Source organism: Dreissena polymorpha, chromosome 14 (genome assembly GCF_020536995.1).
Source record: "Dreissena polymorpha isolate Duluth1 chromosome 14, UMN_Dpol_1.0, whole genome shotgun sequence".
Lineage (NCBI taxonomy): Eukaryota > Metazoa > Mollusca > Bivalvia > Myida > Dreissenidae > Dreissena > Dreissena polymorpha.
In genome coordinates, this window is record NC_068368.1 from 16,775,342 (window position 1) to 16,919,520 (window position 144,179).

Consider the following 144,179-nt stretch of genomic DNA (forward strand, 5'->3'; position numbering starts at 1 on the left):
TTAAAGTCTTAAGCACATCAGGTCAAATAATAAGGGTATCAAAGGCGTCTTTTGTGTGATAGGCTGCTTTCTCAACATCAGGGAGCATTAAAATGTACATCTGTATCACCATATTACTTCACAAATAAATTAACTCGTCGACGTGTTGACCTTGTGTATGTGCTTCCGCGTTTTGTACCTTTTTTGTTATAATAAGATCAAACACAGTTGTTGATAAAGTGGGTTCGCCATTGATTTGTTGTTACATATAATAACTATAACAATAATAAACACAGCCTAAAATTTACCGTATTTAGTCTGTAAATGAAATGTTTCTGTTTCAGTATTGTATGTTATACTTCTTTGTTCACATGTTACATATGAGCAGCATCAAGCAGAAATGGTGTTGTGACTTTATTCCTGATAGAGTAACTCCTGATAAGACTGCGAATGTGCGGCCTGTGACAAGCTTTGTAAAATGTCTTCTCCAATCCCCAAGATAACAAATAAATATCCTCCCAAATAAAGAGGAATCTCGAACACAGACTTCGCGTTTTAAAAACAGTTACAAACATATACATATATATCAATTCCGTAAATACATTTCGAAGTATTATAACTCATAGGGTACCACAGTTTACTTTAAGAAAGTTGTTTACCATTATTATAGATTAAATAATGTATAGAACTTATTGTTAAATATGAAATTATGAATAAGTCTGAAAAAAATGAAGAATAAAACTATTTATTAACATAAATAAGTAATTCATAATTGATTTATAATTGTAACAAAATCAATAACATCAAAACAAATAATAGACTTGAAGAGCGGAGAATATGGGTTTAATAACTGCCCCAGCATGAGTTGCAGCATTGAACTTTCCTTTTATAGAAAAGTGTATTTTTAGTAGGCTACATTAAATAGCCATTTCTCTATATGAATGAAAATAAAATTATGATAATAATATAGTATCACTAATATAATGTATGAATAATGCTTCTTGTATATATCGATATACCGTATATGTGGATCATCCATATTTTCTTATTATGATTTGCTATCTGCTCTCCGAACGTATGCAAGAATAATTGGTATACGTTAAACGATTGTTGAATGTTTTCATTTCCTACATTCTGACAATTTGCGCTTTTCTATTGGCAATCAATTTTCCGGCTTCATAAACTTATCTCAAGAAATCCAGATCAAAACCCCAAGTCAGATACGCCGTAAAAACATATCGACAGAGCAAACGGAGATGCTTTTCTCTGTGAGTGTAAGTGATAAACTGTGCTATTTTAAAAAAACAGGTGTGTAACGTCATTGCAAAATAATAACTTTTTTCATTTTTTTATTATGTCACATTTATGTCAATATTCTGTTAAATACCCTCTTTATTATCGAAACTCCTATTCCATAAAACATGTTGAGGCAGGTTGTTTTTTAAAGAGAATTTTGTTTCGTATTCCGTAGCGCGTTTTACGACATTGGATTTGGGCTGGGATAAAACTCAGGTATAGTCTAAATTGGCAATCTCTTGCACGACGGTTACATGTGGGGCAAGGAGCAACAACTCTGCATGGAGATTGTCTAAATTTGCCGGGTAAGTGTTAGTTTATTTTCTGTTCCCGGAGTACATTTAAGTATACTTAAGAGTGCGCGGGGTACATTTAAGTAGTACCCGAGCCGACAATTACCAATCGAGCCTAATTAATGCTGAGTAGTATTACTTAAAAAAACACACTATAATTTGATTAGATCGATAACAAAAATCTTTAAATATATTTAATAAATGGATCGCTGCCCTGTTTTGTTCTTCAGTACCGTTATGGCGGTATTCAGTATTCAGGGGTGGTAATCCGGGAGATATTAATTTCTGGGATTGTCTTATGAGTTCATATGTTGACAATGGGCTTGGTGTGTCCGAAATGCTTTACGCTGCACATTGTGTGTAACAAAATGTACCCTTGAGGTTTAAATTAACAAAAAAGAAACATCGGAAGGTACGGATTTCTTATTCAATTAATGTTCATCTCATACATTTTTACACTCAATAAATGTTCAAAATATGCAAGTGCTATCGTTTAACAGTAGTTACAAGTAAAGATATTAAAACAAAACACTTGTCGAACAATTATCTTAACTTATTTATAACTGACATAATTATCTTATGATCAGAAAATTGTCTTGGGTCGTGGCATGTTTAATTCCTGTAGAATGTTTAATGAGGTCTGATTTTCATCTCAGTGAATTTTAGAGAGTAATGATAACCCCTAAAACCATACCAGTTGATACCGTCAGCAGTAGAATCATGTTTCCCTTGAAGATACAACCCGTTAATGTTCACTGTATGACACAGGCTGTACCAGAATCCGCCTTTGAACTGCTGAGCACAAGCGCTTGATGGGCCGTTATCGACAGTGGAAAACTGCATGTTGTTGTGCAAAGTAGTTAACGAATCTGTTACGTTCCCGCTGAAGAATGCAAGCGTTGATCTATAGAGATCGGATTCTGTTCCCACAACGAAGCGACTGTACTGAGCAACGCGGTAGTCGTTTTCAAAATCCTGCAACTCAATTCTCAGCTCATTGGGTACTGTTGAAGTAAGTCGGTGTATGAACTCATTACCCAGCCAGAATTCACCTTTGAGGGACCCGAATCCATAGGCATAATCTATCTACGGCCTGGTGAAGTTTTCGAAGCCGTCTTGTCTCCGTTGAATCACAGTCCATCCCCCTCCAGCCGTCGTTTGATCGCAGTAGACTTGAAGTGGTCGCCAGAGAGTCGATGGCTTGATGGTTGTAAACACCATTAGCAGTAAACCCTTGCCGAAGAATGTCTAAGCAATCTGTAAAGGTACATAGTGATCCACATGTTGTTGGTTGCCCTGGGCTGTAGGCATTATTCGCTGAAACGGTCACACCAAGAATAAAAAGAAAACATAAATCAAATATCCTCGCCATGGTCATCATATCAGAAATTACAAGTTACTGCTGAATATCCGTTATATATATATATATATATATATATATATATATATATATATATATATATATATATATATATATATATATATATAATTTGGATTAATATCATTACTATGCGAGCACACCATGTGATAATATATATATATATATCTCCTTTAAGTGTTTATATATGCCAGAAAATAGTTATTGTTGCTAATATATCCGATTAAAGTGCTGCCCGGAATCTGGGCGGCACGTTCCTATGAAATATCTTGTTACCAGTTGCAACTCCCAGCGACCCGGAGGATCAATATCTGGGAGTTGGATTATTGCAACTAGTTTTCGAATGTTTATATTTATGTTTCAATGCAAAGCAACAACAAAAGTCCTTTTTTACGCTCTCAATTATTATACTGGTGTCTAGCCTGACATTGGGTTGATTGTTTCTGTTATAATTACAGTCTTTAATGACATTAAATACCAGTGTTTAAGTTCTATGGATAGTATAATAAGGCACAATATTTATTTCAAAACACTGTTTTTATAAATAATACGACATTATATGTCTAATCTTGTAATCATAAATGGTGATATTTTGGACCGAAGCTTGGTGGCGGTCAAAATTTACATCACACATTGCAAACTGTACATTAGAACACAGAGGGCAGCTATTAGCGCATTTGTTACGTTTATAGAATGTTTAAAATGCACCAGGCACCTTACTGTGTCGATTAATTCAGATTTTTTAATACTAAATTAATCTTATTATCTTATCGGCTTTTTTTAAATATATCGGAATCCCCTCAAAGAAAAACAAGGGTGGTGGTGATTCGAGTGAGCCGCTATGTAAGAGGAAAAGAACGAATTTCTGTATGTCAAGCCTAATATACAATCAAAAAGATTAAGATTTATCTTAATCGAAAACGAAACCATATGACGAAGCTTTATAAAAAATGAAAAATTTGATTTCCATTTAAAATAACAATTTGGAACGCAATAGAGATGTCTCCGTCATTAGTGTATTGACAAAAAAATTATAATTAAATGAACGGTACATTTTTATAAGATTTCAGTGAAACTGTGTGTTATACGTCCTCACACTTCTTGTTAAATAGACGTGTTGGTCTCAAGAAATGCCCTTAATTATTGTGACTCATTATCGAGACTTTCAAGTTGATCACAAGATACATATTTTGGCCATGTTATTTATAACAGAAAAACATAATTATTGTCGAATAACATTCACAAATAAATGTGATATAACGTAGTTAAATATAATTATGGTAATTGATGATAGTGTTCGGGACTATTTTGAGAATGTATAATTTGATTTTGTGGGCAAAATGCATTCTTTATCTGGTATGGTTTTATACGGACATTAGCCTGACCGTAAATTAGGTTAACTGACCCTGTTGTAACATTAAAAAACGCGTTATACGACATGTACATTTAAAACTGAACGAATGATACCAATTATTTGATGATGTAGATGACAAAAGTGATTGGGGAATACATGCACATATGGATTCACAAACTAACGCAACTTAATTGCCGACAAAAAAATGAAAAAAACTCGTTTCAATGTCCCAAGAGAAATGAAACGCGAATCATTTGTTTTTGTCAGGAGAACTTTCTATTATATAGACATTAAACAATTATGTCCAAAACACACATGTTTTGGGTGATTGAAAGATCCGTTTTAGGCTCGGTGCAGTTAACAACGGAAACGCAATAAAATTTATTTACATATTTTAAATGAGATCCATAAAAGTTTTTACTAATCGTTTGTCATGTTAAGTTAATTTGAATCTTTATGTTATGAACATTTCTCTTTCATTTGGTTGTATAGTTATAGTCAATTTGTATTTTTTTAAAGAAAATGTGTACAGCTTTGCTATGGAAATATGACTCTCGATTATCAACATACATGTAATGTGACAAAATGTCTTTTCAGATGTTCATATTTTTAATGTATTAAGAACTTAATAAGTACCGGGTATGCATAATAATGACACTGTACCGTATGATTAGATAATTTAGGAATACTATGTCATAAATGTAATCAACATGTCCAAAAACACAGTGCATCATCCATTTGTATTTATTATTCAAAGGAAAGATTGGTTTAAAGTGCCTTTGCCAACGCTTTAAACATAACAAATGCACAACGTGAAGCAATAATTCGTAAATCATTAAAAGAACACGTTACATGTATTTAACTGTCTGAGAGGGCGGACGGAAAAAAGAAAACACGCCCATACTTACAAGTCAAACACACAAAACAGATTATTATCATAGGGGTAATTATGCTTATCCATAAGAATATGGTAATATTTTGACCATTTTCTATACTAAATACGCAGGCCCGTACCCAGGCCATGGGCCCAGGGGTCCGGGCCCCCCCTCCCCCAGCTGGCTGTCGAACTATGATTTTTTTAACTGCATTTTTTTCTCTCGTGCAAGGGCCCACAGTATACTTTCCCTCAAAACAAAAGAGCAGCTATGTTTTATTGTCCCTGATAAACAAGGGGATTAACGCTCTCCAATCGAGATAAGCCTCTAGGCAATGTTTTCTTATCGCCTTGTACACACATCCCCGATCAGTCCCCCATTGTGATCATGAATGCTTCATCTATCGATGGTTGATGTAACATGTATTTTGATACGTGCAGCGAATGGAAGCAACTGCTTCAGGAGTTCGTAGACTATGGTCTGATAATTGCCGTCGCAAGTTTTTTTCTTCTTTGAGAAGGCCATAGACGTATTTTTCCCTTCTAAAAGTTTTTTTTTAACCTTTTATTGGGAATTTTTAGGTCCCAATATATACTTTTTGCATTGAGAATAGGGCCCTGAATTTGAACCGGAACAAAAACACGGACAAAGGTATTAAAACTGAGTATTTATAATTTTTTAAAGGAAATCACTGAAAAAGACTACGATGAGATAGTTAACATGTTTGTTTAAAAGAAAAACAGATTCATAAATTTGCCGAGCAACAGATAAGAATTTGGCAGAATTCAGTATTTAAAATAATTGAGTACCGAGAATTGAGTAATATCAACCTATTAATGGCTCATTGGTAAAAAAATGAAAATTGAAACAACAAATCGATCTCATTATATAAGTTAACCTGATCCAGTGTAGAAAACTATTGTATAATTAAATTATCTCTTTCCTTGAATTTGTTTGACACAGTAAAATATTTTAAATTGATTATTTAAGACTTTCATTATTTCCCCAAAAAATTAGGCGTTTCGCGCATTTTTTTCCTCAAAAATGACAAGGTCTTTCCCAAAAAATCAGATTAAAAAAACCCTGTGACGTTATTGATTTGTGAAAAAATGGCGGAAGCTATACGAGAGTTGATGTGGATAATCGTTAGTTTAAACCTGCAAGTTTCGGAAATCTAAAGCTTTTAATATTGTTGTGAATTCACACCAATGTTTAAAGTTTAAGTTTTCCGAAATGTGCTGATTTACTTGTTATATTCCATTAATTCATATCACATAATACGTTTTTATAAGCATTAAAATTCACCTTGCAAAGTGCCAAATTAAAAAAAGTATATATATAGGGAGGGGGGATCCCTCCCAAACCCTCTCCGGTTGGCCCCCCCCCCCCCCCCCCCAGTAAAAAAATCCTGGGTACGGCCGTGATACGAGTTGGAATACTAGGCACAAATGAACACAATCAGGGATTTTAATTTAATGAACACCTTCCAACAACTGTGATAATTGAAATTATTGGTTTATTTGAAAATCATAATGTGTTCGCTTAATGTCAAGTACAATTTAACAAAACACTATTTTGTAATGTTAAGTTCACAATTGTAATGATCTTTCAATGAGGACAGAACACTGCACTTGGTGAATTACCAAGTAATTATCGTTTGCAATACTATTTTCCTTAGATATTATCAACATTTACATAAATGTAACAATGCAGAAATAAATTTACTGATTTATTGACAATGGAAACACTAATGAAACAATGCATCCTACTTTCAACCAGACCTTTGTGTAATGGGACACTCCTTTGTACTGATTATAATACTAGTCTTAACTTAAGTTAATTAACTTATCAAATATATGAACGTGCACTTAATTCGCAGTAACTTATACACTACATTCAAAAAATAAATAAATAAAATGTTGGTTTAACACAAACTCATATATTATCACAACTATTTAATTATAATTTCAAAAACAAAACGTTAATCTTAAAATAAAAACAAGAGTGCCAAACTGTCATAAGATACGCCCTTTTGAAGGTTTTGGGCACCGTGCTAAATGCTTGAAATACACTAAGTGACCTAGTGCCATAGTTTTTGACCCGGCATGACCCATATTTGAACTTGACCTAGATATCATTTAGACACAACTTCTGACCAAATTTGTTGAAGATCGGATGAAAACTACTTCGATTAGAGAGCGGACACCATTCTAAATCCTTGAAATGCACTAAATGACACCGTGACCTAGTTTTTGATAGGGGTCATCCGCCAGTCATGATCAATGTACCTATGAAGTTTCATGATCCTAGCCATAAGCGTTCTTGAGTTATCATCCGGAAACCATTTTACTATTTCGGGTCACCGTCACCTAGATCTTTGACCTAGTGACCTGAAAATCAATAGGGGTCATCTGCGAGTCATGATCAATCTACCTATCAAGTTTCATGATCCTAGGAATAAGGGTTCTTCAGTTATCATCCGGAAACCATTTTACTATTTCGGGTCACCGTGAACTTGACCTTTGACCTAGTGACCTCAAAATCGATAGGGGTCATCTGCGAGTCATGATCAATGTACCTATGAAGTTTCAGCTTGTATGACGTGGTTGCTCTTGAAGGAGGACAGTAGCCTGCGCACTGCGGACTAAAACAAGATGAAATAGACTTTCCTGACATATAGTTTAGTTTAAAGTGTTGTTTATTGAATTTCACACTATAATATAACTATATTTTGCCATATATTCCTACATTAATGCATTGCAAGACATGGCTTATGTAGGACTATAGTCAGAAAATTTTGTATTTTAGATATTCAGAGTATAACATAACCGATGTTTTTACCAAATAATTAGTTTGTAAATTTACGCAGTGCTAGGGAAATTTTTTTGTTTACAATTTCAAATAGTCTTTAAAATTGCTAGGGTTTTATATTGAATTAAGTGCGTAAATTTACGCAGAGCTTGGATTATGTAGACGAGTGCTTTGAACAATTTTGTTTGTTTGAAAAGTTGGAAAAATATCAGGTATTTTGATGCAGATTTAAAGTGTGATTTACGCAGATCTTGGCTTATGTAGAAAGATAGTTAGAAAAATGTTGTATTTGTAAAATGCAAAGTATAACTCTACTGTTTTGTTTTACCATGAAGTTGTTCGTAAATTTACGCAGTGCTTGGGACTTTTTTTGTTTACAAATTCAAATAGTCTGTAAAATTGTCAGGGTTTTATATTGATTTAAGTGCGTTAACTTACGCAGAGCTTGGCTTATGAAGAGTTCTTTGGACAATTTTGTTTGCTTGAAAAGTTGGTAAAAATATCAGGTATTTTGATGTAGATTTTAAGTGCGTACATTTACGCAGAGCTTGGCTTATGTAGAAAGATAGTTAGATAAATGTTGTATTTGTAAAATGCAAGTATAACTCTACTGTTTTGTTTAACCATGAAGTTGTTCGTAAATTTACGCAGTGCTTGGACAATTTTTGTTTATTATTAATATTTCAAGAAGTTTGTTAAAATATCTAGTATTTTAATGTTGATTAAAGTTTGTAAATTTACACATGCCTTGGCTTATGTAGAAAGCTAGTCAGATATCTGTTGTATTTCTGAAATTCAAAGTACAATACAACTGACCTCTTTACAATAAATAAGTTCGTAAAATTACGCACTGCTTTTGCAATAAATTAGTTCGTAATTTATGCTCTGCCACTGGAAAAATTGCGCGTAAATTTACGAAGAGCTTGACTTATGCAGGAAGATCATATATTTTAGTTAAAAGTGTTGTATATTTGAATTTCAAACTATAATGTTGCTATCTTTTGCCATAAATTAGTTTATCAATTTATGCAGTGCTTGAGACAATTTTTGTTTACAACTTTAAATAGTCTGTAAATTTGCCAGGGTTTTATATTGATTTAAGTGCGCAAATTTACGCAAAGCTTTGCTTTAATGTAGAAAAGTGCTTTGGACAATTTTGTTTGTTATGCAGAAAGATCATATATTTTAGTTAAAAGTTTTGCATATTTGAATTTCAAACTGTAATATTGCTATATTTTGCCATTAATTAGTCAAATTTACTAACTGCCACTGGGGAAATTGCCAGGGTTTTTATTTTGATCTAAGTGCATAAATTTACGAAGAGCTTGACTTCTGCAGAAAGATCATATATTTTAGTTAAAGGTGTTGTAGATGTGAATTTCAAAGTATAATATTGCTATATTTTGCCATAAATTATTTCGTAAAGTTACGCAGTGCTTGGGGCAATTTTTATTTATTACTTTGAATCGTTTGTAAAATTATCTGGTATTTAGATGCTCATTTAGGTGCGTAAATTTACGAAAGGCTTGGTTAATAATAAAAGATACATCCAAAAAATATTGTATTTGTGAAATTCAAACTACCACATTACTTTTTTTTTTAATTTGTCAGTAAATTTACGCAGAGCTTGGGACAGCTTTTGCATAGTTCTTTGATTTCTATGTTAAATTATAAGGGTTTTATGATGATGTAAATGCGTTAATTTAAGGAGAGCTTGACTTATGCAGAAAGATCATTATATCATAGTTAAAAGTGTTGTAGATTTGAATCTCAAAGTATAATATTGCTATCTTTTGCCATAAATTAGTTTGTAAATTTACGCACTGTTGGGGCAATTTTTGTTTATTACTTTGAATTGTTTGTAAAATTATCTGGTACTTAGATGTTCATTTAGGTGCATAAATTTATGAAACGCTTGGATTATGTTAAAAGATACTTCCCAAATATATTGTATTTGTGAAATTCAAACTACCACATCACTTTTTTTTATAAATAAGTTCGTAAATTTACGCAGTGCTTGGGACAGCTTATACATAGTTTTTCGATTTCTATGTAAAATGATAAGGGTTTTAATGATGATATAAGTGCGTACATTTATGCAGTGCTTGTAAAATTGGACAAATGTATTTTGAAAAGTTTGTCAGAATGAAATTTATGGGCAATAAAATGAGAAATAAATCACTTTTTTTCATTTTGCAACGAAAAAAGGGAATATTGAGGGATATTCCCTTATAAAATGCCAGTGAGTTAATAACGTTGACTTGCATATTTTACGGCCTTATTGCCTGATTTTAATAACATATGGTACATTTTTTACCCCACATAATGCAACAAACTTTGTCTTAAGGCTTTTCAGGCTTTATTGTGACGAATAATATTATAATTAAGCTTTCTATGTTAAATAAGATTAATGTTGGGTAGTATTTAACACTTAAGAAGCCCGACTTTCATATTTTACGGTCTAAAATTCACATTAAAACAAGAAAATAGCTCCCATAAACATTTCTGAATGCTTTATTTTACAAACATACGACGCTATTCATACATACACTTAAGTGTGGCAAAAATCAATAATTCCTAAAACAAATAATTGGAGCTCAATTTGAAAGTCCATCGGTAGTTCCGAAAAGAGTTATGTCCGAAAATCAGTCTTCCCGCATGGCCATGTGTTTTTTGCCCAATCTTGAAGAAACGAACATCGGCCCATTCACACTCTTTATTAGTGATGTTTTTCTCCAATTAAATACCAAAATCATTGCAAAACAATATTAGACTTGCACTTTTTACGGGTCTTGCCCTTTTTACAGAGCCTAGCGTAAATTCACATGACCGGAACCGGAACTTGCAGATTTCACGGGTCTTGCATCTTTTACGCTACACCGGCATGACCCATATTCGAACTTGACCTAGATATTGCCTCGATACAACTTCTGACCAAATTTAGTGAACTACTGACAAATGGGGTTGTTTACCCTCGGGACTTCGGTTAAAAACCATTGCCCGAGCACACTGCTTAACATAAAACTCTGTATAAAAAGGTCGAAAACGGCCATAAAATGGACAGCCCGATTTTACTGGGCTGTACCATTGATATAAATAGAAAACTTTGCAGTGTTGGTGCGGTGCCTTAATAAAAATCTATTGGTTTAAAAATATCTATACTTATTTAAAAAGCGTTATAAAAAAAAAACGCAGTACTTTACACTGGCTGGGTCTAACGCTGTTTAAAAGCGGCGTTTTTATTGGTTGATACACTTTTAAAACGATGGCGCTGATTGGCCAAAATTTCTTATTAAGGATTACAAGTAGGTCAATCCGTTTATAAATAGAATTTTCCCACGGCGGACGTTGCACTTTAACAAAAAGTAAACAATAATAGTTTACATGCAGAAAATATAAATGAAAGAAAAGGATGAATAAATCCAAAAGAACTTTGACTTGTTTTATAGTTATAAATTACTATGTTTATGCTATGTTACTGTACTTCTTATCAATTATTATTATTTATATGATGTTGTTATTGTATGTTATTGTTTGTTTTGTTTTTAAGGAGGAGAGAGAGAAAGAATAGCCCAATTTTTATAAGTAAAGATGGTGAAAACACACATAATGTTGTATGTGGCATCATCATAACTAGACCCACTGTTCAGCATATACTGCAATGGGTTTGTTGGAGTCTTTAGACTTTATGATCTGTGTTTTAAATGTTTTAAATGTTAGAATCCAAATAGGATTATTTTAATATAATGATTATAGAAAAAGGAAAACACAGATGTGTAATATGTTTGAGAAACAAAATAATAATACTTGAGGGTTTTCCAGATCTCAAAGTGGTTGAACATTGCCACTATATATTTACATACATAGTCAAGTACCATTAATATGTGTATATTTAAGGTTTAAACGAAATGCCACACAACAAGATTTAATCACTGGAGAGATATGTTTATCTATGAACATTAATTAGTAGGGATGCCAGAGCCTGATTTAACAGCTCTCAAATGTAAAGTGAATTTACATGTGTACATGCAATTTTATGAAAAAGAAGGAAAAAAGACAATATATGATAACACATAGGGAGTATAACTCTCAAATATATATTAATGTTGCAATTGAGTATTGAGTAATTAAAAATGTAATGTGTATAAGTTTATGTATGTGGCTCAATGTTAAACACTTGCAGACAGGGAATATAGCCGTAATGCTCCAACATAAGACCCTGTCTGTATGGAACTTAAGGAGGATTGGGCTATGGCGAAGAGAAGTCCCCCCAGAGTGGCATTAAAACAATATTTAAAAGTGGGTTTAGTAGAAAACCCTTATATGTTAAGGGTGATAACTTACGTGTCTCAAAACGGTCACCTTTATAGGGCCACATAAAAATTAAAGGTAAGACAATGTGCTTTACAGTTAAAAATGAGACAAAAACAACTAAATTTGTACAAAAGGTACATTATTTACAATATATACAGAACTTTATGCGTTTATATATTTAAAATACATGTTGCCACCCTGGAGGGTTGAAAGAAGAAGAGATTTTTGGAAGTGTAGGCCGATGTGAGTGGGGGAAAAAAGAGCCAGCAGGGGTGATGTCACTCAGTTGAACTAAGGGAGATAATTGTGGGGATGGAGTCTACAATGGTTGTTTCCCCTGGACCAGAGGGAGTGCACGGTAAATGGAAAATGGTTTGTATACAATTGAAGGAGAATTATAAAAAGGTATGATGTAAAATGGTAAAAAGACCAAATATTACCTAGATGCATTAAAACAAACCCAAAAAGCTCTAATCCAACCAATATTATTTATATATTGGTGATAACAATGGAGGAAATAGTACTAAAGTACCGTGTATGGTATGTAAAATGGCAATAAAACAGAAAAACCGAGGCAATTTGCTATATAAAATAGCAATTTAATATAAAATTAAGGAAATTTGCTATATAAAAAAGCAATTTTAACATGAATTAGTGTAATACAGAGTAAAATGTTTGCTATGGTGTAGGAATAGCAGTATTGAGTAAAAAATTAAGGCAATTTGCTATATAAGATAGCAGTTTTACACAAAAATAAAGAAATTTGCTACACAAAATAGCAGTTATAACAAGATTTAATGTACTACAAGGTACAAAATTAGCAGTATCAACAAAGTCGACAATAATACCAAGGGATTGGTGAAGATCGGATGAAAACTACTTCAATTAGAGAGCGGATCGTGCTAAATGCTTGAAATGCACTAATTGACCCCGTGACCTAGTTTTTGACCCGGCACGACCCATATTTGAACTTAACCTCGATGTCATTTAGACACAACTTCTGACAAAATTTGGTGAAGATCAGATGAAAACTACTTCAATTAGAGAGCGGACGCCATGCTAAATGCTTGAAATGCACTAAGTTACCCCGTGACTAAGTTTTTGACCCGGCATGACCCATAATCGAACTTTATCTAGATGTTGTCTAGATCCCGGGGGGGGGGGTTACTTCCTATATACGGGTATATAGGGGAGTGCCGAAAATATGGGTTGTGTTTTTCGACTAATATTATAGATATGGGTATGGTTTTGAGCATTTAAGTATAGATAGGGGTATTGAAATCAGAAATTTGCTTGTATATAAATGCATATAGATTTGAAAGTATCAGTAACAAAATGGGTATGATAAATTTTATTCTTGTATGTAAACGGGTATCAAAAAGTAAATTTCATATTTGAAATTTACAAATAAACATATACTAGTAATAGCAAATTTAATAAGAATACTGTATTGATATGACAGAGATTAAAATTCTAGTATGAAATGTGCCTTTTACAAGAATGTCATTTGACACCTACTTTAGCACAAACCTTAAAAGATGAATGGGACGGAGAAATCTATCTCAGTAGAGAACATACTAATAAACAAGGCATTGCCTTTCTGATAAAAAAATAATATAGGGGTCACAGTCGATAACTTTAAGGAAATAATAATTGGCAGACAAGCAAGTATAGATATCAAAATACACGAATCACAAATAACATTAATCAACATCTACGGCCCTAACATAGACGATTCCACATTTTACGAAACATTACAATCCTTTATAATTAATAACCAAGATAAAAATATTATAATCGGTGGTGATTTCAATACTGTCCTGAACCCATTAATAGATAAAAAGAATGGAAACCTTTATACTCATACTAAAAATAGAAACATTTTAAATAACATAGTTGAAAACTACAATATGATAGATATCTGGCGTACAGTATACCCAAACGAAAGCAAATTCACCTGGCACTCAAACACAAAACCAACAATATTTTGTAGATTAGACTATTTTTTAATATCTGAATCTCTTTGCAACATTATTGACACATGTAACATAAAACCAGGATTTATGACTGACCACTCCCTAGTTGAACTTAAAGTGCACAATATACAACCTGAAAGAGGCCCAGGATACTTTAAAATTAATAACAGCATCTTATTAGATACACAATATCAAACACAAATAAAACAGGAAATATTAAATACAGTTCAAAATAATAAAGATGCAAACCCAAACACCTTATGGGAAGTAATAAAAGGAAATATACGTAACACAACAATTAGATACACATCATTTAAACAAAAAGAAACACGCAAACTTGAAACTGAAAAAATCAAAACCATTGAAACACTTGAAAAACAATTGCATCAAACAAACACAAATGATACCACCGACATTGAAAATGAAATAACATTAAACAAACAAATATTAGATGGAATCTATCATACACATCTCAATGGAATAATACTAAGAGCGCGTGCACAGCATGTTGAACACAATGAAAAAAAACAACAAAATATTTCGCAAACATTGAAAAACGTAGAAGTGAACAAAAAACTGTACACAAATTAGTAGTCAATGGCAAAGATATAACAAACAGAACTCAAATACTAGAAGAACAACGTTTATTTTTCGAAACCCTCTATAAACGAAAAAATGTTGAAAATAACACCCTTTTTAAAAATACACATCACGCTTTAAACCAGGAGGAAAAAGAACTGTGCGACGGATTGCTTAATGAATATGAATGTGGATTAGCTCTAAAAGAAATGCAAAATAACAAAAGCCCAGGATCTGATGGAATCACAATCGAATTCTATAAAACATTCTGGAATGATATAAAAACACATCTAATTAATTCACTTAACTATTCATTTAACAATGAAAACTTAACTACGCTACAAAAACAAGGTATTATATCACTTATTCCAAAACCTGGAAAAAACTTAGAATCCTTATCAAACTGGCGCCCGATTAGTTTACTAAACAATGATTATAAAATTGCAACTAAAAGTATAGCAAACAGAATAAAAAAAATATTACCATCAATCATTTCAAAATCTCAATCTGGTTTCATAAAAGGACGTTACATTGGTGAAAACGTTCGTCTTATCCAAGAATGCATAAACTATTTCAACAATTCAAATAATCCTGGTCTAATATTCTTTGCAGACTTTGAAAAGGCATTCGATTCGCTTGATCATTCATTTATGTTCTCTTGCTTAGAAAATATGAACTTTGGTGAAAGCCTCATTCAATGGGTCAAACTATTCAATACCGATATTAACAGTATAATCATTAACAATGGCTTCTTTTCAAACAGTTTTAACATCGAACGAGGGGTTCGACAAGGATGTCCACTCTCATCATCGCTATTTATTATTTGCATCGAGTATCTATCACATCACATCCAATCAAATAAACACATAAAAGGCATATCACTAGAACCTGACGAAGAAATCAAACAATCCCTATTTGCTGACGATGCAACTTATTTTTTAAATAACAATTACGATTCTTTCCATAACCTAATAGAGTCGCTAACCCTTTACGGAATGACATCGGGTCTTAAACTAAACAAAAGTAAATGTACTGTGTTACGAGTAGGTAAATTAAAACAAAGTAATGTTCAATATAAAAAAGAAATGAAATTTGATTGGACATCCGATGAAGCCACAACGTTAGGAATTACATTCACAAATAATGAAAAGGATACAGTTCTTAAAAACGTACTACCTATATTACAGAATTTTAAAAACTGCTTAAAATCATGGCATCATCGTAAACTTACACTAATCGGAAAAAACACAGTATTGAAAACGTTTGCACTTCCTAAATTAATATATGTATCAACAGTTCTCCCAAATCCACCAAATGATGTTATTAACGATATAAAATCAGCAATATTTAATTTCATATGGGACGGTAAGCCTGATAAAATAAAAAGAACTCAGTTAATTCAACCTGTAGAAAATGGAGGTATCCAATTAACGAACATTGACTCATTCTTGAATGCAGTCAAATGCAGCTGGGTTAAACGATACCTAGATAATACCAATACGAGTAAATTGAAATTATTCTACCAGAAAATCCTAAAAAAATATGGTGACTCCTTACTCTTTGAATGTAACATCAGCAATACTATCTTACATGAAATTGCAAACGAAAACATATTTCTGTCTGATGTTCTATCAGCGTGGAGTGATGTCACTCATAACTTAGAAACCCAAACCAGCATTTAAACAATTTTATGGAACAATAAAGACATAACTTCAAACAATAAGACGTTTTTCTATAAAGACTGGTTTGAACGAAGCATTAAATATGTCGACCAATTATATGACTACAGAATTAAGGATTTCTACTCTTTTGATAATATATGCTACATATACGGAATACCTTCAAATAATTTTCTGAAGTACTACACACTAATCAAAAGCATACCCATACATATTAAATCTGAGATCAATACAAATAATACACCATGTACTCAAACAACATTTGTAGAAAACATACTTGGAAGAAAAAACAAAACAAATAAAATATTCTACACACTACAAATTAAAAACCCTACAGAAAACTCCAAAATCCAAAATAAATGGCAAGTCCTTTTTGGAGAAAATGAGCTTAATTGGAAACACATATTTACCATGCCATATAAAGCAACTATTTAAAGCACACTGAGAAATTTTCAATATAAATACATCCATAGAATTAGAGCTACAAATAAATATCTCTTTAAATGCAAATTATCTAACTCAAATCTGTGTGACTTCTTCAGTGAAAACATTGAAACTATAGAACATCTTTTTTGGAGTGCAAACACATCCAGACTATTTGGAATCAATTAATATCCTTTCTTGAACAACATCAACTAAACGTTAAACTATCTTTCTTAAATGTAAGTTTCGGAATTAACTCATTGAAATCAATAGACTGTAATAATATTGTGAATTTTATGGTTATATTGATGAAACATTTTATCTTAAACATGAAGTACAAAAAACAAGTACCAAATTTTAATTGAATTAATGACTCGGATGTTTGCATCTCGAATACACCCTTTTATAACACTTACTGATTGATGTTATCTATTACAGTAGTTGAGAATATACCATAATTGATTAACACGTCTGTAACTACCAATTAAAGGTTAAGTGCGACAATCGTTATAATTGTAGACAACATCGACTTATTTTTGCACTCGAGTGCGCACAATTTATGACACATATTGTTTGATGTTAACAATAACACTAATTGATGTGTCATTAAACGATGAAATAATAGAACAATTGCCATGTATTGCCACGTCATTTTTATATTAAATATTTTCTCACAATCCTGAATGAACATGAATTACTTATTGATTTAGACATGATCCGTATGGTCCGCAAATGTTCAAATTTAAACAAGTATGTCGTCATAAATGTCATTATGTACAGCCACTTTAAAATTAAAACAAGTATGTTGTCATTAATGGCATTACAGCAACTTTAATACTTTAAGTTATTTATTGATATAATATCGAGAAAGCGGAACACGAAATGAATATTAATTCAGACATGTTCCGTATGGTCCGTAAATCTGTGCCGTATAGTCCGCTTATCTGGGCCGTATAATCCGCTAAACTGGGCGGTATAGTCCGCTAAACTGGGCAGTACATAGTCTTTGCCGTATGATCTACAAATGTTCAAATTTATACAAGTATGTCGTCACAAATGTTATTACAACAACTTTTAATATTTTATTAACTTGATTGATACATTATTGAAGGAAGTGGGACATGAAATGAATATTAATGCAGACATGGTCATTTATGTTATTGCATCAACTTAAATATTTTATTATATGCATTTATTAATACAATATTGATGGAGTGGTAAACGAAAATAATATTAATTATGGCATGTTCCGTATGTCCGCAAATGTTCAAATTAAAAAAAAAGATTGTTGTCATGAATGTCTTTACATCAACTTCAATATTTTATTAAATGTATTTATACAATATTGAAGAAGTGGAACACGAAAATAATATTAATTATGGCATGTTCCGTATGGCCCGCAAATGTTCAAATTTAAACAAGAATGATGTCATAAATTTCATTACATCAACTTTAATATTTTATTAACTGTATTAATACAATATTGAAGGAGTGGAACACGAAATGAATAATATATTAATTCTGACTTGTTTCGTATGATCCGCAAATGTTCAAAATTTATACACGTATGTAGTCATTAATGTCATCAACTTTTATATATTATTAAATGTAATAATACAATACTAGGAAGTGGAACACGAAATAAATATTAATTCAGACATGTAAGGTTTGGTCCGCAAATCTGGGCCGTATAGTCCGCAAATCGGGGCCGTATGTTCCGCTTATCTGGGCCGTATCATCCGCTAATCTGGGTAATATGGTCTGAGCCGTTTGGTCCATGGTCCATATTGTCTCTAATTCAATCTTACACCTGAACACGAACTTTATAAGTAAATAAGTTTTTACCTAGACACCGACATATTTTTCGCGAAAGACGATGAAAATCAATGTTGGAGAAAATGTTTTGCAGGAAGATCCATATTGTCACGTTTTGCGTCAAGAGTATCGAGGATCTCGCTGTGACATGTGTTTTGATTCGTAAGTAAACATTTGCTGGCTTCTCTGTATTACTTAGAATTAAACATTAGACTGTTCAATTTAGGGTTGTCGGATCTTTCTGCCCCAGGCTCTTTCGGCCCCGTTTTTTCTCAGGCTCATTCGGCCCCAATTTCAGGCTTATTCGGCGGGTCGTGCTAAAAGGCGGATGAAAGAGCGGATGATATAGCGTATATAGTAAAGAGCGGATGATATAGACAAAGAAGGATTATCGGAAAGAGCGGATGATATGAACAAAGAAGGAAACAGCGGATGATATAGCGTATATAGTAAAGAGCGGATGATATATACAAAGAAGGGATTTGCGTATATATAAATAATTATTAAATAATAATAAATTAATTAATTAATAATAATAATTAATTAATAATAATTAATTATATAAATAATTATTAAATCTGCGGACATTATGAATCAGCGGATTATATATACAAATAAGGAAAAGAGCGGATTTGCAGATATATAAATAATTATTAAATAATTATTAATTAATTAATTAATAATAATAAATAATTAATACTAATTAATTATATAAATAAATATTTGAAAGTAAATATTAAGTTATTTAAGTTTAAATATAAAGCACAATAGTATTTTTAGGCGACTGAATATATATGTATTTAGTAAATAATAACTTCGTTAGATATTGACTTAATTTTTTTATCAAAAAGCAGAATACTATTCAATTTCTCTCTAAATATACATGAGGTAGTTTGCCAACAAAATGAATATGTTGCCCAGCTCTTGCCACGTGGAGGCCACCTCTTGTAAGAGCCAAATTTTGAAAAAAAATAGGATGAAATCGTCACTTATATAAACAATAAATTTAATTTTGAAGCTGTTTGTAATGAAATAAACCTGCATATGAGCTTGTCTGTCAATGAGTATGTTATTCTCAATTCCAAATTTGATAATTATAATAGAAAGTAATTATATATTTAAAAAAAACAGGCAGGAAAGTGTAATTAAATATATGGTACATAATATAAATACATATAATAAAAAATGAGTCATACATTGCTATTTATCCCGTATTATGTTTTTATATAATAGAAGTTATTACATGTTGCCAAAAATTAGATAATTATAATAGAAAGTAATTATATATTAAAAAAAACAGGACATACACCGGTATTTTGGCCGGAAAGTGTAATTAAATATATGGTACATAATATAAATACATATAATAAAAAAGTGAGTCATACATTGCTATTTATCCCGTATTATGTTTTTATATAATAGAAGTTATTACATGATGCAAAAATTAGATAATTATAATAGAAAGTAATTACATATTTAATAAAATAAAACAGGACATACACCGGTATTTTGGCCGGAAAGTGTAATTATATATATATGGTACATAATATAAATACATATAATAAAAATAATAAAAATACTTTATAATAAAAAAGTGTAATTAAATATATGTTACACAATATAAATACATAACATATAATACAAAAAATATGAGTCATACATTGCTATTTATCCCGTATTATGTTTTTATATAATTGAAATTATTAAATTTTGCAATTTGGGCAAACAAATTGCACATCAACATTAGAAATGTCCTATGGTGCATGAACACATTGCTTGTGAAACCAGTTTGAGCATTTGTCGCATTGAACTTGATCTCCTACACATGATGGTAAATTACAAATACAATATAAATCAATTGTTATTGACTTGGATTTAGTTTTGCGTCGAACACTGATAGTTTTACTGGTTGTTGGAAATTCAATCATAAGTTCGGAATCTAAACAAGACAAAAGATGTTCTCTTAACTTTAAGGAATTAAATATCAAATCAAAACAAGGTTTTTTCCTAAAACACAAAGATGTTGCGTGCGCTATTGCATAAAGCCCACAATCGACGGAATTATCTTGTTTTTGCACTGACGGAACTATGATATTAATTTTGTCTTCGCCTTCACCATAAATTTGCGCCAATTGTATTTTCAGACCATCAGGAATGATCTTATCATCGGGTCTTGTATTGCCTAAACTGTCAAGTAAATAAATTTTATTTTTGTGTTCGAAAGATGTTACCCAATGATCGTTGTGGGTGTGATGGATCTGACACGACAGGTTTTTATTAATTGGTTTTAAGGGAATATGCGTTTCCCATTTTTTTGTTGTCTTGTCAAATTGTGGGACCTTCTCGGGTAATTGAAGGCCGCCAATATCATTACCGAATTGATTTCTTAAAAGCTTATTGACTGCCTCCATATGCTGAGAATGTAGTTTTTCGTTGTTTGTAATGTCATTTTTGTCATTTACGTTTAATTTGAGGTTTTCGTTCCACCATAAAATGATTTTAGGTGGAATGCTTTCGAGACGGTCGCTGATATCAATACATGTGTTAATCGATTCTATCTGTGTAAGAGGTTTTTCTTGAACTGGTAAAAATTGTTTATCATCATTTGCTAGTTTAACATCATTTTCAATGCATTCATTTATTTCGTGTATAATTGACAGGTCCGGTATTTTATTAAATTTACATGGGTCTTCTGTAGGGGATAACTCACGTTTTCTTTTATTTCCACTTCCAAATATTATCTTCAGCAGGTCACCACACCTTCTGGTAATGTCAGTAGGTCAACATTATAAATACTGAGGACCTCTGGATTGGGTCAGGTTGAGTTTTTATTAAATAATATATGAGCCTTGTTCTGAGAAATCTGGGCTTAATGCATGTTCTTAAAGTGCCGTCCCAGATTAGCCTGAGCAGTCTGCACAGGATAATCAGGGACGACACTTTCCACCTAAACTTGATTTTCGGTAAGAAGGGACTTCCTTGAAACAAAAAATACAATAAAAGCGAAAAGTGTCGTCCCTGATGAGCCTGTGCAGACTGCACAGGCTAATCTGGGACGACACTTTACGCACATGCATTATGCCCAGTTTTCTCAGAACGTGGCTCATATAATTGAAGATATGTAAATCATACCCTTTTTTGGGTATCCATTTGAGCAGTTATATGAGTTTTTTCTTTTATCGTTCTGTATAAATATACACACATTCATTAATGAAACTATATCGCATCAATATCCTGTATTTTTCATAAAAAATGTATAGTTAATGTAATACTTCTAAAATCTTGATATTGTCAGTTTTATCATTTAGAAATCATTTTAATGTAACATGTCAATGTTTAGAAGTATGCGTAAAAGCACTATCTGTGCATTGTGTTTGTAAAAGATTTATATGTGATTTTGATATTTTCAATTTTGTCATAACAAAAAATCAATTGAAGGCCAGATCCGGAAAAAGTTTAGTTTTTTTTTTTACAATTACAACTTCCATTTTCGGATAGTACAAGTTCTGATATTCTTCTTTGGAACATGAGACACAAACCTGGTACAGTCGTTTGTTTTCATCAGAGTGATACACTTCAAAACACAGTTCCTTTAGATTCTTTTTGGTGGAAATTTCTGGATTGTTCCGGAATTTGTAGCCTACAAATACCATTGAGAACATCTGAAGGTTGGAATCTTTATTAACTGTAAATCTATACAATGAAATGTCCAAAGTTCAGTACAAACCTATCAAGTCATTGATCACTAATAATTTTCAAAAATGTAAACCATTTGTAATTAAATATAAAACAAGATGTGTTTGTGAAACACAATGTCCCCCTATATGACGTTTGACCTTGTAGGATGACCTTGACCTTGACCCTTCACCACTCAAAATGTGCAGCTCCTTGAGATACACACGCATTTCAAATATAAAATTGCTAGCTTCAATATTGCAGAAGTGACATTACATGCGCAATTTTGACCCATATATTTGACCTCTGACCTTGAAGGATGACCTTGACCTTTCACCACTCAAAATGTGCAGCTCCATGAGATACACATGCATGCAAAATATCAAGTTGATATCTTCAATATTGCAAAAGTATTCATAAAATAAGCGATTTGGACCACATAGATTGACCTCTGACCTTGATGGATGACCTTGACCTTTCACCACTCAAAATGTGTTGCCCAGCAGCCGACGATGTGCACCGGACATGGAGTGGAACTGCCACTGACTGATTATGGTCAACCAATCAAAAGACCCCGCCAGCTCGCGAAGACGGCAGTTGACTTCCGCCGCAACGGCATTCCATTCCTCAAGGAATATGGATTCCGATTCAATTCGCCTAGGTGTCTGTTCGTGAAACAGATCGCGCCCTCGTGGTAGTATCTCAGATACGAGAATACACGACTGTGGGGACAAGGAATGAAATCTGAAGCAGAGATCCTTGACTTCTTCTGCGATGTGAGCTGCAGAGCTTCGTCCTATGTCGTTAGCACCAACAACGAGGGCAATGGTCTTGATCTGTGGACAATACGAATAATGCTGATGATATATACTAAGAAGGGATTTGCGGTTGATATGAACAAAGAAGGAAACCGCGGATGATATGTACAAAGAAGGCATTTGCGGATGATATATACAAAGAAGGAAACTGCGGACAATATGAATAATTAATAAATATGCGGATGATATATACAAAGAAGGGATTTGCGGATAATATATACAAAGAAGGAAACTGCGGACAATATAATTATTAATATACAAATGATATATACAATGATGATATATACAAAAAACGAAACTGTGGATGATATATAGTCTGCTTATTTTAGTATAAGTGTACATAGTAAAACACACCAATGGCGGCTGAGCGCAAAATTTAGCGCTCGGCCGCCAAAATAATCTGTAAAGAGCGGATGATATATACAAAGAAGGATTATCGGAAAGAGCGGATGATATGAACATAGAAGGAAAGAGCGGATGATATGTACAAAGAAGGAAACTGTGGATGTTATGTACAAAGAAGGCATTTGCGGATAATATATACAAAGAAGGAAACTGCGGACAATATGAATAATTAATAAATATGCGGATAATATGTACAAAGAACGAAATTGCCAAAATAATCTGTAAAGAGCGGATAATATAGACAAAGAAGGATTATCGGAAAGAGCGGATGATATGAACATAGAAGGAAAGAGCGGATGATATAGCGTATATAGTAAAGAGCGGATGATATATACAAAGAAGGAAACTGCGGACAATATGAATAATTAATAAATATGCGGATAATATGTACAAAGAACGAAATTGCCAAAATAATCTGTAAAGAGCGGATAATATAGACAAAGAAGGATTATCGGAAAGAGCGGATGATATGAACAATGAAGGAAAGAGCGGATGATATAGCGTATATAGTAAAGAGCGGATGATATATACAAAGAAGGATTATCGGAAAGAGCGGATGATATGAACATAGAAGGAAAGAGCGGATGATATGTACGAAGAAGGAAACTGCGGATGTTATGTACAAAGAAGGCATTTGCGGATATATAAATAATTATTAAATAATAATAAATTAATTAATTAATAATAATAATAATACATACAAAGAAGGAAACTGCGGAAAATATAATTATTAATATACAAATGATATATACAATGATGATATATACAAAAAACGAAACTGTGAATGATATATAGTCTGCTTATCTTAGTATAAGTGTACATAGTAAAACACACCAATGGCGGCTGAGCGCAAAATTTAGCGCTCGGCCGCCAAAATAATCTGTAAAGAGCGGATGATATATACAAAGAAGGATTATCGGAAAGAGCGGATGATATGAACATAGAAGGAAAGAGCGGATGATATGTACAAAGAAGGAAACTGCGGATGTTATGTACAAAGAAGGCATTTGCGGATAATATATACAAAGAAGGAAACTGCGGACAATATGAATAATTAAAAAAATGAAAAATTATTACTATAGAAATGAACTTACCGATTTCTGGCACAATTGCTTGTAAAATTCCAGGTGACCGCGCATGAAATCTTTCACTTTAAATCCAGGGTATGGGAACACTGGGCACAAAGTGCTCGACTTAAGATACTTAGTCTGTGAATGTCCAACTATCATGGCCATAATGACACTATTTCTGCACACACACACACACACAAAAAACACACGCTTTAATAATAAATATTTATTACAAAAAAACACTGTGTAATGCTCAGTATACTATAGATATGCTGTAAAGGTTTGTAAAAAAGCTCGATGATTTTGAAATATATATACGCAGTCGACATTTACTCTATCCTTACAGCTGGTAAAAGGTGTGACACGAGGCTTTGATCATATACGTGTAAATGTAAATTAAAGGTACAATTGACTGACGATAGTTACAGTTTGTTAAAGGTGTGACCTGTGGCTTTGATCATATACTTGTTAATGGAACTTAAACGGTACAACTTACTGACAATCTTTACAGTTTGTTTAAGGTGTGACATGCGGCTTTAATCATAAAATTGTTAATGAAAATTAAAGGTAAAACTGACAATTTTTAATTCATGAAATTAACATATTCATATTTGCTGCACATAATACATACTGCGTTTATGTATTTTTACTTGCATGTGCAATTAGTGAAGATGTCATTAGAAAATATTTCCTTCGAAATTTGTTAAGTTTAATGTTTACGTTATCTCAATCATATATTGGTAAAAACCGTTATGCTACGCTTTAATGATCTGGGTGACTTGTTATCAAGATTATTATCAGCTTATCAACAATTAGTTTAAAATAACATGCCAATTTCTTGTGTACTAGAAGCAATCGATAATCGATAATGCGCTAAATAGCTTCAATAAGGACACTAAGGGTGCGTATTAATGATAACAATAGGGAGTCTTACCAGTTGTTGTTTACTTGTTTTCAGAAAAAAGACAATAACGGTGCAGATATATTTTTTTTTTTTTTTTTCCTTCCTTCATAAATGACTCTTATCACACAATGATTTCATCTATACTTCGGAAAACATAAAATTAACCCAAGGCACATATATATATATATATATTATGTTGCTTTTGTGGATAAAAAAGTAATTCATTTCATAAATCTAACATTACTGATGAGTTTATTATCAATAAAGTAATGAATGCTATTAAAATTGGATGTGCAATAAAACTTGGTTTTACAAACAAATAATAATCTTATCATCCTTTTTCATTGCATCATAGCCAAACATATTTTAAATACTAATTCGTGTTAGCCAGTCACACCATTCAGTGTTCTATGGTATATTGCCGTCTTTGTTTATTATGTCCGCAGTTTCCTTATTTGTTCATATCATTTGTATATATCATCCGCTGTTTCCTTCTTTGTTCATATCATCCGCTCTTTACGATAATCCTTCTTTGTCTATATTATCCGCTCTTTTCAGATTTTTTGGCATTTTCGTTCTTTGTATATATTATCCGCAGATTTATTAATTATTTTAAGTTTAAAGAAATTCTTAATTATTTTTTTTAGATAAAGTGGCGTTTATACATTTTCATATTCTAATAATAATATTGTGTCTATTTAAGTTGTAATTTGTTCGAGTTGTGCCATAAAAATGTTATTCATAAACTCTATTTATTTTAATATAATAATGTTTTTCTTTTCATAAACTCTATTCATTTTAATATAATAATGTTTTTCTTTTCCTTATTTGTATATATTATCCGCTGATTCATAATGTCCACAGATTTAATAATTATTTATATATCAGCCAATCCCTTCTTTGTATATATCATCCGCAGATTCCTTCTTTGTATATATCATCCGCTGTTTCCTTCTTTGTTCATATCATCCGCTCTTTCCGATAATCCTTCTTTGTCTATATTATCCGCTCTTTTCAGATTTTTTGGCAATTTCGTTCTTTGTATATATTATCCGCAGATTTATTAATTATTTTAAGTTTAAAGAAATTCTTAATTATTTTTTTTATATAAAGTGGCGTTTATACATTTTCATATTCTAATAATAATATTGTGTCTATTTAAGTTGTAATTTGTTCAAGTTGTGCCATAAAAATGTTATTCATAAACTCTATTTATTTTAATATAATAATGTTTTTCTTTTCATAAACTCTATTCATTTTAATATAATAATGTTTTTCTTTTCCTTATTTGTATATATTATCCGCTGATTCATAATGTCCGCAGATTTAATAATTATTTATATATCAGCAAATCCCTTCTTTGTATATATCATCCGCAGATTCCTTCTTTGTATATATCATCTGCTGTTTCCTTCTATGTTCATATCATCCGCTCTTTCCGATAATCCTTCTTTGTCTATATCATCCGCTCTTTACTATATACCCTATATCATCCGCTGTTTCCTTCTTTGTTCATATCATCCGCTCTTTCCGATAATCCTTCTTTGTCTATATCATCCGCTCTTTACTATATACGCTATATCATCCGCTCTTTCATCCGCCTTTTAGTACATGCCTTATTCGGCCCAAGTATCAGGCCAGTGGTGTGATTTTTCCTGTTTTCAGCTGATTTCCTCCCTTTCAATGATGAACTTATTTTACAAATAGTTCTAAACTTTGCTTGATCTCTATAGAAACGAAGAGTTTAGTGGCACAGGCAGCAGTATCATAAATTTGCCCCTCCCCCCCGGACCCTACCCCCCCCCCCCCCCCCCCCAGCTTATTCCACAGGTTCCAGATTGTTAAATGTACAGTCTAACCTGTCAATAAAGACCACTTAAGGGATTTGGTTGTTGTGGTCTTTGTTCACAGGTGGTCTTTATTGGCAGGGTTGATTGAAACTTTGCAAAATATGCTAGTAGGATTATAACAGGTACCTTATCTATGTATGTGCTCTATTGCTTAAATGGTTGAATACTAATGCATGTATAATGTCATAAAGGATTGAAAACACAGTTTTTATTTTATATTTATTATTTCAATTTCCTTATGTTTTTATTATTTATTTCATTAATCATATCATGTATAAAAAACTATTGACATACATCAATATGTACTTGAACTGACAAATTCCGTATCGATAATCTTTGCACGTCTTATCACGGAGAAATTTAAGAAATGAATGAATAACCAGGGGTTTTTCAGCACTGTCTGCGCCTCCGGAAAACGGAGGCACTCCCAAAGCAAACTGACCCGATCCCAAACCGAAATTATAAAAAAAAATCCCAATTTAAAAAAAAAAAAAATTTTTTTTTTTTTTTTTTAAGAATGAAGTGTTTTATAACTTGTGTGACTAACCAGTGTTTGTTTTGGTAAAAAATATCTGCTATAAGGTTTTGACTGTACAGTTCTTATCTCAGAGTGTAACTGTAACTGAAAAACAAAACTGCATTACTTGAATAAACGTTGAACATGCCCAATATTGCATCTGTTTATATAAAGAAGACAAAATAACAAATAAAAACAAATTTATTTGTTAAACCACTGAATTATTTAAGCATGATAAATTCACATTTTTTTCCCAAATGAGCCGTTTCATTGAAGCAAAAATTCCCAAAATGGCCAATTTTGTCGATAAAAAATTCCCAATAAGGTCAGACTCCTTTTCCCAAAATAGGCAGAAAAAACCCTTATATAAAAATGTATGTTTGTAATTGGCATTGTAATTGTAATGAAACCGTAAATTTCCTTAATGAGTTGATGAAAGACCTAAAACTTTGTTTGATATTTTCGGCAATTAGTACATTAATTACGAGTCACTAAAATACAGAGGCAACTTGTTACACTTTCGACAAACTGATAAATGCATAAAGGAAGCAGGCGGCTACCAATTAGCAATGTGTGTTAAGTAAAGAAACAACTGCTTTTGAGTGCAGTAAACTTTCACTTGCCAATATCTCCATAGCGACCGACAAGTCTACTGGTTAGATGTTTATCACGTGACTATCACATTTTTTTTATTGAAAGTTGCGAAATCGTTGATTGTTATGATTGAAGTGGTCTTTGTTAGGTATCAAAATGGACATTTGGGAATGTAAAATGGCGGTCCTTGGTCTTTGTTCACAGGTGGGCTTTATTCGCAGGTACAATATATAGTGAAATCTTTTGGGAGGAAATCGTTGTGGTCTTTATGGACAGGTGGTCTCTATTAAAAGGTGGTCGCTGGGACAGGTTGGACTGTACACCTATTGTGTATGGTTTGGCTTTTCTACAACGAATATTGACCGAAGTAGGGTCCGGGGGGGGGGAGGCAAATTTTATGATACTGCTGCAGGCCTTTTTCTGCCTATCTCACTCGTCCGATAGTCGGACCCATTCCCAATGACAAATATGGATGTTTTTTCCCAATTATTAAAAAACAAAACAATTTCTGACTGAAATAATCGAAGCCGAAAAATGCATTTCCCAGTAGGTAACATGTTTTAAATTATCGGGCGCCGTGTTTAAGCGTGCCAATGGGAATTCTGCGTAAAACGTCATCGTATCGAGTGTTCCATAATGCAATTTTGCGATCTTGACACTTCAGACAAAATGGCGGCCGCTTGTGTCTATGCATTTCTTAAGACACATTTACGGCCATTTTCAGTTAGAATTAGCTTTTAAATATTGAAGTGCTGGATTATTCATAATTATCAGGTATGTATACAACAAGTGATAACCATGTGTACGCATTAATTATTGTAAACTGGTTGAGAATCGATATCAATGGTCTGAGGTAAATAAATCATTAAATGTGGACTGGTTTCACTTTCAACGTTACTGTGGTTCGAAAGAATAAATTTGGGTAAAAAATTACAGAAATCGGACCCAGCATCAAACATGTCGCATAATTCGATAAACTATCGAAATATGTACAAAAATTTGACTCGAAAGGCACACAAAAACTGAATGTTTTGTGGGGAAATACTACCGCCAGTCAGTCTACAGTTAACCCAGAATCTGACTCGCCCATTAATATTCCCAGTAGTCCAAGTCAGAATGTCAGTTTGTGTTCCCCAGAAGAGGTTTCTGAGCAAGCAAGTGATGAACATTTTGCCACTGCCATATTAAGAGGCACTAGCCTTTGTAGCTTCTTAACATTTCAATACTGTACATTTATGATCTTCAGCTTTACTTTTGTGTTTCAAAAAATGGTTGCCTTCAGACATTAGGCAACTTGAATTTTGAATAAGAATAAGTTGAATGCAGGTCCTTCGAGTCGACTGTGAATATTCATAAAAAATCATTAATGACATATCAAGCATAACAAAGTATATGGGTTTTTTTTTTCATACAAATACTTACTTTATCAGTGGACAATGACTGTTGCATGTTAAAAAAACAGTTTAATACTTTCTTAGCATTTTTGGGCAATACCTATGTATAAAAACATTAGATTTAATAATAAAAACAGCTTTCCAAATAATGCTTTTGTTGATGAAAAGTCTTCCCAATTTTGAAGATTTCGCGACTCGAAAAAAAAACAAATTTTGCTAGGTACTTTTTCCGAAAATAGACAGAAAAAGGCCTGTGCTGTTGAACCTTGCAATTGGGGTAAGGCATTTTCCTTCTGAAATCACACCCTCGCACATGGACCCATTTTTAATTTGAATAAATCGTTGTAAAAATGTTGGTCGATACTCTCTAAAACTATGGAATAATGGTTATTACAGTATTGTATTATCTTTATTAAAGATTATTCCATTTGAAACAAGAAATATCTTTTTAAAAAGATATACCGCGTTGATTGTGGTTTGAGTTGGTGAAAGGTAAAGAGTTCAATGAATGAGATCAAAGATAGCGAATGTCTTTTTCTGTGCAGTTCTTAGCTGCATCACACGCAGTACGGGATGTAACGCGGAGTTTGCGCGGCTTATTTTACATTATTACATATTGCTGGTCAAAACCTATTGATACAAAACAGAAAACCAAAAAAAATTGAAGGGAAATTAAAACATATGAGTCAACCGGCTACACGCGAAGTATCCGTACATATTTAAAATATTTATACGCGCGTTCTTCGAACAAACCTGTTTTAGTGGTTTGTCGGGCATTGCTATTTGATTCGATTATTAACAGTATGGAGAATCATCGCGCTCATACTTAATACATATGGTGGAATAATTCTTGTTAAATAAATCAAAAATAATATTTAAAATGGTTTTGTTGAAAACACATTAAGAATCTATTTTTGAGATACCATAATTATCGCTGAATATCTTCATTTAACATATATATGGCCTAAAGAAAATTCAAGTTCACCTAGTTCACGCAATAGCGTTTATATTATATGACGATTATATTACTGGCCGCGAACTGACCTTTATACCTTGCGGGTTGGAATGCAATGCATTAAAGTGAGGCCACGCTTACACTGCTGGAACAACGGCTTGTTTAAAACTTTATACTTTAACATGGCCAAAACAAATATCAGAATAGGGAAAAACGATACTTTTATGAACTTAAATATACTAGTACACAGACAGGAATATGGAAGTTATTACTAAATATGAGAACATAGCCTTTAAGGACAAAAGCTCTGGTGCTGGCAATCCTCTGAAAGTGTATTAATTCGTGTATAGCTGCGGGAAACGTTGTTTGAATTTTATTGGACACTTACAAAGGTCAGGTAAGGTCAAAAGTGACGTTAAACAGCTACACCGAAAGAGATTCTCTCGTCTTTTGCTTCAGATATGTCGTCTTCGAAATGAGGCGTTATTATAGACTAGATACAAGAGTCTGAAACGGCTTTGAAAATAAAACAAACTATACATTTATTTCTATTGTATATATTTGGATAACTTTGAAGAGATAACAATAAGAAATACACACGTCTTAACAATACAATACATATGGAATATTAAGCTAGTCAATTGTTCCAAGAGTTTGTATCACTCGAGTGGCTTGTGTGATGAAGTATCACACGAGAGGCGGAGCCTCGAGTGTGATGCGAAATAGCACAAGCCACGAGACTGATACAAACTCTTGGAACAATTGACTAGCGCTATATTCCTTTTATTATATACAACAACTAACGAAAACAGTTAACAAATGTATTTTTTACTTTAAGAAAACTGACAAAACAATGACTAAAACGGTATGCCATAGTTTATTTAAGACGCTTATGAATACAGTTTATGTAAATTAACGTGTACACATTCGAACCGGGAAAACACAGGTTTCCGACACGCTTACCTTAATGCCATCGTTAATCCAATTTTTATAACAATTAAGTTGACAACTTTAATCCGATGTTAATAAAAAAAACGTTTAAACGATATGCATTTCCACTTCTATCTCCCATGTCTTTATCGAAACTTAGTTTAAACCACACTATTTTATTGTATTCCTATCGAAATATACATTTATGAATGATAAACACACACTCCAAAATACGTTTTTAACAGATAGTTTACTGCTAAAAAACACCATGTCCTTACAGAGTTTAGATAAAACTATTGTGTTTTGTCACAGAAACGACATCACACAATGTACTACGTAATATATTTCGTAAATAAAATATTTCTATTTTCGGTGCGTGTAATGTGACGTCATCATTAAATGGGTCGAAGTAGTCTGGCTAGTATGGTAATATGGAATTGGAAACAGCGAGTAGCGTAATACGGGATTTTTTATTTCAACGATTGATACAACCTGTATTTTGTTAAAAGTATTAAACAGGTATATAATAAAGTATTGTATTCACCGCACATAAATTGTTCATTTTATTAATAAGTTCGATTACATCATCATTATAATTATCATTACAACATAATCGTCATCATAATAAGCGTCAGCATCATAATAAGATTCATCATAATAAGAATCATCATCATCATCATTACAGCATAATCATCATCAGCATTACATCATATTCATCATCATCATCATAATAATAATAATCATTATAATTATCATCATCATTACACCGTAATCATCATCATAATAATCTTTTCTTCATAAATTCCGTTACAAAATATGGGAGGCTGTACATAACAATTGATTTAGGAATTGAAATTAATGAATGAAACTGTTATTGTTTCGTAGACAATTATCAATTTATTTTCATAAGCAATCAATGTAACAACTTTATTCTCATTGACAGCATACACTTGTTCCTGTTGTGATACACATCGTTAATGCACTAAACAGATGTTGTTTTCTTTAATTACCCCGACCCCGTCATTCATGATCGAATGAAGCCATTGTCTAATACACCCGCACCTATGCCAGGTTTTATTATCTTTATCAGGTTGTTAAATACATGTGTGATGTGTATTCAGATCAACAGGTAACAAAAAGGTAAATTTAAGATTATAAATGGTCGATAAATGATAAATATAAAAAAATCTTACAGAAGAATTGTGTCCGTAAAAATTGAACTGACTATAAAATGAATTAAAAAATTTGCATTTTTTAGCTCGACTATTATATATGAAATATATATAGTGGAGCTATCCTTCTCACCCCGGCGTCGGCGTTAGCATTAGCGTCCGCGTGCAAATGTTAAAGTTTTCGTACTTCCCCAAATATTTTCTTTGTCCCTTGACATATTGCTTTCATATTTTGCATACTTGTTTACCAACATGACCCCAACCTATAAACAAGAGCAGACAAATTTATCAAGCATTTTGTCATAATTATGGCCCCTTTTCCACTTTGAATACCGGTATGCAGCAAATGTTAAAGTTTTCGTACTACCCCATTTATTTTCATTGTCCCTTGACATATTGCTTTCATATTTTGCATACTTGTTTACCAACATCACCCCAACCTATAAACAAGAGCAGACAACTCTATCAAGCATTTTGTCATAATTATTGCCCCTTTTATACTTAGAATATGCATATTATTGATAAAGCTATGTTAAAGTTTGCGTACTACCCAAATATTTCCTATATCCTTTGACATATTGCTTTTATATGTTGCATACTTGTTTACCAACATGACCCCAACCTATAAACTAGAGCAGACCACTGTATCAAGCATTTTGACATAATTATGGCCCCTTTTACACTTAGATAATTGAACATTTTGCTTAAATTGCCATAACTTCTTTATTTATGATCACATTTTATTATTACTTTGACAAAACAACACTTACCTAAACCACAATGGATTCCACCCAAACAATACCCCACGCCCCTATCCAGAATCCCTTCCCCCCCCCCAACCTCCCCCCCCCCATTTTTTTTTAAAAACATCATCTAATAAATTACCACACCCCACATTATACCCCCCCTCTCACCCCCCCTACCTCCCCCCCCCCATTTTTTTTAAACATCATCTAATAAATTACCACACCCCACATTATACCCCCCTCTCAGCCCCCTACCCCCCCCCCCCCCAATTTTTTATTTTTTTTCCTTTTTTTATTTTTGAAAGATCCTCTTATAAATTATTGAATATGAACAATGTCCCCATGATGGCTTACGTTATACTGTCAAGCACTCGAATAGTCGAGCGCGCTTTCCTCTGACAGCTCTTGTATTATAACCATGTCAACGATTTTACTATGTTAATATATGTTCAAGCTTACATACGAAAATAACCATATATATTTAAAAAATATATCACGACCACGAAGCAAGGTAATCACGCTTTCGCGGTTATGACACATGTATTGTTAATTGTCATCACCCGCCCGCGGTAATGTACGTGTCAATTATGTTGTTAATTCATCTGTCACTTTTATAATGATAATCCCTTTATTCTTGAGTAATTAAACCTGGGAATCTTTAATTGTCGGTATGATCTAAGCCTTTGCTTCTTTTTATTAATATAAAGGAAAATATGACATGAAACAAATGTGCTAATATCCAAAAGTCCTTAATTATCACAAAATTAAAGATACCTCAAGATACCTGAATTAATTGTAATAACTCAAAGTAAATCGATAATTCTAAAAAACTTATTTAATGTTTTTTTACCACTTTTTGTATCATTTCAATACGTCTACTCCAAAACAACGAACGAATTTTAAATTTCCAAAACGGAATTTCGGGACAAAAAATCTGTAAGTACGTTCTTTCAACCCACATGATCCCTATTGTTGTGTAGCCTGCTACAAAGTACAAGGTGTGACATAAAGAGATTATTTCTCTATCGTCTGTCTGTCTGTCATAACTTTTGTCATTCAGAATATGCTTGCAATAGATGTGTATAAGGTCAGGTATCAGGCATAAAAACGCACCAGAATGCGCCATTTGATGCTAAAATTTGAAAAAATTTCTGGGGGAGGCCTCCGCGGACCCCCACCAACGGGATACAACCTCCCATATCCATCCCCTCCACGGCCCCAATGTCAATTTGCTTCCGATGCCCCTGTAACTGCGAAAAACTGCGAAACAACCGACAAAAAAGCAAAAAAAGCTTTAACATATCAAACAAGTACTCATCATTTACATCTTTAATCAAAAGCAACTATTTAACAAACGAACCTACAATCGATTTAATTAAAAAAAGACACAATTACACAAATTGGTAACAGTTTGTAAAACGATGATGGTGTCTAATTAATTTTATTTAATCAATCATAAAATCAAAATCAAAATTACACAAAAGAACCAACAAACTAATTAAGCATATCAACCAAGTACTCATCATTAACACATTTATTCACTCAAGAGAAAATGCCAACAAACAGACTGTCAATCTATAACCGCAATAATCAATTAAGTTTTAACGAAAAAGGTGTAATAAAATATAGGGCCAAATAAGCCTGGTCGATTTGTGGCTGAATAAGCTTGGAGCCGAATCAGCCTGAAATTTCGGACTGGGCCGAAAAAGCTTTGGGCCGAAAGAGCCTGTTACCCAATTTAGCATATATTTTCGGATTACCAGTTTGGATGAAAATTATGTTTCGGATATGAAATTCAGATAAAGAGCAAAATAACAAGTTTTTATATGACCACAATGTGTATCTTATTTTTATGCCCCCCTTCGAAGAAGAGGGGGTATATTTTTTTGCACATGTCGGTCGGTCAGTCCGTGGGTCCATCTGTCGGTCGGTCTGTCCATCCACCAGATGGTTTCCGGATGATAACTCAAGAACGCTTGGGCCTAGGATCATGAAACTTCATAGGTATATTGCTCATGACTGGCAGATGACCCCTATTGATTTTCAGGTCACTAGGTCAAAGTTCAAGGTCACAGTGACTCGAAATAGTAAAATGGTTTCTGTATGATAACTCAAGAATGCTTTAGCCTAGGATCATGAAATTTCATAGGTACATTGATCATGACTGGTAGATGACCCCTATTGATTTTCAGGTCACTAGGTCAAAGGTCAAGGTCACAGTGACTCGAAATAGTAAAATGGTTTCCGGATGATAACTCAAGAATGCTTACGCTTAGGATCATGAAACTTCATAGGTACATTGATCATGACTGGTAGATACCCCTTTTAATTTTCAGGTCACTAGGTCAAAGGTCAAGGTCACAGTGACTTGAAACAGTAAAAAGGTTTCCTGATGATAACTCAAGAATAACAAGCAAATTCGTTGAATTGATATCCCCCGCCAATATTCTTCTGGACACAAATGTGTTATATTTGAAAAAAGCATTTTTTCAAGATACAAAGGGCCATAACTCCTTTATTATCCAATGGTGTACAATGCCATTTGGCGTGCATCATCCTCTTATCCATATATATACTCATACCAAGTTTCAATAAAATCCGCCAAAGCACTTCCAAGATATGGCTCTGGACACAAAAAAGCATTTTTCCAAGATACAAAGGGCCATAACTCTGTTATTACAGATGGTGTACAATGCCATTAGGCGTGCATCATCCTCTTATCCATATATATACTCATACCAAGTTTCATTGCAATCCCCCAAAGCACTTCCAAGATATGGCTCCGGACACAAAAGTGCCGGACGGACGGATGGACGGAAATACGGACAGAAAGACGGACAGACGGACAACGCCAAAACAATATCCCTCCGCCTATGGCGGGGGATAATTAGGCCTAGGATCATGAAACTTCATAGGTACATTGATCATGACTGGCAGATGACCCCTATCGCTTTTCAGGTCACTAGGTCAAAGGTGAAGGTCACAGTGACAAAAAACGTATTCACACAATGGCTCCCATTACAACTGACAGCCCATATGGGGGGCATGCATGTTTTACTAACAGCCCTTGTTTAATTCCGTTACCAAGACAAAAATGCCAAACAAATTAAAAAAAGGATCTGCAGACATCTCAATATCTGCATCAGGATTCAGGGCCATCTGAATACTTGTTCTTGACCTGAAAACAGAAAGTAAATAAAACAATTATCACAGATATATTTGTTACATTTGGGAATAAATTTAGACAGCATAAATAACAAATGAGTACCATAATTTATGTAAGTGTTCTCAACCAAAGTATCAAAACCATTAAAGTAATATTTATCCTCAGTTCTTCCCACTTACATTGTTTACCCCTTTCACAAATAGCAACTGAGCCAGAAGTAAACTGTTATTTACCAGAGTTGGCATAACATTCTTTTTATTTGAATTCAACCATGGTTATCTTAGCCAGCCAGGTGTTTTTTGTCCCGATTTAATAGCCCAAATTCGGCTATATTCCCAATCGCAAAAAGTATACCCTTTTCCCAAAATTTGCTTATCAATTCCCAATCGGGAAAAAAAAACACTTATGACATCAGCTTTTTCGCTTTTTAACAAAGCTGGTCAGGTCTGGTCTCGTTAGGGTTTTACAATATACCTCGATTTGGATTACGTCAGCATTATTTGTGTGCCCGATATTTTCCGTGTTGTTCAGGTACTTATTACATGTATATTTGCGATGAAATTCAAGCGTTTTGTGCTTCGGCTGAATGGAAAACAAAGATGTCGCTCAATTCAAATATTACATGAAAAAGATTCCTAAGCAAAAACCTGGCCAAACAAAAACTGTTGATTGTTTTGAAGCAAGCGTCATTAAATAAACAAACATCGTCATTAAGTACAAGTACTCCCATTTAAACTTCTTCCATTGTAAATTATAGTAATTTAATAACCAGTGGCTCTTTTGCATCGTCATCGTTGATTTCCGAAAGCAAAGTGCTGACTTATATTCAACATGTTGAAAGCAGTAGTTCTTCAGAAGAAGATAAAGCGCCTCCTAATAAAATGGTGCCTGTTGCAAGATTGTTTACCTTGACAAAATATGAGGCCAGGTATTCATTGTTGTACTATAGTGGAAAACTGTTGATCATGATGGTTTTTGTGATAAAAGATGTTGAACTCTTTCATGTAGTTTTTCATCCCAATTTATATTCCCAATTCCTTGAAAATGCCGATAAAATTCCAAATTTCAAAGCCATGGGCTATCTTCCCAAAAAACTGAAAAAAAAGCCAGCATTCTCTCACTGAATGGTGTTTTTGCGATCATTAGCTATCACACTCTGGTATGAGTTCACTTACAAATTAAAATTGGTGGACAGCTGTGTTGTTGTAAATGAAATTAAGGTAAAACATTTGTTAAACACTCCAATTTTTCCTTCTATTTCCAAAATTCTACCTTATGTGACATTTTATAAATCATAATTGATTTTAAGTTTTTATACGCCCGTTTAAAAAAAACGGGACGTATTATAGTTTCACCTTGGCGGCGGGCGGGCGGCGTCCATAGCAGTGTCCGCTCTCTATTTCAGATAGTTTTCATCCGATCTTCACCAAACTTGGTCAGAAGTTTTATCTAGACAATATCTAGGTCAAGTTCGAATATGGGTCATGCCGGGTCAAAAACTAGGTCACAGGGTCACTTAGTGCATTTCAAGCATTTAGCATGGTGTCCGCTCTCTATTTGAAGTAGTTTTCATCCGATCTTCACCAAACTTGATCAGAAGTTGTATCTGTACAATATCTAGGTCAAGTTCGAATATGGGTCATGTCGGGTCAAAAACTAGGTCACGGGGTCACTTAGTGCATTTCAAGCATTAAGCATGGTGTCCGCTCTCTAATAGAAGTAGTTTTCATCTGATAATCACCAAACTTTGTCAGAAGTTGTATCTAGACAATATCTAGGTCAAGTTCATATATGGGTCATGCCGGGTCAAAAATAGGTCACAGGGTCACGTAGTGCATTTCAAGCATTTAGCATGGCGTCCCCTCTCTAATTGAAGTAGTTTTCATCTGATCTTCACCAAATTTGGTCAGAAGTTGTGTCTAGATGATATGTAGGTCAAGTTCACATATGGGTCATGGTAAAGTTATCAAGTTGTCCAAAACCTTCAAACGGGCGTATCTTATGACAGTTTGGCACTCTTGTTGACTCTATGTGGTCTGCCATTTTTAAAATCTTTCATTTTAATATCAAAGTAATTGGCAAAAATTTACTAGCTTATATCATGATATTAGCAGGCTTTTATGATGGCATTCAATTATTTTGTTTAAATTGTATATTGTTCAAGCACAATGTCAATAGTGCGCAGTGCTTTTTGTGTTTAAAATGTGTGGCCAAAATTTGGCCCCATTCACAATCTCAAAAGTTATATATATTTCCAGAATTAGTGCCTAAAATTCCAAATGGAAAGATTTAAAAAAATGTATCAAAATATCATATCATCATTTTGACCCAGCTCTATTAGTTGATACTTAGCAAATATTATATAAAAAAAACACACATTTTTAATTTAAATTGTATAGATATTCAAATAAAATAACTCAATTCCACAATTTTAGTCAAACCAACGTGATTTCCCCCAAATCCAAATGGCCTTGATCTCATTCCCAAAAGGGTGAAAAAAATAACTGCTGTGGTCATCATAAAATTCAAAACAGTCATTCACAACTGGTTTCTTTTTGACTTTGTAATCCCGATGTCTTAAAAAAATGCACAGGATGCAGTGGGGTATATTATTGCAATCGCGTTTGTCAGGTAAGATTGAAAGAAGTACTAAACATTGGTGTTTTCATTGGACTAGAATTGTATATCATTTCGTTGTCTTAAACCAGATAACAGTCTCCGCCAAACATGGTCGGACCGACGGACATGTCCTGTACAATTTTGTAAGGTCCTGCCTGTCGGTCTAATTTACAGGACCGATTGTCCGGTAAAAAAAAAAGAGAAATTGTTGATTATTTATGTTTTTACGGCTCTGAAAATTTTCCGCGTTATATAAATAGCGATCGCGTCTGGGCAGGTATAAAACCCGGAAATGCGGGCAGGTATAAAACCCGGAAATGTCCGGAAAACCCGGAAATCTTTTAGGTAAAACCCGGAACCAATATAAATGGTTATAAATGCATTATTATTAGTCCGATATTAATTATAATGGTACCGTTGTAAAGGAGATCCTCTACAGTTTCTAACCATATCAAAATATTTAATGGCAGGGTCGTAGTCGGCTTGTAAATCACGGACAAAGTCTGCCTGTTTTAACGTTTTTTTTTACACACGCAAATGCCGTAAAGAAAACCCGGAACCGATATAAATGGTTATAAATGCATTGTTATTCGTCCGATAGTAATTATAATGGTACCGTTGTAAAGAAGATCCTCTACAGTTTCTAACCTCTACAGTTTCTAACCATGTCAAAATATTTTATGGCAGGGTCGTAGTCGGCCTGTAAATCGCGGACAAAGTCGGCCTGTTGTAACGTTTTTTTTTACACGCAAATGCCGTAAAGAAAACCCGGAACCGATATAAATGGTTATAAATGCATTATTATTCGTCCGATATTAATTATAATGGTACCTTTGTAAAGAAGATCCTCCACAGTTTCTAATAATATATAAAATAGTTTATGGCAGGGTCAGAGTCGGCCTGTAAATTGGTCTTTAAGCTATCTTATATATGTGACTACGTGCTATTTTTTTGGAGAAATGAAAGATTCAAATGTGTCTTATTTATATTTTATCCATGTATCATGTGTATTCAGTGTCATGCGAAAATAGATCTTATTTCTTAATTTCCACCTTCACACTTTATTAGCGCCGTCTTTAATTAGTTCAGTAAATTAATTATTTTAATATAATGTGCAACGGTGAGGTGGATCAATTCTCGTTGTTAATTTAAAGTACACACCACTTCAGCAATAAATGAAATCAGTTATTTTGGCTGTAAATCCAATTTTTTCAGTACAGTAGCCATGTTCCTGTGTATTGAGCTGATAAGATCACCACAGCAAGTTGCTAATACACAGTGTAGACTTAAATGAAATCGGCTATTTTGACTGTAAATCCAATTTTTCCAGTACAGTAGCCATCATGACCATTTTCCTGTGTATTGAGCTGATAATATCACCACAGCAGGTTGCTAATACACAGTGTAGACTTCCCCTGTTTTTTATTATAGTATTTGTTATTTACCTGCTTGGAATAAATGACGTGTATTCATTCGGGTCTGATGGCGTTATGTAAAAGGTCATTTAATGCGAAAAGCTGGTTTTCTGACATAATTTTTCAATCATTTAAATAAATAAAAAAATGAAACAATGAACATGTGTAATTTAATTCGCAACTCTCGCTTAACTCAACGTTCAATGGGACGCGCATAGTCGTTTTAAAAATTATGTACAAATATAATATGCTATACATTGTTTTGTTTATTTACTCAAGAAGTACCAGAAAGAAACATTGTTATGTATAAAGCGCTTTTCTTTTGCAAAATTCTACATTAAATAAAGAAATATCGTATTTTATTGTTAAGTGAACGTGCTTGATATATATTCATAAAATAGCAGTTTTTTTAAACAATCGGACTTTAACCTTTAATTTGATGCAAATGAAAAGAAAAACTGCCTTTTTTATTTTTAAACTTAAATCAATATTTAACGAAGTCATTATTGACTAAATAAATATGTACATTTTTTCACTCCATTAAAATCGGCCCTTATAGTTTACTTTCATGTGTATATAGAATAATTGAGTGCTTTTCGGTGTTTCTGTGCTGGCGCGATAGTGCTTTTCGGTGGCAAATAAAAATACTATTGTGCTTTATCTTTAAACTTTAATCAATATTTAACGAAGTCATTAATGACTTAATTAATACGTACATGTTTTCAATCCATTATAAACGGCACTTATAGCTTACTTTTATGTAAATATGAAGAAATTGAGTGCTTTTCGGTGATTCTGTGGGGTTATGGAGGTTTCGGTAAATGACAAGTTCGGTAAATTGATTTATATAGTAAATGCCGTGGAGGTTTCGGTAAATTGGTATAAATAGGGATTATCGCACCTTTTGTCGATAAGCGTGCACATTAATTGAGTATTTATTTATAGAAATGTTCATACACAGATGAGTCCATGGGAGAATATACCACTTTAAAATAACATTTTAATTAACTGATATCATCTTTTGCAACGTATAACCAGTATGTTCAAAGGCCAACGCGTTTGTAGTTTTACCGCAACATTGCACAATCATTTAAAGTTTTGAAACAAGTTCACTTTTCAAATAAACAACTTGATGTACCGTATTGCGAAAGGATTTATTTGACATTTGATCAAAACGGGTTTTGCGACTAATTGACTGCATCAACATAAGCGATGGGATGAGGATATATTAGATGTTGTTTTTGTAAAATTGGTTTTGCCTGCGAAAACACTATTTGTGAATTATAAAATATTCTCCGCCCAAAGATTGTTTCGCATATGGCTTGGTTAATTATTTCTTGTTTTGATTGCATTGACATTCCTCTCAAAATATATTCTAGCATCATACGTTAATGTTCTTCTGGCGGCGCCACATACATTATTTCCGTGGATTTTGTTTGAATGGGCAATCGCGGTTGCCAAATATATTTACATATAAATGAATATTTTAACCCCAGAAATATTACCATGACTTAAGTCAAATAACCAATTGCCTTGACATAATATTAAATTATCAAAATATTATATATTAAAAAAACGAATTCTCGGTTAGAAATTTGTGTAATAAACTGGTTTTTATTTCACTTGATTGAAAACGTGGCATTTGTACTCTAATAACACTGGCATGTTTTGCAAACGAGGCAACTCGCTACGTATAGCGACCTTTTCTTTCGTAAATAGAAATGTTATGCTTCATATCCGGTTGCGTGTTTTTCTGTTTACCTGTTTTATCGATTGAGTTTGAAATAATAAAGGCGTTTTGAAATTAAGGTAACGCACTTCTTTTTAAATGAGTCATGTTTATAGGCAAATCATATAGAAATGGCCATTTCTACTGAATTATCAAACGTGCAAACTGTGGGGTTCCATCTGGAAGAAAGTTTGTACACATTTATGTTTCCTTTTTCAGAAATAACGGCTTACTGGTTTTGGTGCAATATATAATTGTGGATAAACATATTAAATATTATAATATTATAATATATTATAACGGATGCGAACACACGCTTTATACAATGCGCATTTCAATGGAAGCTATTTTTGTATCTTAAAGACCCAGATTACTGACACGAACCACTTTCTCAAGGAAACTCGGCCAAACTTTTGCTATAAAATCCCCTAAACAACAATAAAGAACATAACATCAAACATGATTTCTTTATGACAGCATTTTAGGGAAACAAAATTTGATATAATTGTATATGACTTGATATGGATTTTAAAATGATTTGCCTGTTTGAATAAATTGTCACAATCAGTTCCATTGATGTGTTTTGATTTCTTACTATGAATCATCATTGAACATTGAACAACAAGTCCCAATTTATCTTACGTTGCCTTAATATGGTACACGGATGGGAGAAGTTTACCATCATTTGCTTTTTTTGGTCTTATTTTTTACTTGAAATAATCAAGTTTTGATTATGCGTGTTTGACTAGGCGGGTGATTTCCATATTTCTCAATTTAATTTACTGATTGGCTGAAATTATTTTCAATGTGTGCATGAATCAGCGGGTGATTTCCAATATTTTTCAGGGTAATTCACTGATTGGCTGAAAGTAAATCATACATACGAGGCTCAGTGACGGTGTATATTTCAGCGACCAGAATACATTTGTGAAATAATTAGGTGTATGATTAAATCAGTGAAATACTCATTTCAATTAAGTATCAGGGCGTTTGCAATATTGCAATATTCGGGATGACTGAACAACATTCTTGAGTACATCAGGTAAGCCTTTGATGTACAGCGACTTCGATTTCAATGAAATGTTTTTGGACCAACTTAATATGAACTTTTTATCAAAATGCGTTTGGTTATATATATAATGGCGTTACATATAACACTTTATGCATTCAGCTACATTCAAATCAAGTTTTAAATATAGCATTGAATTCGAATTCACGTGTAACGTAATTCGCAATTATATGGTCCGCTCGCTAGAAGATATTATTTTTATTTAAGGCAATTATTCATCTCCCTATAACATACGGGATAACAAATACGACAAACAACACTAACACTCTTTACAACGGTACCATTATAATTAATATCGGACGAATAATAATGCATTTATAACCATTTTCGCTTTGATGCTTCGCCTTATTTCATATTATGCTTTCTCACAATATTTTTTACATATTTCGAAACAGTGGAAGAATACCATAACAACGGTACCAAAAATGTATGGTCGGTTGGAAAAAGGATGCTTTTATAACCCCTTTTAGCTTTTCCGTGTTTTCCTCAAGACATTGTTCTGTGTAAAAAAAAACACGGTATTTTTCGGTCAACTTTTACCGCGATTTACAGGTTGACATTGTCCCTGCCATAAAATATATTAACATCATTAGAAACTGTGGAGGTCCTTCTTTGCAACGGTACCATTATCATTAATATCGGATGAATAATAATGTTTTTATAACCCCTTTTACCTTTTCCGGGTTTTCTTTACGGCATTTGCGTGTGTAAAAAAAAACGTTTAAACAGGCCGACTTTGTCCGCGATTTACAGGCCGATTCTGACCCTGCCATAAACTATTTTATATATTATTAGAAACTGTGGAGGATCTTCTTTACAACGGTACCATTATAATAAATATCGGACGAATAATAATGTTTTTATAACCCCTTTTACCTTTTCCGGGTTTTCTTTACGGCATTTGCGTGTGTAAAAAAACCTTTAAAACAGGCCGACTTTGTCCGCGATTTACAGGCCGACTACGACCCTGCCATAAAATATTTGACATGGTTAGAAACTGTAGAGGATCTTCTTTACAACGGTACCATTATAATTAATATCGGACGAAAAATTATGCATTTATAACCATTTATATCGGTTCCGGGTTTTCTTTACGGCATTTGCGTGTGTAAAATAACGTTAAAACAGGCCGACTTTGTCCGCGATTTACAGGCCGACTACGACCCTGCCATGAAATATTTGACATGGTTAGAAACTGTAGAGGATCTTCTTTACAACGGTACCATTATAATTAATATCGGACGAAAAATTATGCATTTATAACCATTTATATCGGTTCCGGGTTTTCTTTACGGCATTGGCGTGTGTAAAATAACGTTAAAACAGGCCGACTTTGTCCGCGATTTACAGGCCGACTACGACCCTGCCATAAAATATTTTGACATGGTTAGAAACTGTAGAGGATCTTCTTTACAACGGTACCATTATAATTAATATCGGACGAATAATAATGCATTTCTAACCATTTATATCGGTTCCTGTTTTTCTTTACGGCATTTGCGTGTGTAAAAAAAACACGTTAAAACAGGCCGACTTTGTCCGCGATTTACAGGCCGACTACGACCCTGCCATAAAATATTTTGATATGGTTAGAAACTGTAGAGGATCTGCTTTACAACGGTACCATTATAATTAATATCGGACGAATAATAATGCAGTTATATCCATTTATATCGGTTCCGAGTTTTCTTTACGGCATTTGCGTGTGTAAAAAAACGTTAAAACAGGCCGTCTTTGTCCGCGATTTACAGGCCGACTACGACCCTGCCATAAAATATTTTGATATGATTAGAAACCGTAGAGGATCTTCTTTACAACGGTACCATTATAATTAATATCGGACGAATAATAATGCATTTATAACCATTTATATCGGTTCCGGGTTTTACCTAAAAGATTTCCGAGTTTTCCGGATATTTCCGGGTTTTATACCTCCCCATCGCGTCTTTCCGTTCCAACGCTCTACTCTACGGAATTTTGCGATGCACCTGATTGGTCCATTTTTTTGCGTCGTTACCATATGACGAATGCTCGTCAAGACGGTCTTAATCCATGACGGCCTAGTCGCTGATTAAGATAATTATAAATCTGATTATTAAATGATACAAATATCAATTTGTATGGACGTAATCGAGATAGTAATTAATAATTGTGATCATCTTCATTCGCAATGTCATGATCTTGACTGTCAATGTCCTGCGTGAAAAAAGCTGGTGATCAATTATCTAGGCCGTCGTCGGTTTAGGCCGTATTGACCAGATTCCTCTCTGACATGCGCACTGAGACTTAGTAACAAGAATCAACAAACGCTACCGCCGAGTTTGAAAAATGTTTGAAAAAGGTTTCTACGATATTACGAGGGAGCGACTCCCGGTGGAAATCAGAAAGAGAAGTGGAAAAAATATGAAGAAAAAAGGCCCGAACGAAAATTTTGCGAAAGTTGGAAGTTGGGCATAGTATGACTCAGACTGTGTTGTGGATTTTCGAAATGAAAATGAAATGCTCCTTATGGTGGACGAACCAGTTATCGAACACCTAAGAAATTAAGTTAAATTTGCAAACACTTAAAATAACAAAAACAATTTGTTTTAACAAATGACTAACAGTTCAATCATTAAATAACTTATCTGTAAAGTTTTCAAGCAATTATCCGTCAAGAATTCATAACAATGATTCCTTGTTTATTGTCACCTCTAGCAGACAAAACAAAATGGCGGCCGATGTAAACATGACCTATTACCGAACAGTTCATAAATACTACTCCAGTGAATATAAACAAACACGAAACTGAATATTTTTTATTGAAACATGAAAATTAACAAAATTAGAAAAGCATGTAGCTTTGAACACAAAAAAACAAGTCTATTCCTCTGCAATATTGTGGCAAGGACAATAGAACGGGTCATTTCTCCTGACAACATTTGTGGCTGTGCAAAACTGCAAGTGCACCCAGTGGCTACAGTTATCAAAGTCACACTTGGCCCACTTGACAAATATCAATGATACGCAGTTAGCAAGTTCTTTGGGCTGAAAGCGGCTGCATACACAACAAGTTTCATCATCATCTTCATCTTCAGACGATTCAACATCAGTGTTCAGATGGGAGGGTCCAGGCTCTGGGTAAGTGTGTTGTTTTGTTGATTGTTTTTTTTTCAGTTGTTTGTTCCTTGTTTGTGAAACTGTTTCTTTTATGGGCATAAGCTTCGAATGTTTGTTGGATTGTTCAGTTTGTTGCTTGTTTTTCTGTTCATTTGTTGTTTCAGCTCTTTCCCTTAGTTTCTGTTCAATTACCGGATCTGTTATTTCTTTGCCAGATGTAAATTCAAGAATGTTATTCTTTCTCTTTCTATTGTTATATTCTTTCTTTTTGTTATTGACAACTTCTGCTTCATAGAAGAAAACATCAGGATTTCTTTCATGCATGTTTTTGTTGATTTCAGGAACAGATGGTTCAGCAACATATGGTAGCGAAGTGGTAAAATGCTCCTTGCTAACAGCTGACTCGTCAACAGGAAAAACACCTGATTTCTTGAAGGCAGATCGAAGATTTTCCACAGACAATGCTGCTACGTATGCAGCAGATCCAAGAGGAGCAACATTGTACCTTGTGATTTTGTAGAGGGATTTTCTCTGATAAATCTGTGACACATGGAGTTATAGATTTTTTGAAGGGGTCCAAAACAACCCAAATCAAGGGGTTGAAGGACATGGCTTGTGTGGGCCGGTAAGATGAATAGAATAATGTTATTCTTCTTTGCCCAATCCAGCACTGGAACATTTATGTGGCTTTTATGGCCATCAAGCAGAACAAGGATAGGCTGTGACTTGTCCACTCTTTGCACATATCTGAGGAAATGGGTGTCCATGTAGTGTAGAAACACAGCTGAATTTGACCAACCACTGTCAGACATACAACCTGATGACCCTTGTGTAGACCCTTGTAACAGATCTGCATTCAGGCGTTTCCCTTTGAAAACAAAGAATGGTGGAAGCTGTGTGCCTAATGCGTTGCCACATCCAATTATTGTTGTAACGCAGGACCTTGACGAAGTAACTGCTGGTGCCTTCAATGTGCCACTTATTATGAATGGTGGGGTATGCTCTGTTTGGATACCTTTTTCGTCAATGTTATAGACACACTCAGGTTTGTTGTGGAGGTCATGTTTTTCAACAACGCTCATCAAATTGTTGAAATATTCATGAACATTGGCCTCTGATGTGGCTTCAGCTCTGTAGTTGGACAGTGCCCTCGGACGAACAACTCGCAACTCAGGCCATCGCTGCTGGAAACCCTTAAACCATTTCACAGACAAAGGTTTATCATTTGGCCTCTTACCAAGGAACACTGCATAGTTTGTAGCACTTGCTACAACTTCACTGATGGTATAACCATACCCAAGGGCAGCCATTGTCTTGACATGGTCAACTAGTTTGACCTCTTCTTCCTGAGAGAAGAGTGGAGCTGGTCCGGGTTTGAGGCATTCAGGGTCAATAACCCCTTTCACACGGTCCCATAGTGTAGTATGGGGAACACCATACTGTTTTGCAACAGTTCTTACTGGCAAGCCACTGTCTTTTACTTTTAGGTATGCATTGTGAAGAGCTGTTGGTGAGTAAAGACCGCTGTGTTTAATTATCTTCTTAGGTTAAGACTGAAAAGAAAAAGAAAAACAAACTTAACTTTATGATGATCAAATGTCAAGAAAGAAAAGCTGGACTATTTTTTCGGAACTGTGCTGAAGCTCTAAGAGCGATAATAAAACAAAGTCACATGACTATCACATGACTGTCACGTGACCCGGACTCGACGAAAAAATCTACGTCTGCTGCAATCAAAATTGCAAATGGAAATACGCTTTTTGGTGTGTAAATGCACGTTTTGATAAATGCATTCAAAAAGTAATAGCAAAAAACACATAAAACCGTGTAAATAACAATAAATGCATTTCTTTTACCTGTTTTCGGCGCATTTATTGCAAGCTTAGTGGACAAGTAGGTCACGGACTTCATAATTGACCATTTGTTTATGGATGTGACGTCATGCGCACTTTTGCGCATGCGCATATAGAACCAAAACAAACCGTCCGATATCAGGTTCTGTTCGATAATAGGTACTTACACGATAAATCTTTTTGTACATAGTGCAATTGTAATGATAAATGTGTTCAATAGTTTTCAGAACATGTTTCATCAAACTAAACAAGTACCATGGATGGCCGCTTTTCGTGTTATTTTATTAATATATTTATGTAGTTGGTAGGTCCTGTAAAAAAAGAGGAGGTCCTGTATTTTTTCCCAGTTTACAGGACCTACTGTCCTGTAAAAATTTGACTAGTTTGGCGGAGACTGAGATAAGGGTAACTAGTTCAGGGGCTAATTTCCTTGATACTGTTTACAGATTTGTCACTAAAACTTCTTACCATCAGTGTTATGAAAATTTACACAAAATAGAAATTATTTTGTCTCATTGTGTGTACAAGTTATTTTAGTCTCTATGTGACCGTGTTTTCTCTTTTTTGCAAGAAACAAGATTGGACAGTTCACAAGCTGGAGTGCAAATGTCTGAAGGCTATTGCTCCTAAGATTCCGATGGATTCTGTGAGATTTCTGTTGCGATTGGTCATCAGCCTGAACCTCAATCTTCCCATGAACAATCCGTGGTCGAGAACTGTCGAAGATTTGATGTCTCGTAATATATGGTTTTTAGCTCATCTATTTTTTTGAAAAAAAATTATGAGCTATTGTCATCACCTTGGCGTCCGCGTCTGCGATGGCGTCGGCGTCCGGTTAAGTTTTGCGTTTAGGTCCACTTTTCTCATAAGGATCAATGCTATTGCATTCAAACTTGGTACTCTTACTTACCATCATGAGGGGACTGGGCAGGCAAAGTTAGATAACTCTGGCGTGCATTTTGAGAATTATGTGCCCTTTTTATACTTAGAAAATTGAAAATTTTGGTTAAGTTTCGTGTTTAGGTCCACTTTATTCCTTAAGTATCAAAGCTATTGCTTTCATACTTGCAACACTTACTAACTATCATAAGGGGACTGTGCAGGCAAAGTTATGTAACTCTGACTGGCATTTTGACAGAATTATGTGCCCTTTTTATACTTAGAAAATTGAAAATTTGGTTAAGTTTTGTGTTTAGGTCCACTTTATTCATAAAGTATCAAAGCTATTGCTTTCATAATTGCAACACTTACTAACTATCATAAGGGGACTGTGCAGGCAAAGTTATGTTACTCTGACTGGCATTTTGACGGAATAATGGGCCCTTTATACCTAGAAAATTGAAAATTTGGTAAAGTTTTGTGTGTTGGTCCACTTTACCCCTAGAGTATCATAGATATTGCTTTCATACTTGGAACACTCGCAAACTATCATAAGGGGACAGTAAAGGACAAGTTGCATAACTCTGGTTGTCATTTTTTATGGAATTATGGCCCTTTTTCGACTTAGTAACTTTGAATATATGGTTAAATTTTGTGTTTAGATCCACTTTACTTCTAAAGTATCAAGGCTATTGCTTTCAAACTTCAAATACTTAAATGATATCATGAGGGTACTGTACCTGGCAAGTTGAATTTTACCTTGACCTTTGAATGACCTTGACTCTCAAGGTCAAATTATTAAATTTTGCTAAAATTGCCATGACTTCTTTATTTATGATTAGATTTGATTGATACTTTTACAAAACAACTCTTACCTGACATACCATAATAGACTCCACCCAAACCATCCCCCACGCCCCCCGAATCGAATCCCCCCCCCCAAAAAAAAAATATTTTTATGTCCCCCACTATAGTAGTGGGGGACATATTGTTTTTGCCATGTCTGTTGGTCTGTTGGTTGGTTGGTTTGCGCCAACTTTAACATTTGCAATAACTTTTGCAATATTGAAGATAGGAACTTGATATTTGGCATGCATATGTATCTCATGGAGCTGCACATTTTGAGTGGTGAAAGGTCAAGGTCATCCTTCAAGGTCAAAGGTCAAATATATGGGTCAAAATCGCTCATTTAATGTACACTTTTGCAGTATTTCAATATTCAAGATAGCAACTTGATATTTGGCATGCATGTGTATCTCATGGAGCTGCACAATTTGAGTGTTGAAAGGTCAAAGTCAAGGTCATCCTTCAAGGTCAGATGTCAAATATATGTGGCCAAAATCGCTCATTTTATGAGTACTTTTGCAATATTGAAGATAGCAACTTGATATTTGGCATGCATGTGTATCTCATGGAGCTACACATTTTTAGTGGTGAAAGGTCAAAGTCAAGGTCATCCTTCAAGGTCAGAGGTCAAATATATGTGGCCCAAATCGCTAATTTTATGAATACTTTTGCAATATTGAAGATAGCAACTTGTTATTTGGCATGCATGTGTATCTTATGGAGCTGCACATTTTTAGTGGTGAAAGGTCAAGGTCAAGGCCATCCTTCAAGGTCAAATATATGGGTCAAAATTGCTCATGTAATGTCACTTCTGCAATATTGAAGATAGAAATTTTATATTTGAAATGCATGTGTATCTCATGGAGCTGCACGTTTTAAGTGGTGAAGGGTCAAGGTCAAGGTCATCCTACAAGGTCAAACATCATATAGGGGGACATTGTGTTTCACAAACACATCTTGTTTTTTTATTAAGATCATCTAATAAATGACCACCACACCCTCACACTGTACCCCCCCCCCCCAACCCCCCCCCAATTTTTTTTTTTAAACATGGTTAAAAAACACAAATATTTATTTTTTTTTATTTTTTTTTTAAATATCGTCCAACCATCCCACCCAAGATTCCCCACCCCCCCCAAAAAAAATATTTTTTTTTTGCATTTTTTTTGCATTTTTGGAAGATAATGTAATAAATGACCACACACCCACAATATACACCCCTCTCCACTCCACCCTTCCCTCCTTTGTGATTGAAATTGAGATAGGTCCCTTCACATTTAAAAAGAAAAATAGATGAGCGGTCTGCACCCGCAAGGCGGTGCTCTTGTTTAATTATGCACATGTCTAACTGTCTGTATGTCCGTCCGTCCACCAGATAGTTTCCGGATGATAACTCAAGAACGCTTAGGCCTAGGATCATGAAACTTCATAGGTACATTGAGCATGACTCGCAGATAACCCCTATTGATTTTGAGGTCAAAGGTCAAGGTCACGGTGACCCGAATTTGTAAAATAATTTCCGGATGATAACTCAAGAACGCTTATGCCTAGGATCATAAAACTTCATAGGTACATTGAGCATGACTCGCAGATGACCCCTATTGATTCTCAGGTCACTAGGTCAAAGGTCAAGGTCACGGTGACCCGAAACAGTAAAATGGTTTCCGGATGATAACTCAAGAACGCTTATGCCTAGGATCATGAAACTTCATAGGTACATTGATCATGACTCGCAGATGACCCCTATTGATTTTCAGGTCACTAGGTCAAAGGTCAAGGTCACGGTGACCCGAAATAGTAAAATGTTTTCTGGATGATAACTCAAGAACGCTTATGCCTAGGATCATGAAAATTTATAGGCACATTGATCATGACTCGCAGATGACCCCTATTGATTTTCAGGTCACTAGGTCAAAGGTCAAGGTCACGGTGACTCAACTTAGAAAAATTGTTTCCGCATGATAACTCAAGAACGCTTATGCCTAGGATCATGAAACTTCATAGGTACATTGATCATGACTCCCAGATGACCCCTATTGACTTTCAGGTCACTAGGTCAAAGGTCACGGTGACTTGACACAGTAAAATGGTTTCTGGATGATGACTCAAGAAAGCTTACGCCTAGGATCATGAAACTTCATAGGTATATTGATCATGACTCGCAGATGACCCCTATTGATTTTCAGGTCACTAGATCAAAGGTCAAGGTCACAGTTCCAAAAAACGTATTCACACAATGGCTGCCACTACAATTGACAGCCCATATGGGGGACATGCATGTTTTACACAGCCCTTTTTATTGTGTGTTTCTGTTTGATCCCTCAATTGGTATTAGTGGCAGAATTCTATTATTATTTATGTTTTAATATTTATGACTGTACGGGTAGAATTATTTCTCGGTTTGAAATTTAAAAACAAATTTGAACACAATTATGATGTTCATTTTGCTATAATTATGTGAAGAAACTTGTTTGAAATCATTAGATAGTAAGTTGTGTTGTTTTATGTTAGTTAAAACTTCACTGCAAATATTTATGTACCATTAACGTGGAGTATATATATATAAGCCTTGCTCTGTGAAAAAGGGGTTTTTAATCATGTGCGTAAATTATGCTCATAGGTTAGCTTGTGCAGTCCACATAGGCTAATCAGGGATGACATTTTCCGCTTTTATGATATTTTTTGTTTCAGGAAAGTCTCTTCTTAGCAAAAGTGTGCAACTTGTATTATTCTACATAAACAATGGCGTATTTTTTCCTCTTTTTAATTTTTTATATAACATAGTTATTACATATTTCTGCATATATTAATCCGGTGTCAAATGATTTGCCCTCTACTTTGACAATCTTGAGTACATCAATAATTTTTTAATTTTTGCAGTCATATATTCAAAATATGTTTGCTTTTGTTTAAGCCATTTTCCATTGATGATATTGCAATCATATTCTGTCAAGTAACTGTTAAATTTGGGATTGTCAATTGTCGATTTTTCAGACACGGATGAAATCAAAGCTGACCCAGATCGAAGTGCGCAGTTTACAAAGGTCGCTTACACACTGTCCGAGTATGCAGGGAAAACCGTCACATTACCTGACTTGCACGGGCTTCTCAAACTGTATGGAAAGGTACAGGCAGGAAGGTCCTTTTAGAACTTAAAGTACTAAACTACAATTTGGAATTAATTATTTTGAAATTTATCAAAGCAAGTAAGTAAATAACAATCATGACAATTCTTGAGCCTCTTTAAAGGAAGCTTGTGTACATGTGCTTCTGCCGGCACAAAGGTATCAACATTTTTTATTATTAATGTAAAACATTAATTTATTGCAAAAAATCTGGATGTCTACAATCAATAGTCATTTTTGTTGTCCAAATAAAAACATAGATATTTATTTCAGGAATTTCTGAGATAATTTTCATTAAAAAGTTACTTGAACACAAATTATTGTTAAACATTTTAAGGATACAAGTGTATGATAAATATGCCCAATTCCAAAAACTAGGGGAGAATATTTTAGCACCTGTTGGGTAGTAGATCAGTACGTAGGTCCGTAGATTGGTCCGTAGACCTTTAATTTCTGCATGACATTAAGAGAACGCCTCCCCTACAAACATGCAAATTGGTTTGATGGTTATTTGGGATTTGAAGGCAAGTTCATATGAGCTTGTCTCATCAAATTATTTATTACTTGATCTTGATGGAACGTCATTAGAAGGTTTATCATGACAATATGAAGGCCAAGTTTAAATCTGGGTCATATGTGTTCAAATTTCAAATATGGTCACATTTAAGAAAAAACTTTTTGTCACTCTAGAAGCTATAATTATGATTAAATATTCATGAAACATCGTGAGATTGTTCATCCTGACAATACAAAAGCCATGTTTGACTCAGGTTTAGTTGGAGTTAAAAACTTGGTCATTCTCTGCAATTGGTGTACCTTTAACTCAGCTGTGCACTTTTGGGCCATTATGGTCCTGGCGTTACTTTTTAATAGTTGCTTCAACAGTTCACCGTGGTTTAAGTTAGGACTACACATTTCTATTTACTGCATACTCTTCCAAATAAAGGCTTAAATATTTAGAACAATCAATCACTGACTTAATTTTGGAAAAATAGCAAAATTTACCGAATTATTTAATCTATGCATGTTAGAAAATTAAACATGGTTATTATTGACCAAGTGTAAAATTATAGCTTGCGGCCATGAAGTTGTAGTTCTACAGAACAAAGAAATACTTTCTGGTGATTATGGACTGATAAATTCACAGATGATTATCAAATCAGTATGAAAGAAAATAACCCTGGTTGTATGTAATCACTCAATTGCCAATGTTAAGCTTATCTAAGTACAATCTTCAACATTTGCCTCGATAGCACACCAGATTGTGTCAACAATTTTACTGCAGATTCTTCTGCCTGTATTTGAAAAGGGTATAATATGGAGCCACAATTTCTCTCATCTTGGTTTTTGACTTTTTGCAGAATAAACATCTAAAGATTCTTAAGAAACTTTTTTAACTTCTGTACTCAGGTGTGCAATCTAGGACCTTTGGTTTGCTTGTTTTAACAGCTGGGCCCTGGTAATATATGGTCGAATATGACTTTAAAATGTGATACAGAATATGATCATTATCATTGCAGATTGTTATCAACAGCTACACAATATATGATGGTGGACTGAGAGACCTCGGTCATGGGATATATCTCAGGTGCATTAATTATTATAATATATATGCATTAATGTGGTACTTTTGTGGTGTACCTAGCATATTCATTAAGGATTTTATATATAATCAGCTGTGCAAATTAATACGGACCCTCAATCAAATAAGAAAACTCATATATCCTAAGCACCATTAGTGTTGAAAGAACAAGCATGTTTTTAATCAACACTAAAAGGACTACAAATCCCAGGATTACGGGGTAAATTCCAAATTTGGTCACTGAACTAATGTGATGATTGGTCATTGAAATTTTCTTTTCTGCCAAGTTTGCCACTTCTTCGGATTGACTTGAGCATTTGTCAGCTATTGGCAAAGTATATGTACTTAGAACTGTTCACCCTTTCCCCCATAAGAAGCCAAGTGAAAATTGCTTTTGCAACCAGCATAAAACCAGAACAGCCTGTGAGTAACTCGCAGTCTGTTCAGGTTTTATGCTGTTTGCTGCTCATCAGTATCTAAGATTTGGAAATGAAGCATTTAAAACTTGAATTGAGTAATAAAGGTCTAAAATTAAATTTATTTTTCTGAGGGACTAAACATGGGTAAAAATGCTCATCTAAGTGGTAAAGGGTTAAACCTACTTTTCCAAGAAAAGTTTGATTAGGTTTATTTGTCACCTTATATGAATGAAATGCTGTTGAAATAAATAAATACAATTAATAATTCAATTGATATTATTACATCATTCAACCTACAGTGCATATAAGCTGCTATTTCAAACACTCTTTAAGGATCACCACCAATTTGTATATAACAGATTAAGAATCACTTTTAAGATTAATGATCAATTATCTGATCATGCACATTCGCACATATTCATGATGACTTCTCACTTTTGACAGATGACTTGTTATCAAAGATTGAAACAAGCCTTATAACAAATTGAGAAGTCCACACAGGCTAATCAATGAGGATACTTTCTGCCTGGACTGGACTTTGGTAAGAAAAACAATAACAAGCAAATTCGTTGAATTGATATCCCCGCCAATATGCTTCTGGATACAAAAGTGTTATATTTGACACTCAAAAAAGCATTTTTTCAAGATACAAAGGGCCATAACTCCGTTATTAACAGATAGTGTACAATGCCATTTGGCGTGCATCATCCTCTTATTGATATACATACCAATACCAAGTTTCAATGAAATCCGCCAAAGCACTTCCAAGATATGGCTCTGGACACACAAAAAAAGCATCTTTTCAAGATACAAAGGGCCATAACTCCGTTATTAACAGATGGTGTACAATGCCATTTGGCATGCATCATTCTCTTATCCATATATATACTCATACCAAGTTTCAATGAAATCCGCCAAAGCACTTCCAAGATATGACTCCGGACGGACGGAAGGACGGACGGACAACGCCAAAACAATATCCCTCTGCCTATGGCGGGGGATAATGAATAATAGTACCTCAAAGCAGAAAGTGTAGTCGCTTATCTAGGAAAACACATTACGCACACATTTGCATTAAGCTCAGTTTTCATAGAAGGCAGCTCGATTCTTCACATTTACAAACGCTCCAGTTCCAGCAAGCTCAATCACAGCTGTCGACCGAATGCCGTTGCAACATATCACGGTGTGAAGCTGTTAGTCAAAGCAGTGAGGGACATTCCAGATGGGACCCATGACAAAGTATGTGTATATGGTATTTCCAAGTTTATAAGGTCTGTCTGGGCCTGAGGCATTCCAGATGTGACCAGTGCAAGGGTATGTGTGCTTTACCAAGTTTACAAGTTCTTCAGCGTTTGAGGCTGCATAATGTAGGGACTTTGGCCCTGCACTTCTACCAAATTATTTTACAAAAGTTACAAAAGCTATGATGAAGTTTGAAATATATCTTTAGTGGAAAATGCATATCCAACGTCAATTGTCATGTGTCATCAACAGTTTGACTCCAAAGAGATCTCTTTCTGAACCAATGGGCCAAAGTGGCTTGAACTGGGCATAAATCTCTTGTAAAGTTGTTAAAAGATTGCCATTCAATTCACAACTATAAAAAAATGTAACTGAAAGAAGGAACTTTTCCTCCAAATTGGCAAGAGCTAGCTGAGTTTAGTTACGTTTTATGACTCATTGTTTGAAGGTTTGTTCAAATGATAGCCCTGAGGTCAAAATCATCCCCACTCATGTGAGTCATTGATTTTCCAAAAATGTATTGTACTAGTAAAAACTTCAAAAATCTATTAGGGAAACTCAAGGGCTAGAACCATCATATGGTAGACCTCTACCACAATGATCAAAGAATGACCCTCAAGTAAAAATTGGCCCTGTCCGGAGGATTATGGGATTTTTAACCAGGTTTTCCGAAGAAAAAAACTGGTTATTAGATTGGTGAATGTCGGCGGGCGGACGGACTGGCGGGCTGGCGGGCCGAACAAGCTTGTCCGGGCCATAACCTTGTCGTTCATTGTGAGATTTTAAAATCATTTGGCACATTTGTTCACCATCATTAGACGGTGTGTTGCGCGAAAGAATTATGTCGATATCTCGAAGGTCAAGGTCACAATTTGAGTTCAAAGGTCAAAAATGGCTATAAATGAGCTTGTCCGGGCCATAACTTTGTTGTTCATTGTCAGATTTTAAAATCATTTGGCACATTTGTTCACCATCATTAGACAGTGTGTCGCGCGAAAGAATTACGTTGATATCTCCAAGGTCAAGGTCACACATTGAGTTCAAAGGTCAAAAAAGGCCATAAATGAGCTTTTTCGGGCCATAACTATGTCATTCATTGTGAGATTTTAAAATCATTTGGCACATTTGTTCACCATCATGGGACGGTGTGTGGCACGAAAGAATTGTGTCAATAATTCCAAGATCAAGGTCACCACGACTAAAAATATATTAATTTTGATACAAAGGGGTTAATTATAAACAATTGATTAAATCAGTTCAGTTTTAGTTGTCTTCCTTTATCTGACTTTTTTTTTCACATTGAAAACCTGGTTTTGTGACAATTTTGTCCCTTGTTCTTTATGTTTTATAGTAAAAACATATTCTTCCCTGAAAACACATGAATATATATTGCATGCAACATTGTGTAGAAGTCTTCTACCAAGATTATTCAAATTATGGCCCTTGGGGTTATTGTCCCCTACCAGTTTCACCGGAGGGGACTAATGGTTTGCGCTCTGACTGTCTGTCTGTCTGTCTGTCTGTCTGTCTGTCAGTCACACTTTTTTGGATCCTGCGATAACTTTAAAAGTTCTTAATATTTTTTCATGAAACTTGAAACATGGATAGATGGCAATATGGACATTATGCACGTCAATTCATTTTGTTCCTACGTCAAAAATTCTGGTTGCTATGGCAACAAATAGACTAGAAATACTGCTGAAAATGGTGGTTTCTGGATCCTGCGATAACTTTAAAAGTTCTTAATATTTTTTCATGAAACTTGAAACATGGATAGATGGCAATATGGACATTATGCACGTCATTTCATTTTGTTCCTACGTCACGTATTTGTGGGTTCTGGTTATATGATTTATTTGAGAGTTATGGCCCTTTGAAATTGTAAAGTTGCTAAACCATCCATCGTATTATTTTGTCCAAAGTTATGCCCCTCAAGATGTTTCCTTTTATCTGAATATATAGTGCAATATTGTGACAAAAAAAACCTTTGGGGAGCATCACCCGTCTCCGACGGTTTCTTGTTTCTTGACATTTTTTGTTATTGAATTTCTGTATGTACATGAGGATTGAACATCTTCAAAACTGAAACACCATTGGCTTGAACTTAGATATTTGGCATGAACTATTGTCTAGTGGATCTCTACCAAAAATGTTCAAATTTTGACCCTGGGGTCAGATTTACCCCATTTGAAGTGGTTTTGTTCTTTTCTTATTTAATAAGTATTTGGATACAACCTCATGGAAAATGACCACATTGATACTTAAGTACTTAACCATTCTTTTTCAAACTGATCGTTTTTACAGTTTATGTAACGATGACTTGTTTCATTGATATTTTGTGCTAAAAACATCAGTCAAAGTTGCTAGTTAATGTACCATTAGAAACTTATTCTTATTTATTACTCTTAAACATCTTGTGGGACATATAATTTGTATATGATGTATATATTTGTGTAGAGTGAATGTCAATGCCTATTTATAGTTGATTAACTATCGATTTCTATTAAAGTACATATTTTTTAATGCAAAAGCAAATGATACAAACAAAAATTTATGATGATTTCAATTTCAATATGTACACCTTATTTTGAACTAAAAGGAAGATAATTGCAGGTGTTTATAACCTACATTAACCAGATGTCTCCCTTAGAAGACAGACAGGAGGCTTTGGGAAAGCAGTACTACTTCCAGTGTGCATGCGAGAAGTGTAATGATAAAGAAATTGTAAGTAGGGAATTACATTCCTCGAAATAATACTCCTAGCTTTAATATTTGTATGAAGTGGTTTCTGTTGAATTCTATGTTTTATAATGCTTTCAGTGGTTTAAATGGTAGAAGTATCAAATATTTAAAATTTGTAAAACACATCTATTTTTTGAAAAAAAAAGAGCTATTGTCATCACCTGAGGGTGTGTGTTTAGTTTTGTGTTTAGGTTTAGTTTTGTGTTTAGGTCCACTTTTCTCATTAAGTGTCAAAGCTATTGCATTCAAACTTGGTACACTTACTATCATGAGGGGACTGGACAGGCAAAGTAAGATAACTCTGGCTTGCATTTTGACTGAATTATGTGCCCTTTTTATACTTAGAAAATTGAAAGTTTGGTAAAGTTTTGTGTTTAGGTCCATTTTATCATGCTGCCCCAAAATTTATTTTGTGGGGAGCATATAGTAGCCGCTTAGTCTGTCCGTGCGTGTGTGTGTGCGTGTGTGTGTGCGTCTGTCTCTCCGTCCGTACATACTTTTTGTCCGGGCTATTTCTCAGCAACTAATGACCGGAATTCAATATAACCTTATGGGAAGCTTCACTACCAAGAGGAGATGTGCATTTATTTTATGCTTTCCGGTGGTTTATAGAGAAATATCAGTGAATTAAAACTGATAATTCCACTGTTTCAAACAATGAAAATTATCAGTGAAAATTATCGATAATTTTCACTGTTTATGTTAAATGACGTCATTTTTTTGACGAAATGACGTCATGTTCCCAACGAAATTCTTTAGTTAAACTCTTTAACAATGTATATAAACTGTGAAATAAAGCATAAAATAAAAAGAAAATTTGTTGGATTCGATGGATTATCGATTTTAATTCACTCGTGATCATAGAAAATATATATTTTCACTCGTGGCTGCGCCACTCGTGAAAATATTATTTTCTATGATCACTCGTGAATTAAAATCGATAATCCACCGAATCCAACAAATATCCTCTATATTATCAGTGGGTTCTGGTCGGATGATTTTTCACAGAGTTATGGCCCTTTGAAATTTTCCATGAACTGTACATATAGTGCAATTCTTGTCCGGGCTATTTCTCAGCAACTAATGACTGGAATTCAATGAAACTTTGTGGGAAGCTTCACTACCAAAAGGAGATGTGCATTTTATCATCCGGTTTTAGTCGGATGATTTTTCACAGAGTTATGGCCCTTTGAAAGTTTCCATTAACTGTACATGTACTGCAATTCTTGTCCGGGCTATTTCTCAGCAACTAATGACCGGAATTCAATGAAACTTTATGGGAAGCTTAACTACCAAGAGGACATGTGCATATTATCAGCCGGTTCTGGTCGGATGATTTTTCACAGAGTTATGGCCCTTTGAAATTTTCCATTAACTGTACATAAACTGCAATTCTTGTCCTGGCTATTTCTCAGCAACTAATGACCGGAATTCAATGAAACTTTATGGGAAGCTTCTTTACCAAGAGGAGATGTGCATATTATCAGCTGGTTCTCGTCGGATGATTTTTCACAGAGTTATGGCCCTTTGAAATTTTCCATTGTACATATAGTGCAATTCTTGTCCGAGCTATTTCTCAGCAACTTATTACGGGAATTCAATGAAACTTTATGGGAAGCTTCACTACCAACAGGAGATGTGCATATTATCAGCCGGTTATGGTCGGATGATTTTTATGCTCCTCCAACATTTATTTTGGGGGGAGCATAAAGTCGCCGCTTCGTCTGTCCGTGCGTCTGTCCGTCCGTCCGTGCATAATTTTTGTCCGGGCTATTTCTCAGCAACCAATGACCAGAATTTTATGAAACTTTATGGGAAGCTTCACTACCAAGAGGAGATGTGCATATTATCAGCGGGTTCTGGTCGGATGATTTTTTTACAGAGTTATTGACGTTTGAAATTTTCCATTAACTGTACATATAATGCAATTCTTGTCCGGGCTATTTCTCAGCAACTAATGACCAGCATTCAATGAAACTTTAATGGAAGCTCCACTATCAAAAGGAGATGTGCATATTATCAGCCGGTTCTGGTCGGATGATTTTTCACAGAGTTATGGCCCTTTGAAATTGTCCATTAACTGTACATATAGTGCAATTTTTGTCCGGGCTATTTCTCAGCAACTAATGACCGGAATTCAATGATACTTTATGGGAATCTTCACCACCAAATGGAGATGTGCATATTATCAGCCAGTTCTCGTCGGATGATTTTTCACAGAGTTATGGCCCTTTGAAATTTTCCATTGTACATATAGTGCAATTCTTGTCCGGGCTATTTCTCCCCAACTACTGACTGGAATTCAATGAAGCTTTATGGGAAGCTTAACTACATGTACCTTGAGGTTTGATGATTTATTTAGAGAGTTATGGCCCTTTGAAATTTTTAAGTTGCTAAACCATCCATCGTATTATTTTGTCCAAAGTTATGCCCCTCAAGACGTTTCCTTTTATCTGAATATATATTGCAATATTGTGACAAAAAAACAGCTTGGGGAGCATCACCCGTCTCTGACGGTTTCTTGTTCCTAAAGTATCAAAGCTATTGGTTTCATCCTTGCAACACTCACTAACTATCATAAGAGGACTGTACAAGACAAGTTGCATAACTCTGGTTGGCGTTTTGACGGAATTATAACCCTTTTTTTACTTAGTAACTTTGAATATTTGGTTAAATTGTGCGTTTATATCCACTTTACATCTAAAGTATCATGGCTATTGCTTTCAAACTTAAAACACTTTCATTCTATCATGAGGGTACTGTACCTGGCAAGTTGAAATTGACATTGACCTTTGAATGACATTGACTCTCAAGGTCAAATTATTAAATTTTGCTAAAATTGCTTTAACTTCTTTATTTATGATCAGATTTGATTTATACTTTGACAAAACAACCCTTACCTTACATAGCACAATTGACTGCACCCAAACCATCCCCCACGCCCAACCCCAGAATCCCCCCCCCCCTCGAATTTTTTATTATGCCCCCAAAGGAGGGCATATAGTGATCGGACCCGGACCGTCTGTCCGTCTGTCTGTCTTTCCGTCACACTTTGCATTTAGGTTTCGAAAAATGCTCATAACTTCTATGTCGCTTCAGATAGCAACTTGATGTTTGGCATGCATGTGTATCTCATGGAGCTTCACATTTTGAGTGATGAAAGGTCAAGGTCATCTTCAAGGTCAAAGGTCAAATATATGGTTTCAAAGCGGCGCAGAAGGGGGCATTGTGTTTCTGTCAAACACATCTTTTGTTTTTTTATATTTATTTTTGAAAGATCATCTAAAAAATGACCACACCTCCACACTATACCCCCCTCTCAACCCACCACCCCCAACCCCATCCCGACCCCCTTCTCCCTAATTTTTAGCTCCACTGGCCAAAGGCCAGCGGGGCTTATGTCATGGTCCTGTGTCTGTCGTGTGTGTGTGCGTGCATGCGTGCGTTAACTTTTTCTTTAAACATCTTCTTCTCCTAACTACTAGTCCAAATCTGATGAAATTTCTCAGGAATGTTCCTGTGGTGAACCTCTTTCAAATTTGTTCAAATTATGCCCCTGGGGTCAAATTTGACCCTGCCCCGGGGGATCAAAAAGTTGAAAATGTGCTTATATAAGGCCTATTTCGTGCAAACTTTATAAATCTTCTTGTCCATAACCATTAGGCCTAGGGCTACCAAATTTGGTATGTATTGACATCTTATAGTCCTCTACCAAGTTTGTTCAAATTATGCCCCTGGGATCAAATTTGACCCTGCCCGGGGGGTCAAAAAATTGAAAATTTGCTTATATAAGGCCTATTTTGTGCAAACTTTAAAGATCTTCTTGTCCGTAACCATTGGACCTATGGCTACTAAATTTGCTATGTAGTGACATCTTATAGTCCTCTACCAAGTTTGTTCAAATTATGCCGCTGGGGTTAAATTTTACCCTGCCCCGGGGGGTCAAAACATTGAAAATTTGCTTATATAAGGCCTATTTGTGCAAACTTTAAAAATCTTCTTGTCCATAACCGTATGGCATAGGGCTACCAAATTTGGTATGTAGTGACATCTTATTGTCCTCTACCAAGTTTGTTCAAATTATTCCCCTGGGGTCAAATTTGACCCTGCCCCATGAGGTTAAAAAATTGAAAATTTGCTTATATAAGGCCTATTTTGTGCAAACTTTAAAAATCTTCTTGTCCATAACCATTGGGCCTTGGTCTACCAAATTTGCCATGTAGTGACATCTTATAGTCCTCTACCAAGTTTGTTCAAATTATGCCCCTGGGGTCAAATTTGACCCTGCCCCGGGGGGTTAAAAAATTGAAAATTTGCTTATATAAGGCCTATTTTGTGCAAACTTTAAAAATCTTCTTGTCCATAACCATTGGGCCTAGGGCTACCAAATTTGCTATGTAGTGACATCTTATAGTCCTCTACCAAGTTTGTTCAAATTATGCCCCTGGGATCAAATTTGACCCTGCCCCGGGGGGTTAAAAAATTGAAAATTTGCTTATATAAGGCCTATTTTGTGCAAACTTTATACATCTTCTTGTCCATAACCATTGGGCCTAGGGCTACCAAATTTTGTATGTAGTGACATCTTATAGTCCTCTATCAAGTTTGTTCAAATTATGCCCCTGGGGTCAAATTTGACCCTTCCCCGGGGGGTCAAAAAATTGAACATTTGCTTATATAAGGCCTATTTTGTGAAAACTTTAAAAATCTTCTTGTCCATAACCATTGGGCCAAGGGCTACCAAATTTTCTATGTAGTGACATCTTATAGTCCTCTACCAAGTTTGTTCAAATTATGCCCCTGGGGTCACATTTGACCCTGCCCCGGGGGGTCAAAAAATTGAAAATTTGCTTATATAAGGCCTATTTTGTGCAAACTTTAAAAATCTTCTCATCCATAACCATTGGGCCTAGAACTACCAAATTTGGTATGTAGTGACATTCAATAGTCCTCTACCAAGTTTGTTCAAATTATGCCCCTGGGGTCAAATTTGACCCTGCCCGGGGGGGTCAAAAAATCGAAAATTTGCTTATATAAGGCCTATTTTGTGCAAACTTTAAAAATCTTCTTGTCCATAACTGTATGGCATAGGGCTACCAAATTTGGTATGTAATGACATCTTATAGTCCTCTACCAAGTTTGTTCAAATTAACCCCCTGGGACCAAATTTGACCGTTCCCCAGGGGTCACAAAATTGAACATATGCTTATATGGGGCCCATTTTGTGCAAACTATAAAAATCTTCTTGTCCATAACCATTGGGCCTATTTCTACCAAATTCGGTAGGTAGTGACATCTAATATTTCTCTACTTAGTTTGGTCAAATTATGCCCCTAGGAACAAATTTGACCTTGCCCCAGGGGTCACAAAAATGAACATATGCTTAAATAAGGCCTATTTTGTGCAAACTTTAAAAATCTTCTTGTTCTTAATTATAGAGCCTAGGGCTACTAAATTTGGTATGTAGTGATATCTAATAGTCCTCTACCAAATTTGTTCAAATTATTCCCCTGGGCTCAAATTTGACCCGGCCCCGGGGGTCACAAAACTGAACATATGACGTTTACCATTGGAGATTACTGCGGCCGTTTGGCTGTGACCAACAACAACATCAACATCTTGTAAACATGAGATAAAACCCTGTCATTTAGTGCCATTTTAGGTCAGATGGTGACTGCTTACAAAGGCATTGAAGTAAGAACATGTGTTATGAATGTTTTTCTTATAAACTGAAAAAAGTCGGGTTTTATTTAAATATGTCGAAAGTGACCATATATCCGGATGAAAATATTTTGGATGACATGTTAATTTCATGTCTTTTTTGTAGTGTTAAAACCAGTTTAAAAATATATTATTGATTTTAAAAACACAACTTCCATGAACAGAATTATTTCAAGGAAAGTCAATATATGATACTGCACGGTAAACTCAAACTTTGTATCCAAGAGAAGGTGTTGAAATTAATGAAGTGCAATATTCTTAACTATCGTATATGCTGCTTTTTAATAACTAATGATTCATTGTTCCATTTGTGAATCGTGACTGATCATGAATTGTTGAAATGATTGTCAATTGCTCAACAATCCATATATATTTCTGACCATTTTATAATTTTCTTAATATAAGTTATGAATTGATCTTAGAAGTCAATGTATTACTTAATTAAATACATTTATAAATATAAAGAAATAATCTTTAGATTATCATAATATTCTCAGGCCTGTTGGTCTTAGGGATGTGTGGGTTGATGAGCAATATCTCCTTTTATCACAATTATTTCTACCCTACCTGATCATTTCCTTCATATTCCATTTTAATTCAATTGACGTCTGCAACCTCTTTCAAATTGGGAAAGTCCAAAATGTGTTGTTTGGTAAAGGGTTAAGGCATTTTGATTCCTATGGGTCTTGTGAATCTGTTTCAAATCAAATGCGTAGATTTGATCTTCAGCATCTAAAAATATGTGAAATAGAAAGAACGACAATATCTTTTGGAGAGATAAATGTACCTACGTTATAAGCAAAGGACCTGTGCAACAATTCCCGGGCTTTTTTGTCTGTTTAGTTAACACGGTAGTAACTTTTTCCATATATAAAAATGCTCACCCTTCCAACTTTAAGCGCCCAGTTGGATGAGGGATAGAAAGAGAAAGTCACATGCTTGAGTACATTTCAACCCATGCGCATTACACGTTTTTTACGCAAAGAAAAAACAGTGGAGCGATACAGGGCTATCATGGCCCTCTTGTTTTTTTCAAACATGGTTATAAAACACAAATATTTATTTTTATTATTTTATTTTTGAAAGACCGTCCAACCATCCCACCCAAGAATCCCTCCCCCCAAATGTTTATGCCCCCAAAGGAGGGCATATAGTGATGGGACTGTCCATCCGTCTGTCCTTCCGTCACACTTTGCGTTTAGGTTTCTCAAAATGCTCATAACTTCTATGTCCTTTGAGATATAACCTTTATATTTGGTATGCAAGGTATATGGACATGGCCTTTCCATATGCACAAAAATTGTGACCCCTGTGACCTGGACCTTTAACTAAGGGTCCGCGTTTAGGTTTCAAAATCTGCGTTAAGGTTTCTCAAAATGCTCATAACTTCTATGAACCTTGAGATATAACCTTCATATTTGGTATGCATGTGTATATTGACAGGACTTACAAAAGCACAACATTTTTTACCCTTGTGACCTTGACCTTGAACTTAGGGTCAACGTTTAGGTTTCGAAATCTGCGTTTAGGTTTCGAAAAATGCTCATAACTTATATGTCCCTTGAGATATAACCTTAATATTTGGTATGCATGTGTATATGGACAAGGCCTTTCAATACACACTCAAATCTTTACCCCTGTGACCTTGACCTTGAACTTAGGGTCCGCGTTTAGGTTTCGAAATCTGCGTTTAGGTTTCGAAAAATGCTCATAACTTCTATCAAAGCGTTTATAGTGGGCATATGTCATCCTATGGTGACAGCTCTTGTTTTTCATGTTTTTTCTTATTTTTTGAAAGATAATGTAATAAATGACCACACCCCCACACTATACACCCCTCCCTTCCCCCATTTTTATGCCCCCAAAGGAGGGCATATAGTGATCGCACTGTCTGTCCGTCCATCTGTCCGTCACACTTTGCGTTTAGGTTTCGAAAAATGCTCATAACTTCTATGTCGCTTCAGATGTAACCTTTATATTTGGTATGCATGTGTATATGGACAAGGCCTTTCCATACGCACACAAATTTTTACCCCTGTGACCTTGACCTTGAACTAAGGGTCCGCGTTTAGGTTTCGAAATCTGCGTTTAGGTTTCGAAAAATGCTCATAACTTATATCAAAGCATTTATAGGGGCCATATGTCATCCTATGGTGACAGCTCTTGTTGATTGAAGTATTGAGATAGGTCCCTTCACCTTGAAAAATAAAATTAGATAAGCGGTCTGCAGCCGCTAGGTGCTGCTCATGTTACTCCTAGGCATTATTATTCGAACAAAATTTGTAAACCCTTTTAAAATGTAAACATGCAAAAGAAAAGCATAAAAATGAAAACAAAGTGTTTGATATTGATGCTTAATATTATAATTTTTCAGATAAGTCGTATTTTAAAATCAATAATCTATTGAAACCACCAAAATAAAATAACTGACTTCTTATTTGTAACATAGTGTAATAGTGACACACTTATGTTGATATCTTTCTGATATAGATTAAAAACAAAACAAACATGCATTTAGTATGAAATAGATAATGAATACCTAGGTTGCTATTTAATAGTATACCAGTTATTTGATCTTTAGAACTAGACCCATGATTTGTGGGCACAATGCAAATACATGTTATTCTTCTGTTCAGAAACAGATTATCTCCATTGTAAACAGGTTTTGAATGAAAGTATACTTTCTTATTTTCAGATCGAGAACGAGATCAGTTTTTGTTGCCCTAATTCTCAATGTTGTGGAGCTGTAAGCCTCAACAAAAGTAAGTCATAGCTGCTTTGGGATGCAGAAATGAGCCTTGCTTTGGGATAACATGGCTTAATGTTGTGCTTTAAGTGTAATCTCTAGATGAGATTGTTGCTGCACAGACTAAACAGGGATGGTGCTTACCTCGTTTAATGTATTTTTTGTTAAAAGGAAGTCTTTTCTTAGTAAAAATCCAGCAGATTAGGCGGAAACTGTAGTCCCTGATCAGCCTATGCGACCTGCACAGGCTATTCTGGGACAACACTAAAAGGACATGCATTAAGCCCTGTTTACCCAGAGCAGGTCTCAAATGAAATGAGAAAATGCTTGATTGCTTTTCAGCTCACATGAACATAATATAGTTTAATTTTCTTATACCCCCTAAACATGGGAGAGGATGTATACTGGATTAATAGTTTTTTCAACAAAAAATCTTGGGCATTGTGCTGTTGTTTACAATTGAGATTAAAGTTTTGAATATTTGACATAATTTTTAGCTCATCTGAGCACAAAGTGCTGAAAGCGAGCTGTTGTGATCACCCTTAGTCCGTTGCCTGTCTTCGTGCTTTGTACTGTGTGCATCATCATCTTTTAGCTCGCTACCACTTTCAAAGCCACATTTTTCATTTTATATTGATGAAACTTGGTCAGAATATTTGCAAATATTTTTATTCTTGATGATTCTTGTTCAGAATGTTTAACTGGACCATATATAGGCCAAGTTTAAAACGGAGTCACATGCCTACTAAATCTTGGTCACAGGTTAAATTGTAGAGAAAGCTTGTCAACACTAGAGGACACATTAATAGCTGAACTTTCATGAAACTTGGTCAGAACGTTTATCTTGACAATATTCAGGTCAAGTTAGAATCGTGGTCAGACCGGGACCAAATCTAGGTCATCATGTCAAATCTTAGAAATTCCTTTTTACTATTCTAGAGTCAACATGTATGACAAAGTTGCAGATGATTTTTGGTCAGGATGTCTAGGCCATGGTCTAATGTTGGTCATATGCATTCAGTATCTAGGTCACCCCATCAAATCTTAGATATAGGTTCCAGAATCTAAAAATAGAATTGTTAAAAATATATTTCAACAATGTCTCTAAAAAAAACCTTGTTCCCCACTCACACCTTTATGACTCAATCTTGATGAAACTTAATCAGAATTGCTATCTTGACATTTTCTTGACAGAGTTCTAATCTAGTTCATGTGCATCCTAAAACTCACTCACCAGGGTAATATCCTATTAAACCACCTTACCACGCTTAAGGCAAATTAAGACTTATTCTTGATGAATCTTTGTAAGAATTGTTATTTTAACAAAATCTAAGCCAACATGAAATCAGGTCATGTGAGTCTATTAAACTAGGTCACCAGGTAAAATCTATAAAAAAACACAATGTTTTAACACTCTAAGGAAAACATTTATGACTCAAGCTGCTTGACAATTTGTAAGAATGCTTATCTTCACAATGTCTCAACCAAGTTTGAACATGGGTCTGGTGAATTCACCAAGTCAAATGTTTAAAAAAAACATTGATGTATGGGAAATCTGAAGGGTCATCATAGCCCTTTTTTTCTTTTTTGAAATCTTCAGGAAAATTTGAAAAGTGTTTCTGGGTGGGTCCTTAACAAAACATATGCATATGGTTCCCGTCACTGAACAATATGGCCCCCAACATCTTTAAATATCAAGAAGTCAAAACACCCCTTTTTCTTACTATAGTTAGATTTGTAAATTATTGCTCAGAAATGTTCATTTAGCGGTCCTCTTGCAAAAAATATTGAAAAGGTTGTGCTCCACTGCACATAATGGCCGCTTGAGCTAAAATAGAATTAGCCTTAAAGTTTTGTAAATGTGATTGTTTTAAGTATTGCTTATTTTCGTGATTTATTATGCCCCTGGATTGAATGATCGGGGTATATTGTTTTTGGCCTGTCTGTCATTCTGTCCCAAAATGTTAACCTTGGTTAAAGTTTTGCGATAACTTTTACAATATTGAAGATAGCAACTTGATGTTTTACATGCATGTGTATCTCATTGAGCTGCACATTTTGAGTGGTGAAAGGTCAAGGTCATCCTTCAAGGTCAAAGGTAAAAAAAAATCCAAGGGAAGTAACAAGCTTTAAAGGGAGATAATTTGTATTTATCCTTTGACAGGTACAGATCATTTTTACAAGGGAAGTAATATTTTTTAAAGGGATATAATCCAAAACAAAAATATTTAAATCAAAGCGGTGCAGTAGGGGGCATTATGTGTCTGACAAACACATCTCTTGTTTTACAAATGTTCCTTGGAGGGTCCTAAATAACATGAACATTATGGTTCAGTTCCATGGCACAATATTGCCACCATAGGTAAGAATAGAAATAAGTGTGAACACCTTTTTAGCTCACCTTAGCACATTGTGCTCAGGCAGAGCTTTAAGTATAAGATGATGTCAGTCAGTGCGTACGTGTGGCTGTTTACATTTTCTTCTATAGACTTCTCCACCTGAACCGCTTGGAAACTTTTAACCAAATTTCTCTGGAATGATCCCTGGTTGCACCCTCTTTCAAAGTCTGATTTACATATAGACTTGTATGGTAAATTTCTTCTTCTTAACCCTTTCCCACGTATAAGCTAATTGAAAATGGCTATGTGCAAACAGCAGAAAACCTGAACAGACTGCAAGTAATAAGCAGTCTGTTCATGTTTTATGCTGTTTGCTGCTAGTCAGTATTAAAGAGTTGGGAATGAAGCCTTTAAAACCTGGATCTAGTAAGAAAGGCCTTTAATTAAAGAGACGCAGGGACTACAAATGCGTTAAAATACGTATCTAAGTGGTAAAGAGTTAAACCTGATCAGGGGTTTATAAACTTGGTGTGTAACATTGTATACTGATGCCTCTCAAAGTTTCTTTATATCAAACCCACGGATCAAAATTTCCGTTGCCCCAGGGATAACCTGATTTATGAAGACTTGTATAGCAATAACTTTTAACATAATTCTCCCAAAGCAACACATTCAAGACATTTTAACATCAGTCCAGTACATTGTTTGTTTAAATCATGCCCCTGGGGTCAATAGACTTATATAGGGAATGTATATTATCTGTGCATAATTGCGGTCGACCATTACATTTTTCTTCCAACACTGAATTTTACAAACTTCACAGGAATTATCATTGGACGACTATATTTTTGGGGGGAGACGCATCATTCTAAACTGTTGCATATGTAGGTCTCTAGAACTGAAACTATCTTTTATAAATGAAAACTTCAACATTTTCTATGAAACACAAGAGTCAGTGGTGTAATTCAATGTATTTGTGTGAAATAATGTCTAGTTGTCCTGTAAGTTTGTTTATGTCAGGAACCTGAAGTCAAAAAGAGCTCACCCTGACCTTTAGTTATAATACATTAAATATTTCATATAAAAGATAAAAACAAACACTAAAAGGCCCAGAGGTGATATATTTTATATGTAAAATGATATGTTCGTTCTATACCAATTTTGTTCAAATCTTGCCCCTAGGGTCACAATCGCCTTGCCCTTGGGCAAACTTGCTTCATTTATTTGTATATAGTGAGAGCTTTAAATATCTCCTCATCAGAAAGCTCTAGGCCCAGAGGTTAGGTATGTGGCATGTAACATTGTAGAGCAGTCCTCTAACAAAAATCATGTCCCAGTGTTTCAAATTGGCCCTGCTCTGTGGGTTATGTTTTTCCCTTCTTTGTATTTGGTGAAAACTTTGAAAATGTCCTCCTTTGAAAACATATGGCCCAGAGGTTTGGTATTTTGGATGTAACATCTTATGTTATTCCTCTACCAAGTTTGTGAAAATCATATCCCTGAGATCAAAACTTTCTCTGCCCTGGGGGTACCTTGTTTGCCCTATATTTATACATGTGCATAGTGAAAACTTTAAAATCGTCTCTGACATAGTCAAGCATAGAGGTTATTTATTTGTTAGGAAACATAATACGTTGGATCTCCACCATGTTAGTTCCAACCACGCCCTTGTGGTCAAAATAAGCCCATCCTGGGGGGTTCTTGTTTCCCTAAATGTTTAAAGTGAAACGTTGAATAAATCTCTAAAATAGCATGTCCCTAAGGTTTGGTATTTTGCGTGGAACAACATATGGTGCTTTTTTCCCAAAAAGGTTATAGTAAACACTGTCGATGAAAACCAATATTATTACACAAACATCTAAAAATCTGCACATAAAAGTTGTTTTCCTATATGTCACAGTGAACAAGGGCCTTCTTTTTATGCCCCTGGATCGAATGATCAGGGGTTTATTGTTTTTGACCTGTTTGTCTGTCATTGAATGTGTGTGTGTGTCTGTCCCAAAACTTTAACCGTGGTCATAACTTCTGAATATTGAATATAGCAACTTGATATTTGGCATGCCTGTGTATCTCATGGAGCTGCACATTTTGAGTGGTGAAAGGTCAAGGTCATCCTTCAAGGTCAAAGGTCTTTTTTCTAAAATAGCTGCAGTGTGGCTTCAAAGTGCAGAAGGGGGCATTGTGTTTCACGAACACAGCTTTTGTTATTTTACTCTTTGTAAGATTTGTAAAAATGTACGGAAAGGTTGATATAGAGGATATTTGTTAATGTCAGTGTAAGATCATTTGTTATTTCATGAGTGATCATAGAACATACATTTTCACGAGTGGCGCAGCCGCGAGTGAAAATATTTTTCTATGATCATGAGTGAAATAACAAACGATCTTACACTGACATGAACAAATTTTCTGTTTCTTTTATGCCCCTTTTTCAAGAACATTTTTAATAGCTGTTCCGTTTTGCTGAAAAGTTACCCTTTCTACCCGTGGCGTGCCTCAATGCATTTCAAAACACAAAATGACGTCATTAGTGTGACGAAATGACATCATTATTCCAGTGGAATTCTCTAGTTAAACTCTTTTACAATGTAAATAAACGATGAAAAAGCATAAAACAAAAATAAAATATGTTGGATTCGGTGGAATGTCGATTTTAATTCACTCATGATCATAGAAAATATATATAAAATTATTTATGATAATCTAAAAATAGAAATAGTTCTGAAACTTTGTTCTTTTCACCGGTGAAAAGAACAATTTGTTTATTTTCACTGCTGTTATTTCACTGCAAAAATGTCATATTTTATCTATAGGTATGCAAGAAAAGATGATCTCGCAAGCATATATGTTTGGTTCAAATGGAACACAATGTACGCTTGAGTTTAAAAATGCATTAGTACCAAGGTTTGATATATTTGACATATTTTAGTTCTTCGTCAATCTTCATGAACATTTACACAAATCTTCATTGGAGGGTCCTCTACCATATGAGTACATATGGTTCCACTTCACTGCGCAAGATGACTGTCATAGCTAAAAGTATAAATACATGTATGTCCTAAAGCCATTTTTTCATATCATGCACCATTATTTGCAGCATAAAAATACGGCTTTTATGTGATTTCTCCATGTTTAGCTTACCTGAGCACAACATTCTCATGGTGTGCTTTTGTGATCACTTTTTTGTATTGTGCGTCATAAACATTTTCCTTGTGATCATTATAGGGTCTGCATTTATTGTCATATATTGGTCAGAATATTTTTTTTAATAATATTCTTACCCCGATTGAAACTTAGTCACATTAGGTCTAAAACTAGGTTGTTCTGTTAAATTAAAGAAAACTCTTGTGCACTCTTTAGAAGTCACATTTTAGTTAAATCTTCATGAAACTTGGTCAGAACATGTTTTCTTATGGTATATCGGCCAAGTTTAGAAAAAAAAATCGGGTCCATTGTAGGGTCAAAGTCACAGTTACAAAAATGAACAGACGTTTTTGCTTAATAATGTAAGTTTGGGATGAAATACTTTGCACTTAGTTAAAAACTAAATAGAAAATCCTTGATAGTAGATTGGATCATGTCAAGCGAGCAAGTGTTTAACTGGTGGTTTCCGGTACATATAACTCGATGGTTTGCATTGACGTCTTAAATTAAGACAGGTTTGTCTCTGGAGTTTGCAATCTTATATTATATTAAACTGAGCACAAATCATGGTTCTGATAAAAAAGATTTTCAATTCAGTTCTGAGCAGAACAATTGATTAAAACAAGTGACAACTGTCATGTACATGGGAAAATAAATAAAGGTAAATCAGTTGATTATTGGATACCAGCAACAAGGCTTGCTTGTGAAGTGAATACATGTATCAAGATTAAGTATATTTTCAGAAAAAAGTTTATCTCTCTGTTTTATCATAAAAATGTACTTAACTATGTACTTTGTACTTCAGTGTTTGTTAAAAGTGTCTTGATAGTGGATACAACTAGAATTATATTAGCCCATAAAGGTTGGGGGTTATTGAATTGTTTCATAAAAAAACTCTGTGTGTGTCGTCATGCTACACATGTTGGTGTTAATAACACTCATTTCTCTATCTATTCATAAAATGAGTAAAAAAATCAACTACATAGCTTGTTAATCAGAGGACAGTTTATAATTTAAGTATATAAGTATTAAAAATGTCAACTTCTGTCAATTCTGTTAATTAAAGGTAAGATTATGTGAAGGACTTTGTTTGCAGCACATGCAAAAGTCAAAGTATTGAATAAAGTGCAGATATTTTTGTGTGAAACATGTATGAAGTTTTTTGTGTGGAAAACGTGGTTATAATCATGATCAATTGTACAAAAACCATTCCAAATATGGAAGAGAAGCAATAATAAATGGCCTGTCACAAAGAGAATGGAGGATATGCTTCTGAAATGTGATGTGCATAAGGACAAGAAACTGAAAACGTTTTGCCAGGGCCACAGTCAGCTGTGCTGCTCAGATTGCGTTCTGCTTCATCACAGGTATGTGACACACAGGCATGAATTTGATTGAAATATATTAAGGTTAAAGAAAGTTTAAGGGCTACAGTCACATTCATCCATCAGATGTCATAATTCTGATCATTCAATGGTTAATTTGTGTATGGTACTAATATTTAGGAACATTATTGCTTGATGTCTAAATGTCAAATTGGTGCCTACATTGATATATTGCAAAATTTGTAATTAATGTTGTTTTTTTCTCAGGTAGGGAACTACTGTATTGATTGTAATCATTGTCAAAGTCTGTTTTATATACTTTTGTTGAGGTAAATCATCTAAGGATCAATGTAATTATTTTATTATAAGTATAGGGTCACTATGCAATAAGTTTTTCATTCTCCCGGTAGGTTTGCATATAGCACTTGCATTGTCTGTCTGGCATTCTGTGTTCTGTAGTTTTTTTACGCATCCCTTTCAGATATCGAGCTGATTTTTGGTATGTGAGTCTACCTATATGACCTGCGTATAGAGGGTGACATTCTTTCCGGTACATTGATTTTTTACAAAGTTATGGGCCTTTGACTTATAATTATCTGTCTAATAACCTTTTTTATACCCCCATTACTGGTAATGGGGGCTATATAGGAGTCACTTTGTCGGTCTGTCTGTCTTTCTGTCCCGAAAATTTCATCCGATCTTCGCCAAACTTGGTCAGAAGTTGTATCTAGATGATGTCTAGGTCAAGTTTGAATATGGGTCATGTAGGGTCAAAAACTAGGTAACAGGGTTACTTAGTGCGTTTTAAACCAAAAGTTTGTCCGGACCATAACTATGTCATTAATCGTTAGATTTTAAAATGACTTGGTACATTTGTTCACACTCATGGGATGGTGTGTCACGCGAAAGAATTACGTCGATATCTCCAAGGTCAAGGTCACACCTGGAGTTCAAAGGTAAAATGATTGTCCGGGCCATAACTTTGTCCTTCATTGTGAGATTTTGAAATCATTTGGCTCATTTGTTAACCATCGTTGGTCGGTGTGTCGCGCGAAAGAATTACATCGATATCTCAAAAGTCAAGGACACACTTTGAGTTCAAAGGTCAAAAATGGCCATAAATGAGCTTGTCTGTGCCATAACTATGTCGTTCATTGTGAGGTTTTTTAAATCATTTGGCACATTTGTTCACCATCATTGGACGGTGTGTCGCGCGAAAGAATTACGTCGTTATCTCAAAGGTCAAGGTCACACTTTGAATTCAAAGGTCGAAAATGGCCATAAATGAGCTTGTCCGGGCCATAACTATATTGTTCATTGTGAGATTTAAAAATGATTTGGCACATTTGTTCACCATCATTGGACAGTGTATCGTGCGAAAGAATTACGTCGATATCTCCAAGGTCAAGGACACACTTTGAGTTCAAAGGTCAAAAATGGCCATAAATTAGCATGTCCGGGCCATAACTATATTGTTCATTGTGAGATTTAAAAATCATTTGACACATTTGTTCACCAAAATCGGACCGTGTGTTGCACAAAAGAATTACGTCGTCATATCCAAGGTCAAGGTCACACTTTGAGTTCAAAGGTCAAAAATTGCCAAAAATGAGCTTGTCAGGGCCATAACTACGTCGTTCATTGTGAGATTTTAAAATCATTTGGCACATTTGTTCACAGTCATTGAACGGTGTGTCGTGCCAAAGAATTACGTCGATATCTCCAAGGTCAAGGTCACACTTGGAGTTTAAAGGTCCAAAATGGCCATAAATGAGCTTGTCTGGGCCATAACTATGTCGTTCATCGTGAGATTTTAAAATCATTTGGCACATTTGTTCACCATCGTTGGACGGTGTGTCACGCGAAAGAATTACATAGATATCTCCAAGGTCAAGGTCACGCTTTGAGTTCAAAGGTCAAAAATGGCCCTAAATGATTATGCCATAATAATTATTAAAAATTGCCATAAATAAGCTTCTCTTGTTTTGTGAGGACAGCATGCAAAATAGTCTGTGTCAATGCAGCATGTGGGGGTATACGTCACGTCTGTGACATAGCTCTAGTTCTGGATGTTTTGTTACGCAACGCTTTCAGATATTAAGCTGTTTTTATGCCCTCAAATCGAATGATCGGGGTTTATTGTTTTTGGCCTGTCTGTCACTCTGTCATTCTGTCCCAAAACTTTAACCTTGGTCATAACTCTTGCAATATTGAAGATAGCAACTTGGTATTTGGCATGCATGTGTATCTCATGGAGCTGCACATTTTGAGTGGTGAAAGGTCAAGCACACTGAGAAATTTTCAATATAAAAACATCCATAGAATTATAGCTACAAATAAATATCTCTTTAAATGCAAATTATCTAACTCAAATCTGTGTGACTTCTGCAGTGAAAACATTGAAACTATAGAACATCTTTTTTGGGAGTGCAAACACATCCAGCCTATTTGGAATCAATTAACATCTTTTCTTGAACAACAGCAACTAAACGTTAAACTATCTTTCTTAAATGTAAGTTTCGGAATTAACTCATTGAAATCAATAGACGGTAATAATATTGTGAATTTTATGGTTATATTGATGAAATATTTTATCTTAAACATGAAGTACAAAAAACAAGTACCAAATTTTGATTGTTTTGTCCATAGTCTTAAACTTAAAATCCAGATTGAGAAAGAAATAGCCCTCAGTAATGACACATTACAAATCTTTGAACAAAAATGGAATCGGATTAAATTCTCATAATGTTTTGTCCACTTATATACATTTCACTCTAATGTTAGTTTATCTTTCTAAAATAGTTTTTTTTATCTTTCTAAAATAGTTTTGTTTATTTTTTTTTTGAATCTGACAAGATCATTGTGAATATACAACAAAACACACAAATACAGTATGCTTTCTTCCGACTTTATACAACTCATCATTTTTCATAACTATTCCTCTGTTGTTCTTTTCTTTTCTCTCTAAAAAAAATAATTATATATATATATATATATATATATATATATATATATATATATATATATATATATATATATATATATAATATATATATATATATATATATATATATATATATATATATATATATATATTAGCATATCTTGTATAACATGTCTGAACTTTATTGCTTTATACAATCACTGTGTTGTATGATCATAATTATACATGTTTACATTATATGTATGATATTGAATAAAAAAGTCATCCTTCGAGGTCAAAGCTCATCAGTGAATTCTGTAATAACCTTCCATAATTCTTCTCCATCTTCTTCCTTGCTGTGTGTCATATGTAAGATTCATGTCTAGGGTTAAGGTCAAGGTTCATGTCTAGGGTTAAGTCAACGTCACACAATATACTTCATGTAAGATCATACGATTCACATTAATGGTCAAGGTTACACAAATGCTTCATGTTAGGTCGTACTCAATGATGAATAATTAACCTTACATATTTATTTATGTTATTTCCACGTATGTCATGGCGAATGTTGTGTTCACTCTGCAACACTCTGAAATTGAATGTTTTGTGGAAAAGGCAAGACATTTTAATTCACAGAAATAAATGTTGAAAGCTCAAGAACCATCCTCTGTCTTAGTAATAGTTTTGAGTTATTGTCCTTTGTTATTTTTGTATGTTGTTATTTTTCGGGCAATAACTCGGTATGCTAGATTTCTATTTAAGAAAATGCTCATAACAAGGTATTTCTCCTTTTGTCATGATACTATCAATTATAAATGATTCATGAAAATTCATGAAAATATACTATCTATATTTTTTGTCTGCAAACCCATCACAGGTACAAATGAGTTAAAAATAATTGACAAAAGGCACAACCCTTCACTATACCTTTTCTTTTAGTTCTAAACCCATCCATTAACAAAATTTATTTGGCGGGGGATATCAATTAAACGAATTTGCTTATTTACGTGACAATTATCAAACTTATGCCCGTCCTTCCAGAACACTTGTGTCTGGAGCCATATCTTGGATTTTGCTTTTTGATGATTTAATTGATACTTGTATTAGTATTTATATAGATAAAAGGATTATAGACTTCAAATGATGTCAAAATCGATTTGCAAATAATGGAGTTATGGCTCTTTTTGACTTGAAAATAAGCATACTTTTGTGTCTGGGACCACATCTTGTAACTTCTTGGGCAGATTTAATTAAAACTTTGTATGCGTGTATATATGGATATGGGTATGATGTGTGTCAGATTGCGACACCATCCATTTGCAAATAACGGAGTAATGGCCCTTTTTGACTTGAACACACCCTTTTTATGTCAGAATTCGTCCCCGTCTTGAGCTGTACCTCCAATAAGATATGATCTACAGCCATGAAGCTTACCACAGTTTCAAATCATCATTTTCACTGATCCATAAACACAATTTCTCTTTGGCAGGGGATATCTATTCAACGACTTTACTTGTTAGTCCCCTACCGGTGAAACGGGAGAGGGACTTATGGTTTGCGGTCTTTGTGTCTGTCAGTCTGTCACACTTCTCTGGATCCAGCGATAACTTTGAAAGTTTTTCATATTTTTTCATGAAACTTGAAACATGGACAGATGGCAATATGGAGATTATGCAGGTGATTTCATTTTGTTCCTACGTCAAGAATTCTGGCTGCTATGGCAACAAATAGACTAGAAATATTGCTGAAAATGGTGTATCCTGCCATAACTTTTAAAGTTCTTTATATTTGTTCATGAAACTTGAAACATGGATAGATGGCAATATGGAGATTATGCACGTCATTTCATTTTGTTCCTATGTCAAGAATTCTGGTTGCTATGCTTACAAATTAACGACAAATATTGCTGAAAATGGTGGATCCTGTGTAGGTAGGGGACTTTTATTGCTTGGCAATAGTCTTGTTTGTTTATAATGCTCCATGTTTCTTTTTCAGACGGTGCATCGATGTGACTCATATTTCTGAGTCAGTAAAAATGCTATCATTGGATATGAAAAAGTTGTCAATCAATCTTCAAACTATTCTTTACCAACTTAATATGTTTAAGAGTACACAAGAGACCATCATTCAGTTCATGGAGGTATCATATAGTGAAACACTGCACGAAATCCGAGACATGCGTGACAGATTAAATGCTTATTTTGATGAGCTAGAAAATGCAACCATGAAAGAACTGGATGAAATTAGGAACTTATTGCAAACCTCTCTCAAGAAAGATGTTGACAACTGCAGCAGACTGAAGGATGAAATGCAAGTACTTGGTGAAGCTGTACATGGCCTGTGTGATAAGAGCAAGAAAGAAATGGAGTTAGTAGCCAGCAGGAAATGTCTTGAAAAAATACAAGAGTGTGACACATCTGAAAGAGAGCCCATTTAAGATTCAGAGTTCAATGATATTCAAGGCAAAAATTGATATTGAGCAGTACCTGTCTAAAATGTCAGATCTTGGGAGGATTGTATTAATGAATCCAAATCAGTTGATGACAGTCAGGAGAAAGTCTGTGTATAATATGAAAATATCGATTGACACGGATTTGTCTTGCTTCATCACAGGTAGTTGCAGCTTACCTTGTAACTGTGTCAATGTTGTTGATAATAAAAATAAAAGAGTAGCTGTTTTACCAGCAGTTCAATGTAGTCAGCCACTGTGATGTGTCTGGTGAGCTATGGGACATTTGTCTAATTACATCCTGTGAGGTGGCTGTGACTGTTGGCAATGATGTGCAGTTCATCTCTGTAAGAAATGGGTCTCTGATTAATGGGAGAAGGTTTCAGTTACAGCATGCTGCATGTGGAATTGCCCACCATCTCAGAGCGTTGTACGTCACCTCTGGCACTGCCCTGTACCACTACATTCTGACAAGGACACTCGTGAAAAAGCTTTATGAGGTCGCAGAAGGGGACTCGGGAGGTAAATGTTTTTTATATTTCAATATTAAACATATTTTACATAAATGTATGTACCAGTTTTTGAACATAAAAGAAGATCTATCAAAACTTGTATGAACTATTATTCAATTATTTATATATTTTTCCTGATGAACACACATGTTAATGTATTAAAAAATGATTTATCTATATATGAAATGTTTAATGTGTTTCAGTGTGGAAGTGTTCTGTGAGTCCAGCTGAGGACAGGATCTATGTCACCAACAACAGCCAGAACAAACTGATCACACTGGCCATGGATGGGACCCTGATATCCACTCTCACGTACCCTGAACTACTACATACATATGGCGTTCATGTTACACCTGCAGGACAGGTGCTTTTATGTGGAAATATCACCAATTCTTTCATACAGGTGGATCGTGAGGGCAGAAAGAAGCTGGTAACTCTGCTTTTACAGAAAGATGGATTGAGCAGCCCAACGTCTGTCTGCGTCAACAAAAAAGTCGACCAGATCACTGTGGGACTATTCAACAACAACCAAACAAGTGTTCTGGAACAATTGCTCATGAGTCCTCCTGTTGAATATTTATGTATACAATCTTGTAAATGTAATTTACAATTTGTCTTTTAAAATGACAAAAGAACCCATCATAGTTTGTACCACAGGCAGGAAAAAAACTAGCTTTGCAAATTTACATAGTGTTGATTGTTTTGTTAATGACTTTTGAATATTTATATTGCAAATAAGTCATATTTAACCAAGTTCTCACCGAAGTTCAATATCCTGTTTATACGCTTTGAACATGTCCAGCTTCTTGTTCTATATTGTGTTGTGTCTGTAGATAACATGTGATGTTATTGTGTGAGTAAATAAGTTTGTATGCAGACTTTGCTCGCAAAGTTTATTAAATTCAAGAAAATAAATTGTTAAATCGTTGAACATCTGGTTTGTTTACATACCTTGTTTAAGTTCATGAAATGTAAGATTTAAAAAAAGTAACATAAACTACTACATATATTCAACTTCAAATATCTTTGTGGTATGTATATTATATGACTGACAGAAATGAACATTATACTGTAAAATTGGAATAATAGTCAAGCGCACTGACTGGTGTTAGCTTGTTTGTCTAATCTTAAGGAAACTTGTTCAGAACATTTGTTCTAAGGATTTCTCATTGTAATTCACAAATGGGTCCGAGCTTTATTCCATCCTTGGTGAAGGCAGCATATAGCAGTCGCAATGTGATTCTGTGCGTTGATGTGAGTGGCCAGGTGTGCGTCCGATATTTTTAATCTCAGCCATAACCGTGCCATATTTTTAAACATCGTGAGAGATTTTGTTATTAGCAATACCTTTCTCCTAACCTCAAAAGTCGGGGTCACATTTAGAGGTCTAAGGTAAATTGGTCTTGGGTCTGGTCTGTTGAAAAACATGGTTGAAAAGGGGGAGGGTAAGGGCTTGGTTTTTCATCATATGGCTATGGTGAAATTTTGTGAACCCTGTATAAGTCATATTATTTGCCAACTCATCATGAAACATGCTCAGAGCATTTGTTCCAATCATATCTCAAACGAATTCGTAAATGGTTCTTGCCCGTGGACCAGTTTCCCTTGTATGACTATACTACAAGCGTACGAACACTCTTTCGTCACAATGTTGGCCCAATCTTCATGAAACTTGCTCATATATTTTTTTCTAAGCCTGGTTCAAAAATGGTTCCGGTCCATTCAGTAATCGAATAAAGTAGTTTGAGCAATCAAATCTTATTTTTTGTTTTATTACTTTAGACCTGGAAAAAGTTTTCTACTCCAGCTATAGAAAACAAAGAATATGAACAAGCCTAGTCTGTAACTTACCAGAAAGTGCAGGACATGAGGGGTTGTGCTAAGTTCGGTATCGGTCCTTTTAAAAACATGAGTGTAAGCGGGTAGGGCATTTTCATTATATGTCTATAGTGTTTTAAACCTTCTGAATGCCATCATAAGACAGTTGGTGTCCAATCTCAAGCATCTTGATAAGAATGTTTGTTTTTAGAATATCTTAGATAACTTAATTTTTTAGGTATGTTACAAATATGGCTGCCATGGGATTTTTCACTATAGCTTGAAAACTTTGCTGAAGTGGAAAATTTTCACTCAAGTTGATTTTGCTTCTTTGTGAATATGACTGCAACTATTAAAGTGATAACTTTAATTGTGTGATGTACTGAAAACAGTTATGATAATAAGCGTTGTGTAAATGAACATTATGTTTATTAATTGTGTTTGTCGAGATTTATGTATTATTTATTTACTACCGTTGTTTTAACTGATGGATATGATTTTTTTGTATTTAGTTATAATTTGGAATAAATTGTCATGTTTTGCGTGTAAAATTGTAAAATAAATTAATCTGACGACTACTTTCATCTTTTGTTGCTTGATGTTATATTAACATTACCCTTTTAAGTTACAGTACATTGTACGTATTCGAATAACTCTAATACTAGTTGTATGTGACAAATTTTGGTGTAAAATAAATTGTTTAATCAAAACAGCAAGAACACATAACGGCTATCTACGGCTCATTTATGCATTTATGATTTTAAACATTTTCATACGATCCATATTTGATACGATTTTTAATTTGAAATGCACATAACTGTTGTCTGGGAAAGTGTGCATTATATTCCGGCAAATACAATAGTTGTTGTGGGTATGACATCGTGTGATGGCGATATATTGGAAGACAATTCTTGAAAATTCCTTTATTCTATTCACCTTCTCTATCGCAGATCGTGTATTTGGGAGCTGTCGGCTGTGTGGTAAGTCAGACTTTCCTGCCAACCTGAGGGATAGAGCCTTAGCTGTCCTAGACGCGTGTAAAACCAGATTGGGGCAGATAGAGGAGGAAAGGAAAGACAATAGTATGTTGCGGAAATGGTTTCCAGGCCTTTGTCTACTGTTTTCACGTATCCGAGAATCTGAACCTTTCCCAAAGCAAAATATTATTTTTGTTTCGCAAACTTATATTTAATCCTAATAAAAATTGCTAGAACACCTCCAATATACCAATATTGGTAAATGTGTAAATCCATTTGACACCTGATGTAAGTAACTAGCAAGTCATGTTATCTTGATTGAATATCTTTAATAAATTAATGTTCATAAATTGTGGTAAGTAATAAACATACAACTTGGAGATTACTCGGATAGCGTGCCAATTGCGGGTCCATATGTTAAAGATAAAGCTCTTGGGACGATTTTCAAAACTCTCTTGCTTTCACGCTGTCAGTTTATGTAATTGGTTTTGCATAATTGCATATTTTGCCATCAATAAATATGTAACAACCATTTTTCGTTGAGGTCAATAAATTGTTTCCTTTGAAAGCTATTTTTTCAAGAAATTGTCAACCATCTGGCGGGAAAGTCGACAAAAGGCGATTATGAAGAAAGAAATTGTGTGTTGCATTGTTTCGTTTGCCATGGCATTATGGATATGGTGTCCGCCTAGCGACCCGGAGGTCACGGGTTCGATCCCCACTCGGGGAGCGTTCTCTTGATCTTTCCCATAGACACCAAGTTCTGGTTGTAGGCCCAGGAAACGGACTTTACAGCGTTTCTTAAAGCCTGATGCTTCCAAAGCAATAGAGCTAAAATAAACAGGTTTAAATTAATTGTATGTATTTTTTTTTTTGGCAAATAGAAGGCATTGTAAGAAAAATGGTGACATTTTGATAATTTCATTCACGAGAGATATTAATTGTCCCCTACATGGTTCACCGGAGGGGACTTATGGTTTGCGCTCTGTGTGTCCGTCTGTCAGTCAGTCTGTCACGCTTTTCTGGATCCTGCGATAACTTTAAAAGTTCTTTATATTTTTTCATGAAACTTGAAACAATGACAGATGGAAATATGGAGATTATGCACGTCTTTTCATTTTGTTCCTACGTCAAGAGTTCGGGTTGCTATGGCAACAAATAGACTAGAAATACTGCTGAAAATGGTGGATCCTGCACACTTTTCTGGATCTTGCGATAACTTTAAAAGTTCTTCATATTTTTTCATGAAACTTGAAACATGGATAGATGGCAATATGGACAATATGCACGTCATTTCATTTTCTTCTGACGTCAAAAATTATGGTTGCTATGGCAACAAATAAAAAAAAAATCTGACAATGGTGGAGCCGGTAGGGGGACATATATTGCTTGGCACTGTTCTTGTTTAAATATGTCTTGTAACGAACATTAATATCAAATGTGCAAAAGTATATGGTACGAGACTTATTTGCCCAAAATGACACGTGTTGGAAAGTTTATTCCCAAGCATTTATGTATTTGTTTCCAGATAGGTAAACAAATTGCCGGGTGTATTAAAATATTTGAAGTTAATTGTTGTTGATTAGATAAGTTAATTTAATATCTAAATTTAGCTTAATTGCACCCAATCACTTATCTTATTCTCTGGACACTCTTGATTGAAGATCATGAGAATGCTTCTCCTAAGAGCTGTTTTGTGAAAACTTGGCCTACAAATGCAAAAAACAAAACGTTTGTGAGCTGTTATATCCATTTTGACGGTTTTGTTTATATTACTAAAGTGAATATTTTAAATGTCTTTTTCGTGACATATGTGCATTGTCAAAGCATAAACAATTAAGCTTTGGTAGTTGATAGCTTTCTTTTGCTTTAATGGCTGTGGATAGCTTACTTTTGCTTCAATGGCATTGGATAGCTTACTTTTGCTTCAAAGGCAGTGGATAGCTTAATTTTGCTTCAATGGCTGTGGATGGCTTTCTTTTGCTTCGATGGCAGCGGAAAGCTTACGTCACCATTGTAACAATTTCTGTAATTATCTTTACAGAATGGAAAGAGATGTTGGACGGTTGCGAGGACCTTCTGCGAAAATCTGCCGGCATCCTGCACGCCAACAACATCTATCTGGTCGGGGTCCTAGATGGAGCATTCTGTGCTGCAATCTATGTTAAAGAGTATGAACTCGCTGCGAAATACGGAGCTCGAACACTGGACCCGTACAGGTATGACAACTGGTTTGAATACTGTTTTGTTTTATTGCTGATTTTGGTGACTTAGTTAACACAAAAACGCTAAGCTAAAATATTGAGTTTGATTGTTTAATTGAATGCAGCCAGTGCGATCATAATTTAGAGTGTTGCAAAAGTGGTAGAAAACAATGTTTTCAAAATTCGGTTTATTACGTTGGGAGGAAGTGGGTGGGTGTGTGAGCCCTTAAGGAGCTTGAGTGGTATGAAATTGTGATCAACCTTCAACTTACAGGTAAGTTTCGCTTAATCATTCAATTTCATCCCACTTATTGCTCCCGAATGGGCTCCACAGAGACTTTAGAGTGAATTTTAGAAAATATTAGTTTTCTTCGTTTGAATAAATGTATGCTATGGTATATGTATAGCCCTAGGTGGCCTATCAATCCTCATTAAAGCGAAGAAAACAGTTGTCTTTAAATGTGTATTTATTTACACAGCTATATTGTCTACGTCGTATCCTTATATGTAGAGATAAAGTAGTATGATATATAAATTAAAATATAAATACAGACATATAAACCAACAAACCGGACATGTAATATAAGTGTTCATTATGGTTTCAATCTATACAATTTTGAAGGAAAATAATCAATTTAAATGTTCGCTATAAGTATTAAGTATGAGTGACACTTAATATTGTCTGCAACGAGCTACTCGTATTCTCATCAGTGTCTACACTTTTATCATAATATTTAGCGAACGTTCGAGCATTGCTCCACCCCGCTGAGTTAACTATTGTGTCTATCGGTATCCCGCATGCCTTAGCCATCGACTAGGCCGCCGCACGTGTACTGTGTGGCTTAAACTGATTAGATATGCCTGCTTTTAGCAGATATTTCGTATCCAGCGGCTGATGGTTTGCTTGGAGGATGCTCCGTGCGGTTTTATTGTAGAAATTAGAAGTTTGTTTGATGTTCGCATACCTTTAGTTCTTTCTATGTATTCTCTAATTGTGGTAACGATGCATAACCGAATGTCAGGGGTGTATCTTTTCAATATAAACGGTGATTGATTATGTCCTGGTCTGGAATGTTTTAATATATGTGGTGTATTTATTATCACCATATTGTCATGTAATATGATGTCTTCAATGTAAATGGAGTGAAGAGTTTGACATCGTTGTGCAGTAAGTAAAAGAAATAGCATACTTAATTTACCAGACAATACAAACAACGTAGGTGTGTTCAGTTGTGTAAGGAAGTTCAGTACTTTCCGAACATCCCATATTGTGTTGTATTTAGGTAATGCGGGCCTCGAGTTAAAAACGCCTTTCATAAACTTACTTACAAGAACGTTTTGACTAATATCGTAACCGGACATGATTTTAACAAAGGAACTGATTGCTGATCGCGCTGTTCCTATCGCACTTTATCCTACGCCCCTAGTAAACATTTCCGTTATAAAATTTTAACACCGTTCTTATATTTGGTTAAAGGGGATCATCCTTCCCATGGCAAAAATGAAACCATTTTGTAATATAACTGTCATATTGTTTTTGTGTAGTTTGCCGTCAGGATTCGACGATGATTGTTGCAGTTAGTTTCGGAATTCCTTTACTTTCCAGGGTTTTCCTGATATAGGAAAAAGCGCCACCCTCATCTTCTTTAACGGATGAGTGGCTCCCGTTCGATGTCTGAGTTGAAGGTTTTTTTTGTGGGCATGGTAACAGGAGACATGGTGCAACGATTAGCCGTATAAAGATCGGCCACCATGTCTGTCCTGGCCACAATGGCGCGATTAGGCACATGATGTTGGTTTTGTCTTTTTCCACTTTTTGCAGCACCCTTGCGATCAGGCTGAAAGGTGGAAATGTGTAATACTGTTCATCGATCCAAGAAAATTAGAAAGCATCAGTACAATACGCCTGTGGATCAGGCGACCTTGACACATATGTATTTAATTTTGCATTTATTCTAGATGCGAATAAATCGATTGTAAGTGATGGGAAAGACTGTTGTATAGCCGAAAATGTTTCGTCCGATATAGTCCATTCTATATCTTAATTTCCCGTTCTGCTTAATTTGTCTGCCGTACTGTTTAACGTACCACACACATGGTGAGCAGATAATGAAATGCCCGTTTGAATGCACCAAAACCAAATGTCCCTTGCTATGGAATTTAGCGACGCGATCTTACCACCGTATTTATTGATGTACGATACACTAGTCGTATTGTCCATATAGACCTGTATGTGAACATTTTCTTTGTGTTTGAATAGCGACATTAATCCTAATTGGCATGCTTTAAGTTCAAGGACTTTGATATGTGCCTTTTGTTCATCCGCTGACCAATAACCGTTTGTTTTATTATTATTTGTTTTGTCGAAAGCCCCCCACATATAACTATAAGAGTCGGTGTACAAAACGGCATCTGGTTCGGGTATCAGAATGCTCTTTACACATAGGTGAACGTGTTCTAACCACCAATTAAGACTGTCGACGAGTGGTTTATTGACCGTAATGAAACTATTAAAGTTTCCTTTATGGGTCTGAAGAGCGGTGTCTTTTATCTTCTCAAGAGGCCTAATGTACAGAGGCGCGTGCGTTATCGCTGGCTGTGGGGCCACGAGTTTCCCGATAATTTGAGATAATTGGAGTATGGTTATTCTCCGGCAGTTAATAATCGTCTTACACAGGTGCAATATGTCATCGCACTTGTTTCCTGTTAATCTAACTGTAATTGATTTAGAACAGAGGAGGAAGCCTAAAAATACTATTTGCTGTGTCGGTACTAGAACGGATTTTTTTATAGAGATAGTGAATCCTAAGGCGTCTAGTAAGTTGACTGTTTCCGTAATGTTTTCTTGACAAGACTGGGTGGAATCGCCTTGGCGACATGTGTCATCAATGTATATAGAGCTAATGTGATTTTTCGCTCTGAATGTAGCAAACACGGGCTTGAGGAGCTTTGTGAACACTAACGAACTTTTTGCATAACCCATCACTAGTGCCGTGGATTGATACTTAACGTTGTAAAAATAAAACCTGAAAAAATTTCCTGTCCTCGCTGTGAATGGGGATTGTATAAAAAGCATCCGCGATGTCAACAGATCCAAAATAACAATTCGGTCGCATTGCAGTTATCACGGACTGTAACGTTTCCATTTTAAAATGAACTTTGTAAACATATTGTTCATTGAACGATTTTAAACTTAAAATTATTCTCACACGCCCGTCTGCTTTTGGTCTTGAAAAAATATTTGAAATGTATTGTCCCGGGTCATTATCAGTTGCTAGTTCTTTAATATTTTGGTCCAAAAATCGTTTGATTTCCGGAAGAATTTTTAACCAGGTTTTCCGAAGGATTGGCGAATGCGGGCGGGCTGGCGGGCGGGCGGAACAAGCTTGTCCGGGCCATAACTATGTCGTTCATTGTCAGATTTTAAAATCATTTGGCACATTTGTTCACCATCATTGGACGGTGTGTCGCGCGAAATAATTACGTCGATATCTCCAAGGTCAAGGTCACACTTTGAGTTCAAAGGTCAAAAATGGCCATAAATGAGCTTGTCCTGGCCATAACTATGTCATTCATTGTGAGATTTTAAAATCATTTGGCACATTTGTTCACCATCATGGGACGGTGTGTCGCACGAAAGAATCACGTCAATATCTCCAATGTCAAGGTCGCCACGACTAAAAATAGATTTTTTTAAAAACAAACTTACAAAGGGGGTTAATTTTGTTTGTTAATTTCAAAAGTTCAGTTTGAGTTTTCTCCCTTTATCAGATTTTTTTTTCACAATGAAAACCTGGTTTTGTGACAATTTTGTCCCTTGTTTGAATTTGTTCCGCATTGAAATTGTAAGGTGAAGGTGGATTGTATTGAGACGGAATAGTAGATAATTGTACTCTGTAACCGCAAATTGTGTCTAGAATCCACCTATCTGTGGTTATTCTGTTCCATTCTCTTAAAGCATTTGCAGTCTTTCCCGCTTTAAAATTTTCCACTGTGTTGGTTAATGAATGGTAATTAAGGCGTATGGCATGACTTACAGGTGTTCTTATGGATTCCTGTTTTCCGGTTTGTGCACATATCTGTTGTTGTGGTTCCTGTTCTGTGCGCGGAAATGTGAACGTCCCCGTTTTTAGCTCTACTGCCAAAGGCAGAAGAGCTTATGGGATGGCATGGTTTCCGTCTGTCTGTCTGTCTGTCTGTGTGTGCGTTAGACTTTTCTTGTTTATCCGATAAAGTCCACAGTTTTCATCTGATTCTTTTCAAACTTGTTCAGTGTCTTTATGTTAATGAGGACTCGAACCCTATTGATTTTCGGGTCACTGGGTCAAAGGTCAAGGTCACAGTGACTCGAAATATTAAAATGGTTTCCGGATGATAACTCAAGAATGCTTAGGCCTAGGATCATGAAACTTCATAGGTACATTGATCATGACTGGCTGATGACCCCTTTTCATTTTCATGTCACTAGGTCAAAGGTCAAGGTCACAGTGACTCGAAATAGTAAAATGGTTACTTTTTCTTGTTTATCCGATAAAGTCCACAGTTTTCATCTGATTCTTTTCAAACTTGTTCAGTGTCTTCATATCAATGAGGACTCGAACCCTATTGATTTTCAGGTCACTGGGTCAAAGGTCAAGGTCACAGTGACTCGAAATAGTAAAATGGTTTCAAGATGTTAACTCAAAAATGCTTAGGCCTAGGATCATGTAACTTCATAGGTATATTGATCATGACTGGCTGATGACCCCTATTGATTTTCAGGTCACTCGGTCAAAGGTCAAGGTCACAGTGACTCGAAATAGTAAAATGGTTACTTTTTCTTGTTTATCCGATAAAGTCCACAGTTTTCATCTGATTCTTTTCAAACTTGTTCAGTGTCTTTATATTAATGATGACTCGAACCCTATTGATTTTCAGGTCACTGGGTCAAAGGTCAAGGTCACAGTGACTCGAAATAGTAAAATGGTTTCCAGATGTTAACTCAAGAATGCTTAGGCCTAGGATCATGAAACTTGATAGGTACATTGATCATGACTGGCTGATGATCCTTATTGATTTTCAGGTCACTAGGTCAAAGGTCAAGGTCACAGTGACTCGAAATAGTAAAATGGTTACTTTTTCTTGTTTATCCGATAAAGTCCACAGTTTTCATCCGATTCTTTTCAAACTTGTTCAGTGTCTTTATATTAATAAGGACTCGAATCCTATTGATTTTCAGGTCTCTAGGTCAAAGGTCAAGGTCACAGTGACTCTGTTTATAGCAGTAGAGCGATTCAGGCCCTCATGGGCCTCTTGTTGCTTGCCTTTGTTGTTCGCTGACATGTATGGCGTCCTTGCTGCTGGTGTTCGGGCCGGAAATCCCGGCCGCTTGGCTAAAAAACGCTGCTTGGTTATTGGCTGCGTCGTTTGTTTCAAAGATGTGTCTCCGAACAGCTGTTTAGCGGAGGGGACGTTTTTGCAAACCGCGTGATACATAGAATGCAGCTCCTTCTTAATTTTCTCTTGACGCAGAGATGAGGTAGCTGTCACTGCGTTGCTAAGGATTTTAAAAATGTCACCAACGAATTCCTTAAGCTTGGGGTCGTTTCCTTTCCGAATAAGCTCCATGGATTGTAGTGTTGGCACTTACGCGGCGCAATAGTTTTGTTGCGCTTTTTGAAGCGTAAAGTCCATGGCCCTTGATTGGTGTGAGAGTTGTCGCCACATGGTGTCATTTACCTTCGGGACTTGCAGGTTAACAACGTTCTCGGGCCTGCTATACTTATTAAGCAGGTCATTTGCCTTTTCTTCCTTTGGCTTTCCCCGCAATGCTGCATTGCACAGTGTTGCCAATTGCTATTTAATTGGCGGGCCTGGTAATTTTTCGCTGGTACAAAAATCACCCAGCTGAAAAACATCATCATCCCCGTCTGGAGCCTCTTCATCTGGTGTCATGAAATGCGACACGCTTTCCTCGTCAGACTCAGAGGTGCTGAGCCATATTTGTTTCGTCCGCAGCTGAATGTGTCACGCCCATGGCAACCGAGGCTGCATTATCTTTCCCATTTGTAGCTGGGCGTTTCAAGGTCCTAATGTTATGTTGTAGCTCCGATACAGATTCAACCAATCCCTGCAGAGAGTTTCACAATATCTGCATCTCGGTCTGATCAGGGGCTGGCTGGAGTATATCAAAAATATTGGAGCGTGACCGCTCCACGCTTGGCTGAATGGCAGATGACAGCCCATCTGCCATTTGCCCTACAAAACATGTATTTTATTTATATTTGGAGACTTTTAGCCATAATTTATTATCATACATGATTGAGGAAAATGAAGCGATTTTGACGTTAAAGTGCTGCCTATTAGAAAAGCTTATTAATTAGTTCAATGGATATTCTCCTTCATCTGGGTGTCATTTAGACATATAAAGCGCTCATATCAGTCGACATGCGTTTTAGCCTTTTAGGCACATTTAGTTGCGAATAACATATTGACCTTTAAGGTCGTTTTGCCATTTAGGCTGCGTGCAATGTTTTATTGCATATCGCTTAGTATATTGCTGCCGCATTTGCCTTTTAGACTGCGTGCAATAATTGTATCGTATACCGCAAACGTACTAAGTTTTATTTTGGAGCTAGTATATAATGATATTACCACTATCAGACACGTACGTTGATTACTCTTTTTATTCTAATTTTAATATGACATGACAATTTTATATTGCATTAAATATTCTTCCCACATACCTTAATAATGTATTTTTATCCTTAACGTATTCCAAACACTGTAGTGAACAGGACACTGTTAATATAGATCTATGTTTTAACGTCTAGTTTTTACATCCGTACACTAGCTGGCGTGATCTCGCTATGATCGCACTGGCTGGTGATGGTTGCGCCTCTCTGTGGGGCCCATTAGGGAGCAATAAGTGGGATGAAATTCATTTCACAATACGTTAACATCATTTTTCGAAAAAAGGCATACTGAAACAAACTGGGGCAAAATGAATTTTAAGGGAAAACTGCATGATTTGGCAGAAGATTAGAAGGGGCTGCTTCTTATCAATGCCCTGATAATTAAAGAAAAAATCACGGAATCTGTGGTCAGCGTTGATTGTCTATTATCTTGCTCCATTTCTTGGCTCTTTTTCAGGAACGCCACGAACACTAAGTATGGGAGCAATACTGGTTGAATAATCGTTTTCTCTCATTCCTTTGTCCCAGACTCTACTACGGTGACAACAGCTGGAACGTTGCCTTGCATCTGTTCACGGTCGGAAGGATGCAGCTGCAACTCAAGGACAGGACGAAGGCCTTGAAGTTGCTGAAAATGTCGCGTAAAATCTTGGCCGTTACCCACGCCACAGAACACAAGATTTACAAGAGGGGGGCGTTGACTGAGGAACGGTGTAGGGAAGAGTTGAGAATAGTTTCAATTCTGAAACCAGGCGCTGTTTTTACTAATTTGGATTTTTTATACCTACAAAATGTTTCTACTCCTCCTACAGAAAATAAATAATGTAATGTGAACAAGCCCAGTCTATAATATACCAGTGCTGAACTTGATGGATTGTGTTAAGATCGGTATTTATCCTTTTAAACAACATGGGCGGGATATGTCTACAGTGAACCTTGTTAATACTATATACATTTGTTGTCTTGTTTAGAATAATTGTTTTTATGTTATCTTAGATCAGTTAAAACTGTCTGTTTAAGAATATGGCTGCCATGGGATTTTGCAGTTTAGCTTTCAATGTTTGCTGAAGTTGAACATTTTCACTCCGCTTCAATCAATCAATCAAATTCTTTATTTACCCCAGAATGGGGATTTTGAACATGTTATAATAACAGTTATCTACAAATTCTGATATAAGTGCATAATAAATATACCTCTGCATGTGATACAATTGAAATGTATGATAGACACACAGTGTTTTTTTTTTCAAGTCCATGAATACTATTTACAAAATTAAGTACTTGTTACAGGATATTTAACATAGACATAATTTACAAGCAATATCTTATACGTTTTACAATAAAAATGTATAACAGTTTCAGAAAAACAATGTTCTCTTACTCCGAGTATGGGTTCTATTGGAGCCCCGAGCATTCTCAAGCTCATGTCTATACTGTCCATAGATTCGAGTAGCTGTTTAACGTCATTTCCGAGTGCAGTGTCTATCTGGTCGAAGTAACTGTGTCTCAACGAGGACGACACTTCACATTCACACAAAACATGTGCCAGATGGTTGTAATATATGTGTTCGCATAGATCACATGTGTTCATGGCCAATTGAAAGGGCCTACACCACAGTTTTGCTATAGTTAGTACCGTATCTCTAAAGCTACATGTCTTTGAAACAGAATATAAGACGACCGGTTTAAATAATGGGTGCACAACACGATAAAAAAAGAAATTCATTGTCGCTGGAGAGTCGTTGCTCTAAACAATTGTTTTCAAGCCTTAGAACAGAGTGCTTCAGAACGCGTTTCCAAATTAATTTTAGGGGCAGTCAATCCATGTTCTTTACATTCATTAACAATAAAATAGAGATTGTGCTTTCTTAAAAGACTACAAATATCTGGAATAAAACCCATTTGCACCAATTTATTATCAGACTTGTACACTATGAATTTGTTTATAAAGAGTTTATGGGTGATTGTGTCATCGGGTAGTGACAATATCTGATGTAGGAACATTTACTTCTTTATTTCAATAGCTGCTGATAATGTGGAGACCAATTATTGATTCGGCCATATCTGAGCGTGTTCTTATGGGTAGTCCTTGAATCTGCTTGGCGATGAAATGCTGGAAGCGATTTATACTAAGTATGTCGTTTTGTGTCATGTCATTCCATAATTCGGCGCCATATTAAGCGGTTGGTATAATATTTTTTTTGTATAGTTCTACTGAAACTAGGGGATTGACACCCCTTGGATGGAGACCCTGACTTGCCATAGCAAAAAAATACTTTTTTAGCTTTCTGTAGTCTATCTTCGATGCGGTTATGAAGCTTTAGATCAGAATCTTGTAATATGCCTAAGTGCGAGACAGACCTGGTTTGTTCTATATACTCACCCCCGTATAGGATACCTGTTTGCGGGCTATGACGACGTTGCGAAAAAACTAAAACATTTGATTTTTTGACGTTCATATAAATTCTCCATTTTTGTTATGGAGTAGAAGAGGGTTAAGCGCGACCAGTGTGACATCATCGGCAAACGCCGGATTACCCGCATCTATGCCTAGTACCGTTGCCCCACAAGCACTTGCTTGTAGTTCTCGTAATAGCTCAACTATATATGATAGGTAGAAAAATGACGACAGTACCCCTCCTTGCCTCACACTGCGTACTACCTTAATAGGTTCCGATGTGGAGTCACGCACGCGTATTTTGCACTGTATGTTATCGTATGACGCTTTCACGGTTCGGAGTAGTTTACCAGTGAAACCCATTTGACCAAGTTTTAAAAACAATGCACTGTGAAAGACACTATCGAAGGCACCCTTTTGATCCAGGCTAGAAACAAAGACATCGTTATGTCGCTCGACATGGTAGTAAATTGATTCCTGAAGGTTAAATGCCGTAGTTATGCAGCTTAATTGTTTCTGAAAGCCTTGTTGTTGTGGACAAGGAAATTCGATGCTGTTATTGACTATGTGCTCTTGGAGTCGAGCTAAGACGAGTTTTTTGAATAGCTTAGCGAAACATGGTATTAGGGAAACGGGTCTGTAACTGCTGGGGTTGTCTTTTGGCTTTCCCTTTCCTTTGTATAGAGGTATCAAAATGCTAGTTTGCCAGTTTGTAGGGACCTTTTCGTAGTGAAGCACCGAGTTGAACAGTGTAACTAGCGCGCTCGTACAAACCGGACCGGCGTGTATTATGTGTTCTTTCAGAATATTGTCGTGTCCCGGACTTTGGCGTTTTGCGAGGCACCGTTTTGCGTTTGAAACCTCTTCGAATGAAAATGGATGCACAAGGCGTGCGTTGGACTCGTTATAAAAAGCCTCGTTGACCAGATCGAAAGAATTTTCGTTAGAATGAACGTCACTGAATATGTTGCTAAAATGTGTCCGAAACCCTTCCGCTACATTGTCATCGTTACAAACAACGCTATTGACGTTGATCGAACAACATATATAAGTGTCCGTTCTGTCTTTCGAGCGCAATAGCTTCCAAAATAGCTTGTAGTCTATTTCCGCTGCTTTGTTTAATTCGTCGTGAATCGAATGATCAAATTCCTGTTGGTGTTTTCTTTGTATTCGCCTGAAAGTTAATTTCGCTATTTTGTAATTGTTAAAGGTAGCGTTTTCTCGCCCTCGCGGTCGACCGGCGCTGAACCACTCGCGTCTGTATTTGCGCGCTAGAGAATGGGCTTCCTTGACCTCCTTTGACCAATAAGGCTTAGCGCTCTTATTAAATTTACTTTGTGGGAGAACAGAGGCTGAAGAATGTAGCACTTTGGTAAGAAGGTCGTTAATAGTATCGGGATCGTATAGATAACCTGTGTTGTTCTCGAAAAACGTGTCGTTATTTTGCAATATTTTATTGGCAACCAACGTTTCGTATGTAGTATAGTTGATATTGTTGCATTTGTTCCATGCAATACCCTTTTTACAAATTGTGACGCACGATTGTGTTCTGATCTTTATATTTGTATGCAACATTGTTTGTATGTGGTCGGAAGTTATGACATCGGCTTCCGAGACGGAAGTGAATGCTGTAGCTAAGCTATAGCTGGTATTTTCTATGAGGAAGTGGTCTATCGATGACCTATTTAGAATAAAGATATAAGGAACATTATTTTGCAGACAGTGATGTACAGAAACTAGGTTACTTTGTAGAAGGAATGAGGTAAATATTGATGGCTTACTTTGAACCTCTAATGCAGGCTTTGGGTTAAGAATTGTACTATTGAAATCCCCTGCGAGAATCACGGTTCCCTTCCTTGAGTAAACTGAGAGCAGGGCCTGGACGTCACGTAGTGTGTCTTTAAATAAGCTTATGTCAGGACAAGCTGGCATGTATACACAAAATACATAAGTAGAGGCGCCATGTGTTCTTAGTTCTATACCTGTTATTCTGTTGTTCTCGATGGTTTTTATTTTACATACTGCACTAGCGATGCTATCTTTGTACAATATTGCAGTACCACCTTTGCCACAATGGTGCGTAAAAAACTGCATACCGGTATACTGGTCAATCGTATCATCGACAGTGTATATAGCGCGATAACTATGGTGAATTGGACGGAGAAACTGAGCTGAACGCGGTAATAATTTATGTTCAGTAATGAGAGCCATATCTACATTATGAGTGTCCAACAGGTTAGACAGCGAGAATGCTGAACTCGTAACGCCTCGTGCATTCCAATTAAGTAAGATGAGAGACACTGCAAGTATTAAAAGTGAAGATGTTGTGAATAACACTTAAACACATTTTTAATATTCTGGATGACGATAGTCGTACCAAGTGTCGCTTGATTCAGAGTTCCATGTCATACGTGAGGGTCATGCGCTCTTTCCGTTATGATGATCGCCGTAAATGTCGTCTGTAGCATCGTCGTAGTCATGATCGCCGCGTACCCGACTATGTCGGTATGGTCGTTTATTTTTGTAACGACGTCTACTAATTTCTTTCTCTTGTTCCCATACTTTTCTGTTGACCCAGAGGCGCCAAGTGACCTTTACGGGCAAAATGTCGTCGTTTTTCAACTATGGTTTAACATTCCTCACTTATATTAACTTTAGCAGAGGAGCCATTTTGTCCATGGTACATTAAGATTTGGGTTGCTTTGACGTTGGCGTTGGTCAAATAATCGTATATATCGTTGTCCGTAACGTGCGTGTCGATGTTGGCTATATAGTACGAAATGTTGCGACGTTTCCTTGCAGCAATGAAGTTATCGCCGCTGTTAACTCGTATATTGGGCTTTGATTCTGTGGTTTCTTCTAATGTTCTCGACACATTGCTATTTGTTGCGTTTTGATTAGAGTCCGAAAATCCCATTTTGGCCATTTCCTCGTTAACTTTTTTGCATTGAGCTTCAGTTGTTGACGAAGACATCTTGCTAGTATGGAGTTTAAAGTCCCGTTAAAGACTCTGAATGCCGTTAATACATTGGATATATCATTTTGTATTTGATGCAGCACCGTTTTATTATGAGCTTGTTCCTTCGCCATTTGCAATATAGCTCCTTTCATTATGCTTCTTTGTGAATTCCACTATTAAAGTGATAACTAGTAGTTTGTGATGTCATGATAATAAGCGTTGTGTAAATAAACATTATTTTTATTAATTGTGTTTGTTGAGTTTTATGCCTTACTACCAGTATTTTTACTGATTGATATGTTGAGTTTTATGCTTTACTAAGGCATTTTAACTGATTGATATTTTTTGTATTTAGTTACAATTTGTAATGAATTGTCGTGTTCCGGGAGGATCGTAAAATAAAATTGTAAAATAAATTAATCGGACTACTACTTTTATCTTGAGTTGTTTTATGTTGTATTATCTTTACATTCAAAAGTAATAGTAAATTATACGTATACCAATAACTCCAATACTTGTATGTTACACATTTGGGTTTAAATTATACTTGTTTACAATAACAAATAGCAAAACAAAAACCATGATGACTATCTCTCGATTATTTATGCTATTCTGACTTTAAATAATTTGCGTTGATCCACGTTTGATTAGAATGGGAATACGAGATGCACGTTACGCGTTACGGGAAAGAGTTGCGCATTATATTCCAGAAAATACGATAGTTGTTGCATTTGATGAGGATATGATGAGGATGATGATGATGAGGATGATGATGATGATGGACTCATGATGAAGTTAGAAATACGAGCAACAACTCATATATGTAATTGTAATAATTACTTTAAATTAAATTTAAATTTCTTCACATTATCATGTTTAAGTTTCTTTGCTTCTGGGAGAGCATCCCAGGGCTCTTGTTGTCTTGTTTGAGTGTATAAACTGTAGACGTTGGAACATTGAGAAGGCTAAACAAAGACGTGTATTTTACCATTAGGGTCAAAATACATAATTTTAAAAAGATATTTTGTGGGTAAGACACCATGTGATGGCGAAATGTAGGAAGATACAATTCTTGAAAATCCCTTTATACTATTTACCTTTTCTATCGCAGAACGTGTATTTGGGAGCTGTCGGCTGTGTGGCAAGTCAGACTTTCCTGCCAGCCCGAGGGATAGAGCCTTGGCTGTCCTAGACGAGTGTTAAACCAGATTGGGTCAGATAGAGGAGAAAAAGAAAGACAAAAGTATGTTGTGGGAATGGTATCCATGCCTTTGTCTACTGTTTTCACGTGTCAGAGAATCTTTACCTTTCCTAAAGCAAAATATATAATTTTTATTTCGCCAAATCTTGTATGAAATCGTTATCAAAATTGCTAGAGCACAGTCAGTATACCAATATTGGTTACTAAACGACCCGATGCCTATCGTATGATAATTTGTTTGCCACCCGATATTAGTAATTAGCAATCAAGTCATGTTATATTCAGTTATTTTGATTACATATCTTTTAATAAATTAAAGTTCATGCAGTGGAACACAATTGTGGTTAATAATAAACAGGCAACTTGAAGTTTATTTTGAGGATAGCGTGCCAATTGCGGATCGATATGGTCATGAATATTTATAATTTTCTTCTTTGCTGAAGGTTAAATATCCACCTATTAGAACGATTTTCGAAAAGCTCTTGCTTTCACGCTGTCAGTGTATGTAATTAAATATTCATATTATGCTATCAATAAATATGTTTTAATCTTTTTGAAGATCAATAAATTGCTTCCTTTCCAAGCCGTTTTCTCATTCTGGAAATTGTCAACAATCTGCCGGGAAAGTCGACAAAATGCAATTATCAAGAAAGAAATTGTGTGTTGCATTGTTTCAAAGTTCTTCTATCACATTTAAAGTTGGTTTTTGCATATACAAATGAATAATTTACTTACATATTTTCATGTACATTTGTTTCGTAAATAACATGAAGGCATTGTAAGAATAAGGGTTACATTTTGACAATTTTTATTCATGAGAGAGATTGATTATAACATTTGTTGTAACACAAATTAATATCACATGTGCAATAATATATGGTACATGACTTATTTTCCCTTATTAACATGTTTTGGAAACTTAACACCCAAGCATTTATGTATTTGTTCCTAAGGTTGGTACAAAAATGCCTGAAGTATTAAAATATTTGAAGTTAATGTTAATTTATTACATATGTTAAATGAAAACATAATTTTAGCTTAATTGCACCCAATAACTTAATCTTATTTTCTTGACACTCTTGATTGAAGATCATGAAAACGCTCCTCCAATTGGCCGTTTTAGGAAAACTTTGGAATACAAATACAAAAATGAAACGTTTAAAAAAAAGATGCTTGAAGGCCTTACAGCCATTAACAAAAAATTCTGATATGACGGTTTTATTGATAAACCTTGAATGTAAAGCGTAAATAATTGTCAATTGTTAAAAAGGTTAATGCCCAATATAACTATTTCTGACATAATCTTTACATAATGGAAAGCGGTGTTGGACAGTTGCAAGGACCTGCTTCAAAAATCTGCCAGCATCCTGCACGCCAACAACATCTATCTAGTCAGGGTCCTAGATGCAGCATTCTGTGCTGCAATCGAGGTTGAAAAGTTTGAACTTGCTGCGAAATACGGAGCTCGAACTCTGGACCCGTACAGGTATGAAAAGTGGTTTGTTTTATTGATTATTGATTTTGATGCTTATGTCACCAAAACACGCCCGCTTAAAAAATGGAGTTTGAATTTAAAAATCTTCCAACATCATTTTGGGAAAAAGGCATAGTGAAAAAAGTCTTGGGCATGTTGATCGAGTTTCCAATTCAAAACAGCATGATTGGGTAAATTTTTAATGGTCAGCAATAATTGGCTATGCCTATTCTTTTCTCTAGATCCTGATTATTGTTCATTAATGCCATTTATAACACATACTTGAGCGATAACGGTCCAATACTTATATGTATGCCCCCCTTCGAAGAAGAGGGGGTATATTGTTTTGCTCATGTCGGTAGGTCGGTCGGTCCGTCCGTCCACCAGATGGTTTCCGGATGATAACTCAAGAACGCTTAGGTCTAGGATCATGAAACTTCATAGGTACATTGCTCATGACTGGCAGATGACCCCTATTGATTTTGAGGTCACTAGGTCAAAGGTCAAGGTCACAGTGACTCGAAATAGTAAAACGGTTTCCAGATAATAACTCAAGAACGCTTACGCCTAGGATCATGAAACTTCATAGGTACATTGATCATGACTCGCAGATGACCCCTATTGATCAGGTCACTAGGTCAAAGGTCAAGGTCACAGTAAATATTCACACAATGACTGCCACTACAACTGACAGCCCATATGGGGGCATGCATGTTTTACAAACAGCCCTTGTTTGTTCTTCTTCCATTGTCTCAGACTCTACTACGGTGACAACAGCCCCAACGTTGCCCTGCAGCTGTTCATGGTAGGCAAGATACAGCTCTACCTCCAAGACATGACGACGGCCTTGAAGTCGCTGGAAATGTCGCGGAAAATCTTGGCCGTAACCCACGGCACCGAACACAAGATATACAAGGATGTGACGTTGTTTGTGGAACAGTGTAGGGAAGAGTTGAGAGTTCAGCTGGAGAAGTCGGTTTCTTAATTGTTGTATCAATTGGGTCAGTTGATAGTAAATTGTGATGTGCACGTGGTCGGATACTTATTAATTATTAATAAATTCGGTGAGTTGCTAGTGATTTGTTTAATAAATTCAGTCAGTTACTAGTAAACTGTTAAAAACTTAGGAAAGTTGCTTGTACATTATTAAACCTAATTGGGTATGTTCTTAGTAAATTGTTGAGTGAATTGAGTCGGCCAATACTTAATTGTGAAGCATTATCCAGATTGTTTCTAGTGTATTGTTTAATAAATTTGGTCAGGTGGTAATAAGATGTTGATTACATTTGGTCACTTGCTAGTAAATTGTTAAATGAATTTGGTCAGATGCTAAGGAATTGTTTTACCTTATGGGGTCAGGTGTTAATAAATTGCTTATAACTGCTAAATAAAGCTGTTACACTTTTGCAGTACATTTGTACATGGGCAAAAACATTTTCTTAAGATTTAATTTGAATTATAAAAATGTAAAAAAAAATTAATTAACAAAAATACACACACATGTACATACAATATAACATATATAACATAACAGTCTGGTTATACTTTATTGCTTTGCAACACATAATTACCTCGATGTTGCAGTCAGCATCACTAAAGTGTTGTCCCAGCCTGAGGTTAGGCAAGTCATAGTCTCACTGTAATTAAAAAACTTGACCATTACAAAAGGCAAGGATCATGCTAATTTAATTCTGCTATTTAAAAGTCCACGATCACAGAAGGTTTGTTGAAAGCAAAAGTTATATGTATCATTATTTAAAAAAAAATACAACTTAGCGGGGAAAAACTGAAATTGGGAATAGATCCAGATCTAGTCAAAACTGTTTTTATGTCCCCCACCACAATAGTGGGGGACATATGTTTTTGCCATGTCTGTTGGTTTGTTGGTTGGTTGGTTTGTTTGGTCAAACTTACACATTTTACAATAACTTTTGCAATATTGAAGATAGCAACTTGATATTTGGCATGCATGTGTATCTCATGGAGCTGCACATTTTGAGTGGTGAAAGGTCAAGGTCATCCTTCAAGGTCAAAGGTCAAATATATAGCTTCAAAGCAGCGCAAAAGGGGACATAGTGTTTCTGACAAACACATATCTTGTTAATATTTAGTGCAATATAATCCATGCATTTGTCAAAACCATGTTGATATTATGCTTCTTGATTGATGATCAATAATGAAAATAATCTCGGAGAACAATTACTTTAGTGTGCTTCCAAGCCAGCTAGCCAAGTTTTTAAAGTGCTTTACTACAAATTGGAGTAGTGTGCGTGTTACTCTTTGCCAGACCACATAGCTTGTGTTATGAATATATGTTCCCCTACCACTGATTGAATCAGGGCAGATGTCAGTGATTGGCATAAGTATTTGCACAAAGTACTTTTTAAATAGCTAGCACAGAAAGAGCGTGAACAATTTAACTGACGCAGAGTTATGACCGAAATACTATAAAAATGGTAAAAAGTTCAAGTAAACAAATTGTATGTATTTCTTCTCTTTTGTATTACAGAATCAGTCAGTGTTTAGTCAGATTTTGTTACAATTATTTCATTGATAGATTCACATTTAAAAGAAATTGTTATATTCCAATAGTCTTTATTATAAAACAAATTATATGCAAACTACGATGCCGTTTTTTTATATACTTAGTGATTTGAAGGTTTGACTTTATTCAATATTTGCCTTTTTTCTGATACCATAATTAACAATTAAACATGTGAATTACAGGTTAAAGTTATTAATAAGAATAAAGTGTATCTATAAAAAATTTATTATTTTAAGTATTTACAACAACTTTATTTTGATTATGAGTTATTACTCCTGAAAATATTTTTTATGTCAGTTTTTTTCTAAACAAAGAATATATTGCCACTTTTATATAGGAACAATTCAAATGACAATATGTGTGTATTTCAAAGTGCATGAGTTCCTTTGACACCTGCGGTTGCATAATGTGAGGACACCGAATGTGCCTAATTAATTAACTTACTAGACTTGCCTAAGTTAAAACGAATTTATCTCGAGCGGCAGTATTAAGCTTTTTAGTTCTTACTGAAATATGGTCAATATGTGCGTGGTATTGTGTTGTGGAAGGAAGCCAGAGTACCGGGAGAAAATTCCACGTGTCTAGTTATGTGTCCACCAACCAAGTTCACTCTGGTCTCTTAGGTGAGAATTTCGTGTATCAACCACTGCAATATTCGTACAGCACAACAAATGAAACTGTTGCAGCTCATATTACCACTCACTTCAGCCAATCCAAATGGTAAGATTCCGTGCAGGAAAAGCTTTAATATTTCACAACAATTGTATCAGCTCATTTTGCCGAAAATAATCTGTGCTTTGTCGCTGATATTGTATGTTATATTGTATTTTTAAATTTGATAAATAATACCAATTGGAATTGCAAGTTTGATTGTTCTTGTATATATATAACACCCAGTCAGTTTTAAGTCTTTAAGCAGCAATACTTTATTACACAAAATGAAAGCATATATTATACATTTTAAAGGAAAACTTGATAACCGTTGTAACATGTCAAGGCCAGTGCAGTCGCTCACGTCTTCGCAGTGTGTCAACACGTGTAAAGAATTGAATGATGTTTTTATTAGATTTTGGAATATATACTGCGCGTTTGGTTTACTGTGGTGGTTTTTCGTAGATATTGAGGTTCTGCACGTTAAGTACAGCTCCAAAAAATATGTCATTTATTGGATTTTGGCCAGGAAACTGTGCTTGTGAAACTGCCGGGTGGGTGGAGAGAGAAATTTTCATTTCGGAAGTGTTGACAGAAGTGCATGAAACAGATGGAGTTGCAGTAGAACATGTTGCCAAAAGGTTTGAACATCTTTTTTGTGTTTGTTCGGAAATTTCACTGTAATTGGTTATTGACTGTACGTTTTTGTGTCCTGTTATTTGCATGGTTTTTAGGTGGGTGCGATATTGGAATCCCTTAGTTTTGGAACAAGGTGTTTTCTAGCAGACAGTTGCAATAATTCAACTCTCAGCTTAGGCTGAGAGTTGCAATGCGCTCTCTCTTGTCCATGGGTGCAAAATGTTATCAACAATTCAAAGGTTATTGAACACTGAAACTGCAAGAGCTTATTAAAATTTACCTATCTAAACCACAAACTCATCCAAATGGTACCATTAAAGCAAGAAATAATTGATTTGTATTGACAAAGGTTTTGTTTTGTACGCTGTATACGCCATATTGGAAAATTGACCCAATATAGGTCAGGTCGCATTGCACCAATATTGTGTACGTCGCGTTATGTGTTGGAGCCAAAAAGTCGATAACGATGTGGTATTCGATACAGAATACACTGTTTCAAATTTAAACATAACATTGTCAGCGAGAAAAATGCGTTGAAACATCGTCGTGTTTTTATCGGATGCATGCAAAGGATAAAATACGTAGGTTGCCATTCGGGTAATTTTAACATGTTTATTAATTTTATTCATTATTTTACTCAATTTGTCTCGAACGACGTCTTTTAGTGAAGCGCACGGATTCGCTGCGCTGAACTGCACCCATGTTTATGAAGGGGTGCATATGGACTGCCAGAGCCGCCATCGCAAAAATTATCAAAGGTTCTGGGAGTCCGTTTATATGGACTATCTAGCAGAATGATTACTTATGTTTTTTTGTTTTTTCAAAACCGGCCTCGATTGCCATAGTTTTCAACATCTTGGCAACTTTTTTCACTAAGTTTCTGCCGTGATTAAACAGTGATTAAAAATACATTTTCCTTGTGTTTTTTAAAGATTTTTTTGCTTTGCTTTCAGGCAGTCACGTGTAAGGGAAAATCTGGACCACTGCTCCGAAAGATATGTATGGGTACTTTGCTCTTTGAAGTTTCCGTCAATTCTTCCCACGATGCTACGCAATGTGTCAGGCTCGTATTCATCATCATCATTCTTGCGAATGGAGAGCAGATATGTGGCAAGATATTCATCTAGATGGTCGACTGATAAATTGTGGATTGCATTCGTTTTGCCTTTCTTGGAAAGATATTTTTGAAATCGACTGACATCTGCCGGATAGTGTTTTTGTTATCTTCGGCTTCAATTATTTTTTGTACATCTTCGGTTGTTATTTCTATGGCGTCTGATATGTTTTCACTGTTTTCAGTTTTTGATTTTGTTTCAGCAAGGGATTCTAAATAACTTTTATTTAAATTGACATTTGCATTCGTGATTTCATGAAATAGTTCATTAAACACACTCGGATTTATTCCAAACTGATTGGCAAAGTCTTCCTCAGACATAACAAATTCCTCCATTAAACCGTCCCAAACAATGTCAAACTTACCTCCATCCACAAACTCTGACATGGTAATGTTTATTTATTGTATTTATATATGTTTTTAATGTTTAAGTCCTTATTTTCAAAAGAAATATGCTTTTAACGAGCCTTATCAAACACAATTCATGTGGCAAAATTGTCAAACTGTGGAAGACGAGAAATGTAACCTTAATAATAATTTATGATTTAAATTTTTTTCATTATTTAATGCATATTACATTGGGTTTTATTGTGAAGTGTGTTACTATTTTATTTTTTAACTATTTTTACTGCTTTTTTATTGTTGTTTTTTTTGTTTGGTCTGTTTATATTAAGTGCTGAACTTTTCACATAACCTATGACCTTTGATGTTTGCATATGAAGGCGTGTCAAAAAAGTAGTCCGTTTGTTACATGACGTCATCAGAATGTACTTATTCATTCTTAATATTTGTAAAATACCTTGTTTTTGTTGTTGTTTGTGGATTAGATGTAATACATATTGATATCAAATTGTTTGTTTTGATAAATCTGATTCAGTTTTACAATAAAACAAAACATTGTTCTTAAGTCTTAATAGCCTCCACACATGACTGATATATGAACTTCCTGTTGACCGTGATATAAAAAAGATATCAAGCAACAGGGTATCAAGCAGATATCAATGTGGTGGTATGATAAATTATTGTAACAATATACGAACCCCATTCACAGGATGGTAACTACATTTTTTGACGATGCTGCTTCAGCAGCTCGTCTAAGTTATCACACCATGAAACAATTCTTCACAATGGCGAGCTATGTAAAAGCGAGCCAGTCCGATTGAGACAGTTCGATTTTTAGCTCACCTGATTGCTCAGGTGAGCTTTTGTGACCGGTCTTTGTCCGTCGTATGTCCGTCCATCCGTTCGTCCGTCCGTAAACATTTGCTCGTAAACACTCTAGAGGCCACATTTCTTGTCCCATTTTTATGAAACTTGGTCAGAAGCTTTGTCCCAATGAAATCTCGGACAAGTTCGAAACTGGGTTGTGCCGGGTCAAAAATTAGGTCACTAGGTCAAAAATAGAAAAACCTTGTAAAAACTGTAGAAGTCACATTCCATACCCAATCTTCGTGTTACTTTGTCAAAATGTTTGTCTTAATGATATCTTGGTTGAGTTCAAAAGTGGTTCCTATCCGTTGAAAAACATGGCCGCCAGTGGGCGGGGCAGTTTTCCTTATTTGGCTATGAAGAAACCTTGTAAACACTCTAGAAGTCACAAATTTTGCCCAATCATAACAAAGTTGATCAAAACATTGGTTCAATTGATGTCTCGGACGAATTCGAAAATGGTCGAGATCGTGGAAAAAACATGGCCGCCAGTGGACGGGGCATTTTTCTCTATATGTATATAGTGGCAGTTTTCCCTCTTTGACTATAGAGAAACCTTGTCAACACTCTACAAGTCACAATTTTTGCCCAATCATCATGAAAGTTGGTCAAAACATTGGTTTTATTGATATCTCGGACGAGTTTAAAAATGGTCGGGATCGGTAAAAAAAACATGGCCGCCAGTGGGCGGGGCTTTTTTCTCGATATGTATATAGTGAAAACATGTGAACACAGTAGAAGTCACATTTTTGGCCCAATGTTCATGAAATTTGCTCAGAATATTTGTTTCCTTGATACGACAGTTTAGTTCATAAATGGTTCCGGTCAGTTGAATAACATGGCTGCTGGAAGGGGGGCAGTTTTCTCATTATGCCGCCCCCCCCCTTTCGAAGAAGAGGGGGTATATTGTTCTGCTCATGTCGGTCCGACCGTCCACCAGATGGTTTCCGGATGATAACTCAAGAGCGATTATGCCTTATATCATGAAACTTCATAGGTACATTGATCATGACTCGCAGATGACCGCTATTGATTTTCAGGTCACTAGGTCAAAGGTCAAGGTCACGATGACCCGATATAGTAAAATGGTTTCCGGATGATAACTCAAGAACGCTTATGCCTAGGATCATGAAACTTCATAGATACATTGATCATGACTCGTAGATGACCCCTATTGATTTTTAGGTCACTAGGTCAAAGGTCACAGTGACCCAAAGCAGTAAAATGGTTTCCTGATGATAACTCAAGAACGCTGATTCCTAGGATCATGAAACTTCATAGATACATTGATCATGACTCGCAGATAATCCCTATTGATTTTCAGGTCACTAGGTCAAAGGTCAAGGTCACGATGACCCGAAATAGTAAAATGGTTTCCGGATGATAACTCAAGAACGCTTAGGCCTAGGATCATGAAACTTCATAGATACATTGATCATGACTCGAAGATGGCCCCTATTGATTTTCAGGTCACTAGGTCAAAGGTCAAGGTCACGGTGACCTGAAATAGTAAAATGGTTTCTGGATGATAACTCAAGAACGCTTATGCCTAGGATCATGAAACTTCATAGGTACAATGATCATGATTGGCAGATGACCCATTTTGATTTTCAGGCCGCTAGGTCAAAGGTCACGGTGACCTGAAATAGTAAAATGGTTTCGGGATGATAACTCAAGAACGCTTATGCCTAGGATCATGAAACTTCATAGGTACAATGATCATGACTCGCAGATGACCCCTATTGATCTTCAGGTCACAAGGTCAAATGTCAAGGTCACGGTGACCTGAAATAGTAAAGTGGTTTCTGGATGATAACTCAAGAACGCTTATGCCTAGGTTCATGAAATTTCACAGGTATATTGATCACGACTCGCAGATGACCCCTATTGATTATCAGGTCACTAGGTCAAAGGTCAAGGTCACAGTGCCAAAAAACGTTTTTACACAATGGCTGTCAAGGTCACGGTGACTCAACTTCGAAAAAATGGTTTCCGAAAGATAACTTAAGAATGCTTACGCCAAGGATCATGAAACTTCATAGGTACATTGATCATGACTCGCAGATGAAATATTGATGAAACTTGACCAGGATGTTTGTCTGGACAATATCTAGGTCAAGTTTGACATTTGGTTAAGATTAAAGAACCGACTCCTCTCAGGTGAGCGAACTAGGGTCATCTTGGCCCTCTTGTTCTAATCGGCATACCTCACTGATTAGCATTGATAACATTCTCTAGCAGAGTTGTCGTTCGTGCCTCAACATACAACAATGGCCGCGCAAATGAGAGAATGTTCACACTCGTGTCAAAACTTTCTTACAGCATACAGCGGCTTGTTTGGCTATTAAGAAACTGTCATTTAGGATATATGAGTTATTTATTAACTAAATCTCCGCTAATGTCAGCAATGGATTGAAATCGAAGGATATATTCGATGTCAATGAAGGACTTTCTGGATCTTGACAGCTTGACAAAACTGCCGTACTGGTAATTTTAGTTATCAATTTACGTCACATTTTGCTTTGTAAATTGTATTCGAGCATTTTGCGACTTATTGAATGACTATGATACCCGGTATCAACATATAGGGGATTTGCAGATCACCAAGCTGTCCTGAAAACATTGATTACAAAGTTTTTACTCAAATTACTGGTTTGTATTCTTTCTTCTTTCTATTTTAGTATTTGATATCATTTTAAAGTCAAATGAACTGTGTCACAGTAAAAGAGACATAAAGGGATTGTGGTCAGTTTGGATCCAGATCAGCCTGCAGTCGCTTGAAAGCTGTTTGCTTAAAAGCGGTTTTCTGACAATAAAAAATAGTAATTGGATACTGGTTAGACTGCCCTTTTCATGTGACCTGGCTTGAATAATAGTATTGTCATTAACCAAATTATTATATTTCGAACATTAATCAAGTGTTGTTTTTTTTCTGATCCCTCGGAATCAATGACTCCAGCACTTAAGTGTTGAGAATTGAATACTGCTTAAGGCGATGCTAGAGGGCGTGAGAGATGTCGCATCTTCCATTATCTCTCATGAACTGACTCAATAATACCGAGTCGGCAATAGTTGACTTAATTTTTGGTTTGGTTTGGTTTCTCTCGAGGGATCGAAAAATTTCAGAATCTTTCTAAAAGCCTAGTGGTAGAGTGTTGTCTTTGATTGCAGGAGGTTGTGCTGCGGGTTTGATCCCCAGAAGCGACATTGAAAACAAGCCAACTTTGTTATCTAAAAGGCTGCTAAACCTAAGATAATGTGAATTTTCTCTCACATGATGGTCATCAGTATATTATATAACAAGGGACAAAATTGTCACAAAACCAGGTTTTCATTGTGAAAAAAAATCTGATAAAGGGAGACAACTCAAACTGAACTTTTGAAATGAACAAACAAAATTAATTTGTAAGTTTGTTTTAAAATAAATCTATTTTTAGTCGTGGCGACCTTGACATTGGAGATATTGACGTGATTCTTTCGTGCGACACACCGTCCCATGATGGTGAACAAATGTGCCAAATGATTTTAAAATCTCATAATGAATGACATAGTTATAGCCCAGACAAGCTCATTTATGGCTATTTTTTACCTTTGAACTCAAAGTGTGACCTTGACCTTGGAGATATTGACGTAATTTTTTCGCGCGACACACCGTCTAATGATGGTTAACAAATGTGCCAAATGATTTTAAAATCTCACAATGAACGACAAAGTTATGGCCCGGACAAGCTTGTTCCGCCCGCCAGCCAGCCCGCCAGCCCGCCAGCCAGCCAGCCAGCCAGCCAGCCCGCCCGCATTCGCCAATGTAATAACCAGTTTTTTCCTTCGGAAAACCTGGTTAAAAACTCACAGCAGTAGTAAACAATGGGACAATAATTGATGAACGCATCTTTCATTTGTCTTTGACACTTTGAGTTTGACATGGCCTAGATTGAAATATGTGACTTGACTTTACCAGCACTCTTGTGACAGAGCTAAAGTGTAAATGTACCATTGAAGATCACCTTAATCCAGATTTGCTATTATAGAAGCGTTGAAAGTTTTAAGGTAGTGACAAGTAAGCAAAAATGGGTAATTACCAAGAGGCCTTAACCGATCTATGACTGTTTTTAAGCAAGAAAAATCAGTGCCCGATTTAGAGTTCATTACATAGTTCAACACGATAAGTTGGGAAAGGGCGTCGGGAATTTTAGTGTAAAAGGCACTCAATGAAGTTACATGGAACGATTTTTTTCTACTGTAAATATTAATATATTGGCCGATTATTTTAAACAAAATAGAAAAAGATACTGGTATAAACATTATCTATGATTTTGTGTTCTAACTCCCAGATAACCATTGTCTATGATGGTATGTTATAACCCCCAAATAACCATTATCTATGATTTTGTGTTGTAACCCCCAAATATTTCATAGTTCATTTTATTTACATTGGTTTCCTTTTTTTCTGGCATCCGTGTGCAGTTTTCATTAATGGAACAGAACTGTGTAGGTTTTAAAAAAATCTGCTTCATCTTGTAAGCGTAATTTCATTTTTTTCTCGACTTCAAGGGGAGATGATTCTAAACTTATTCTTACGTTGCTCTTTTACGATAGGGGTTGAGTACTCATTGATATGAAAACACTGTAAAAGTTTTAATGTGTTAACGAACCCCCCACCCTCTCACACATATTTCATGGGCATAAGAAAAACAAAAAATGCTTACAATAAAAGAACATATTTATTTTAACTAAAATGTCTACATCAAAACAAAAAGTTAACATAGAACACAAATAAAATAATTTAATTCTACTGGGGCTCGAACCTCGGGCCTCTCACATGTGAAGCGAGCGTGTAACCACTACACTACAGAACCGCTTGAAAAATCACCTTTTAACTAAGATATTAATAAGCTGTTAATAGTCGGTTTAAATTTAAACCCGGAAGTTAAAACGCTGGATAGTGAGCGGGGTTAAAGGTTCATACCAAAGGGTCCATACCACTGGCAATATACAGGTCAGGCCTACGGCCTCCTATATGTGGTCCTTAAAAAAACCTGTAGGAGGACTTGATAGTAATGAGACTTGGGTGCTGTGATGGTGCTCCTCATTGATAAGCGGCTGCTTCCTTTATCAAGACTCATTATTACAATTAATAATACGTGTCGCGCTTCGCGCTCTATAGCGCCTTTATTAGTAACTAGGTAGTTGATAGGATAGTTGAACAAATAAGTTTTGTTTTTATACAAAACTAGAAAGTTTTACCGGTTCGCGTATTTGCCCAGTCCCTGTGATCTTTTATTATTGCCCAGTCCATGTGATCAATTATTTATTAAAACAATTAGCTTTGCATTATTGGCAATAAATTTTGTAGTAAATGTAATAGGCACAAATGCAGTACTTATTCACACTAATTTACACAAAAAACACCACTATGCAAGATATTGTGACAACAAAAATATACATTGATCCGTAAAATAACTTCTCCCATCAGCGAAAAAAACGTATTACATGCTAGTCGCCGCACTTCAGTGCGACGCCAATAAAAATTAATTTCAGAAGACTGGTAACAGTTTAACGTTAAAGTTACCAATTTGTCAGACCAGGGCCTTGATTTTGGGATCTTGGACATGCATGATTAGATGATGTAATTAAAGATTATACATTTTTTCAAACACATACAAATGTAAACATGTGTCTGTAACTAATGTTACAAATGTAGATGTTATAAATAGTAAAATGCACTAAGTCAGAAGGCATTTGACTTGTCTGCTGTTGCGTTGGCACACCAGGTGGCTCTGTTGCAATGTTTTGATGGACTGCTTGGATGTTTAATTACATGATATACAATATATCAAACTGTAGTATTTCAAATATGTTTGCATCTAGTATACTTATATTGATAATGCTTACAAAATTAATGTATATAAATGATAAACTTGACTGAAATCATTGAAATGATACTGAAATCATGACAGTAATTTATACTGATAATTATTAAATATATGTTGCTTGATACAATCATGTTCATCTATAGCAAATGTAACTGTAACTTCAGTGATGAATTTCAGTGATTAAATTTAATCTAAAATGTAAGTCACTCCCATTTCTCTCCCGCAGCGCACATTCCTAAAGGTCCTGCTGTGTACCAATCCAGATCCAAAAAATATTATACATAATTATGTATTATGTTGTTTAGAGGGGATGATTTTTCCTCTGTTGTATCATTGTATTGTTGTACTTCTTAAATCAGTGTGTTTAAAGATATATAAACATAGCTCCAGCGTCAGAGCTTCAGGCAATGAATATTTCACCCCTGATATGTTTTCTAATGGATATTTTAGCTAGTTCATACATTCAATACAGTCAAATATATGTTAAGTAGTATCTGTACACATTGGTAGATTAAATATGTACATTAAATATTATTTTTAAGTGTTAAAAAGATATAGTACAAATGTTCATGCTAGATGAATTAAGAGCCTTAGTCAAGCGGTATTTAAACATTTTTAAATGGTAAAATTCTCTGAAATGTACAGAAAATGCTTTAGCAGGACCTTAAGGAGAATAGAGCTCGAAATATGCTAATTTTTCCGCTAAGGTAGACGGAAACCGCCTAAATAGGCGTAAAACAGTTTAAATAGGAAAATTGTCCGTCCAAGATCATTCTGAGCTTAGGCGGAAAAATTACACGGAAAACCTTAACCAGAAAAAAGTCCGCCTTGGCAAAAGCATAAAAAATATTGTGACAGTAAGGCATTGTGAAGGAATCCTTTAGTAAGGAAGCTCACGTCCTGCACTGTTCCTGTACGAAATGTTCCTATATATGATTTTAAGAAGAGGGGTGGATTCCGGGCAGAAAACAGGGGCGAAATATGTGGAACGGAATTTCAAATTACCGGTGGAAAGCAGTTTACGGGCGGAATTCAGATTACAGGCGGAATGTTAAAAATACGGGCGTAACTTAGATTACGGGCGTAATTTAGATACCGGTCGGAAATCGGATTACATGCATATTGTAAATATACCCATATAAGGACAGGCCATTTGAAAAAAAGGCGACCGCAAAAGCTCACCATGAGCACGTTGTGCTCAGGTTAGCTAACAAGAGCTGTCAGAGGAAAGCGCGCTCGACTATTCGAGTGCTTGACAGTATAACGTAAGCCATCATGGAGAGGGGGGGGGTATAATGTGGGTGTGCGATCATTTAATAGATGATCTTTCAAAAATAAGAAGACAAAAAAAAATGTTGGGGGGGTTGGGGGAGTTCTGGGGTGGGGCGTGGGGATGGTTTGGGTGGAGTGCATTGTGGTGTGTCAGGTAAGTGTTGTTTTGTCAAAGTATGAATCAAATGTGATCATAAATAAAGGAGTTATGGCAATGTAAGCAAAATTTATTAATTTGACCTTGAGAGTCAAGGTCATTCAAAGGTCAAGGTCAAATTAAACTTGCCAGGGGCAGTACCATCATGATAGTAAGTATTTGAAGTTTGGAAGCAGTAGCCTTGATACTTAAGAAGTAAAGTGGATGTAAACACAAAATTTAACAAAATATTCAAAGTTACTAAGACAAAAAGGGCCATAATTCCGTTAAAAAGCCATCAAGAGTTATGCGACGTGCCCTGTACAGTTCCCTTACGATAGTTGGCGAGTTAGCGAGTTTTCCAAGTCTGAAAGCAATAGCTATGATACTTCAGGAGTAAAATGGACCACAACACAAAACTTAACCAAATGTTCAATTATCTAAGTATAAAAGGGGCCATAATTCTGTCAAAATGCTTGATTGTCTGCTCTTGTTTATAGATTGGGATCATGTTGGTAAAGAAGTATGCAAAAAATGAAGCCAATATGTCAAAGAACATAGGAAATATTTGGGGTAGTATAATAGTCGAGCTAAAAAGTAGTAAAATTTATGACAAGATGTATTTAACATAGTATCTTTATTTTAAGACAATACAATTTAAACTTATGCGGAAAATGTACGCATTTTCGTTCTGCATTTCGATAATACTTTGAAGATACAATGTAGCTTTTAAAGATATACAACAAAAATAATAATAATATATACATAAAAAAAATTATTTGATAGACATACACTTTTTTAAAAACAAAGTTTTCTTATATACGGCCAAAATAAAAAAGTTCACTCTTTCACGTTGAAGGCGTTTTTTAAACTGTTTTCTTGAGTAGAAATTCCTCTCAATCACAGCATTGTTCATGTCCGCGATTCTCCCCCATCCTATGGCATAATCTGAAATGCAAATTGATATTTAGTACAACTAAAGTTCACCTATTGCAAAAACTGTTGATAACTTATGTAGAATAAATCGCTTTTTCAAACTTTTTATCTTATCCAGGGAACTGCAGCTAGGATTTGAAATTTGGCAGGGTCCAAATTGGCAATATATAGTGCACTTTAGAACGCGCTCGGATATTATCCGTGTGGAATATTTTAACATAGCATGTGCTTTATATGCATATTATTTAATATTACATGCATTTTCATTTTTAATATTTTTTAATTGATAAAACTAGTTTCACTGTTAAAATAAAATTAGTTTATTAAATATTCATTGAATTTTCTGTAAAATAATGTAATCAGATCCAATTAAGGGCATGTTAGGGGTCAAAGGGGGCAGGTTTGGATCTTGGGGCGGCAAGGTACTGAGACACTCTGTCATTAGGCCTAGCCCAGGAGCACTAATCGTATAATTCGAATTAATCTTTATTTTGAACTTTTTCACAAGATGTTTTTTCAACAGTGCTTTCTTGCAAACGAATTCCTCAATTCATTTGTGATGCGGCTTTCGAGGTCCGAGATGGGAAATGTTATGCCACCAGCAACCTTTCTTCCCAATTCTATGACATAATCTGAAAATGAAATGTTAATTTAAGTACTTACTTTTATATCAAAGTGAAAAACTCTCCCTAAGTAAAAGAGCAAAGTAATATTATCCGCTCATTTAACACGGAAAAAACACGCCTTTCTTTTTCCGCCTTAGATGGACCATTTTCCTGTTAAGATTAAGGCGGAATTCTGATTTTCTTAGACGGATGTATTTCAGAATTCAGTGTCCGCCTATTGCTTGCAGTTAAACAGATATTTTTGCATTTTCAGGGTGGGTTCGGTCTAAGTTTCTGGTGGAATTTGTCTAACATTTTCGTACGGGCAGATATAAAATGTATACCATTTAACCACTATTATATGAAGCCCTGACCAGATCTCAAATTTTCAGCCCTTTTCTCTGGCACCCTGGTCATCTCCTGTTGATCACCTAACAAACACCTATCAAAATGGCAAATTATATGCAGAACAGTTCATTATATTCAATGGTTGAATGAAATACTTTAGAAAAAAAACTGACATCCTTTTCACATGAAAATATAACTTTCACAGTCATGGAAAAAGAGCCTGCACAACACAGATAAAAAATACTTTTTATTTGCGGATCACCCCATATCTTGATACTCTATGCACATAAATATATCATGTCTTCATGAAATCAGGACAAACAATTGTATTTTATGTACGTTATTGACCTGGCTATAGTTATCAGATTATTATAAGCTCAATCAGTTTATTTATATCATTATTTATTCTTTGTGTATTGTAAACATATACACAATCATGCAGTTACATGATAGCAATAAAGGTCATTGACAAAGCATATGGTAAAAAATGTGAACACATTGAGTGTAATCGCCCTCTCGTGTCAGCAAAATCAACACATTGACAGGTTGTCATTTTTGACAGTTCTACTTTCACTTTCATTCTGTCATATCAAACTATCAACAATTATGTGGCTGAGAAAAATATCGCCATTGCTTATTTAATATATTTCTGTTTCTTCAATAAACTTACATCAATACACGATTTTCTTCATTAATTCGTACATTCCTGACAGGCTACCACTTTGTTTACATATTTCGCTTACATTTTGACGCGCTTAGGTAGGACCGCATTACCGCTTACGAAATGTGTATGTCGTACCATTTGTGTCGAAAGTCAACAAGACCTACTAGGTGACCATTGAAATGTACTTTGACGTACAATATGTATGTCGAAGTACAAAAATTGTACTTCGACGTACAAATATGAAATACACGTAGAAGTATATATTTGTACGTCGAAGTACAATTTTTACTTCGACGTACATGTTTGTACTTCGACGTACAAATTTTCTGAACAGCCAATCAAAACACTTGTCTCTTGAGCCGCTTTTCCTTAAGATTTATTCATAATAAATGTTTAAAATCTATTTTTATGCTTCCCGAAAATTTTCGGGGCGCATATAGTTGCCAGTTTGAAGTTCCTTCCGTACTTTCTTCCTTCCGTCACACTTTTGTTACCGTTGCTCATAGCACCTTCAATACTTTACCGATCTCTTTCATATTTGGCATGTAGGTACCTTGCACGGACCTCTACCTTTTGATGAGGTTTGAGGTCACTGGGGTCAAGGTCAAGGTTACAGAGGCTAATAATAGACTTTTTTAGGCGATTATTAACACATAGATTGACAAAGAGCATCATCGGGGGGCATCCATCAGTTTCACTGATATTCTTGTTTAAATTGAGGACAAAATAAATAAAAAATATCAAAATTAATAAAAAAACCATTTCACATAGAAGTTTCGAGTTTTTAATGCATTGAAATAGATTATATATCCATTTGAAGAAGATTCAAGGTTACCTTTTTTAAAATTAAAATTATCAAACATATTGTGAGTATTTATTGACCATGCGGGGCGGAATATCACGGTACAGGGCATTACTGTGTAGGAAATTCCCAACGGTAACCAAACAGTTACCAAACGATTACGGGATTAAAAATTGATAATAACCTCCCTGGTTTGGTCGTATTTTGTGTTAACCATTATTTGCATAAGTCAGAGGTTAATTCCGCCACGCCAGGTCATTACATACGCACAATATCTATGCGTTAGCGGTCGATAGTCGCATAATTGGTATAAATAATAAAAATAATGTTCAATAAATACGCTCAATATCTATTAGTTAGCGGTCGATAGGCGCATAATTTGGTATAAATAATAATAAATAATGTTCAATGTCAAATATCTCTTAAATCAACAGATGTAATGTGTCTTCTGATTGGCTAACACTCAAGGGTCAGTAAAAACTGTACGTCGAATTACAATTTTGTACTTCGAAGTACAAAAAATGTACTTCGACGTACATATTGTACATTAAAGTACATTTCTCTTTTTACCTATTGTTGACTTTCGACCCAAATGGTACGTCATAAATGTGTATTTTCCTTCGAGGTACTTATCCGATGTTTGACGGAAAGGGCCAAGAATGTGCGATTGTGGGTAAAGTTCCCCAGGGGTACTACGTTCCCGTCCCCCCAATTTTTTGTTCGTACCCAATTGTTTTTTCGTAACCGAATTTTTTTTGCCATAATTTTTTCGTACCCAAAATGTTCGTACCAATTTTTTTTCGTACCCACATACACAAGTGTGGTGATGTAGATAAACTTAAATTGATGCTTTATATCCATCCTCTTCAAAAGCATCGTCACACCAGTACTGTCAGTACTTTGATTAAATATATTTGGATCGAGTCTGATTTTTTTTCTACAAAATTAAACTAACATTTTACGAAATTATTCACACACAAGAATAAATGTCTAAAAGACATAACATCCTCTAGATACTCTTTAAAAAAATATTGATAGCTAAATATGATTGTTATCAACGATGTTTTCTTTGTTCACTATTTAATGAAAAAGGGTGTGATTTCGCATCATTTCAGCAAATTTCCACTTTTTCATTTCAGAACTAGCTTTACCACTAACTCTTAACTTCTGAATCTACACATTTTATTTATCTCCCATTTACTGGTATGCGGGATAGGGTATTTGTATTTCCTTAAGTTTTTTTTCCAATATCACACCTCTCGTGTATTCTGCAACTACAACACTGTATACAGACATGGTCATGGGTATGGTTGTCTGCCTCAGTCCAATTATTTACATACTGGTAGCGCTACTCGTTCTCAATTATAATGTTATTCATTCATATCTGGATATTTTTCGTGAAAAGATGCAGTTTTCCTTCCTTTTTCAAAATCTTAATTTAAGTGAGGCTGTAAGATTGTATGATAAACAATTGATATCACATAATCGAATTTCACTATTGAAAACACACACATATGTGCCAGTATCCATTTGTTAGAGGTAATTATGTTGTACAGTAACGCAACATGTGCTTGGTTCATCATTCCGGTGCAAGTTATTATGTACAACAGCAACTTTGCCTTGTCCTTCACTTCATGTAATATTAATACATCTAAGCAATAATTGTGATCAGTTATTAACTGTGCTAAGTATTGAACTCGAATACTTGGTGGTTACAATATTTTTAGTTGACCAAATGGTAATTGTAAAAATTATTTTTGTATTGCAACAATGATTTCCTGAACCTTTTTGAAAATCGTCTTTCATCCGTTACCAATATTTGGCACTCAGATAAGGTTGTACCTAACAGAATATACTCGTTCCGTTATATTTGCCAAAACATGCCATGTATACATGCCAACTCGTAGCAGTTGTTATATTACATTTGTTCTGCTACATCTTTGATGAGCAGGTAAAAAAGTAAGCTACTAATGTCTATTCCGTTAATGTTTTGATGAGTTTAATCGCTATCGGTCTTCATGCATGTCTTTTTACTGTTATTTTCAAAATAAATTTTGTCCCTGTGTTATTGTTGTAGTTTCTATTCACATTCTGACAAAACAGGCCCCTAGTTTCTTAGCCAAGCAACCTTCTTTAACATTTATTTAACGATTACATTTATACGTAAAATGAGTTATCACTGTGATGTTTACATGTCAAACATTCTATACAGCTTGACAACATTAACCCGGCACTCATGAACTCAATAAGTTCTAATTACCGCGGTATACGCTTAGATTTCCCGTATTTGCATTCGGTTTAAATAGTGCACGTTTCGCATGAGTTTATTGAAGTCATAACATATTTTTCCTTAGTCCAAACTCTCTTCAATAACGGAAACTAATATATTCATGCATAAAAGTCAGTGCCAGGTTTATATTGGCGAGCTAAACATTCTCATCCCCAATGATCCACACGTGTAAGTGCCTTTGGACTTATCCATTTCCATGTCATAAGCATACAAGTTTACATTTTGTTGAGCGAACTACGGCCATATTTTAACCAGGTTTTCCGAAAGAAAAACAGTGGTTATTAGATTGGCGAATGTCGGGCGGGCGGAACAAGCTTGTCCGGTCGATAACTGTGTCGTTCATTCTGCGATTTTAAAACATTTGTTCACCACCATTAGACGGTGTTTCGCGCGAAAGAATAACGTCGATATATCCAAGGTCAATGTCACACTTTGAGTTCAAAGGTCAAAAATGGCCATAAATGAACTTGTCCGGGACATAACTATGTCATTCATTGTGAGATTTTAAAATCATTTGGCACATGTGTTCACCATCATTGGACGGTGTGTCGCGCGAAAGAATAACGTCGATATCTCTAAGGTCAAGGTCGCCACGACTAAAAATAGATTGAGTTTGAAACAAGGGGGTTAACTAGGAACAATCAGACACAACGCATATTTTGAGTTGTCTCCCTTTATCAGACTTTTTTCAAATTGAAATCAAGGTCGCCACGAGTAAAAATAGATTGAATTTAACACAAAGGGGGTAACAATGCACATTTTGAATTGTCTCCCTTTATCAGTTGTTTTTTTTTTCAAATTGAAAACCTGGTTTTGTGACAATTTTGTCACTTGTTATTGATTCAATTGACGCTTGAAATGTTTCATAATCTATTTTGCATTTAACTGTATTTATTCCTTTTCGCCAACGTTTTTATTTTTATGCTCATTTAAATTTTTATTCTGTTAATTTTTCCTTGAACATTCACCTCAGCAGAAACTTCCCTGGATCTTGCCAAAAGTACTTCAATGCCATCGGTGCTTTGATTACGTTACGGTTAACAGTACTTTTGCCAACCAGTCAGTGGGGATGCGCGGAAACCTAGATTGTAAAAATAGCAATAAACTGGTCTATACGCGCTAATATTAATAATACCAGGGTGCAGGATCACGTGATTTCGTTGGCTTCCATTTGAACGTTAATGAATGTAAATACACCGGTAAATGCTGCTTATGTTTTATAAATAACTGTTTAAAACAATTTTTCAACTAGTGCATAAAAAACAGATTTTTTTCTGCTTATGGCAATGTGAAACACATCAAACGTATTTAATACGCCGTTTTTGTTCAAAAATTCCCCGTGTACTGTAGTGCCGGTGACCAGCCCACGAAACACGCACGTTTCGCGTGTTAGGGAACCGTCGACCAAAACGCAAGGAGCTGGATTGGCTCACTCGTGATGACGCGCGCTCTTCGTGAACTGGCTGCGGACGTGGATGGACGTGTTGCCCTGAGGTAAGTATTGCCAGGAAGATAAGTGTGGACCAGTGATCCAGAGCCTTTGTATGTTAGCCTGTGACTGTGTGATAATTCGCATTTCTCTGGAGAAGCATTCCCACAAGGTATAAGTGCCATTCCGTGACGTGTACCCGCCGAGTGTGGCCGACGAACCGACGCTTTTCCCTCGAGGACGTCGAGGACGATTGATGCCATCCTGACGAGGATTCCAGTCGATGTTTATGTGAGTATCTTATGTATTATCATTGCTAGTAGTTCCAGTAGTTGTAGATGTAACCCGAAAGATCTTACTGTGGTAAACACTACAGTACTTCACAAGTATCGTCACGTATCGTGAAATTTTGTTACCGAGTATAAACGTATTCAATGATGTATTCTTATACCTAAAGATATCGGCAAAAAGTGCAAGAAAAACGGTCTTTAATGCACTAAAGGTTTTTGTAAATATATTGCAATAACTTGAGATATTTGTAAAAATAAAGTTCTATCGGCGTGTTTACATTCTGTCCAGCCCGTGTGAAAACCCCGTTTATTCTGCACCTTGAATACCACCTTCTGCCAACCAGTAGGCGGAATCTAAACTTTGCAGGTGCGCGTCACTCTGGACCCAACCGGCTTTTTATTGCATAAACCAGCCTCTGGTATAACGTGGGCGCCATTTGATTTTTGGACTTCTTTCGAGCATAATGGCCGCGCCCATGGACAGTTGTCAATTGAAGGAAAACAAAGTGCAAATCATGTCCAATACTTAGGATAGCGATACATAAAGTATGCAGTGCAGTTAGGCTATAGATTGCCTCGATTTTAGACCAAAATTATGAACTCTGTGTCCCGGGAATCGGAGAGGAACATAGAACATTCGGATATCTAAGTTCTGTAGTATAACTTTGTTTTTAAACTTCTCCCCATGGTTCGAGTTGTCGTCAGCAGTATTTCTATTAAACTAACATAACATATTTTTGTTTCATAACTATAGTGCTTTAGACATAAAACACAATCATCTTTGAAGTCAAGTTTCTTGGAGCAAGTTTGAGGTAAGCATTTATCCAACATTGTTAATACTGTTTTGTCAACACAGATGCACATTAACTATCCATGGTCAGTTTCCAAGACTTGCCATGCCAACCTCTCAAGTATTCTAATTATCTAGTCAACAGTACAATGCCGTGGTCATCCTATGTTGTAAAACTAACACATATCATGTATGTCAACTTTGTTTTTTAAGTATTCATTACATTTTCATAAAGCGAAAATATCAAACACACACATTTTAAATAGTGTGGGAAATTATTTTTTGTAAGCTTCTCAAACAATCCTATGGCCCAGCTGGACGACACAAGAGTTGAAATTTGATGTCCCTGTCCAACCAGATTGGTTTAACCTGGAAGTAAATTAGTTTAGGTACTGTAATTCAGTACATCTCTTAATCTTATTCATGAAAAAAGCAAAGAATTTATAGTATTTTTACAGTACCTATATACAAGTAATATTTTTATTACTTTAAATAAAAAAAGAAATAAGAGTATGCTCCATAGAAAATTTCATATATTAAGGGCGTATGCTGCAGTTTTAATGCAAATTTTGCTACACCTAGAATTTGATAATTTTTGGTATTTAGGTGGAACCATCTGTTGTGGATAGAAAAATAAAAATAAAAATCATGGGCCACCGGTGTTGTTCATTTTCTATTCGCACTTGAACAACAAGCATATTTCAGCACAAGAACAATTCACCAATAAGGTAATTATATGAAACCTTGAGTAAATTAATGAGAAAAGTGTTGAAAACAACCTCTATTTCTAAAAAAATCTGTAATACTGTTTTAATTTGACTGCAAATTCTTATTTTTTGTTACATGAATCAATTCATTCATGTTTGTTTTTTAAATTTTTAAACAAAAACAAAAACAACAGAATTTCACATATGAAAATAAATAAAATGCATCAAAGTCATTTTAGCTCGGCGGTTATCGGAGAAAACCCGAGGTATTGTCATTGCCAGCTCGTCGACCGCCGATCGGCGTCTGCCGTCCGCCGTGATAAAACATTAACATTGGCTCTAAAATCAAAGTGCTCCCACCTAAAACTTTGAAACTTCATATGTAGATGCATCTTGATGAGTTCTTTGCGCCACTCCCATTTTTTGGGTCACTAGGTCAAAAGTCAAGGTCACTGTGACCTCTAAAAAAAAAATCTAACAAGCTTTTATTCATTCAAAACTGCACCCGCAGCCGAGCGTTGGCACCCGTTATGCGGTGCTCTTGTTATTTTTGCAATCCTTGCTCCACCTAGATTTTTTTCCAAATTTACCAAAATGTTTATATTATGATTTATAACTTAATACAAATATAAAAATAAAACAATAGGTCACCGGGGTCGTTTTTCACAAATGCAGTTTGATTGCATGTATTAAAAAACTATTTAAAAACGCAGTGAAAACCGTGTTGTAATGGTGCAGGTCAAAACACATACTAGTACATGGATTGCTGTATACCAATGAAAAAATAGATCTAAATGTAAATGAAAATACGAGAATTTTGTAACAAGATCAGTAATGATAGGTTAATACATCATCCAACTTAAAAAAGATGTATACAAAACATTTAAAGGGGCATATCAACAGTATTAATTGTAATTCTTGACATGACTTGACAAATGTTTTATGTATGCCAATGCAAAAGTGGATTTTAATTTAAGTGAAAACACAAATTATGTGTAGCAAGATCAAACAAATATAAGTTAATATTGAACCAAACAAAAAAAGATAATTGAATACATTTAAAGGGGCATACCACATTTTTTTTAATTCTTGACATGACTTTATCAATGTATTTCTGTATGCAAATGTAGATTTAAATATAATGGAAATACAAATGATAAAATATGTGTATCGAGATCATAACATAAGGTTAATTAAGTATTCAATTAAAGACAATACGTATACAGTACACTTAAAACGTCATATCAACGGTATTATTCTTGATATGACTTCACCAATTCACTGCATATCATTTGTATGAATTAATGTATATAAACGCAGTACCATATTATTGGAATTGCTAGGAAAATATGGAATGAGTGCTGTATTGGACGTCATCATTGATGACGTTCAATCGAACGAATGATAAAGGGGGCTAAAATTCGTTAAGCTCCAGCGTATAGCAGCGATTTGGGAGTCTTGAAAACTGGTCGGTAACTTTTGCTGAAAATTGACATGTATATGGACCAGAACTCGATCTACACGATGGCGTATTCGTCATATCTGGGAAAAGTCCAGTTTTTGATAAAATTACGAAAAAGTGGTGTTTTTTATTGCGCAATCGCTATAAAATGAGTTCTCGCCGGAAGCGTTAATAGCGTTAATAGCAACCCAAACACAATTCAACCCAAGGAGACAATTCACGCGATAGACACTTCAAATTTGATATTAATTAATACATATTGCGATTTTATTCCCAAATTAATAAATAAGTTCATATTGCGTTTAACATACGAAGCTGAACCCGTTTAGAAAATATTAACAAAACAAACAAAAACAAACAACAGTTAAATTTCATTGATGTAAATATGGTAACCTGATTACATATCCACTAGCGTACACATGAAAAATAGTTCGCAAGTAAACAACAAACAATCAAATTTAAACGCAAATAAGTTAACAAAATATATATAATAAATCCGAGAAATCGATACTTAAAACTACCATTTTTGCACTAAAAACATTTTTGAGAGTCATTAAAACACATAATTTCGGAAGTATACAACCAATAATCAAAATGGCTGCCAATGAACGTTCGAAAAGAACGCGAGAAATTATTTACAAAATAACATCATCAAAATAATTAAAGTGTACGCTACTTCGCCGTTTTTTAGATAAGTATACGATCTATTGAAAAACACTAGCATTTGACATAAACACACCCGTGGATATGGAAATAGACATCACGCGGCTCCCGCATTTTGCGCTGTGTACGGTTGTTCAGAAAACTTGGTGTCATTGTGTTATTGAATTTGTCCGATGAGTTGAATTTTATATACCATTACCATACGAGAAAGTTTTCAAACACATTTATTTCTTACGAAACTTACCTTGAAAAATAAACAACACAAATATTAGTGGCACGAACTGATAGTGGAACGAAACGACAATCAACCGTTAAAGTTCAAGGGCATAATTTGAATGGAAATACATGTGTTGAATATTGGATAAATTAATTGTTTTGCCGTTAAAAGGGTTTTTTTGGTTTGCTTTGCTTATTATTTTTATCAAAACACAAGTTTTATAGTTTGATTTCTGTACAACAGTTCAGTTAACGTTAAATCTTGAATTTATAAATATCGAAATAGATGTCGGAGTTTGCACATTTCGGACGTTGCTATGCAAGTTAGTTCTCGATAGAATATACTGTTTTACCTTTTCGCATACAGTTGTGCAGCTGTTTTTCCATGTAATGATGCAATGTTTAACGTCTGGAATACCCCCCCTCGATGATTAAAATTCATTAACTTCTCAAATTATAAGCATCGTCCACTTGACAAAGTTCTGTCAAGATTTAATATTTTTATTTAATGAATAATTAGTAGAATATGTAAAGCTGAGTAACATTAATTCAGACTGATTTCTGATTAGGGCAGTGGTTCACCTGATTCTCATATAGGTTGACCACACCACAATTTATAGCAGTACAAAAACAAATAGCTTGTAATTATAATTGATAAATGTGAATGTTTAATTTATTTGTTTGCAACAATTTGGAACCTTTTGGTTTGAGCATTGTAAGCCTAGTGTATATTTGCCCCTTTGTTCAGCACACATGAATTGATATGGAATACAGCTATATCTCGTGTGGCGTATTTTCATTTAAACTCTGGATTTTAATGACTACAAGTCAGTCGTGCAGTTAAATATGTTTTTAAGCATAGAAAGAATCCAATATTATTTTGGATTTTGTGTTTGCCATGCATAATTTAAATTTTCATAGGAATAAAATAACTTACAGCGACAGGATTACGGCTTTGTTATGTTAAGCATTTGATACAAATGTAATTAAGAATTAGTGTGGTTGTAAATAAATTTTGAGAAATGGAACGCAAAAAAATCAGAGAAAATGGAAGTGCGTGCATGTTACTGTGTCTTGCAACTTTATTGTTTTAAGAATTGGATTAAAGTTTAAATTTAGGTAAGCGTTTTGCTTATACTAAATTTAGTTCTTTATGTCTCCTTTGCTCTAATATGGTATGAAATGCGTATCTCGTGTAACGTAATTTCATTAAAACTCTGGATTTTAATTACGACAAGTCAGACATGTTATTTTATTTAACAGTAAAATATTTTTTAAAGCATCAAAAGATTGTAAAAATATTTCCGATTGTATTTTTGTCATGCATAATTTAATCTTCCATAAGAATAAATAACTCGCTGCGTAAAGATGTCGGTTTCCTTAATCATGTTTTAGGTAAGAATGGTTAGCATTTGATGCACAAATTTAAAAAAAAAATAGTGTGGTTTTTAATAAATTTTGAGAAAGAGAAGGATGACCAAAATTGGAGGTTCAAATCTTTGTAACTTTATTGTTTTAAGCAAAGGATTAAAGTTAAAATTGATGTACATGTAAGCATGTTGTTAATGCTAAATTGAGTTTTTTTATGACTCCTTCGCTTCTGTATTGCGACACCTTAAGGGTTTCGCGTGATGGAATTAGTGTGGAGTTCAAATGAATTTGAGATTTGTTTACAAAGTGCGTGCATGTTACCGTATCTTGCAACTTTATTGTTTTAAGAATTGGGTTAAAGTTTAAATTTAGGTAAGCGTGTCGCTTATACTAAATTTAGTTCTTTATGTCTCCTTTGCTCTTATATGGTATGAAATGCGTATCTCGTGTAACGTAATTTCATTCAAACTCTGGATTTTAATGACGACAAGTCAGACGTGTTATTTTATTTAACAGTAAAATCTTTTTTAAAGCCTCAAAAGATTGTAAAAATATTTCCGATTGTATTTTTGTCATGCATAATTTAATCTTCCATAAGAATAAAATAACTCGCTGCGTCAAAATTTCGGTTTCCTTAATCATGTTTTAGGTAAGAATGGTTAGCATTTGATACACAAATTTAAAAAAAATAGTGTGGTTTTTAATAAATTTTGACAAAGAGAAGGATGACCAAAATTGGAGGTTCATATCTTTGTAACTTTATTGTTTTAAGCAAAGGATTAAAGTTAAAATTGATGTAAATGTAAGCGTGTCGTTAATACTAAATTTAGTTTTTTTATGACTCCTTCGCTTCTGTATATACAATGTATACACTACGTGACCCGTGATTGTTGCCTAATTTGCGGAGTCAAGGCGGACAGTTTGCTTTTTGAGTGGAAAATCACCGCGATTTCACGTGATTCGTCACTCTGCCTTCGCGCGAGAGCAAGATAATCTTCGCCCTGATTCCCCTCAGTTTTGCGGTGATTCGCCGTGATTGCAGTGGATATCGGTGACATCGATGATTCAGCAATTCATGCATATAAACCGAATTGTATCGATAACTGTATACATAACGCTTTTCTAATGTTCACAATTATCAAATAATCCAACATAATTACAACTTCACTTACGAAAAAAATAATCTTAAACATTTATGTCGGTAAATATGCTTGAGAATTTCATTAACACAACCATGTGACTACGCCATTTTTCAGAAGTGTAAAGAGTACAGTGCATAATGTGGGTCGAGCGTATTTAAAAAGCTTATATCATATTTCTCGTAAATTACCAAATTATTAGTTTTGTCTAAATCAAATACCATGTATAGAGAAACAAGGTATTTATAACAGACCAATGACAAAACACTATGCAACTTTCAATTTAGACAGTGCTACATGTATATGGCAACAATATGGAATTTGAAAAGTGGTAGTGTATTCGGGCCTGGAATATAATTAAATAATGTTTACATGTTATGTTCAATAATTATTGCATGATCATTCTGCGCTGTTATATTAATTTGGAGCCGTTAAAGCTTCCGACATTACTTCATCAAATTCATGTCGAACGGGAGTATTTTAGCTAATACGCCCATTGTATACAACAACAACAAAAGCTTTATTATTGCAATGTATAATGTAAATGTATACATATATGTTACATGTACATGCGGTGATGCGAGAATTGCAGCAAAAATCACGGGTCGCGTAGTGTAGTATGAAATACACATCTCGTGTAACATAATTTCATGTAAACTCTGGACTTTAATGACGACAAGTTGGATGTACGGTTTCCTATATTGTGTTTAAGGTCAGAATGGTTAACATTTAATACTTTTATTATTAAAAAATAGTGTGGTTTTAAATAATTTATGAGAAAGGGAAGGAAGAACAGAAAATGGAAGTTCATATCATTGTAACTTTATTGTTTAAAGCATTGGGTTAAAGTTAAAATTGAGGTAAGCGTGTTGTTAATAATAAATTAAGTTTTTTATGACTCCTTCGCTCTTTTAAAGTATGAAATACGTATCTCGTGTATCGTAAATTCTTTTAAACTCTGGATTTTGTGATCGCCTTTTGTCTGTCGTCTGTTGTTAGTCGTCAACATTTACCTTGTTAACACTTAAGAATGTAATGTATTGCAGATTCAGAGATGTCTGTTCTGTAATGAAGGTCATGTGAAAAATAAACTTATGGGCTGTTTGCATATTTTAATAACATATAAATATTGTTCAAATCTATTTGTTGATAGATTTAAAATAACTAACTTTCCTCTTACATGCCCTTGTATTTCAAGATAGAATACTTTCCTTCACGGAGGAAAGAGGTCTGAGTTTGAATCTCAGTGGGGGCTTCAGAGGATGATTTATTTTTAGACAAATGATTATATTTGCTCAACTTTGTAAATGACTGAAAGCCACACACCTAAAAATTAACTGCATGACATAGTAAATTTATGTATAAATAATAAACATATTTTTATCTTTGCCATTTAGAATATATCTGGTGATTACAAGGTAGAAATCAATCTTTTTTGCGCTTTAAAACTTAAAAATAATTGCATTTGTCAAAATAGACGTATATGTCTACAAATCCTACTTTCGGTTTAAAAGCGGTACCATTTAAACAATAATATATTACTTTCTAACTAGGCTATAGATTTAATTTTACTTATGCCAATTAGAATATACACATGTAAGGCTATAGATTTAATGACAATTTTGCACACCTTCAAATTGCATCTTTATGTATTGATTAACATGTATTTCATTTCAAAGTGTGTGGCTTTAACCAAATAACTTTGAAAATTTCTTTTAAAGAATGAGGTTTCTGAAAATTCAATCATTGAAGAAACATTTATAATTTGAGGGTACAATAAGACAGCAAACTAAGAATAGACATCCATTTGAGTTTTTTTATCAATTGAATATGCAAAGAAGAAATTAAATATCAGCAATACAAAAGCCTGTAATATGTGCAGCGTGTGGTTTTTCTATCTATCTATATATGCTCAGTCAAATTCAAACTAGGCAAATATTTACTGGACAGAAGGTCCTGTAAAATGGGAAAAAATACAGGACCCGCTCTTTTTTTATAGGACCTACTGGCTACAGAATATAATAGTTAGTAAAATAACTTGGTTTCATTGCCGGGATCAAGGTGTTTATGATATAAAATGATAAAATTATTGAATAGGTATTAATTTTAAGGTCACACATTTGTATCTGACGTTAAATAATAATACACGCCATACATGGTACTAGTCTTGTTTAGAAAAAAAAAAAATTAAATGCTGAACGCATGTTAACAGTTAATATAAACAGGAATCGCTTCTTTGTAATATCTTAAGAACAATTTCCAAAACAAAAGTACTTTATACTTTTTTAGCTAAGCTATGCTTAGCGTGCATGTCAGGTATGAGTCTGGTCAATACAGCCTAAACTTACAATGGCCTCGATAAATGACAACCGGCCTGTTTCACGCGTGGACATTGATAGCCAAGATAATAACGGTTTGAATTACAACGATCATTATTATACATTACTATTGCTATTAAAACCACACAAATTGATATCTGCATCATTTAAATTGTAATAATCAGATTTATGATTATCTTGTTAAGGGACTAGGCCGTCATGGATTTGGACCGTCCTGACCCGCATTTGTAAGATGCACGTAAATAGACCAATCAGGTGCCCTCGGAAAATTCCGTCAGCAGAAAGTGAGTTGGTATGGAAAAGCACATGTATAAAGACGCTATTGCTATTTTTGCACCTCAGAAAACTTTCAGAGCCATAAACAAACCTATGAATTTGTTTTTGTTTTTTTTACCGGACAATGAGTCCTGTAAATTTGACAGACAGGCCTGACCTTACACAATTTTACAGGACGTGTTCGTCGGTCCGGCCATGTTTGGCCAAGACTGTATACTGTCTAACTCCCCTTTCGGGTATTATTGACAGGTAATAGATATGACAGAATACTCTGTAAGTATAATTGTGCACTCAAATTTTTTATGACAAGTTGAATTATTAGTATTGTATATACCATTTCCATGCGATAAATTTTAGAAACCCATTTATTTCTCACAAACTGGGGTTGAAAAGTAAACAACAACGGGGTTTGATTTTACATTCATGAGTTTTTTGGGGTGTTTAATACATGTATAGTCATTCAAATTACTAATGTTTGATAAGGTTTTATTAATTTTGGGTATAGTTAAAAATGTTCTGTCGGTTTAAAACCATGGCCGTTGAGGGCGTAGCAGTTTCCCTTATATGGGCCAATGGCTATAGTAAAATCTTGTTACCACTCTAGAAATCACATTTACTGTGCATCCTTCAAGAAACTTGGTCAGGTCATTTGTTCTTATGATGTCTTGGCTGAATTTGAAAAACTGTTTCGCTTTCTTTAATTTATTCTCAAATCTTAATGAAGTTTGGTCAGAAGATTTGTATAAATTAAATCTCAGCCAAGTTTGACACTGGGTCATTTGAGCTAACAAAATTGGTTAATATATTAAATAAACAAAATGCATGTTTATACCACAGAAGTCACACTGTTAGTCTAATCTTCATCAACATCGGTATGCATATTTAACTTCAAAACAAATATTGGACCAGGGATTTCAATAGAAGCAGAATCCTGCGTTTTGACGCGAGCAAATTAAAAATGACTCATTTTTGACGCAACCCTTTTTTCTGCCGTGCGTCATTTTGACGCATAGAAAATTTAACCCGTGTGTCAGTCAGTTAACATCTCCAGTTCCATGGTAATAAATCCCCCTGTGCTCCTAATCAAAATTAATGTTTCAGTATTTGAAACTCGGTCTATAATCGAGGGAATAGAGGTCTACCCCGGGCGTTGTTTTTTTATACTCACAAGTCATAATACTACACATAAACATTAAGAAAACACATTTTCTCAATTAGATATAAATTACCCGAGTAGAATTAAATTGCTACGTCTGACCTTTGACATTGTAAATGGCGGACGTATTGTAAATTAACATTAAACCTGCGTTCAATTTAAAAATGGCGATTCAAACAACAACAACAATTCAAATTACAAGTAATGGTGATTCAATAATGGAGATAGCATTAACTGGATTTAACAAATATTAAATAAGGTTTCTTAAACCAGATAACAACAAGGAAATTTTGTATTATTAAAGTTAAACTACTACTGGTAAGGCATTCTTAAGTGTATATATTTCCGACATGTATAGTATTTGGATAAACAGTAATAGATATACTAGATGTTCCATGCATTTAGATTGTGTTTTTGTACAAAAGCTATCATAGGGATGATGATAATATAAGTTTTATAACAAGATAAATATGTGATGAAAAGGTGCTACAGGTACATATCTTAAATTACTTAAATGTGTTATGATGAAGTAGATTTTAATGAGCATTTATTATTTTAACAAATAAACATAGTATAGTGATAGAAATAATAAAAGTTGTAAAATGAACATGTTTTGTTTTTGAAAAACTTAAAAGTCGATATTGTTCGCACAAATTATTGATATTTTGTCCTTATCTTTGTGTACCAATTCATTAAAATATGTTGTGTTATGTATCATGGTATTTTTATTTAATAACGCAGTATTACTTTTTTAGATATTGTGTAACTCTTGGAGCATGTTTTTATCTAAAAAAATTGAATAATACAGACAAAAACACAATTAACGCGCTTCAAAATTGACCCGAGAATTTTTCAATTTGACTCCTCAAAATTTCAGTCCAGGGGTTATTGACTCCTGGTTTTTATGGAATGAGTGCTATATTGACGTCATCATTTGAGGACGTTCAATTGAACAAATGATAATGGCGACTCAAATGTGATAAGCTCCAGCGTATCGCAGCGATTTGAGAGTGTTGAAACTGGCCCGACACTTGTGCTGAAATTTCTCATGTATATGGCGTTTTCGTCATATCTGGGAAAAATCCAGTTTTTGATAAAATGACGAAAAAGTGGTGTTTTTTATTGCGCAATCGCTATAAACACGTGGATAAGCCGGAAGTATATGTAGTGTTAATAGCAACCCCAAGACAATTCACCCCCACAAGACGATTCACCCGCTAGACAATTCAAAATTGATTTTAAATATAAACAAATTCGTACCAATAATATTTCGTACCCATATTTTTTTCGTACCTATTTTTTTTGTACCCATTTTTTTCGTCCTCAAATTTTGTTGTACCCAAATTTTTTTTCGTACCCATTTTGTTCGTACCCAAATGTTTTTTGTACCCTAACTTGTTCGTACCCAATTCTTTTTTTCGTCCCCTTTTTTCCGAACCCAAATGTTTTTCGTACCCAATTTTTTTCGTACCCAAATTTCTTTTTTACCCAATTTTTTTGTACCCATTTTTTTGGTACCCATTTTTTTCATACCCAAATGTTTCGTACCAAAAAAAAATTTGTACCCATTTTTTTCGTACTCAAATTTGTTTCGTACCCATTTTTTCGTACCAAATGTTTTCCGTTCCCAATTTTTGTCGTACCCAATTTTTTTTTTTCGTACCCATTTTTTTCGTACCCAAATGTTTTTCGTACCCAAATTTGTTCGTACCCATTTTTTTTTTCGAACCCATTTTTTTCGTACCCAAATGTTTTTTGTACCCAAATTTTTTCGTACCCAAATTTTGTTTCGTACCCATTTTTTTCGTACCCAAATTTGTTTCGTACCCAAACTTTTATTCGTACCCATTTTTTTCGTACCCAAATAGTTTTTTCGTACCCTAATTTTTTTCGTTCCCTATATTTTTCGTGTTCTAATTTGTTTTCGTATTCAAATGGGTTTTTTTTCCTACCCTAATTTTTTCATACCCATTTTTTTCGTACACAAAGTTGTTCGTACCCAAATTTTGTTCGTACTCATTTGTTCGTAGTCAAATTTTTTTCGTTCCCGATTTTTTTCGTACCTAATTTTTTAATTGGTACCCATTTTTTCGTACCTAAATAGTTTTTCGTACCCTTATTTTGTTTGTACCCTTTTTTTTTGACTCAAAATTGTTTCCATGCCCAAATTTGTTTTTTTTCATACCCACATATTTTTTCGTACCAATTTTTTTTTCAATTTGATTTGATCTCTCCACTCATTCCATCCCGCGAAACCCTTAAGGTGTCGCAACTCTAGTATATATGAAAAATAATGTTATCTTCGCAGTTCGTGTAACAAGTTTGCATGTGAATAGAGATACTACAGAAGGCAATTATGGCGTATATGTAAAGCAATGATTCACTACCCATGGACTGCGTTAGTTATAATGAGTTTTCAAATTATAATAATTCATGAGTTGTTGATACGCAAATGTAATGTAATAATACTGAAATCAGTATTTTGTTTTTAAATCTACAATGACTCAGATATTTTAAAGTACAGAATACATTTTAAGAACGTACGCGGTAGTTTTTATTATTTTTATTACATATAGCATAATGTTTGATCTTTCTTTTGCTGATATTTAAAAAAAATCGAGGATGACGGGTGTTCTTATTTGTTTTATTGAACTTTGAATTAAACGACTATTTGAACGTGTGAGTTCACCTCGCAAATATGCCTAAAAAACAAAACTGAGCACACATTTGAACAAACTGTTGAAAATAATGTAATTATCTGTGTCCATTTATAATTATGATTACAATTTTATTTAATACCATAAAACATCAAATGGATATCAACATAGTTAATCGGAAAATTAAACAATATATAATTTCGGACTTTCAACTTGTAATGCCTTCCCGCATACAGATTTCATTCCAATTTAGCCAAATGGGTCGTGGGTTATCAATGAGAAATAAGAAACCAGATAAACAAGCAAATTTGTTGAATTGATATCCCCCGCAACATTTTGTTTATGACAGACGGGCGGACGAACTAAGGTACGGACGGACAAGGCCAATTTTATATCCCCCCCGCCTTTAGAGGGGAATATTTACTAAGTCATCAGGTTCTTTTTTCACTATTACAATTCAAAATACAACTCACAGTCAAACAATAAATAAAGTTCCAACACATCACGACTGAAAATGCACTACATAAATAAATATCCGATCCTGTTTGCTCAATATTATGCGGGTCACTGTTCTGCCAAATGTTAAAAATAATATATCTTATTGTGAATCCATTATATACTTGTATTTCAAAGGTTGTTGTTTTCCCATTCCAGAATACGGGGCTTATCAAATTCCCCAATGCTACACGTGACCCCGTGTCTTGTCTTAAGTATTTCAGCATGTCACAAAAAGTAAAAAAAGGGTTTCACTAATATTTAGGTACAAAGATTTAGATTGCATTGCATTCGTGTAATATGACGTAATGTATGTATTATAAATGGGTTGCAGGTGCGGTACCTGCGCAAAATGCATTTATTTATGTTATAATTTATAGTTTTCTTCGAATTGATTGCAAAAAGGCTTTGAATTTCAGTATAAACATGTTTTTTTGACGTGTGTCAATTTGTACAACTTTTTCTTTTTTCGAAAGCAAAACAATGTGACGTTATTTACGCACAATTTTTGTGACGAGACTAAAGTTCAGACGAATGGTTTCGTGAAATTTGCAGATTTTGTTTGGTAAATATAATGTTCATGGCTGTAATATTGTAATAAAAGGTGTCCTGTACAAACGTACGAACGCTCAGAAACTAGTTCTGGCTACCATAACTTTAAATTTCGCGTTTTTATGATTTTTGATTGGTGCGACTTTAAAGTCAATACTATATCAACTGTTCGCTAAAGTTTCTTAAGCTACTCAGAAACCAGATCGGTGTGTATGAAAGGGAATGACCGCCAATATTATTCATCACCAGAAATGTTACACGTATTGAATAATTAAGCTCATTTGTTGAACAGAGAAATTTTAAAATGCAACATTTTAATATCTGTTTTATACAATTGTAAAGTGTACAATGTTGCATGTTTCCGATTCTACAAAATGTTTAAACATGTAACTTCTTAAACTACAGATCTGTCAATGAAGATACTGCATATATGAAGTCTACATCTTCATATACCTTATATTATAGTCATGATAATAAATAAAAGATAATAGATCCGTCTGAAAGTAAGTTGATGACAAACTACATTAGCATGTTGAATATAAGTTGTACAATCGGTTATAGTAATCTGCTACACGTCAGCATCTAACTAGTGTACACTATACAATTGTACAGAATACAAGTTGACGAATCGCAATTCAACATATGACAACGCATTTTCAAGTCAAACGGTGTTAGGGTACACATTGTCATTAGTAGTAGCCACATGTGTTAGGCGCGTGGCAAAGTCACTTAAACACTATCAATAAGTCATAAAACAACATTTTTAATCATATATATATATCTATATATATATATATATATATATAGGTATCTCTTGACACAGGAAATGACATCCATCAACATTTTAAGCCATTAAGTGCCTAAATGGTGGTCTATTTTCGTAAACTATGTACCATTTTGTTAGGAAAGACTGCCTCGTGACGAAAAATGACCACGAACGGCTACTTGGCAACATAAACTACAAGAAAACACTTCTCGAACTCGCAGTAATGCTAGGTCGGCTCTCGTCTGACCGAACGTTCAGTGCCACATTTTACAAGAGTAAAACTATCGAAATATCCCAGCTACCGAATATAATCCACATGAGTACAATAAACTAATACGAGTTTATCAATTTACAACACAGATTTATCCTTTTTTGCGTTATAACGTCGAAATCGTTGTAAATCGGAAATTATTTATCTGCAATTTCGAGTCCAGCCCCATGTCGATCAGGCGCTTAAGGTAAATACGGTTCTCGGTTTCAGGTATTCGGTAACTCTGAGGCGCGGAATCAATAGTTGGATAAATAGCATAAGGTGAATGACGGGTCATCGTACACGATTGAAATAAACATTCAAACATAACGATTATATTATTGTTTGGTGTGGACAAAAAACACATTTCCCAACAAAATGGTACATAGTACGAAAATCGATCGCCATTTAGGCACTAACGGCTTAAAAATGTTGATATAGGTGATTATATATATATATATATATATATATATATATATATATATATATATATATATATATATATATATATATATATATATATATATATATATATATATAGTATATATATATATATATATATATATATATATATATATATATATATATATATATATATATATATCTATATATATATATATATAAAGGTTTGGTCAAAATGATGAAAACATTTTTTATGAGATATTGATAGTGTTATAATGACTTGGCTACGCGCCCAACACCTGTGCACCAGAAGACTGGTTGTTTACATTTACAATTGTTCCCGGCCCGTAATCGAGGCATTGGTTCCTGGCTAAGACGAAAAATAATTTTGACGCGTCCACCGCGTATATTAAGGGAAAGACCGCCAATATTATTCACCGCGTATAGATTGTTGTTATACCGACTTTACAACTGTGCAGATGTAAACTTTTAACATTGCAATGTGTAAAGATACGCGTTGACCAATCTAGACATATTAACATGCTAACAGTTGAAATTGGCGGTTCGTTAAAGTTACCGTTGCACATTTGTAAGTTTTATACGTTGTGTATGCGATTTAAAAAAAAACAAGTAAATGTATATTTTACATTTTGAACATTTAAGTTTTTATTTATTGAAAAGTTTTAATTGGACAATGAATAAGATAAACATTTAAGATGTCTCCACCTGAACAATTAACATTGTTGAAAATTGAAACATAAAATATCGAACATTGCTTATTTGAACGGATATTATTTGACATGTATGTATAATCTATAATTGCACGATGGAACATATCAGCTTAATACTCAACACGTGCAACATTTCTGGTGATGTAAAATATTGGCGGTCTTTCCCTTCCAAAGGTTTGTACCATATACATGTAAAAATAAGCGTGAGGGTTGCAACACATGATTTAGTGATAACGGACATGCGGTGACCCATATTCAGGAATGTGGGGTTGTCTCAAACTACATACATGTATACAATCAATTTAGTTGTCCAATGTGTTATAACAGCTGAAACTTTTACAGGTTAATATACAGGTTATTTGTGTATTTATTTATTTATTCTTATTTATATTAACCTGTACAAGTTTCAGCTGTTATAACATATTGGACAACTAAATTATATATATATATATTAACCTGTGATCCTAGTCAATGGTTCTCTGTGATTTACTGTTTTGTTTTGCCAATCATTTTTGTCAATGAAACCTGATTGAACTTCATAATTACTGTTGTTTTGCATTTATAATTCTCATTGTCCCCTACCGGTGAATCCGGAGGGGACTTATGGTTTGCGCTCTGTCTGTCAGTCTGTCTGTCACACTTTTCTGGATCCTCCGATAACTTTTACTTCATATTTTTTTCATGAAACTTGAAACATGGATAGATGGCAATATGCTGATTATGCACGTCATTTCATTTTGTTCCTACGTGAAGAATTCTGGTTGCTATGGCAACAATATATAAAAAATACTGACAATGGTGGAGTTGTACCGGTAGGGGACTATATTGCTTGGCAATATCTTGTTTCGTATCTGTTATGTTTGTCTGTAATCCTAGTCAATGATTCTCTTTGATAGACAGTATTTGTTTTGTCAATCATTTTTATCGATTAAACCTTATGATCTCACAGATAGTGTTTGTATCAAATTTATTCGTTACTAAAATGTCCCAGTGCATTCAAGTTATATCCGCATAAATCTTCGTGATGATTATTTTATTTAAACACCAAAATGTCATCACCTATTTGTAGCTGTGAAAACCACTCGCACTTTAAACATGTTATCCGATAAAGACCAAGACGATCCGGTAATGGCTGAGTCGGTGTACCATGAAACTCGCACTGTAAACAACGAATATTTCTCGGATTTTAAAAAAGCTGTCAAGCTTCAATAGAAAAGACATTTGTCTTTCGAGGTTTAATGTTAAAATTACTGAATGCATTGAGTATACGCTGAAATGAGACTCGGAATCCTTAGCTATCCGCTATACACAAATCGACTGTATCATAACAGAAATTACCATTTTGTAAAAAACCCTGTTGTTTTATGACGTATTGCTAGTGTCTGATTCTTCTTAAGGTCATGTATTTCATTTGTTTCACATGGGGGTGGGGATAGTGAAGGGGGGGGGGGGGGGGGGGGTAATTGACTCGGCCTGTGGAGTTCCAATCAAGATCTTATATTAAAAGGATGGCTTTGTTCATAATTAAAAACGCTTATTAGTACATTAGCAGTAGCCATTGACTTCTCGGCCTTTTTAAGCGGCATCATATATGTCGTGATATATATGGAGCGGAAATGACATCGTAACGTTAGACGTCCAAACAAAATATTATTGTTCCTTCACGAAAGGGCTGCTGTATATAGGGTATTGTGTTCAGAACGTTGGACGTGTCTCTGGTATACAACGAAAGTGAGGTCACGGTGGAGCATAATTAATCGTTTTTAGCCCATCTATTTTAAAAAAAAAGGGCTATTGTCATTACCTGAGCGTCTGCGTCGGCGTCCGGTTAAGTTTTGTGTTTAGGTTAAGTTATGTGTTTAGGTCAACTTTTCTCATAAAGTATCAAAGCTATTGCATTCAAACATGGCACACTTACTTACTATCATGACGGGACTGGCCAGGCAAATTTAGTTAACTCTGGCTGGCATTTTGACAAAATTATGTGCCCTTTTTATACTTGAAAATTGAAAAAAATTGTGAAGTTTTGTGTTTAGGTCCACTTAATTTCTAAAGTATCAAAGCTATTGCTTTCATACTTGCAACCCTTACTAACAATCATAAGGAGACTGTTCAGGCAAAGTTATGTAACTCTGACTGGCATTTTGACAGAATTATGGCCCCTTTTATACTTAGAAAATTGATAATTTGGTTAAGGTTTGGGTTTAGGTCCATTTTATTCCTAAAGTGGCAAAGCTATTACTTTCATACTTGCAACACATACTAACTATCATAAGGGGACTGTGCAGGCAATGTTATGTAACTCTGACTGGCATTTTGACATAATTATGGCCCCTTTTATACTTAGAAAATTGAAAATTTTGTTAAGTTTTGGGTTAAGGTCCACTTTATTCCTAAAGTATCAAAGCTATTGCTTTCATTATTGCAACACTTACTAACTATCATAAGGGGACAGTGCGGGCAAAGTAATGTAACTCTGACTGGTACATGTATTTTCACAGAATTCTGGTCCCTTTTATTCTTAGAAAATTGAAAATTTTGTTAAGTTTTGTGTTTATGTCCACTTTATTCCTAAAGTATCAACGCTATTGCTGTCATACTTGCAACACTTACTTACTATCATGAGGGGACTGGGCAGGCAAAGTAACATAACTCTGGCTGGCATTTTTACAGAATTATGTCCCCTTTTTACAGTATGTCTAGCGCGATTTCTGCCTTCTTCCACGCATCACCGTATTCAGCCCAGTGTGGAAGATTACTATCTCACCCCGATACACCGTGGAACACGGTGATGTCGCCGTGGTGAATTGCGGTTTCTAGTCGCTATAAAAATGTTGATAAGAACTCGCGCGCGGGCGTAATCGGGAAATCGATCTCACGGTGGACCACCGCGGTCTCGGTGATTGCGGTGAAATACAGGTACAGCAACAACAACAACATAATACAATTGTACAGTCTGCAATATCGAAATGTACATATTCATTCACATGAACATGTACTTTCAGATATCGAAGACCGTATAATGTTTGTTTAAACTTTGTATGTACATGTATTACATGTACTTAATATTTAAATCGCCGAATATTCAATCCTTTTCTCGTTTGTTTACCCTCTTCACAGAATCATTTGACATGTCATACATCGAGCGTGTGTATAGATTGCGTTTCATGCTTCATTTTTTGTTTCAATTGTTTCTGCATGTAATTTCACTTGTTTTTAATTAAAGATTTGTGTTTTGTTAACCTTTTGAAAACCCTTGCTCGGTTGTGTACTTATATAAATCGCCAACAATTACATACAAACATGTAATTTGATATCAGACTATTTAACGATTTCCTGTTTCTTCTGTGATATGTATTGGATTGAACAGATGTAAATGTATAAATTCGAGACATCCGCATGTAGTATTAAATTCCGCGATTTTTTAATATCATAGTCATCCGAAAAGATCAGTTGCCATGTTGGCGAGTTACTATTTGTATACCTGTTATTTTTTCAATAACAAGTTCATTTTAAAACATACACTGTATGTAAAAATGGATAAGAAGAAATCGTTATATACGTGTAATGGTTCATATTGCATTACACTAATGTTGTGCATTACATTGAGTGAAACATATAAATTATGCATTTCGATTGATATACATGTAAATCACTGTGCAATGCAATGTAAATGTACATAAAATTGATACAGTATCGATAAGGAGTGTTGATATGAAATCGCGGTGAATTTCACGAGTCATAATTTCATTTAAACTCGCCACTGAGTCATGGACGCAAATAAGTTTACTTATTATACAGATCGCCAATATTAAAGGAGAAATGTCGTTTTTATTACCAAAAAAAAAATATAAATATATAATAGAAACAAGGTTTTTCTGCATTCTTTTGAGAGTAAGAAAACTCATCATTAATTAGGTCTTGATTGTGATTTGACATGCTATTAGAAGGTGACGCGTGATATCTTATCTAAATAACGGTATGACACATGTGCAGACCTGTGGTGACACGGACATACCTATAAACGCTTTTAATACACACTTTGGCCATCGCCTCCCATGGAGCGAATGCGTTCGTGCCTCTATCGCAGATGTTTTTGCATGACCATTATCTTGTTTAAATAGATACTCCGTAATTAACGAAGAAAATCATCACCTATTTTTTTAGTGCTTTTTTTCGGCTATAGATTGTTTTATACCTTTAAAATGACACTTACAAGGGAGATATTAATAACGAAATAATATATGTTTAGACAAACAAACAAATGTATTATTCAATAAAGAAAGTATTATTCAATAAAGAAAGTCTGCCTAGGTCTTGAATTTTACAAAGTTTCTTAATGAGTATCTCCGGAACACAAAGTTTACTTCTGACTTTAGATATTGATATAACCTTTATAAGTATCATTGAATAATTAAATCCATAAAGAAATATTTACATTTTATGCATAGGCATTACTGACAGGCGTGCTTAAAAAAACTAAATCGACCTCAAACAGTACGTGTTGCCACTGAATATTTTTGCAGAAACACATATTTTATTAATCTATCGCGTATTTTTCTTATTTAACTTCTATTGATTAATTATGTGATACATATAGAAACCTTTTTACATGCTTGACTTGTTTTCGAACCTACTGTGCGACGTCATAAAATACTGTTTATTGGAATAAAGCGGATGTACACTATGATTACGCTGTAATATGCCAAATTCTTCGGTACCATAATGGCAGCGGGTCACGTGATAGCCATCGGCGGTCAATTTATCGATTCTGGGATTGTTTATAAACATTGATCGCTATCAGACTTATGGCAAGCGAAATGCACATTAATTCCTTAAACCACGGTTTAACAGTTAACTATATAGTTAAGAGACTTTGAACCCGGGTTCAAAGTGCCGTTTGCACATTAAATCCTTAAACCCGAGTTCAAGAGTTTGAACTGCAGTTCAAAGTCTCTTAACTCTATAGTTAAGAGAGGACCAATGAAATCGCGGCATTTACCTTCTATATATAGCTAATTGTGGTTTAAGCTCCGCTGATTGGTTGTCTCTGAATTATGTAGATAAGAGATTTGTATCTATTTTTAGACACACTTTGAACTGCGGTTCAAACTCTTGAACTCGGGTTTAAGGATTTAATGTGCAAACGGCACTTTGAACTCGGGTTCAAAGTCTCTTAACTCTATAGTTAACTGTTAAATAATTAATGTGCATTCCGCGCGTTTTAACCCCAGTTTAAGACTTTGAACCGCAGTTTAAGACTTTGAAAAATAGGTTAAGACTTTTAGGTGTTTGGTTGTCTCTGCACATTAATTATTAACCAATATCGTCATGTGATATTGTTTTGTTCCTGGCACATTTCTATCAAGATGGCGGCAGATGAAGTTAGTGAATTATTACGTACGTTTGAAACAGCATTCCAAGATATAGAAAGAAAACTTCAAAGTGGTTTTGCAGACAACGCAGACTTCGTCAAAAGTGTGAGGTTATTGCAGCAAATAAGGTTATATTTATATAATTTCTTTGTGATCCTTTTATGGTATAAATCTGATAGAAATACCCCTAACCGAAATACAGTCGATTCGGATTAGTGTACAGTTTGTCAATCAGCTCTGGAAAATCAGCAGTTCCGATTAATTTGTATTTAATTTTCCATAATTCCCCAATAAAAAAAATGATAAGTGTCTAAGCTCTACATTAGATAAAGGAATAAAGTAACAAAGTTTTAGTAAGAAAGCTTTTGTATTATGCTTACAGGGGGGGGGGGGGATAAATGCAGCAAAAAGTTAACCAGAACTGATTGAATGAGTTATGTTTTGAAATGCGCATATGGAAATAGAAGGCTTTATTATTTTCAAATACAAAAATTGCTGATTGAAAACAAATGCCATGATAATGTTTTGAAATACTAATTCTGTAAGTTGAAAGATTATAAATAATTTTCCGAAAAGGTGAACTTTAATTGGCTATTTTTGACAAAAAAATGCATATGCCGTCTGGCCTAACCTCTTATCATACAAAATAAATTTTACCCTTTATTTTTACATCATCTCACATTGACACTAAATCCCGAAATAAATTATTGTGGACTGGACTTGTGAATTAACGTTTTTTGCCAGGTTATTCTAAACTGGTTGACTGACTGTACAGTCAAGTTACCATTCCTGATCATTACCCATAGCGCATCACTTTGATGTTGAAGACCATGCGTATCGCGATAAATAGTTGACATTTTTAGATGATATTTTGCACACAGCATCTTCAAGGCCGTTTTTTTTCTAAATGCATTGATTGAGTCGTAATTGGAGCTATTCGTTGTTAAACATTTTTGTATGTTTTGGCGACATGTATATACGACTTTGTTTACTTCCGTCTCGTTTCCAAAAAGAGGTTTAACATTATTCGCGGCCACATTCTAAAACTCTGTTGAAAAGTAAAGAGTTTACGCATTGATTTAAAGGCCATTTAGTAGTCTTTCTCCCTGCAAAAGTCCGTTTCAGTTTTGATTCGTGTCTAAGATTTTGCAACACCTTAAATGAAATGAAGAATTAGGGCAATAACGGATCAAGCGTGATAATATGCGTATTGATAATATAATATATAAAAATATATGCACATCTTGTTGATTCTTTCAATAAATGATCTCACTCGTAATGTTTTATTTATGTTCCATGTTCAAATACCGATGATTAGATATGATTAAAACAATTAACATGGTTTATAAGATGCCCATCTTTTCGATCTATTTAGGTTTTTCAACAGATAATTCACACAAGAACACCATGCGAAACGTGTATATACAAGATCACATATAGAAAACAATACAAAAATAATGAATATTATTTATAACTGGCAATGTAACTTGGTCATTGTAAACAACACAGTTCATGTGTCGACAATTCAAATAGCATGTTAGATGCCCCCGGAGTGGTTTCGATCACGTGATCCGTTAT

The 144,179-nt window shown here is 34.9% G+C and overlaps 2 protein-coding genes and 1 long non-coding RNA gene across 7 annotated transcripts in view; all 3 read left to right on the forward strand.

The window, feature by feature from the left end:
• The first annotated feature begins 18,794 nt into the window (after positions 1 to 18,794).
• Positions 18,795 to 101,522, forward strand: LOC127858630 (histone-lysine N-methyltransferase SMYD3-like). 5 transcript variants are annotated; one of them, XR_008038993.1, is made up of 13 exons: positions 18,802 to 18,934; positions 39,536 to 39,599; positions 49,324 to 49,489; positions 53,472 to 53,602; positions 55,123 to 55,190; positions 56,734 to 56,842; positions 59,459 to 59,569; positions 68,004 to 68,070; positions 83,515 to 83,646; positions 85,586 to 85,760; positions 98,888 to 99,019; positions 100,289 to 100,463; positions 101,208 to 101,355. XR_008038993.1 is itself a non-coding variant. In XM_052395844.1 (11 exons), the coding sequence occupies exons 1-11, from the start codon at positions 18,834 to 18,836 to the stop codon at positions 101,434 to 101,436; spliced, it is 1,353 nt and encodes a 450-aa protein (XP_052251804.1). In that variant the 5' UTR covers positions 18,802 to 18,833; the 3' UTR covers positions 101,437 to 101,522. The 5 variants fall into 5 exon arrangements, 1 of the variants encoding a protein (XP_052251804.1); XR_008038991.1 differs by lacking the exons at positions 100,289 to 100,463; positions 101,208 to 101,355 and adding an exon at positions 92,948 to 94,552; XR_008038992.1 differs by lacking the exons at positions 100,289 to 100,463; positions 101,208 to 101,355 and adding an exon at positions 92,948 to 94,552 and having other exon boundaries at positions 59,483 to 59,569.
• Positions 74,625 to 83,079, forward strand: LOC127858654 (uncharacterized). The gene is made up of 3 exons (XR_008039006.1): positions 74,625 to 74,904; positions 79,781 to 80,756; positions 80,950 to 83,079. It is a non-coding gene; the product is annotated as an uncharacterized LOC127858654 (long non-coding RNA).
• A 35,973-nt stretch (positions 101,523 to 137,495) lies between the features above and the next one.
• Positions 137,496 to 144,179, forward strand: part of LOC127857203 (SPRY domain-containing protein 3-like) — an 18,307-nt gene continuing 11,623 nt past the window's right edge. Inside the window, exon 1 of the mRNA XM_052393619.1 lies at positions 137,496 to 137,515. The gene's annotated coding sequence lies outside the window, so the exon portion shown is untranslated. The remainder of the gene's footprint in view (positions 137,516 to 144,179) is intronic.

Coding starts and splice junctions, on each gene's coding strand:
- LOC127858630 (XM_052395844.1), top strand. CDS start 18,834: ATGAAAATCAATGTTGGAGAAAATGTTTTGCAGGAAGATCCATATTGT. Junction 39,600..49,323: donor ATTGCAATCGCGTTTGTCAG/GTAAGATTGAAA, acceptor CTTTTTTGCAAG/AAACAAGATTGGACAGTTCA. Junction 59,570..68,003: donor AGTGTAATGATAAAGAAATT/GTAAGTAGGGAA, acceptor TCTTATTTTCAG/ATCGAGAACGAGATCAGTTT.